Raw genomic sequence first — 143,288 nt, 5'->3', positions numbered from 1 at the left:
TTTGGGAATCAATCTCACAAAAGAGGTGAAAGACCTCTACAATGAGAACTACAGAACACTAAAGAAAGAAATTCAAGAAAACCTTAGAAGATGGAAAGATCTCCCATGTTCTTGGATAGGCAGAATTATTATTGTCAAAATGGCCATACTACCTAAAGTGTTATACAGATTCAGTGCAATTCCAATTAAAATCCCAATGATGTACCTTACAGAAATAGAGCAAGCAATTATGAAATTCATCGGGAAGAATAAAAAGCCCAGAATAGCTAAAGCAATCCTCAGTAGAAAGAGTGAAGCAGGGGGCATCACAATACCAGATCTTCAACTCTACTACAAAGCAATAGTAACAAAAACAGCATGGTATTGGTACCAAAATAGAAAAGTGGATCAATGGTACAGAATAGAGGACACGGACACAAACCCAAATAAATACAATTTTCTCATACTAGACAAAGGGGCCAAAAATATGCAATGGAGAAAACATAGCCTCTTCAACAAATGGTGCTGGGAAAATTGGAAATCCATATGCAACAGAATGAAACTAAACCCATATCTTTCACCATGCACGAAACTAAACTCAAAATGGATTAAGGACCTTGGAATCAGACCAGACCTTACATCTTATAGAAGAAAATGTAGGTCCAGAGCTTCAACATGTTGGCTTAGGACCAGACTTCCTCAACAGGACTCCCATAGCACAAGAAATAAAAGCAAGAATCAAAACTGGGATAGATTCAAACTAAAAGTTTTCTCTCAGCAAAGGAAACTATCAGCAATGCGAAGAAAGAGCCTACAGAGTGGGAGAAAATCTTTGCCAATCATACTTCAGATAGAGCACTAATCTCCAGAATCTATAAAGAACTCAAAAAACTCTACACCAAGAATGCAAATAATCCAATCGACAAATGGGCTAAGGAAATGAATAGACACTTCACAGAAGAAGATCTACAAGCAATCAACAAACTTATGGAAAAATGTTCAACATCTCTAGTAATAAGAGAAATGCAAATCAAAACCACCCTAAGATTCCATCTCACCCCAATTAGAATGGCGATTATCAAGAATACAAGCAACAACAGGTGCTGGAGAGGATGTGGGGAGAAAGGTACACTCTTACATTGCTGGTGGGGCTGCAAATTACTGCAGCCACTCTGGAAAGCAGTGTGGAGACTCCTTAGAAAACTTGGAATGGAACCACCATTTGACCCAGCTATCCTACTCCTTGGCCTATACCCAAAGGACTTAAAATCAGCATATTACAGAGATACAGCCACATCAATGTTCATAGCTGCTCAATTCACAATAGCCAGATTGTGGAACCAACCTAGATGCCCTTCAATTGATGAATGGATAAAGAAACTGTGATATATATATATATATATATATATATACACAATGGATTATTACTCAGTCATAAAGAATGATAAAATTATGGCATTTGCAGGCAAATGGATGAAATTGGAGAATATCATGCTAAGTGAGAAAAGCCGATCTCAAAAAACCAAAGGACGAATGATATCGCTAATAAGTGGATGATGACACATAATGGGGGGTGGGAGGGGTTAGTTTTAGGGTTAGTTAGGGTTAGGGAGGGGGGCAAGAATGGAGGAAGGAAGGACTGTATAGAGGGAAAAGAGGGGTGGGAGGGGTGGGGGGAAGGAAAAAATGGCAGAATGAATCAAACAACATTACCCTATGTAAATTTATGATTACACAAATGGTATGCCTTTACGCCATGTACAGAGAAACAACATTTGTTGTTTACAATAAAAAAAAACAAAACAAAACAACAAAGGCATTCATGTTCATGGATTTTCCTCCTAGGACTGCTTTCCTCCTAGTGGCCCACCCATTTGTCACGAGACAGTTTCCTTTTCACTGTTGTTTTTTTTTCTAGTTCATAAAACTTAAGTTTCTCCTGCAAGTCAGGGATCACTCAGGAGACTTTTGAAGATTTGTAGGGTTCCTGTTCATTGAGTATATATAATAGGTCAGTTGAATCATGTCAACATTTCATAGTAAGTTCTTTGACCTAAGGTTATAGCAGTTCTGTATTTATTTAGCATCCACTCAACAGCCATACCAGGAAATATGCACATTTCCTGGTCCTCTGGTGAACATGCAGTATTTGTCTTTTTATGCCTGATTTATTTTACTTAATATAATATCCTCCAGGCTCATCCATGTTGACAGGTTTTCATTTTTTGTAGCTGAATAGTATTGTATTTTGTGTTTATACTGCATTTTCTTCATTCATCCATTGGTTGATGGATTTAGATGGACTCAGTCTTTTATAGCTGTCTTGATTAGTCAGGTGTCCTCATGCTTGAGAACGTAGGTGTATTCTTGATGAGTCTCACAGGAGACTCTAAGCCTTTTCCTTTGTCACCTACTTTTATTTGTATTATAATTATTATTGCATGTTGATTGTACACTGTAATGGGTTTCACTGTGACAATTTAATGCACGTAACATATGACATACCTTGATCATATCCAGCACCCCTATTTCCCTCTTTACTCTCCTGCTCCCCTGGCCTTCTTACCCTTTTTTTACTAGTACCCCTTTTGTTCTTTTCCTTTGTTCCTTCTAGAGTCCACATATGGGAAAAAAACACAATATTTGTCTTTCCGAGTCTCTTATCTCCAGTACCCTCCATTTTCCTGAAAATCACATTATTTTGCTCTTCTTTGTGACTGGATAAGTCTCCATTGTGTATATACATCACATTTTCTTTATCTAGTCACCTGTTGATGGACACTGAGACTGGTTCCATAACTTGGGTGTTAGTGTAACCTAATTTAAGATCACTGCCAGTAGGGTTAAAGAGAGTATCAATTTGAGGGGCCTGGGGCTTCTTCATGGGGTCAGAGGGGAACTGAAATCTTCAGTGTCTTTCATTGTTCCTCCTGGGAGTCTGTGTCAACTAACTGCTGCTGTGGCTTGATGATGTGTGGCACTGGATTAGAACTTTAGTCTCCTTGGGGACACTGGTCAAGGATGAAAAAAAATGGACTACTTAAGGAGCAACTGGCTCCCTTTTGGGATTTTATAACCAGAATTTTATTTGAGAATGATTGGGGAAGCTCATAACAGTGGAACTCAATTTCCAAGCAGAAACAACTCAGTTTGATAGCCACATATTTATTTGTTTGCTTGTTTATTTTTATTCTCATTAGTAGAATCAGAGATTATGTATGTCTTGTAAGGATGAGGAAGTCTGGGAAGGAAGCATAGAGCTCCGATAGAGTATATGCCAAACCAAAAACCCAGTAACTAAAAAGCATTTAATTTAGAAGCTTTAAGAATAGAAGAAAGCAATAAAATGTATTTGTTGCAGGATTCACTGACTACACTTAGTCTTTTTCTTTTTCTTTTCTTTTGGTTTTGGTGCTGGGGTGGAACTCAGGACCTGTGTATTCTGGCATGTGCCCTGCCACTGAGCTACACCCAGGCCCCACTATTCCTTTTTGGATGAGGCTACAAGATATACTCAATAACATTAGTTTCATCCTAACAATAACTTACTGTGTAGTATTTTGGGAAAAGATGATTGTTGTTATCTTATCCTTGATTGAATTTATGTAGTTATAGAAATATTTGGTAGAAAATGTAATAGGATCTACAATTGTTTAGGAGAGATGACTTGGGGTTTTAGAATAAAGATGCAAACCTCTGGCATTGTGGCAATGCCCACAATACCAGCTACTTGGGAGACTGAGGCAGAAGGATCACAAGTTCAAGACTGGCACGGGCAATTTAGTGAGACCCTGTCTCAAAATAAAAGGGGTTGGGGATGGAGCTCAGTCATAGAGCACTTTCTTGGCATGCGTGAAGCACCTGGACTCCATGTCCAGTAACACACACACACACACACACACACACACACACACAACAGTGATTTGAACAATCAAAATCAGGGTTCTTTTAAGGAGCAGGAATAGAGTCTTGCAGAAGGCCCTCTGGTTTGGGGTTGAGGATGTGGCTCAGTGGTAGAGTACTTGACTAGCATGTATCTCTAGCCTCAGCAATACACAAATAATGATTGAAAGAAGGTACTCATGTTAGAAATATCTCCCAAATCAGGAAGGTTTCCATATGTCCCTCCTGTCTAAGATGATGAGTGACAACATTTCCAGTTACATTTTCAAAGGGGGAGCCTGTTGAATCCCCTATTTTGTATGGAGAAGCAAGATGAACAAGTTAGACTTTTTAAAAATATAATGGATGAAGTCTGAACTTTGAATAATCATGAATGGAGATTCAGAAAACTCTACTTCCAGGTTAATTAATAATGATGTCACTATTAATCGAGTACCGTGTGCCACGCATTGTCCTAAGACATTATAGGTGTTGACTATTCCATGTAACCCTTATAACAACCCTACAGGTAGGCATCACTAACCCTGCTTTAGATATGGCAAAACAAATTGCAGGGAAGTGACCTTCTTGCTTAATACTTCATGTGTGGGAAGTGACAGAGCTGGGGTTTGAACCATGGTCTAAATCTAAATTTTGTGCTTTCTGCCCTCTGTGGATTAGCATTAATATAGGTTTTCCTGGGAGGTAATAAATAGTAGTGATAGATTCTATTTATTAGGTACATACCGTGCCTCAGGCATTTTACACACAGGATCTCTGCAAGGCAGGTGGTTATTCCATTTTACTGGTAAAATAGCTGAAACTCAGGCTGGTCACAAGACACTTCCCCAGCTCACTCATGGAGTGACATCTCCAGGAGTTTCAAACTGGTGAACATGGCTCTTTATTGATTAGAGCTTGCTCCATGAGGTGAGAGTGAGTTTCCAACTAGTCCCCTTTGTTCCTGTCTCACTGTTCCATTTAGAGGAACCACTGAGTGTGGCTTGGGGATGATAGAACCCCACTTCCCAGGGAATGGGATGTTGAACAGATTTCATTCCTATTTGGATATTTGGGCTTTGTAGGTAATTAGGACAATGTCATAAACAGAGGTGGAAATGTTCAGATAGTGGTTCCTCACCTTGGATGTACACTTAACAACTAGGAACTTTTAAAAATCTGTTGCCTGGGATTTACTTCAGGCTTTTTGGATGAGAATGTTTGGGCTCAGGGTTGTGATTCAGATGTTTTTATAGCCAGGGTCAAGATTCAGTGCTGAGTTCCCTGCCTATTGTGGTCTGAGAATTCCTACATGTATATAAATATTTGACAGGAGTCATTGAGGCTCAGCTCCCCTGTTCCTTCCTGTTAGGCTTCATGAACAAAAGGAAGGTGGGATAAAACATAGTACTGTAGCTTTACAATGCCTAGTAACTATTAGGCTAGCAGCTGCCTCCGTGGTAGGTCACCTTCCAGATGTGGAAAGTCAAGCTCTTTCCCAACATCTACAATGCTGTGTCCCACCCTGCCACTGGTCTTAGGCCCCTCCCTCTTCATTGTCTTAGCTTCTGACTCACACTGGCTCAGAGGCTTGCTGTGACATCTTTGTCTCTGTCCTGGGTGTGAAGCCTGATTGATCCCAAAGCCCCTTTTAAGAAGCCATATGTGGGAAAAGCACCAAGCCTAGATGAGCTGTCTTGTGTCACTTGCCACCTTGTGACCTTGGTGGGAATGCTTATCTCATGAAGCTTCCATCTCTTCTCTGAAGACAGATAATGATACCTTTTGTGCAGGGTCATTGTGAACATGAAGTTCAAAGAAAGGTACATGTGAAGAGACTAGTACAGTGGGCACACATCCAAGGGTCAGAGTTGACGTCACTTTCATTTTTGGAAAATGTGTTTGCCTATTTCTTCTTCTGATTCTCTGTCCTGAGCACCCTGATCAGCAACCTGGAGTTAAAAACCAAAGGGAAATGATTTGCTCACAACTCCAGGAGGCTGTGAAAATACTCTTAGAGAAAATTGAAAAATTCTAGCTCAGAGGTTGGGCAATATTTTTCTGGAAAGGACTGGATAATAAATATTTCCAGCTTTGTGAGCCACATGGTCTTTGTCCTCTCTGTTTTTGTAGTTCAGAAGCAGCCATAGACAGTAAATGACAGTCACAGCTGAGCCAATGAAACTTCATAAAACAGGCAGCATGCAGGATTTGGAACCCTGCATCTAGGTCAGCATCCCCTTAAACAAGGAATGTTTTCTGCGATACCCATGACAGATGGAGAGACTTGGTCAATACAGAACTCCTTCTTTCCTCTAAAATTGCAAACATGATGTAGGAGACCAGGACATGCCACCCAAATAAGATCAGATGATTTCACCCCCAAATATGCCTCTTTAGTGTAAGGATTGTTTCAAGCTGATTATTCTGAGAAACCTCAGACCTCAGAGAAGCTCTGAAAACAGGGGAGAGGTTTTCACTATGAAGTACAGAGTTATGTCTGAAGGAAATTGCCCTTTGTAAGGGTTCTCTCTCTGAACCAGGGAGAGAAGGACAGCTCTGTCCCTAGAGAGTCTTATCAGTGGAAATTGCACTGACTTAACCCCACAATGAATTGCACCTTTGTTCATCTCTGTTTTTCCTGGGCATCTCCCCATCGTTGGGCACTCCAACACCGTTCAACCTATGTTTCAGCAGGTGATGGTATCTAAGCCTGAATTCAAAGCCACCTCTTTGACGAGTACTCATTCCCTGGGTATCTTCCAGGTATACATGAGCATTTATGTCATTAAACTTGTTTGTTTTCCTCTTTTTTTCCTTGAGGTAGGGTCTCACTGTGTTGCCCAGGTTGGCCTCAAAACTCTTAGGCTCAAGGAAGCCTTCTGCTTCAGCCTCCTGAGTATCCTCCAGCTGGGATTACAGGCACAAGCACCATGCCTGGCTTAATCTGCCTTTTGTTGCAGGGTCTGTCTCAGTCAAGCAATATGAAGGGCAGAGAGAAAATTCATTCTCCTTCCCCACAATGAACACACACGCACACAGGTGCACACATGCAAATACACATCACCTTTCCCTGCAAGAACAAGTAACAAAACAATTTCTCCCCAAATTTTAAAAATGGAAATACAAACTTAGCAGTTAGAGTCAGTAATATATGACCTGTCTACCCTGACTTCACTTCTGGTTTTGAGGGACAGATCCTGCACAGATATGTGGATTTTTATCTCAAAACTTGTGTCTTTCTGCTTGAGAAAATGAATCAGAGGTTGAATTGTGCTTGGTCTATGACTGAGAAGAATTAGATATACCAAGAGAAATAAAACCCGCAGGGGTAACCCTAAACCAGTGAGGGATGCCCAAGGATCCCGTGCCTCTTGCTGCTTCAGGTGAAACTGGCTAAGGTCTGCACACAGCAGATAGAAATTCCTTAAATGACAAAGTGCTCAAGTTGCTTTCCAGGAAAAGCCTCCCAAGTCCACTTGAGTACAGCTGGAATCTTGGTTTCAAGAATGGACACGTGCTGGGCGCCGGTGGTGCACCCCTGTAATCCCTGCGGTTTAGGAGGCTGAGGCAGGAGGATCAGGAGTTCAAAACCAGTCTCAGCAAAAGCGAGACGCTAAGCAACTCACTGAGACCCTGTCTCTAAATAAAATACAAAAATAGAGCTGAGGATGTGGCTCAATGGTCGAATGTCCCCAAGTTCAATCCCTGGTAACAGCCCCGCCACCGCCAAAAAAAAAAAAAAAAAAAAAAAAAAGGGGAGAGAGTGGACACGTGCAGCTGGGAATATACAGCTGCGGATGTAGCTCCGTGGAAGAGTGCTTGCCAAGCATGCGCAAGACCCTGGTTGCATCCCCAGCGTGGGGAGCGATGGTGGTGGTGGGGCAAGGGCTTGCATAGAAACCCGTCATCCTGGGTGTGAATTTTTGACTTCAGGAGCTCAAAACCCCCATTCGATAACCTGATAATTTCCTGTGAAAAGACATGCCACTTGTGAAGCCGCATGAAGGCTGCCTGCGCAAAAGAACCTTACGACTCCAGCCCCTCTCCCGTGCTATCAACAAAGAGCGTCTCCCCTCTCCCTTCCTATAGATCCCCCACTACCAACCAGCTGGCAACATGGGTTTGAGTGTGATCTCCTGTTTTCTTAGCGGGTGGGCCCTCAATGAAAGGACTTTTTCTGTGTGCAAAAACCTGTTGCCAGAGTAGGGACTTCTCTGTGCTTGGGCAGTAGCCCTTGCTCTCCGTGAATTGGGGCAGTTCTGAGGTATATTCTATCAGCTTCCCAGAGGCGTGAGTCTCCACTCTAACTCTTTCTTGATTGGGCTTTCTCATTGCTTTATCTCACTTCTCGGAACTTCAGCATTCTTCCTAGCATCACCTAGCACCCAAAGCCTTATTTCAGGGTCTGCTTTGGGGGTACATAAGTTAATAAACTGATAATCCAGATCTTTACCCATCTAATGCTATTTTGTATTTTGGCAAATTTATCCATCCATTGAATCCATGGGCCAACAGAAATTAGATATAAATCAGATATGAATAAGATATAAATATCCTTTGGTAGATATTTCATCAGCTCACAGCTTGAGGGGGAAAAAAGGTATATCAACAAAAACTCCAATGAGATAAATGTTATTGTTTCTGACCCCTAAGTTAAGGAACTTACCTGGATCCTGGCTGACCACAGTTGGTCACCTGCCTGCATAAGAAATAAACATGTAATAGTATATAAGTAATATAGCTTATACTGGTATGTATTTAGAATATTATTGACATTAATAGTACATGGTAATGTTCTGATCAAATGTAATGTGGGTTTGCAAAGAATATGCATTCTGGTTTAGATTTCATACCTTCACACATAACTGTTATATCTAAGAACATTAAATATTTTAAATTTATTTCTGATTGTTACATAAAAACAAAAAATATGTACATATTTTAAAACATAAAAAAGAAAGGATGCATTAAATTCAAACCACATTAAATTCATCTTTCCTTTTTATATCATTTGCTTTTTCTTATGCAGCTGGGTGGTTGAGTCCGTGGTCAGCCAGGATCCAGGTAGGTTCCTTGGCTTGGCTGCCAGTAACATAATTGAGTGTGAGTGCTGGAGAGAAGAGATGGATGGGGTCTGGTCATCGAAGTTCCTCCTAACTCCTGCAGGAATGTTAATGTTCAAATGATATTTTTTGGATGAATGCATGAGAGGACAGAGATCTCCAAAGTGTTAGATCATGGAGGAAGGAACTCCATACTACCTGAAAAGGCAAAGGGATGCTTCACCCAGTGGTGATGTGGGCTAAGTCTCCAAGAAGGGAATGTTTGTGAGTTTGCATGCATGTGTATTGTGGGGGCATGTGTGTATAGGTGGGTGTTAGTCAGCTAGGGTGGCTGCTGTGGTTTGGAGCTGGGATGCCCTCTAGAGGAGCATGTGTTAGAGGCTTGAGTTCCAGGTGGTGCTGTTGGGAGGAGGTGGGGCTGAGTGGGAGGTCTTGAGGTTGTTAGGGACCTGCCCTTGAAGGGGAGCCTGGGACCCCAGCCCCTTCCCCTCTCTCTTTTGCTCCACAGCCATGAGGTGAATGGTTTTGCTCTTCAGTGTGCTCCTGCCGTGATGGACTGCCTTGCCACAGGCCCAGAGCAGCTAGGCCAATAGATCAGGGACTGGATCCTTCACAAGTATGATCCAAAATAAAACTCTCCTCTTTATAGGTTGATCATCTCGGGTGTCTGTCATAGCAGTGGAAAATTGATCAACAGTTGTGATAACCCAGTACCATGAACTGACTGGCTTAAACAACAGAAATTGATTTTCTCAGTTCTGGAAGCTAGGTGTTCAAGATCAGTGTGTGTGTGTGTGTGTGTGTGTGTGTGTGTGTGTGTGTTTTAAAAATAGTTTTTAGTTGTAGATGGACACAATACCTTTAATTAATTAATTATTCTTGTGGTGCTGAGGGTTTAACCCAGTGCCTCAAACATGCCAGGCAAGTACTCTACCACTGAGCCACAATCCCAGCCCAAGATCAATATTTTGACAAAGTTGATTTTTTTCTGTGCCTTTCCCCTTGGATTGTAGATATCCATTTTCTCCCTGTGTCTTCAGATCACCTTTCTTCTGTAATGGTATGTGTCCTAATCTCTTCTTGTAGTATATTAGATTAGGGTTCAACCTAAATACCTCACTTTAACTAAATGCCTCTTTAAATACCTATTTCCAAACACAGTTACATTCTGAATTACTGTGTGGGCGTGTACTAAGACTTCAACATAGGGATTTTTGGAGGACACAATTCAACCCATAGTGTCTATGTGAGCACACAGGTGTGTTTGTGAGGGGGGAAAGATTCTCTTTGATTTATGATGGAGTTACATCCAATGAACCCATTGTAAGTTGAAATAATGTAAGTTGAAAATGCACTGAATCCACCTAGCCTACTGAGCATTGCTCATCCCTGCTCAGCACAGCACACCATGGAGTGTTGGTTGCTTCCCCTTGTGATTGCTTGGCTGACACTTGGTTGTGGCTGTTGCTCTTTGACATCCCCAAAGAATATCCCATCGCATATTCTTTCTAGTCATCTAAAGTTAAAAAAAAAAAGTAAGTTGAACTGTTGTAAGTTGGGGACCATCTGAAATTATGTGTGCATATTTGTATGTGTATATTGTATGCATATGAATGTGTATGAGATTCTATGCATATGCATGTGTATGTGTTTTGTGTGGGTATATATGTATAGGTGTATGTGTGTATATGTGCATATGTGAGTGCATGTGTGTGTGTGTGTGTGTGTGTGAGAGAGAGAGAGATAGATAGGACATTTCATGTAGAGGAAATAGCATGTGCAAAAAATCATGCCACGTTGGGAGAATTTTGTACAGTACTTTTTTTTCCATTCTTGGTCCATATGCACATGTATTTGGGTTTAATTGGAAGTGCATAAGACATCATTTTCCTCTGAACTTTCCCCCACCTAACATTATTTATCCCTAAGCCCCACCTCAGTTCCATGTACTCCTTGTAATTACTGCTTCAATGGCTGCTTCGCATTGCAGTGTGCATGTAGGCTTGTCCTTTCTGTGTCTTTTACAAATTATAGATAAAGCTGAAATAACAGCTTAAAATTTTTCTTCCTTTGACATTTCCTTATGGTAACTGCCCCAAAGTGGAATTACTGGATCAAAGGAAGAAAACAGTGTTGGGATGTAGCTCAGTGTTAGAGCACTTGCCTAGCATGTGCAAGGCCCTGGGTTTATTCCTAGTATGGCTAGACCAAAGCACAACAAAAACTAAAAAACAAACAAAACCCCCAAAACAAAAATGCAGAGAGCATTTTACGCCTCTTGCCAAAGCTGCTTTCCAAAGGTTGTAGCAGTTTATATTGCCATCAGGTGTTTCTTTGTTGGCTCATCGAACTGTGCTTATTTAGGAGGGTTTTAACAGGTCTCTGCAGGACTGGTGGCATTTGCATTTCTTTGACTGCTAATGCAGAAGGACAAACTCCTGTAAATGTTATAAATGTTGGGTGACTTAGTCATAAGGGGAGGGTCCTAATGGCCTGCTGACGAGAGAGAAGGTCTTGAAACTAGTTTTCCCAAAGGATCACAATCAACCATTTTTCCTTTTTTGGGAGCAGGGTTTAGTACCAGGGATTGAACCTAGAGGTGCTTAAGCACTGAGCCACATCCCCAGCCCTTTCTATTTTTTATTTAGAGAAAGGGTCTCACTAAGTTGCTTAGGGCCTCTCTAAGTTGCTGAGACTGGCTTTGAACTTGAGATCCTCCTGCCTCAGACTCCCGAGTTGCTGGGTTTACAGGCGTGTGCCTCCACATTCATTTTCCTGCATTAATAAGGTTTCCAGTTATCTCTAGTCCTGTGACTTATGTATTCTTTTTGATGTATATGTCTGATGTCCTTTCTGTGGGTTACGGCCCTTTATTGTCCTTTCCCTATCCAATTGCCTATGGCTAAACTATCTACTTAACAAAATAACGCGGTTTTTTTGGATATGTAATTCACATATTACCAAATTCACCCTTTGAAAATATCCAATTCCATGATTTTTGGTATATTCGGAGTAGTGCAAGCATCACCACTGTGCATTTATGAAACTTTAATATCACCCCAAAAGGAAACCCTGTGCCTATTAGCAGTCACTCCCATATGCTCTCATTCAACCCCTGGCAACCACTAATCTGTTTTCTATCTCTTTGGATTTGTCTATTCTGGGCATCTTGTAGAATAAGACGATATGTTGCTTTTTTGTGACTGACTATTCTTATTTAGCATAATGGTTCACCCATATTGTAGCCTATATCAGTCTTTCATTCCTTTTTATTGCCAAGTAATATTTTAATTTAAAAATGCAATTATTTTAAAGAAAAATATTAACAGAATAACAATACAGGGATATATACATAAGAGATGAAAGTTGAATGCAAGACCAAACTTTGTGAAACTGTAACATAGAAAACCCATTTGGATACGTGCACAGTTCACATGGACGATCTGGGACATGCCTTCTGGGCCTGCAAAGCCTTTAATTCTGTGGTTTGGGAGGGAAGATCATTCATCCAATCTTCCCACCTATCCTGTAGATTGATTAGTGAGAAGATGATAGGTAGAAAATATTGGTTAGGAAATGCTCAATATCTATTGCTCAGTCCCTTTCAACCCTCCCATCACCAAGAATCTGTGCAAAGGAGTAGATATGTTGACCTAAAAAGTTAAACCCAGGCAACTGGGAGTGCAGCTTGGTGGTAGAGTGCTTATATAGTGCTTATGTGGCACGTGTGAAGTCCTGGGTTCCATCCCCAGTAACTCACACACAAACAGTCAAGCCCACCAGGATGGCATGTAGCAGTTGAATGATAGTCACCTTGACACAACAGCATTCATACCCCAAGTACCAGGGACAAAATGTAAATTCTTTCCAAGTGTAATTTCAAAATTTATCATTTGCCAATCAGAAAGTACTGGCAACAGATTAGAGCCGACGAGTTCATTTACATGGATTAGACACCTTAGTTTTTCTTTTCTTTGTAATTAATGATGAATAACCTGGTTACAATCAAGATTAAATTAGGGAAACAAAACACAATATCCTGTTATGTATTTTATGAAGATCTGGAAGACAGGAGCTTGAAGGCTTCAAATCTAATGACATAAGGAGGGCTGGGCTTGACCTTGGTGACAAAGCTCATAGCTGGCTGTGTGAGGCCCTGGGTTCCATCTTGACCCAGGCCCTCAAAAGAGAAATGGAAACCAAATAAATAAAATATGCGTTCAAGAAATGTCGAGGGAAATGCTGACTTCTCTCATTTGATCAGTACATGCTGCATGCACATGTTGAAATATCACCCTCCCTGGCAGTAAGTACAGTCATTACATGTAAATCAAAAAAATTAAAAAGTAGAAAACACACACAAAAACTACCCTAGTTATTATTTTTGTTTTCACTAGACTGCTTTTTAAAAAGTTTAGTTGGCAAATCATAATTGTACATGTTTATGGGGCACCAGATGATGTTATGATAAATATTTACAGAATGATCAAATCACTGGAGTCAGTGTGTTGAAGAGAGATCATTATTCCTATGTTCATTGCAGCATTAAATAAACTTCTTATTTTGGAATAATTTTAAGTTTACAGAAAAGTTGCAAAAATAGTACAAAGAGTCCCCATACATCTTTCATTTACATCCTTGAATGTTAACTTGTGACACAAGAAGGGCACATTTGTCAAAACTAACGTTGGCCCAGCACTACTAACTCAACTCTGAACCATACATAGATTTCACCACAAGTACCCTTTTTCCATCCTAGGCTCCCATCCATGATGCCACATGGTGTTTAGTCGACTTGTCTCTGGCCTCCTCTGATCTGTGACAGGCCTGTCTTTTCATGATCTCAAGAGTTTTGAAGGGTACTGGCTAGGTGTGTTGCAGAATGCTCCATTTGGGTTTGTCTGATGTTCACTCCTTTTGAGACTGGGGGTATGGTATTTATTCATTTATTTTTAATGTAACAGTTCCAGACTGAACCAGGTTTTTCCATTTTTTTTCTCCTTCTGTTTTAAGATCTTACATAGAGTACCACATCGCCTTTTTTTTTACCATTTTATTTTATTTTATTTTTTTGCGGAACTGGGGACTGAACTCAGAGCCTTGTGCTCGCAAGGCAAGCACTCTACCGACTGAGCTATATCCCCAGACCTATTTTGCCATTTTATTGACAGATAATAATTTTACATCATGGAATATGGTGTGATATTTTGATATGTTTTTATAGTGTGTAATGAATAACTCAGGATATTTAGTTTATCTATCAAGCATTTACCATTTCTTTGCATTAAGAACATTCAAAATCCTCTTTTATAGCACTTTTGAATTATATGATTCGTTATTATTGACTCTCATCACCCTTCTGTGTAAGAGAACAAGAGAACTTAGTCCTCCCATTTGGCTGTGACTTTGTATTAGTTAACCCATCTTTCTCCTTCTACCCCTTCTCCCTTGCTTTACCCTGGCCTCTGGAAAAGGTGGTATATATACAGAATGGAATATTTTTTAGGCATAAAAAGGACAAAATCCTGTCATTTGCAGCAACATGGATGGACCTGGAGATCTTAATATTAAGTGAAGAAGCCAGGCACAGAAAGATAAGTCCCACATTGCCTTTTATTGTCATGTCTCTTTAGTCTTCTCTTGCCTGTGATAATTCCTCAGCCTTTCCTGTCTTACATGACCTTGCCAATCTTGAGAAAGATTGACCACTTCACCTTAAGAATGTCGGCCAGTCTGGATTTGTGTGATGTTTCTCTAATGGTTACATTGGTTCCAGAAAGAAAACCAGGAGCAGAAGCACCCCTTTTATCACATCATCCTCATGCATTCCTGTTGAGGTTTGCCGATCCCCCCCCAAACATCCAAATTACTTAAACAACTTTATTGCAATATAATTCACATACGATCCTGTCCACCCAAAGTTCATGTTTCATTGTTTTTTAGTTTATTATGTAATTCTTTAAAATCTGTGGTAAATTACATATAACATAGCATTTGCCATTTTAACCACTTTGAAATATACATTTCAGTGGCATGAATTACATTCATATTGTTTCCTAATTATCACCACCATCTATTTCCAAAACTTTTTCATCACTTCACATAGAAACTCTTTAACCATTAAATAATGACTCCCCATCCTCCCATATCCACAGCTCCTGATAATTTCTAATTTACTTTCTCTGTGAATTTGCCTGTTTGGGGTTCTTCTTATCAGTGGAATCATATAACAGTTCTGCCCTGCACCTGGCTTATTGCTCTTAACATGATGTTTTCAAGTTTCATTCGTGTTGGAGGAGCACTTGAGGTATTTTAACAGAGAAAATTCAATATAGAAATTGATTAAACAGGTGATGGAGGCCTGGGAAGGCAAGAAGGAATCACCAGGGTTTGTTCGTTTGTTTGTTTATTTATGCAGTGCTGGGGAGGGAACCCAGGGCCTGGTGCATACCAGGCAAGTGCTCTACCGCTGAGTTCTACCCTCAGCCCCAATGTTGCAATGTAACCGTAGATCGTTCCTGTAGGAATCAGATGATGAGCCTAGGCTTGGGGAACGAAAGGGAGAGTTGAGGCTGTCAGGCTGTAGAAGTTTGGAGCGGGAAAAGGAAGGTGCTGTGTGCATTTGTACATGTGTCTCAGAGATGGGGTTGCTGACCAGCTGGTTATAGCATGTACACCTCAGGGGACACAATGATGCTGGCTCTGTGGGGGGCAAAAAATATTGGAAAACAGATGACTTGATAGTGCCAGTGAAATCAGAAAGAATCAAGTCCCATTTTCCTCTTCCTCCTCCTCCTCCTCCTCTTCCTCCTCCTCCTTTCCTCTCCTCCTCTTGTGCTGTGTATTGTCAGAAGCTACAGGAGGCCTACTGGGTGTAGGATCCTGCCTTGAGGTCCTGGGTGTGGACTCTGGGTGAGGACATGCATCAGTAGGGGGATTAATTTGATGAATTGACTGGGGTAAGGGTGACCTCATTGCTTATAATTGATCACCTGTAAGAACAACTTTATAAACAGATGGACTACTTTAATCTCAGATAACCCAACGAATCACAGTGCAGGTGGACCAGTTCTCAAAACTTGAACTCTCCTTGCTTTTCTTGCATCTCATGCTGTGTTGGGAGTGGCAAATGAATTATGGTCTTTGAACTGCCCAGAGACAGAGGCAATGCCCCTCTGGAGAACTCTTGGTGCAAAAGCACCAGTGGACACTGCCCAGTTATATGGTGATGCCCTGTTCAAAGTGAAATTCCTTGCTAGCCAAGGTTCAAGTGCCTGCTGCCCAGAGGAAGAGAATTATAGGCGCAAGCTAATGAGCCCTAATTGGACTTCTCTTACTCTCAGTTTCAGCTCTGTTTATATATATACTTTTTAAATTTTGTAATTTATTTGTTCTAATTAGTTATGCATGAGAATGCATCTATACATTTTGATAAATCATACATAAATGGAGTGTAACTTCCCATTTTTCTGACTGGTTTATCTTGAAGAAGGAGCCTTCCCACAATAAATCTTTCTGATGTTTAAACTTATATAATAAATGTGCTGAGCTTGCTTGTGGTCAGTCTTCTTCCACCAGAGTTTAGCTGATCCACCTGGTCCTGGCCTTTTCTCTATTTTTATGTCTGTTTTTCTTTTCTAATTCCCCCTGACAACCTGGTCTGTGTAGCCCTAAATAAACTGTCACCCAGGACTTGACAATGCTGGACTTGGAAATGACTGTGCTACCTTGGTAGTGAATAAAATTTGAAAGCCAGTAAGTAGAAATTACTCATAGATATACAAAGTAGACTGGTTTTTAGCTCACAGATTCTGTACATTTCTTCTGTGATTGCCAGGAACCTTTAACATGCCATCAATTATGATATGTACATTTAAAATATTTTTCTGTATTTTTATTGGTGCTTTATAATCATACATAATAGTGTAATTATTTGTTACATATTCATATGTGCACATAGCAATATATTTTGGTCAGTATTGTTTCCCAATATTTCCCCTTTCCTTCTCCTTCTCCTTCTCCCTGGTCCCTTTCCTTTACTCTATTGGTCTGCCTTACATTTTTGTGAGGTTCCCCTATACCTTTCTTTTCCTTTTTCCTCTCTAGCTTCCACATATGAAAGAACACATATGATGCTTGACTTTCTGATTTTGTCTTATTTTGTTTAACATAATGCTCTCAAGTTCCATCCATTTTGCTGCAAATAACATAGTTTCATTCTTCTTTATGGCTGAATAAAACTTGTGTATATATACTGCATTTTCTTTATCCATTCATCCATTATAGTGTGCGCTTTTAACCTGGCTCCTCCACTTCAACCTTGTCTGGTGGTGTATTAGTCAGCATAGACGAGGTTATGCTGCAGAAACAACCAACCCCCACTCCAAAAAAAAAAAAAAAAAAGCTCACTGGCTTATGAAAACAGAAGCTTAGTCTTGGAGCCATCAAGTAGATGAACCAGATTCTAAATAACCACATAACTGAAAACACGATTTTATTTTATATTTTATTCATTTTTATGTTTTTTTACCATTTGAATTCATCTTATGTTTTACAAAATTAATGTATAATTTTAAAGTGTGGTTTTTGGTTTGAAGGAAAAAAATCTACAAAGAAATAAACCTTGGTCTTATCTGAAGAAATGATATTTGAACTGTAATATGACAGATCAAAAGGAGGCTGGAGGCTGAGGGTGCAGCTCAGTGGTGGATGCTAGCCTTGCATGTGCGAGGCCTCAGGTTTCATCCTGAGTACCACAAAGGGAAAAAAAAGATGGTTAAAGATGGTTGGGAGGAATGATCTAGGTAGAGGGCTCTGAGGTGGAATAGAGTCTCTGGTGATGGGGAAGAAGGCCAAAGTGACTGACTGGGGCAGAAAAGGTGAAGGGGAAGAGAGAAAGGTCGGGACCTAGAAGTCAAGATGGTTTTTTTTTTTTTTTTTTTTTTTTTACTTATCCAAAGAACAGGAGATTATGAAAGATTTTAAGAGAATGCTTAGTAAGTCAGATATGCATTTTAACTTTTTAATTTTCTGGTGCTGCAGATGGAACCCAGGGCCTCATGCACACTAGGCAAGCTCTCTGCCAGCCCAGCCCAGACGGACATTTTAAAATGACTGATTTGCATCTGGGTGATGACTTGGAGAACAGAGCAGATAGAGGTGGGTTTGCAGAGAAACTAATGAAGCATGAACTGCAAGGCCCTTTCTCTCATGGGCCCTTCCAAGGCCCTGGGAGAAACCCTGACCATTTTGTTTATATGGCTGTACTAATTCTGCATAGGTGTTTTGTATGTTTCTTAAAGAGGGACTTTTCCTGCACCCATTGTTCAGGTCCTTCAAAACCTGGATCAGTCCCTGATGTGCAGTAAGAAAAGTCCAGGCTAAACTTTCAAATCCTTACATTCTTTTTTCATCACTGGGGATTGAACCCAGGGCCTTCCACTAGCTGTTCAAGAGCTTACCACTGAGCTACATCCCTAGTTGCCTTACTGAGTGACTGAGGAAAACCCTTATTCAGGAGAGAGTTGTCTTGGAGAACTAAGCCATGGATTTTGGTGGTGTGGAGCCTTTTGGATGAGGTATAGTTTTTGGCCAACTTCAACTGGAATTTGAAAAATTATTGGATCTATTTGAAGAGTAAAACAGTGTTTAATATACATATAGATATAGACAAAAGGTTGCTATAGTGAAACTAATTAACATATTCATCTAAGAGTTACCCCCTCCCTTTGTGGCAAGATCACCTGGAATCTACTTTCTTAGCATCAACCCGAAGTGCAGCAGGAAATTCTGGGGTGCAGCCCTCATGTACATCCTCTAGCCTTACTCTGCCGAGGCAGCTGCCTCTTGGTATCCTTTGACCTGCATCTCCCCATTTCTGCTCCTACTGTTTGTGCAGCAGGTATTTGAACATCATGCAGGCAAAGCCATTGTAACCCTCACCTCTGCTGATGAGTCATTGGAAAATGTGAGGCCGGGAATCAGTCCTGTTTCTTGAGCTAGAATATGGATGCAAAAGAAGCAGAAAAGAAGATTCCCTCCACAGTTGCTAAGGTCACACCTGTTCTCCATAGGAGCTTCTTTGTCCCCAATCCAATGCAAGGACCAGTCTGCTTTCTTCTTCACACAAGGCACCCATGGCATTGAAGAGAAATTCCCTTTCTTTGGAATCTTTAATGGAAGTGTCAGGAAGGAGACTGTACATTTCAGAATGTATGTTTGCAGGGCAATTTGGAAGCCATACCAACAGTGGACTTCTGTAATTTGAATTTCTTGGCTAACTCCTTCTGCCAGTTTTCATTGACTATGCCATTACTTGCAGATGTGAGATAAAATCAGTCTCCTCAGACTTCAGGGCTTCTCAGTGCTGAAGGTCCTTGGAAAGATCCATCTCCTCGTCTGTGCAAAAGGAAGCCCCAGCTTTCTTATACATCTGCCAAATATCATGGTATTCGATAGGAAGGATGACAAAGCAGGGGTGGGGTGGGGTGGGGTGGGGGTGGTGGTAAGGGTCTTCTCAGTAGTGGGTCATCCTCATGCTGGGGGCAGCTACTTTAGTTTTAGGCTCAGCAGGCTCCTGGAAGAGCTGGCCAGGATGCCAGTGCCGTTCTCCTGTGGGCCAAGCTGAGTCCCTTCGGTGGCGACAGCTGCAGCTGCTGCTGGCCTGTGATGGTGGTGAGCAGTGTGCAGACCCAGAGCATGGTGGTGGCCTTGGCAGGGCTGGAGAAGAGAGCACGTAGCAGCTGGGGCTCTGGAGCAATCCTAATGGGTGAGGTTGTGTTTGTGATTTTCATGGACACTTGGAATTTGCTGGAAGGATAGTTGTCAAACCGTTTTTTATAAGGGACAGATAGTACATATTTTCAGCTTTGCAGGTCTGTTGTAACTACTCCGCTCTCCCCTGGGGACGAAAGCAGCCACAGACAGCATGTACATGAAGCACGGCTGTGTGGCAACGAAACTTCCTTGTAAACACAGGCCGCAGGCTGGGGTTTTCAGTTGGCTCATAGTGTTCTGAGCCTGGTATTCAGAGGCTCCAGATTATTGGACATTTAGACTGCAGCTTTGTACATGGTTGGGTGCACAGGACTTGGATGCGCATTGTCCTAGATATACTGGGTTCTGCACATGCCCACCCCTCTCTTGGCCACTTGCTCTGCCAGGCCCATGGATAAAGCCCCAACCATTGCCATGGTTGTGGCCTCACTATAGGTGAGGAACCTTGTGTCTATCACTGAAGATGACCCTATACAAGTCACTCCTTATAAGGGGATTCAACTTGATCAGGAATGACATGCTGGACTGGGGATGTAGCTTAGTGGTAAAGCACTTCAAGGCTCTGGGTTTGATTACCAGCATGCCCCTAAAAATTCTTAAAAAATATCTCATCATCAGGAATGACATGCCTAAGCCAATAGATGGGTGTCAGCTTCCTGGGTACTTAGAGGAGAAAAACTTTGAGGCTAAATCTTAAGTTCAGTGGGAAAGGAGATATAATTGATTAGTCATGTCTGTTAGGGGCACCAGGATGGAAATAGTGGTATACATTTGTTAATATTTGTGTTCTTATAACTAGCTGATTTCCAACTCCCTTATAGCTTTGACAAGGCAGTTATGTGTCTGGATACTTTCTTGGGAGCATTTTGGAAATGGAACAGTCATGTAAAATGTAGCCATTTGGTACAGAAGCATGGTCTGTAATTTTACAAATCCCTAACACATCTGCTTGTGTGCGAGACCGACCCAGTGTGAGTGACAGTGTGAGTCTCCTGATTCTGTTCATGATAGACTCACCCAGGTGGCAACTGGATAATGAGAGAAAGAAATCAAATTCATTACTGCTTTTACATCAGCCTCACAGTTTACACATAGAGCAAAGATTCCAACACATTGCAAGGTTTGACAGCTGTTTTATTGAACACATCATTCCAATCAAAGATTCTTTCCTGCCCAGCATTTCATTCTGGGTAAGAGGGCTGTATCAATTAGAAAGACTATAGGGAATGGCTTTCTGGAATAAGCGAGGGTGGGAGGTAGTGGTAAGAGGGTGAAGGGAAAGAGAGGGCCCCTCAGCTTGGGGGATGGGAAAGCAGAGGCTTAGAGGCTTAGGTGGTGGGCGGGATTGCACAGCTGAGAGAAGTCGGGATGTGGGGTTTGACCTTGACCTATAGATAATAGGTCTCATCATGTCTTCTTTCCAGAGAGATCATTCTGTGGGTGGCATGGAGGAGAGATGGGGGGTGGGATGGGTGCAGAGGAACAAGGAAGGACCATGGTTGCAAAGATGAAGATAGGAGAGGATGGCGATGGAGCCTGGAGGGGGCGGGGAGAGCAGGGGAGGCAGGTGTGCAGGCAGTTTCAGTCAGGTAGGCTGGGCGTGGTGGCTGGTGGTGTGTGGGGGGTGCACGGAATCCCCAACCTGCGGTCTGAGGGTGAGAACATCAGGGAATGCTTGGAGGAGGGACCAGGAAGAAGACCCATCTGCAGTCAGAAGTTTTCAAGATGGTGGATATGTCCACAGTAGGAGCCAAAGACTAGGAAGACAATGCAGCCAATCCAACTTCCAGCCCAGTGCCGGATCCTCAGAGGTAACCTGGGCTGGGCTGGTGGTTATTGAGAATTTCTAGAAGTCTTCCAGAGAACCAAGGTAGGGACAGCTATTTTTTTTTTTTGGGCAGTTCTAATTAGAAAAGATTTCTGATGGATCAAAACTTAGCAGATAAGGAAAGAAGGCTGGATGGAAGTCAGGCCTTGACTCTGGTTCTGTCTCGCTGTGTGGTATTTGACAAATTACTTAACTTCTCTCCACCTCTATTATATGGTCTGCAAAATAACAGGCTGACACTAGGGGATCTGCTGTGATTGAAAGTTGAGTTGTGAGGATAGAGAGATGAATGGGTGGATTTTCTTAGGTAGAGTTCAGTGCCTTCTAGGGAGAGGCATTAGGAGAAGGGGACCAACTTGACACAACTTGCTAGCCACAGAGGCAGGGTATAGGAGAAAAACAATTTTTTGCTTATGGAAACTCCAGAGTTTCCATAAGCAAATCACTGGGAGATGGAATGGATGTGGGTTGAGGAGGAGGTTATAGTTCCAGGTTAGATGGAGTCAGTTAGATGGAGTCAGAAGTGTCATTGGAATGGGTGGTGGTGAGTAAGCATTGTTTGCCAGTGGAAAAGATGAGCTTTATCTAGTTAACTTCTATGGGTATGATTTGTAGGAAGAAGAAGATCTCAGCTGAGCACAGGAACAGAAAGTAGAGTAAGTGGATGCACTCTGAGGTTGCATTAATAGAAGTAGAGAATCTAGCTTGAGGGAGGTGATGCTAATGTTATCATTGTGCCTTTTGGTCATTTTTGGCTGCCTTGCTCTAAGAAGAATGTGGATAAGGGGGTGTAATGAAAGAGGGATTGGGTACTGTTTAGCCTTGGAAAGAGAAGATTTTGAGGAATGGTGAGAGCTGCCTCTGACTATCTGTGGGGCAGAGAGAGCACCTGAAGGGGAGCTTCTCTCTGCCTTTTCTTCTTTTATTGCAGATAGAGTCGTTTCCGGAGGGTGCTTTGGATTTCAGGATTCACTTTCCTCGCTGTTCCTTCCTGAACCAGTTCTTCTTTTGCCATGCGCCTGGTCACCTACAGCAACAGGTGTGGTCAGCTTGGGGGCTGGGTCCCTAGGGGAACTGGTGCTATGGGCTTACGCGGAGGTGGTTAGAGAACAGGGCAGATGGCTAGCCATGTCCCATGATGGCAGACTATTGTCTCCTCCTATGCCATAGTTTCTATGGAATCATTAGGTGGATGAGTATAGCTATGGCCCTATATCTATATCTATATCTGTATCTATATCTATATCTATATCTATATCTATATCTATATCTGTATCTATATCTATATCTATATCTATGTCTACATTCTGATCTGCAATAAAACACATCACCATCAGAAGGAAAAAGTTTGCCCAAACATTGGTTAATAAGATTGGTTTGTTTACAAAAGTTTATCTGTATTTCACATACTGTGGGCTTTGGGAATTCCTGCACTGGGGAGATTTGTTGCTGCAAGACAGACATCCTGGTTTCTGTGTTGGGTTTGGAGATGGGGAAAATGGAGAAAGGTGGGGAGGAAGCTCAGCTGCCTCCACTGACACTCTGCCCAGCCTGGGTGGGGGTTCTAGATACCTTGTTCCAACTTACCTCTGTCAGGAGCTCCAGGATGGGTCCTTTCCTGTTGCTGAACACATCCGTTAGGGTTTGGATGAAGGCAGAGCCCTCCTGGTCATGCCTGTAGGCGATGTACCCTGGGAGATTTTAGAGAGGAGGGCTTGGGGAAGCTCTGGGAGTGGGAGTGCAGGGGACCCTGGAAGAGGGTGGCCCTGCAGGGGAGGTTCAGGGATCAGGAGTGGTGGGTCAGGGAGCTGGGCGCTCATACCCTCCACTGTGGAGTAGACATGGAGGGCATCCGTGTAAGTTGGGATGGTTTGGGGGTTGTCTTTTGTGACCATCACAACCTCATCTCCACCTATTGTTTCACCAAGGTCCCTGTGTTCTGAAAACACCAACAAGAGAAAAAGTCAAAGTCAGAGAGGTGGATGGCAAAAGGAGAAAGTCAGGACGTCTGGCCTGTGCCAGGCGTAGCTAGGGCTCTGGGTCTGGTGCGGGGCTGCACTAGGAACACGGACTCCGGGTTCTCGACCTTGTGCTTACCTCCTCTACAGGCCTGCACAATGTATACTTTAGGCTTGGCTCTTAAGGCCCGGCAATTCTTGTTGTTCAAGACCTCAAAGAGGTCTTCCAGCCTGACCATCTTCCCATCTTCTCCCTCGAGGAGGCCTTCTTCTCCATGTGCCATGAGCACCACGAAGGCACAGCTGACGGGGTCTTTCCAGGTATCTATGACATGCTGGAATTTTTCCAATTCTTCCTGGAATTGCTGGAGGGACAGGAATGAATGGGTTCGGATAGGGCCCTGGAGCTCACCCGTCTGGTCCAACCCCCTTCCCTCCTGGCCTGGAGTGGGCAGCCCAATACCTGGGCAGTGGGGTCTTTCTTCGTGGTACTCTCAAATCTCAGCTGCCGGAACATGTGTTCCAGGGCATTCAGGTCTGCTTCTGAACCTTCCCGGGCTTTGGTGACACACAGTGTCAGGGCCAGACGGGCACCTGACATATCATATGCCTCCTGGTCCAAGAGATGACAAAAATCAAGGATGAAGAGGTCAAGGAGAAGCAGGAGATGTATTCAAAAGAGTTAGGGTTACCAGGTAAAATACAAGGTGCCTAGTGACAAATCAAATAAAAAATCCAAGATTTAATATATCTCAAATATTGATTGGATGTAATTATACTCCAATTTTTTTGGTTATTGATGTGAAGTTCAAATTCAGTTAGACATCTTTTATTTTTACCTGCCAAGTCTGTCAGTCCAACCTGGGATCTGGCTCTGTCTTAACAAGTGACTTACCCCTTGGATAAGTCACTGCTCTTCTCTGAGCCTTGGTTTTCCAATACAGATATGTGTGTATGTGTGTGTGTGTGTGTGTGTGGAATTTTTTTTTGTGTGTGGAATTTTTAGGGTCCTATTCAGTTGTCACATTGAGGACTTTCCCTCTGTCCCCATCCTTCCCAAGAATGTTGTAAGCATTCCTTCATTACTTCCTCACTGTAGAGTCTGAGAATTTCTGAAGCTAATTCTGAGATCCTACCTTATTCTGTGTGAGGAAGACTATTGGGGACAAAATGTCTTTTAAGAAGAAAAGCAGGATATTGAGTACCATAGTGATAAGAACTTGATCTTTGGAGACAGATGTAACTGGATTCCCTCCCTTTCCCTCTAATCTGGGTTCCATCCCTGAGTCCGTTTTTGTCGTCTGGAAGATCACAAAGAACCTTCTAGCCCTGAGTCCAAGTCATGATTTTTTTCATTGTTGTGCTTTTTATGAAACAATGAGTTCCTCTCTTCCCTCTCCCCCACCCCCCACATTGAACCCATCTCACCTCCACCAAAGGCCGAGGCTTGATCCTTTCCCCTTCCATTCTGTGTTCAACTCTTGACACCCTTGCTGATCCTTGGGTCAGGAGAAGATAGATTGAAGGTCTTCAAAGGAAGAGGAGGGAATCAGGGGGCAGATTGTTTTTTATGTCTAGATTTTTGAGAATGAATAGGACCCCAGTGCTGAAGACTCAGTACCTGGTCAGAACTGGGCAAGAAATGACAGACCATGGTGTATGATGTCCTCTACAGAGTGATAATCTGGTGGCATTGTCCATCCATGGATGTCCTTGGAAAACCTTGTAGGCACACCCCAAAATGCCATCCCTCTGGAACTTCCCTGTCTTTCAGGATACTTATCCTGTGATGGTCTAGACTTCTCCTTGGTAGGTCCTGGATTGGGGAGCATATTCTCTTCTACCCAGGAGATGACTGATTGGGGAGACATCAATCATTAGGTGCTTCATGGTCAGGTTTAAAATAAGAATTTCATCAAGGTGAGGAATACTATTATGAAACTGTCTTGATGGGTCTTTAATCTGAAGAGGTCAATCTGTCTCCTCTCTGTCTTGAGAATGAACATTTGTCAATGTTCTCCATTCTCCTCTCTGTTCTGCTCTCTGGTTGAATGAAAAGACTTCTGCCATACTCTTGGCATTGCCCCATTGCCTTGACTTTTCTTACACTTCTTCCTCAGCCTGGAATACTTCTTCATCTGTCACAACACTTTCCTGATGATTTGGATGGCATAATGTCTGACATGCCTTCCCCATTCACTCATTCACCCATCCTTTTATTCACCTAGCCACTTCTTCATCCATCAACTTGTCTACCCATGCATCTTTCCATTCATTCATCCATCCACCCATCCATCTGCTTACCCATCCAGCCATCAATTCATCTACCCTGTCACCCTTTACCCATCAACCATACATTCATCCATCCACCCACCATCCATCTATTATCTACCCATCTGTCCATCCATCCATCCATCCATCCATCCATCCATCTAGCCACTTATCTGTCAATACACACATCTACCTATCCATCACATATTTTTGGGTTTCTTTTGTGTGTTAAGCACTGGGAACACACTATACCTGACAGACATTCTCCTTGCCCTTCTGTAGCTTTACTCTATGACAGAACTGAACATTAAATCTCTTTCTCTCTCTTTCTTTCTTATACACACACACACACACACACACACACACACACACACACAGCAGGTGCTGTGAGGAAAGAGGAGGTAGATGTTGTGAAGGAGGAAGCAGAAGGAGCACAGCTCTGGAACCAGATAAACCAGACCCAAGAGCTTGGTCTCTCTCAGTCGCAAGACCTTAACCATCTCACTCCCCTCTCCGAGACTCAGCTTTCCCATCTGAAAAGGAAGGACTCGGGAAGATTGCTAGGTACTTGGCAGCAATGGCCAAATAAAGTAGGTCTTACGATCCCTATTAACTTTTTGGCCATGGCCGCTCCCTTCTCTAGTTCTGCCTGTTTATACTTGTTTTATAGTAGTGTTTATTTAAAAAATATTTATTGAGTATCACTCCAGTCATCTCTTTATGGTCATGCACATGTAGATTGCAGAGACCTTTACAGGTAGAAAAATAATCTTACAAGTATGATCTTATATTTTATATGCAACATTGAATAATATTAAATCTCCTTTAATAGAACAAAGAAAGTGACATGAACATAAAACAGCAGTGTTTTCGATTCTTTCTCTCGTGGGTGAATCGGTAGCTCAGTTTCCAGACTGAAAGCCTGGCGTCTTTATTTCTGTCACCACCAGGGCCAGCAGCGTGGCACAGTGTGGCGTCAGGGAGAATCCGAGGAAACAAGTAATAAACAGAAGAAGGAGGAAAGCGCCTGGCTAGGTGGATGGATGGAGACTGCTACAGTTCTGCTGGCACCCATCAGAGCAGCCGTCCATGGGGGAGAGGGGAATGTGTATGAGAGAGAGATGGAAGAGCTGGTAGCTGCCAAGTCACTTACCAGCTGCAGAACAGTCAGCTGCTCCTTAAGGCCAGGCCCAGTCTTGTCACCCTCCTGGCTGCTGGCACCAAGGAGGAGTCAGGCCCACGTGCCAGGCTTGGAGAGGGGGCTGACCCGTGCGGGGCCTTCCTGGGTTTCTCCCGAGAGGCCTGTTTATGAATCGTGCAGCACAATCACCTGGCCCTTTATTGCCAGCAAATTGTCTGTCACTTGAGAAACCTCATGACCAGGGGACACACCCTCGGCATAGCCTTGGTGTGGAAATAGAGTCAAACGCCCATGGAATGAATGACGGCAGGGCTCAGCTGACACCCCCTGGCTGAGGTGGCAGAGGTGCAGCATCTAAATTAGCCAGCACTTTTGGGCCATCCCAGCCACAAGACCCTCCACCCCACCGCAGGGTTAGCTCATCTTGTTACCACCGTCCAGCATTTCCATCAAGGCAATTCCATCCGTTCCTTTGAATACTGGCAGCTAATGCCAACTTACTTGTTTATGATCACATCCTCAGGAGCATTGTTGATCAGCATTGCTGCTCTATTTTGCAGATGGGGAAACTGAGGCTCACAGTGGCGAAATCAAAAGGCTTGCTCAGCACTGCCCAACCAGTTGGTTGGCATGGTTGACATTCAAACCCAAAAGGGTCCAGTCCAGCTGCCTTAGCTGATACTTGATGGCCACCTCAGCCCCTCTTCTTGGCTTCATGGTCTCCCTCCTCTGTTCTTTCTTGCCATTGTATTTTATGTTAACAACTTTAAAGTGTGTGATGTAATTCACACACTTTAAAGATCACCTGCTGAAAGTGTCCAGTCCAATGGCTTTAGTATATTTACAGAGTGGTGCCATGGTCTCCTCACCATGGTTTGTTTTAGAACATTCTCATCACCTCTAAACAAAAACAAAAACCCTGTACTCTTTTGCTATGGCCCCTACTTCCTCTATACATGCCAGTCCTAGGCAACTGCTAATCTACTTTCTGCCTCTATGAATGTCCCTGTTCTGCATGTTTCCTAGGAATGACACCATAGTGTATGTAATCTGTAATCATATTATATGTGTTTTGCTTTTTTCAATTAGCACAATATCTGCAGGGTTCCACATTATAGCACATATCAGTACTTCATTCCTTTTTTATGGCTGAATACTTTTCTATTACCTGGGTATACTTCATTTTTTTTTTTTTTTTTTTGTGGTGCTGGGGATCGAACCCAGGGCCTTGTACTTGCAAGACAAGCACTCTACCAACTGAGCTATCTCCCTAGCCCTATACTTCATTTTGTTTACCCATTCATCTGCTCTTGACATTGGGTTGTTTCTGTCTTTTGACTGTTTGAATGATGGTATTATACATGTATAATGTTTTATGTGAACACATGTTTTCATTCCATTCATAGGAGTGGAATGGTCAAACAAGTTGGAGACATGTTTAGCACAGCTGGACAAGTTTTGTCCCCCCCAATTCTCCCATTTGCTTTGAGGTTACCCAGGAGCAAATCTAAGCATCTTACTTTCAGTTCCCATGTCTGCACTGACTTACCCATATTTAGTTGATAGTTATATGAGTGGGCTCATCTACAAAATTGTTCCGATACTATTTTAGTCGCCTAATTTTGTGCCTGTGTGATCTTTCCACATCAGTACTTATGAATCAAACTCAGTTTTGGTGTTCTTTTAAAAACTTTTTATTGAAGAAAAAGCTACGTGTGTAAAAGTACACGAATGCTGATGGATTTTCACAACTCCACACATCCAGGCATCCAGCACCTGCCCAAGAAAATAGAGTGACCAGCCCTCTGCCCCTGACTCTTCTCTTCTGTTTCCTTCTGGCCACTACCTGCTACTGCCACCTCCAAACATCATTCTAACGGAGAACACTGTAGACCATTTCTTCCTGCTTTAGGTACGTCACATAAATGGAATCAGGTAGTATATTCTTTTTGGTGTTTGGCTTCATTCACTCAATGTTATGTTTGTGAAATTCAGTCTTTTTTACTGTGTGCAAGTAGCTTTTCAATCTTATTGCTTTAGAGCAGTGTTTCTTAATCTTGTTCATTATTTTCCCCTAAACCATTTTAGACATTTATCCCTGTTGTGCCTCTGTGAAATTTTATACCACAGATATACCTTATCTATCTATCTATCTATCTATCTATCTATCTATCTATCTAACCTACCTATCACCTACCCGTCTATCCATTCAATATCCGTCTATCCACTGTTTGCTAGAGATCCATCTGTCATCTATCATTCCATCTGTCTGTCTGTCTCTCTGCAATCTGACATATCATATCTATCTATGGTGAGCAACCTCCTGGTTTTATAAGTGCACATTATCTCATAGACTGAATGTATGGTAATTTGTTTAGTCATTTCTCTGCTAATGGACATTTCAGCTGTTTCCAGTTTTTCTTCATGACAAGTAACACTGCCACTAACAACCTCGAACATGTCTCTTTAGGCACAAGATTGAGCCTTTTCTGAAGGGGAGGTTCATGGAAGTAGGATGATTCGTTCTAGGGCATAGATGTTGAGTTTTTGGTATTTCCTGACTGCCAACTTTCTTCCCCCAAAGTCTTTACCAAACCACTTTTCATCTCAAATAAAATATGAGAGTGTGTCCTTTTCTGTCTTGCTAACAACAAGGGATATCTCTACTAGACCTCAGTTCCCCATGTAAAAATGAAAACGGCACTGCCTTCTTTCTAAGGCTGCCAGGGATATTCAGAGAGGTAGCAGTGCCAGCTCAGTGTGTGAGAGACACACTGCATTTTCTTCTTTTCCATCTCCCTTCTTCCTAGTTCTCCCTTGAATTTGTTTGTGTCAGATGTCAAGTCAACATTGGTCAATAAAACTGACATGCTTCCATCTTTGTGGGGATCACAATCTCCTCTCATCTTCTCCTTCCCTTCCTTTTCCTTTTCCATTTTCTCTGACACCAACAGCATTCACGGATCTTGCTAAGTGCCTCACTGTCTCTAACAAGTATTGATTGCAGACCTTATCCCTACCGTAGGTTTTCTGTGCAGGGCTAGGCTCGGGTGCTGTTGGGCTGTGTAAGGGAAACACATAACTTCTTGTCACAACATGTGCTCTGAATTTCCTTGTAACAGGGTCTGACTGTTTCAGAAGGGGACAGAGCAACATGCCTGGGAAGGTGTGGAATCATCTACGGAGTTTGGGAGACACTTAATTCTGCAATGTGCAAAAAGCACATGTTTTTCATTGGAAAAGAAATGAAAACAGAGAAACACTGAAATAAATTGTACCTAACATACCACCCTCTCTCCAGGTCAAGCATTTTGGCCAAAAATGGATTTCTGCACCTTGTTGCTCTTTGAAAATTCATTTTTCAAAATATTTTTATATTTTAGGATCTGATCAGCTAAGAAGATCAGATTTCAGAGGAAGAAATTGGAAATGGGGGGTTTCTGCAATGGTGCTAGAAAACGTCCAGCACCTGGATTTCTCAAAACAAAATGAACAAAACAAAAACAGAATACAACAAAAAACAAAAAACCTCAAACAACAGAAAACAAAAAATATGTTTATTTATAGCATTTGCGAATTTCCGTGGTGTAAATGCCCCACAGTGGCTGATCTCAAGTTACCAATATGGTGTCACTGAATGTGGGTTCGGCAAGCCCCAAACTGAAAAGGGCATCTCCCCAGGCACTGGGGAGGCAGGTGGGTCCAGAGAGGCTGGTCCTTGTGTGAGGAACGTGGTTGAGCATTTCGCTCAAGCAGGCACATAGTAAGTGCTCAGGAAGGAAGAGCTGGGGGTGTGAATGTGCTGGGGTGTCTGGTTATCTCCTTCAATGGAGGACGGTGGAAATGATTTCTCGATAATTCCATTAAGAGAGCTGAGGAGGTCCTGGGTCCTCTGATGAGACACATGTTTACCCATTGTCAGAGTGTGAAAGAATGATGTGTCACCATGGACTGAGTAGTTAATTAATCAACTAGCTCAATTGATTAATTACTCAGAATTATTGGACATTTGGCTAGTCAGGGAAAGTCAGCTCCATGGAGGGATACATGCTTTGGGGTTACAGGGTCATGTGTTGGCTTTCCAGGGGGGATGCTTTTCCCTTGAGATCAGAGCAATGAGTAGATGGTTCCTGGTGGGCATATAGGGGAGGCAGCCCTTGCAGAGGGAGCAAGGTGAAGGAGAGATCCTGGCAGCTGCAAGGCTCCATGCCTGCTTCTGTGTGGCCCTAGGATGGTGGGTTGATGGCGAGAGCTGAATCTAGATGGAGAGAAGTGGGTCTGGAGGGTGAGGGGTGAGTCCAGGAAGGAGTGGGATCACGAGGGGGCCTGGAGCCACTCCAGAGAGTCTGGGTTTGGCTGGGCTGTAGGGCAACCAACTATCCTGGTTTGCCCAGGACTGAGGAGTTTCTGGCATGTGGGGCTTTCAGTGCTAAAAAGCCACAGAAGTCCCAGGCAAGGCGAAATGAATCTGTCACCTAATCCATAGGCAATGAGAAGCCACTGAGGAAATCCGAGCGGGAGGATGACACAACAGCTGTTGGATCACAGGTCGAATGAGGCTTCTGCAGGAAGCCATCTCTCCACCTGCCCTGGACCAGGTTGGATGCCAAGTCCACGGCTCCCGGCACTCCTCAGAGGCAGCTGGCTGCTCTTACAATGCTGCTTGGGGTCTCTCCTCCCTAAAGACAGCTGGCCAGTGACAGCAGGAGCCTCACATGCCACGTTCACGCAGCACCCAGCAGAGCACCCATACGACATTCAATGAATGATGAGGAAGGTCTGGGGCTGTCAGGATTGACACTTCTGTTCCTTAAAACGACAATACCACCCCTCTTCAAGAATGCAGCATGAAACTTTGTCCTTGTTTTTGACCAAATTTCCCTATTCCCTCCCCAGACCTCTGGGGAATGTTCTCTGGGAACATTCTACTCTCAACTTCTCAGAGTTTGACCTTTTCAGATTTCACCTATAGGTGAGATCATATGGGTTCTATCTTTCTGTGCCTGGCTTATATAATGTCCTCCAGATTCATCCCTGTTGTCTAAATGACAGGATTTCCTTCTTTTAAAGACCGAGAAGTATTCCTTTGTGTATGCATGTTTATTTATATATATATCTACCCTGTATTTATCTCTGTATCTCTGTACCTATCAATCTATCATCTATCAATCTGTATCACATTTTCTTTATCCGTCTGTCTATTGATGGACACTTAGGTTGTTCACATGCCTTGGATATTGGGAATTGTGCTGCAGTGAACATGTACATGCAGATAGCTCTTTGACAATCTGTTTTTTATTTCCTTTGGAGATATATCCAGTAGTGGGATTGCTGGAGCATGTGGTAGTTCCATTTTTAATTTTTCAAGAAGCCTCCATACTATTTTCCAAAATGGCTACGGTCATTGCACTCAGATTTAATTAGACCAGAGGAATAAGTTTGTGAGAACTTTGTACAGCAGGGCGACTATAGGTCATAATAATGTGTATTTCAAAAATTCTAGGAGTAAATTTTTAATGTTTCATCACAAAAAGATAAGCAAGATGATAGAGTCCAACCTGATTTAATCATTTCATATTGTATACATATATCAAAATGCCACATTATATTCCATTTAAAAATAAAATTAATAAAAAATTTAAAATGAGTGTATTATGAAAACATTTAACACAGGGCTTGGGAGGCATGAGAAAAAACATGAAATCTTAGTGGAATATGAATCTGAATGGCAAGAGGGAGATATGTCACCATGGACTGGGCGGCTATTAGTTAATTTAGTTGTATTAATCATATAACAGTTGTATTAATCATATTTATTGCTATTAATTTGATAGTTGTCTAACTTTAGTATTTTAAGATGGAAAACAGGCTCCATAGTGCTCTCCTGGGGGATCCACCTTGGATTTCAAGGTGACTAGTGCTGAGATGGGGCTACAGGAGGCTGTGGGGTCCCTGGGGAGGTCCCTGACATGCCCCTGCACAGAGAAGTGGGACTGGTCATCCCTGAACCTGCATACTCCTTCTGCCTTGGCTGTAGGCAAATCACTTCACCTTTATGACCTGGAATTAACCCATGTGTAAAAACCCACTTCTCTCTGGTGAGAATATGGCAAAAGGGGAACTCTTACACTGTTGGTGGAAATGTCAGTCAGTACAGCTGCTATGTAAAGTGGTATGGAAGCTCCTCAGAGTCAGATACAGAGCTGCCATACAACTCAGCAGCATGTCAAAGAAACATCTGCACTCTCAAGGTCTTTGTATTACTAACCATAATAAGCAAGCTGTGGAACCAACTTAGATGTCCACTGATGGATCAAGAAAATATGCTCTCTCTATATTATTCAGCCATAAAAGAGGATGAAATTTTGTTATTTGTAGCAACATGGGAGCATGGAGGACGTTAAGTTAAGAGAAATAATTCAGGCCCAGGAAAACAAAGACAGCATGTTCTCATTTACATGTGGACATTAAAAAAGTTGATCTCACAGAAGCAGAGAATAGAGCGGTGGTCCAGAGCCTGGGAAGGAGCGAGATGGAGAGAAGATGGTAGATGGGTGTGGGTGTAACTGATAGAAGGAATACCTTCTAATTTCTATAGTGCAGCAGGATAATATAGTTGATAATAATGACTTACATATTTCAAAATACTGATTATTCTCAACACAAATAAATGATCCAGGTTTGAGGTGATGGAGATGCCAATTACCCTGATCTGATCATTACACATTGTAGGCCTGAGTGGAAATGTCACCACTGTACTCCATACATATGCATGATTGTTTCATGTCAATTAAAAAACTCCACCCTACTCCTGAGGGTGACATTAAATGATTTCTGCCAAGTGACCTGGCACCACTTTACCAATTGGCAGACTTGGATCAGACCCTGGTCTTCAAGCTGGGGACACGAGATCATCAATACTGCCTCGATGGCTGCACATGACAATGACTTGGGGAGCTCTTAATGACCTGGGAACCTGGATCTTCCAAAGGTTCTGATTTAAGAGATCAAGCTGGGGTCTTGACCCTGTATTTGAAAAAAAAAAAATAGCTCCAAGGTGATTTGAATCCACTGAAGGGTTGAATATGACCCATTTTGGAGAAGAGACAGATAATAAGTCGACAAATTAATGAACAAGATAATATAGACGGTGATGTGTTTAAAATGAAAATAGACCAGGTGAGGTGATAGAGAACCCCTGGAGGTGGCAGTGGGATAGTGGAGGATGGATGTCAGAGAAATGGGTGCTTGCATCAAATCCTGGAAAGTTTATGTGCTCAATCCCCATGGCCACTTTCTCCTTCCCTTCCACCACCAGTTCACCTATATAGTTGCACACTGGAATCACCCAAAGAACTTAAAAAATATCAATGCAAGTTCCCACTCCTAAAGATCTGGCTGGGTTGGTGGGGTCCTAGGCCCCACAAAATTAGTCACAGTGACCACTTGAAAGCATACAGTTCAATAGCATGAAGTAAATTTAAAAAAAAATTAAAAAAAATTTTTATAGACTGCATTTTGATTCATTGTACACAAATGGGGCACAACTTTTCATTTCTATGGTTGTACACAATGCAGATTCACACCATTCATGTAATCATACAAGTACAAAGGGTAATAATGTTTGTCTCAGTCCACTATCTTTCCTTTGCCCACCCTCTCTCACCTCATTTCCCTCTACACAATCCAAAGTGCCTCCATTCTTCTCTTACACCCTACCCCCACCTGTTAGGTATCATCATCCACTTATCAGAGAAAACATTTGGCCTTTGGTTTTTTGGGATTGACTTATTTCACTTAGCATGGTATTCTCCAACTCCATCCATTTACCAGCAAATGCCATAATTTTATTCTTCTTTATGACTGAGTATTATCCCCTTGTGTATATGTATCACAGTTTCTTTATCCATTCATCAATTGAAGGGCATCTAGTTTTGGTTCTGCAATCTAGCTATTATGAATTGAGCAGCTATAAACTTTGATGTGACTGCATTACTGTAGTATGCTGATTTTAAGTCCTTTGGGTATAAACCGAGGAGTGGGATAGCTGGGTCAAATAGTGGGTCCATTCCAAGTTTTCTGAGGAATCTCCACACTGCTTTCCAGAGTGGCTGCACCAATATGCAACTCCACCAGCAATGTATGAATGAGCCTTTTCCCCCACATCCACGCCAACAATTATTGTTGCTTGTATTCTTGATAATATACATTCTAATTGGAGTGAGATGAAATCTTAGGGTGGTTTTGATTTGCATTTCTCTAATTACTAGGGATGATGAGCACTTTTTCATGTATTTGTTGATCACCTGTATATCCTCCTGTGAAGTATCTGCCCAGTTCCTTAACCCATTTATTGATTGGGTTCTTTGTATTTTTGGTGTAACGTTTTTTTAAGTTCTTTACAAATTTTGGAGATTAGTGCTGTACTTGAAGTGCATGTGGAAAAGATTTTTTCCACTCTGTAGGCTCTTTTTTCACATTTTTGATTGTTTCCTTTACTGAGAAAAAGATTTTTAGTTTGAATTCATCCCATTTATTGATTCTTGCTTTTGTTTCTTGTGCTCTGGGAGTCTTGTTAAGGAAGTCTGGTCCTAAGCCAACATGATGAAGATTTGGGTCTACTTTTTCTTCTGTTTGGTGAAGGGTCTCAGGTGTAATTCCTAGATCCTTGATTCATTTTGAGTTGAGTTTTGTGCAGAGTGAGAGATAGGGGTTTAATTTCCTTTTACTGCATATGGATTAGCATGAAGTAAATTAATTATGTAGTGCAACTGTGTGTATGCTATAGTTCTGAAACTTTTCATCATTCCAAATAGAAGCAGTCACTTCCCTTTAAGCAGTCACTTCCCTTTCCAGCCCCTGGAAATGTTTAATGTGCTCCCTATACCTATGGACTTGCTTATTATTTATTTATTGATTGATTGATTGATTTGCTTATTCTTCCTTACAATTGTCAAAAGGTGGAAATAACACAAAAGTTCATCAGTGTATCAACAACATGTCATATGTCCATACAATGGTTTATTATTCAGACATAAAAAAGAATGAAGCCCTGTGTATGCCACACTGTGGATGAATCTTGAAAACACAAAAGTCAGGCACTAAAGACCACATCGTGTAACCTGGTGGTGGTGGTATCACATCCCTCCTAATGTCACATTGGGTTTCAGTTGGTAGGGGATTGATACTGGGAAACCATCAGCATTGATCACAGTCAGGTAACACTGGCATCCTGAACCTTCCTATTCTTTCACCAATATCTCAAAGTTTCTGTGTGATAAGAGGAACATATTTTAGTGATCTATTGCACAGAATGGTGACAATAGTTAATAATAACATGTTGTATATTTAAAATTTGCTAAAAGAGTGAATTTGAAGTGTCCTTACCACTGAAACTGACAGGATGTAGTGTTGGTTGTTATTCTTAGCCTGATTTAATCGTTTCACAATGTGCAGTTCGATCTCTGTATTCAGGGGTCTCGTATCCGTACATCCAACTGTTAATTGAAAAATATCTGGAAAATATTATGTCTGCACTAAACATGTACAGAATGTTTTCATTATTTACTAAATGACATAGTATAGTGAATATTACATAGTATTTACACTTTACTAAGTATTATAAATAACCTAGAGGATCTAAAGTTTATGGGAGGATATGTGCGGATTAAATACAAATAAAATGCCATTTTACAGAAGGTACTTGAGAGTCTGTGGATTTTGGTATCTGTGGGATGACTCTGTACACATATCAAAGCGTCACATTGTATCCCATAAATACATGCAATTATTATTTGTCCATTAAAAATAAAATAATACTAGTCATTAAAAAGCAACCCAACCAATGGCAGTCTAGGCCTAAAGCTGACTTATTTCTCAAGTATGTGTGCGTGGGGATCTCCTGGTCCCCAGGAAGCCCTCTCTCTGATTATTTTGCATGGAGTGAGAGAAGTTGCATGCTTCCTAGACAGTTCACAGGCATGGTGGATTTTTTCTTCGTTCACACATGGTCAGAGAATGACCCTGTACCCAACTGCTCATGCTAACCCCGGGGCATGTCCATGCTTCCATCTCTACAGTCATGGAGCCCTTTCTCTGCCTGGTGCCCGGTGCCTGCAGGTTCATTTTTTTTTTTTCACCAATGCATGATTCCATCTGAATCTCCAGTCCTGACCTCTGAGGGTCTCTTTGCCCGTGTTGTGAACCACAGCCTGAGACCTCACCATTGTGATGAAATAAGGTGGCATTGCTCAAAGACTTCTGGCCACATTCCACATCCCAGACTCCCTTGGAGAGTAAACAGTGCAGGGCCCGACAAGATGAGACGGCATCTGGACAGGCAGGATTCTGTCAGCCACAATCCGGGAAGACACCCAAGTGCTCCAGGCACTCCTTCTCTCCCTGAAGGTATCAAAGTTTTGCAAGTCACTGAGCTTGCAAGACAACCGGGAGGGCAGCTGTGCAGCTGTGATTTTTCAGGCACCCATTCAGAGCATTCATTTTTCATCCTCCTTCTGGTATTTATTGCCACATACACTCACAGTAAAATATCCAAATATGTTCAGTAGTAATGGTAATACTAGTAGTACTTGTTGCAGGATGAAGATCTTGATTTTATTTGCTTGTATTCTTGCAACTCAGCTTTGTGCAAGGGAAGGTTGATCAAGGCAAGGACTATGTATTACATGTGTTACTTTTTAAAACATATTTTTAATTTATAACTGATATAATAACTCTGCATGTGTATAAAGTATAGTGTGACATTTCAATACAGAAATACAAACTGTAATTGATAAGATCAGGGTTATTGGCGTGTCTATCATCTCAAACATTGCATGTTACTTTTCAAAACAAAATCCTTATATATATTTACAAGCGTATGTGCAGTTTGTTGATCAGTAACACAGTATCCTTCCTATATTTCAGGTAGATAGATATTCCTTTACTTTCCTGAACTACTGGATTCAGAGACACTCTCTGTTTCTTGAATATTGTAAACATGAAAACTAAACCTGCTAACAACTGTGCAATTGTAGAGAAAAATGAAGGTTTAAGAAAAATTAAGTGACTCGGCTTCAAAGTAGAGCAACTGGGCTCTGGCACTACTCTCCCAGACTCCTGAGTCCTCTTATTTTCCTTGCTCCATAGCCCAAGAGCTAGTTCAATGAAAAAGAAGTGAAAGAAGGACCTGGTTACCCTGTAAGCCCACCCTGAGGAGGCCATGTGCTCCCAGCAGGAAAAGTGAGTTGGTGAAAACTGCTCTGGAAGAGCTAAAACAGGTTGGTCGCAAACAGTCTTCTGACTTTGACCAAGTATGTCCACACTGCACCAACCATGTTCTCTGTTCCATTCCATCTCTTGGGAATCCACGTGTAGTTCCAGTCGCTACTCATTTGCTGTTGATGTCTGTGTGTGGGGGATGCAGGTGGAAAGAGATGAAGACACAAGTGGGAGACCTTCACAGCAGCAAGCAGATTAAATTGAGTAGAAGGCAGATGGAGCAGAATAGCAATGGATATCTGCATTGCAATCCATATCATCGACTTGGATTCCTGACCTTGATGACTTGCATTATATAACCTCTTGGTGACTCAGTTTCCTCTTCTCTAAAGAGCACCTTTTTTCAGAGTTGTTAATACATCTAAAACACATAGGGAAGTTTCTGTTGTATAAGAGAACAAATATCCAACAGATACCTCTTGAATTCATACTTTCCCCCCTCCAACCCCACTTCCTCTGTCCTAGCTGAGGTGGGTAACATCTGTGACCCGGGCAGTAGCTGCACACTCCTAGTGGATCTCCAGGAGTTGGTTGTGTGTTGTGGACAAGCCCCGGCCATGCCCTGGGACAGTGTCTCTTCACTGTGCCCAGGAGGTTGGCCCTGGTCCTCTGGCTGATGCTTTGGAGGCTGTGTGATGTGTGCACTATTTGTCTTTTTAGGATGAGTGTGGAGGAAAGAAGTAGGAAGAAGGCAGCCAGAAAGTGATACAATGTTCTAGCTGAGCCAAGTCTTCTGGGAGTTCCTCCTCCATATCACTGTGGGAAGCAATGACTTAATTGCAATTAATGACGGCTGTGGTAGTTGTGCTATTAATGAGGCATGAGATGAAGATAAAAGAATAATTATCATAAGTTAGTGAGATGAACAAGCAGAAATGGCAATTGTGGTTATTTTTGCAAGGAAGCCACTAGCATGTTTTTGTGTTCAGAAGTGGGTGAGGAATGCAATGGGAAAGAACAAGCATGAGGGAATCCAGGAAGTATGAGAGGGTACTTGTGTGGAAAACTACTGCTGGAAAAGTGATTCCAGTGGAATTTCTTGCACAAGAACCATTTCTTCACAGAGGGGTGGAGCCAAATTCCCACTGCTGTTAGCAACCTATCTACTAATAGAACATCTCAAATCCCCAGGGTATCTATAGAGAGATACTAAGGTGCAGGACCCGAGAAGCCAGGAGTGGAAATGTCTATGTGAAATCAGATTTTTCAAATGCTGACTTCATGAAAGTCTTCCAATTGTGGGCAAGACATGGAGCTGCTTCTGCTGAGAATGCTCAATAGTTATGTGGCATTCTTTCCATATTGGGGAGTGTTTTTAGGAGAACTTTCTCTCTTTCCTGCCTCCCTTACTTTTTTTTGGTGCTGGAGATGGAACCCAGGTCTCCACCTGCTAGGCAAGTGCTTTCCCACTAAGTTACACCCCCAGACCTTTTTTTTATTTCAAGACAGGATTTAGCTAAGTTGCATAGGCTGGCCTCAAACTTGTGGTCCTCCTGCTTCAACTTTTGGAGTAGCTGGGATTACAGACATGTGTCATCGTGCCCGCCACCTCCCTCCCTTTCCTCCTCCTTGCTCACAATTATTGTCTGACTACTATGTGACAGTCATGATGGATCTAAAAGATAAAGAGTCAGTGTTTCTATTACCCAATCTCAGAAGTGACATCTCCTTACTTTTGCTTCATCAGAAGCAAGTCGCTGGGTCAAGGGGGAGGAGATCATACAGACATGACTGCCAGGAGGTGGAGACCCCTGGGAACAATGTCAGAGGCTGCTGACCACAGAAGGGATCCTGTCACTTGCCACCACATGGTGAAAATGGAGGACCTGATGCTAAATGAAATAAGCCAGGCACAGAAAGACACATATGGCATGATCTCACTTATGAGTAGACTCTGAACCAGTCAAACTCAAAGAAAAGGAAAGTAGGAGGGAGGTTGCCAGGGATGGTGTGGGGAGGGGAAAAGGTCAATGCATAAAAAGTTTCAGTCCTGGGGATCTAATGTGCAGCCTGGGGCCTGCGATGGACAATCCTTTACTGTATACTTAAGAATTAGCTGAGCCGCCACCCGGGAGCACCGCGGGCGACATGGCGGGGCGGCCCGCGGCGGCGCCCAACGCGGTGGCGCGGGTCTCTCGGTGGGCGGACGACCACCCGCGCCTCGTCCAGCACATTAGCACTGGAATGGCCATAGCTGGAATAATATTATTTGTGAGAAGTGTTCGACTGACATCAAAATTTACACGCTCTTCAGATATCCCAGTAGAATTTATAAGAAAGAATGTTAAACTCCGTGGACGATTACACCGGATAACTGAGGAGGGTTTGGAAATTGAACATATTCCTATTACTTTGCCTCTTATATCTTCATGGAAAAAGGAGCCCCAGGGCGTCTTGCTGGTGAGACTGGCCGGCGTGGCCCTCACTGGGCCCGGGAGGCAGTGGCTGCAGGAGGAGCTGCGGCCTTCCCAGCTGCTCTGGTTCCAGCTGCTGGGGAGGGAGAACGCCACACTCTTCTGCTACCTCCTGGTGAATAAGGGTGGCTATTTTAGTGTGAATCTGAACGAAGAAATTTTGAGAAGAGGCCTGGGCAAAACTGTTCCTGTTAAAGGGCTAAATTATAACACCAAAACCTATTGGAAAATTCACAGAAACTTACTTAAAGCTGAATTAACAGCCTTAAAAAAAGGAGAAGGAATATGGAAGGAAGAATCCGAAAAAGAAAGTTACTTGGAAAAATTCAAAGACTCTTGGAGAGAAATATGGAAAAAAGACAGTTATTTGGAAACAACTGGAGCAGATTTCAACTTGAAAAGAGAAAGTTATCAAGACAGATTTAGAAGGACCTGTGAAACGTGGAAGGACCGCGTGAACAACCACTCCGTAGTGCTCAAACTCAGAGAACTTCTCAGTTGCATTGCTTTCGGAGAAAAGGGTGAAACAAATTCCCACGAGGTCCAGAGGTGACCTGCGAGGACGCAGACGTGTAGATATGGCCCTTCTCTGAGTGAATGGGAATTTCCCCAGATGAGCCAAGTTGGGTCTCTTGGCATTGACACATTAAAACAATTGCTGCTGTAAGTGTGGTCTCAGAATTGATTTAAATAAGTTATGATTACTGTAATATGCACAGGAAACAAAACACTGTAAAAGGTTCCCAAGGTGAAGGCTGTATATAATGCTTGAAAAGAAAGAAAAAGTTAACTACGGGCTGTTGCGTTGTCTGGGGCAGCCACACGTGATTTTTGTTGAAGGGTCTCTGCACACTTTTTCAGTTTTATCAGCTTTCATGATGAGGTAACAAAGGAGCTCTTCACACCTGTGTCCAAGGCTGCTCTCCTCCCAGCTGCTTTCTAGCTGCTTGTGAACTTGGGGCAGTGCTAGGAGAGGTCACTGAGACCACTCTGGTAATAAAGGGGGACTCATTCCTCCCTGTTAGAAGCAGGGACATCCCGAGGACGAGGACAAGAAACCAGGTGCTGAATGGAAAGAACTGAACCAGATGCCTCAGGACACTGCTGCTTCCTGAAGTCAAAATGCTCAAACTGCCCTCCTTCCCGCAAGGCCCCCTTAGGGGTGATGGGAAATAATATTCCTATAAGACAGCGCCCCAAGAAAAATGGGGGGACGGTGTGGCTCAGAGGAGGGAGGGGAACTTGGCCAAGCATTAAACCTCTCCCAGTGCACCCTTTCCTGATAACAAAGGGCCCTAAAGGAAAGGGGTGGATACTGACCTTGATCTCCCGCATGGCAAATTAGTCCTAAACAGAAGCACAGCAAATAACAATGGGCATGATCTGAGTACTCATCCCTCGGGTCTGGTTTTAACTTGTGCAGCTAGCTAGCTCCAGACGGTCAAAACTGCTCGTGGGGGGCTTCCAGTGATGACATCGTCCCAATTGTGCCCTATAAAACTAAATCCCCTCTGTAACTGATGGCCATTGTTTGCATCTGGAAGTGTCCGAGTCCGTGAATGAATAAAGCTTCCCGGGATCAAAAAAAAAAAAAAAAAAAAGAATTAGCTGTGATGGTATGCTTTATTATAACCTTTTAAAATCAACAAGTATTGGTACATATCAGTGGGGTTCAGTATGACATTTACACACATGCACATAGCATGCACTGATCAACTCTAACCTCCTTTTCCCCACCCTCTTCTTTCCTAATAAATGGGTACAGTAGATCTTATCTGAAGTGTTTTTACCACAAAAAGAAAATAAAACAGAACAAAAAAAATGAGGTGGGAGGAAAATTTGGAGGTGAGAAGTTTGTGATGTTGATTGTGATGATGGTTTCATGGGTGTATACTTATATCTACATGTATCAAGTTGTATACATTAAATATCTATAGCTGATGTATGCCAATCATACCTCAATGAGGTGGCTTAGAATATGATAAATCACCTCAAAAAGTTAGTAGGCTTCAGGCTGAGGTGATCCTCGTACCTCAGACTTCTGAGTTGCTGGCATAACAGGCATGAGCCACCATTCCTGGCACCAGTCTTTGTTATTTTAGTTTGGGAACAGGGTCTTACTAAGTTGCTGAGGCTGCCCTCAAACTTGCAATCCTCCTGCTTTAGCCTCCTGAGTAACTGGGATTATAGGCATTCACTACCATGCCTGGCTTAGAGGGAGTGTTTTAATTTTAATTAAAAAATTTTTTTTGATACTGGGGATTTAACCCAAGGGCACTTTATCTTTGAGCTGCATTCCCAGTCCTTTTTCTTATTTTTTATTTTGAGACAAGTTCTCATAAGTTCCTTAGACCTGCTGAGGCTGGCTTCCAACATGCAATCCTCCTGTCTCAGCCTCCCCAGTCACTGGGATTACGAGGCGTGCCACCACACCTGGCATGGCAAGTGTTTTAAATGACTGCCCTCCTGTTTGAAACTCAACACTATTTGGTATGTCTGGGGCAGAGAGCTTGCCGTTTGGTTTACTGACCACATGATCATGAGAACAGAGCTCCTAGAGTCTGAGGTGAATGAAACCTTCAGCAAGGGGACTGGAGTATCACTCCAAATGCAAAGAAGTATGCACTGGAATAACCAGTTGCTGTGCATCGCTACATCTCCTTCCAGGCTTCGCTCAAGGATTTCTGACCTTAGTGATGACTAAGGCGGCAAGGGTGCTGGGGGACGTGGGGTGCGGGTAGGAGAAGGGTGGATGGATGTGGTCGGTGCACACTGTGGGCATGTATGGAAACAACCCAGTGAACACCAGCAGTTTATACAGCCAACATGTGTTAATAATGAGAATTTCAGAGTTGACCCTGAGAGGCACTTAACTTTGACACATCTGAGTACTTTGTCATGGCAGGGGGCCTGTCTGGTGTTCTGTGGGACACTTAGCACTATCCCTGACCTCTACCACTAGATGCCAGCCAGCAGCACCTTCCACCCCCATTGTGACAGTCAAAAATGTGTCCAGGCACTGCCAAGTGTCCCCTGGAGGACAGAATCACCTCTGGTTGGGAACCCCAGTGTTAACCCTATGTGACTCCCCAGTACAACCTCTTTGTACCTACTTGCTTGTACATTGGGGACTGTACCCCTTCCATGGTTAGACATGTGCCCATCGAATGGGACAGGCTTTCTTTTTAGGGTGATGTAAATGTTTTGGAATTAGAAGAGATGATTGTACAACATTGCGAATGTGCTAAATGCCACTAACCTCAAAATGGCTAATTTTATGTTACATGATTTTTACCTCAATAAGCAAAAAGCATAAGTTTTTAAAAAATTTATGGACACCTTCCTATATGCCAAATAGTAGGGTAGATGACATATAATATTCTCTCACAGCAACCTGCTGAGAGAGGTACTTTCATCAACCTCAGTTTTACAGGTGAGAAAACAGAGGCTTAACCAGAGAGCTTAAGCAAGTTGTCTAAGGCAACACAGCTAGAAAGACTCAAGCTCATGTCTGCATGTCTTCCCTGCTGATGCTGTACTGCTTCATAGCTATGCCAATCTCTCTCTCTCTCTCTCTCTCTCTCTCTCTCTCTCTCTCTTTTAGGAAAGTTGGAAAGGTAATAAGGAAACCAGCACAGTGGTGGTGAGTCAGATGGTTCCTTACACAGGAATTTTCCAATTCTCAAATGGAAAATTAATTAATGCAAAACACCCAGAAACACGCTGAAAACTTGAGGTTATCTTTATAATTTATGTATTTAGCACATATTTATCCAATGTCTGCCATGCATCAGATACTGAGAATACAGAGGGATCCAAGTTAGACACGGCTGCTCCCTGCCGCAGATCTTCTTGGTGTCTCATTTGTATTCCTTGGCACCGTGACAGTGATTTCCTGTAATTTTAAGTCGCCTCAGACTTCATTTAGAACATGAGTTTAGCTCTCGCCTTAGAAGCAGGGCTCAGTTTCCCTTGACAGTTTCCAGTTCTCCATTTTCTCCCAGGTCATCTGTGTGGTCATTCTGGACACCTGCCTTAGTCACCTCCTGTGGACCATGTCCCTACCTAGTAGCTAGATATGCCTACTTGAGTCACTCCCCTGACCCCACTCTCCGTGTGGATGGTGCAGCTCTGCAGTAGCCACCACCTCAGTCACAGCATGACCTCCTGGAACTTGTGCCTGCTTGCTTTTACATCACCAGCTAAAGCTCCCTGCAGAAAACCTGTTTGGATAGCACCCTGGACCCAGTAATAGCAGTGGTCCACCAGTCCCTCTGTCTTTCTCTGTAGTCCCTGATCTCTGTGGGTGTGGTGCCCAGATGTGCCATATACTGCCAGGACCTGTAAGTAATAAAATCTTCATTTCCAACTCATGTCTCTCCTAATTGTTGAAAGAGTATTCTCCATCACAGAGATCCTAAATTAAAACATGCACACTGGCTTTCCCAACTGCCAGTTCCAGAAACCCCATGCCTGACGGTTACCTCTGGCCATCAAAGCTCTTGGTCTGTGCAAAGGCCAGGTCAGAAATATGAGTGTTACTCCATTCCCTTGAGTGGCACTCAAGGGCTGACTGGAGTTGGTGAATATATGTCCCAGCTTCTTCAGTCCTTGGTTGGAATAATCCAGATACATGCTTTACACTACCTCTAGAGGTCCCTGGGAGGACTGAGCCTCAGTACACACAGGGGGTAACTTATCTAACATCCCTTACTGACCACCTCCCTTCTCTGCATCACTGCTCTGCTCCTGTACTGGAGCCTCCTGGGACTGCCTTTCAGGCAATTCTTGAATTCTTATTTTAAGGTCTGCTTCTAAAACACCCCAAACCAAGACTGTGCTTTCAGGGACCCTATAGTTACCGGATGACCTGATCCTTAGAGCCTGTGTTAGCTTATGTGGCCAAAGAGACTTTGCAAATGTGATTAAGTTAAGGATCCTGAGACGAGGAGGTTATCCTGGATTATGCTGGAGGGTCCAATATAATCACAAGGCTTCTTATGAGAGGCAGCAAGATGGTCAAAATTGGAAGGGAGTTGATATAACCAAAGAGCCAGAGTCAGAGAGAGGCTTAAAGATACTGCTGCTGACTTTGAAGATGGAAGAGGCCATCAATCAAAGAAGGCAGGTGACCTCTCGAAGCTGGAAGTGGCCAGGAAATGGATTTCTTTTGGAATCTGTTGACACCTTCATTTCAGGCCAGTAAATGCACTTTGGGCTTCTGGCCTCCAGAGCTCTCCTAAGGTATCAATTTGTGTTGTTTTTAAGTCACGGTGCTTGTGGTAGCTTGTTATAGCAATAACAGGAAACTCATTCAGAAGCGAAAATGACTGTAACTCTAAGTGTTGGTGGAGGGAGATTGTCTGAGATTGGGAGAGGGAGCAGGTGTGAGGCTGGATCACACAACCTCATGGGCCGAGCAGTGGGTGCTGCTGGCCGTGCAGGTGGCAACGGTCTGCTCTGTAGAGTAGATTGCCTGTCCTGACGAAGATGTGCTCTGCATTATGGATAGAGATGGCAGCTGGAGGACCAGGAAGGGGGGTTGTTAGGACCATCCAGGCAAGAGCTGATGGTGGCTTGGACCAAACGGTGGGTGTGGAGTAGGGAAGGAGGTGGAGGGAAACAGATGGATCTAAAATTGCTGTACTCTGGATGCTATAGTTGGAATTGCTGTAATCTGGATGTGGTTTGTCCCCCAGGGGTTCATGTGTTGGAAGCTTGGTTCCCAGTGTTGTTATGCTAAGAGGTAATGGGACCTTTAAGAGGTGGAGGAAGTCCTTAGGTCATTGGAGGGGCATGTTCTTGGAAGGGATGAGGTAGTTCTCATGGGATCCTGAGATAGTTCTAGTAAGACTGTTATAAGAAGGAGCCCAACGCCTGAATCCCTCTCTGGCTTCCTGTCCTGTGAGGTAATCTCTTGTCTGCATGGGCCATCTGCTATGAGATCCTTAACAGACTCAAGTTGATGCAGGTGCCATGCCAGTGAACCTCCAGAACTGTGAGATAAATAAAACTCCTTTCTTTATAAAGTTGCCCGGCTTCAGGCATTTAGTTATAATATTTATAAATGGACTAAAAAGGTGTGCAAAGAAAGCCTTCTTTTCATGCATAACACAGTGTGTGGTCTTAGCTCATGCTATTTTTTTTTTATTGTAAACAAATGGGATACATGTTGTTTCTCTGTTTGTACATGGAGTCAAGGCATACCATTTGTGTAATTGTAAATTTACATAGGGTAATGTTGTTTGATTCATTCTGTTATTTTTTTCCTTCCCCCCACCCCTCCCACCCCTCTTTTCCCTCTATACAGTCCTTCCTTCCTCCATTCTTGCCCCACTCCTTAACTCTAAACCTAAACCTAAACCTAACCCTAATGCTAACCCTTCCCACCCCCCATTATATGTCCTTATCCGCTTATCAGTGGGATCATTCGTGCTTTAGTTTTTTGAGATTGGCTTATCTCACTTAGCATGATATTCTCCAATTTCATCCATTTGCCTGCAAATGCCATAATTTTATCATTCTTTATGGCGGAGTAATATTCCATTGTATATATATGCCACAGTTTCTTTATCCATTCATCAATTCAAGGACATCTAGGTTGGTTCCACAATCTGGCTATGGTGAATTGAGCAGCAATGAACATTGATGTGGCTGTATCTCTGTAGTATGCTGATTTTAAGTCCTTTGGGTATAGGCCAAGGAGAGGGATAGCTGGGTCAAATGGTGGTTCCCTTCCAAGCTTTCTGAGGAATCTCCACACTGCTTTCCAGAGGACTGCACTAATTTGCAACCCCACCAGCAAACATCCTCACCAACACCTATTGTTGCTTGTGTTCTTGATAATCACCATTCTAATTGGGGTTAGAAGGAATCTTAGGGTAGTTTTGATTTGCATTTCTCTTATTACTAGAGATGGTGAACATTACTAGAGATGGTGCAAAGTGTCTGTTCATTTCCTTAGCCCATTTGTTGATTGGATTATTTGTATTCTTGGTGTAGAGTTTTTTGAGTTCTTTATAGATTCTGGAAATTAGCGCTCTATCTGAAGTATGAGTGGCAAAGATATTCTCCCACTCTGTAGGCTCTCTCTTCACATCACTGATAGTTTCCTTTGCTGAGAGAAAGCTTTTTAGTTTGAATCTATCCCAGTTGTTGATTCTTTCTTTTATTTCTTCTGCTATGGGAGACCTGTTAAGGAAGTCTGATCCTAAGCCAACAAGTTGAAGATTTGGACCTACTTTTTCTTCTATAAGATGCAGATTCCGAGATACCTGATTCCGAGGTCCTTGATCCATTTTGAGTTGAGTTTTGTGCAGGGTGAGAGATAGGGGTTTAATTTCATTCTGTTGCATATGGTTTTCCAGTTTTCCCAGCACCATTTGTTGAAGAGGCTATGTTTTCTCCATTGCATATTTTTGGCCCCTTCGTCTAATATGAGAAAATTGTATTTATTTGGGTTTGTGTCCATGTCCTCTATTTTGTACCATTGATCTACCTGTCTATTTTGGTACCAATACCATGCTGTTTTTGTTACTATTGCTTTGTAGTAGAGTTGAAGATCTGGTATTGCGATACCCCCTGCTTCACTCTTTCTACTGAGGATTGCTTTAGCTATTCTGGGTTTTTTATTCTTCCAGATGAATTTCATAATTGCTTGCTCTATTTTTCTGTATGGTACATCATTGGGATTTTAATTGGAATTGTATTGAATCTGTATAGCACTTTTGGTAGTATGGCCATTTTGACAATATTAATTCTTCCTATCTAAGAACATGGGAGATCTTTCCATCTTCTAAGGTTTTCTTGAATTTCTTTCTTTAGTGTTCTGTAGTTCTCATTGTAGAGGTCTTTCACCTCTTTTGTGAGATTGATTCCCAAGTATTTTATTTTTTTCGATGCTATTGTGAATGGGGTAGTTTTCCTAACTTCTCTTTCTGAAGATTCATCACTTATGTATAAAAATGCATTGGATTTATGAGCATTGATCTTGTAACCTGCTACTTTACTGAATTCACTTATGAGTTCTAAAAGTTTTCTGGTGGAATTTCCAGGTTCCTCTAAATATATAATCATGTCATCAGTGAACAGGGATAGTTTGAGTTCTTCTTTTCCAATTTGTATCCCTTTAATTTCTTTGGTCTGTCTAATTGCTCTGGCTAGAGTTTCAAGGATGCTGTTGAATGGAAGTGCTGAAAGGGGGCATCCCTGCCTTGTTCCAGTTTTTAGGGGGAATGCTTTCAGTTTTTCACCATTTAGAATGATATAGGCCATGGGCTTAGCATAGATGGCCTTTACAATGTTAAGGAATGTTCCCACTACCCCAATTTTTTCTAGTGTTTTGAGCATGAAGGGGTGCTGTATTTTATCAAATGCTTTTTCTGCATCTATCGAAATAATCATGTGATTCTTAACTTTAAGTCTGTTGATATGGTGAATGACATTTATTGATTTCCTGATGTTGAACCAACCTTGCATCCCTGGGATAAAACCCACTTGATCGTGGTGCACTATCTTTTTAATATATTTTTGTATGCGATTTGCTAAAATTTTGTTGAGAATTTTTGCATCGATGTTCATTAAGGATATTGGTCTGAAATTTTCTTTCCTCGATGTGTCTCTGTCTGGTTTAGGTATCAGGGTAATATTGGCTTCATAGAATGAGTTTGGGAGGGTTCCCTCCTCTTCTATTTTATGGAAAACTTTGAGGAGTATTGGAATGAGCTCTTCTTTAAAGGTTTTGTAGAACTCAATTGAGAACCCATCTGGTCCTGGACTTTTCTTTGTTGGTAGGCTTTTGATGACCTCTTCTATTTCATTGCTTGAAATTGATTATTTAAGTTGTGTATATCCTCCTCATTCAGTTTAGGTAATTCATATGTCTCTAGAAACTTGTTGATGTCTTCGAGGTTTTCTGTTTTGTTGGAGTATAGATTTTCAAAATAGCTTCTAATGTTTTCTATGTTTTGTATTTCACTCGTGTCTGTTGTGATGTTTCCTTGTTCATTCCGAATTTTAGTAATTTGAGTTAGCTCATACTATTGAGTGATGTTGGTAAAGTGACTAAATGAGTGAGATGGATTGGGAGATGGATGTGCCCACTATCTAAGGAGAAAGTTGCAGGGTCACATTTTGGGTTTCATGGGTCTGAGGTATTTTTACTTTTGTGGGCCTCTTCCCCCATAAAATTCTTTAAAAAAATTTAAAGTGGCAGTGACATAGCCTACACAAAGTCTCTAGAGTAGTTAAAATCATACAGACAGAAAGTAGGATGAAAGTCACCAGGGGCTGGGGAGGAGGGAATGAGAGGTTATTATTTAATGGGTATATAGTTTCCATTTCATGAGATGAAAAGAGTTCTGGAGATGGATGGTGGTGATATTGTCCAACAATGTGAATGGACTTAAAACCACCTGAACTGTACACTTAAAAATGGATAAGAGGGTAAATTTTATGTTATGTATATCTTATTACAATATGCAAAATTGAAAAAACTGCATCGGTATAAAGATGAATATAATCTGGGCTGGATTTTAAATTTTGATAATTTTAACATTCATAATATTACATAATTTATACAATGGACTATATAATATAGTATGCAGTATAGGATGTATATATCATATTTATTCTTATTATATTCATATTTTTCTTCTTTTAAAAAGTTACAATGAGCTGGGTGCTATGGTGCACACCTATAATCCCAGTAGCTTGGGAGACTGAAGCAGGAGGATCCCAAGTTCAAAGCCAGCCTGGGCAACTTAGCAACTTTCATCTGTGTGTTGTGTGCCCAATGCATAATTCAGCCCTGGGGATCTGGTAGCAGAGAACCGATGCTTTCAAACATTGGTGTATACTGGGTACTCCTGGGGAAATGCAGATCCCTAGGCCTAGCGCTTTGAGATTTAGGTTCTGTAGGTCTGGAGTGTAGCCCAGAAATCTGGATCATGGTCAAGCACTGTAGGTGTTCCCACATGGAGGGTGCCTGGACTATTCTTGGGGGCAGGAAACATCACCAACTTTTACATTTTATTTATTATTAACATGTATTAATTGCACACATTAATGGGACTCAGAGTGGTATTTTCACACATGCATGGAACATGCATTGATAAAATCCAATAATTCAGCCACCTTTTCCCACCTCCTGCCCCACTCCCCAATCTCTAGAAGTCACTACTTTTAGGTTGACCCTGGTTTTAGCTTCCACATATGAGTGAGGATGGATCGTACTTCTTTCTGTGTCTGGTTTATTTCACTTCACATGATGATCTCTATTTCCATCCATGCTGCTACAAATGACAGGATTTCATTCTTCCTTATTGTTGAGTAATATTTCATTGTGCACATGTACACATTCTCTTCATCCCTCTGTTGACAGATACCTGGGAATAGTGCTGCAGTAAACGTGGGTGTGCAGCCATCTCTGATATGCTGTCTTCATTTCCTTTGGATATATCCCTGGATGGGAGAGCTGGATTGTTTGCTAGGCCTATATTTGGTTTTTGAGGATCCCCCATGCTGTTCTTCATGGTGACCATACTTATCTGCATTCCCACCAGCAGTGTCTTGTGTCCCTTTTTCTCCACATCCCCACCAGCATTAGTTAGTTTGTTTTCTTGATGATAGCCATTCAGGCTGGAGTGAGATGGTATCTCACTACATCTTCCTGATGGCTAATGTTATTGAGCATTTTTCATGTATTTGTTAGGCATTTGTATTTCTTTTTTTGAGAAGAGTCTATTTTGAGTAGTGGCTCATTTTTTCTTTCTTTCTTTTTTTTATTTTTATTTTTTGTGGTGCTGGGGATTGAACCCAGGGCCTTGTGCTTGCGAGGCAAGCACTCTACCAACTGAGCTATCTCCCCAGCCCTCATTTTTTATTGAATCATTCATTTTTCATTATTAAGTTTTTGAGTTCCATATATATTCTAGGTATTAATTATTTGTCATAGAAGCAGTTGACAGATATTTTCTCCCATTCTGGAGGTTCTCTCTTCACTCTGTTGATTTTTTTCTTTACTGTGTAGAAGCTTTTTAGTTTGCTATAATCCCATTTGTCAATTTTTACCATCGTTGCTTGTGCTATTAACCACGCACAGTTTTCAACTTCAGATTTAGCCCCATGCTTGCTGGGTGGCATACACAAATCTTGCCACTGTTCTGAGACAGTTTCCTCATCCCTTATGTGTGGATGACGCCCATCTTATGGTATCTCTGTCTGTTGCTGAGAGCCTGGAGTTCGTGCCTGGGGATGCAGCTGAAATCTCAGCTCTGAGGCAATGGAGGTGATTGTGCAAATACAAATGGGAACATGACGTGAGCTGTGGTGAACTGGGGGCTGTGTCAGCAAGGACAGGGTGGCAGACTGCAACCCACAGGGCAAGGCATTGCTTGCAAAAACAGCATTTGCATCCCCACGTAAGGTTTCTGGGAATCAGAAAGGGTGAAGGTGCATGCAGAGGGACCATCCCTGCCCCAGGAAGGACCTGCAACAGACTCAAAAGTCATAGGGTTGTTCTACCATCGGTATATCAGCCAAAGGAGGGAGCAGGTAGGGGCACTTATTCTCTAGCGTCCACACCACAGCATTGCAGAGCTGGCTGTTTGCTTTTTCTAACAACTTCTTTCCTTGGTCCCTTCAGACCTACCTGTAGTAAAACCTCCCCACAATTACTAGCACCTTGGTATTGAGTTATCCCTCAAGGTATTCCTATATGCTATTCACATCTTGGCAAATACAATCAATTCTTGTTATTCACAGTGGCTATCTTCTATATAAAGTCCCTGTGATCACTTAATCAGCAAATGTGGAATCATGGCTCCTGGAGAGATGCTGGGGCAGGCTCCTTTGAGCTTCTGGTCACAGAATTTTTGTCAATTGATCAATACATAACCTTGTTTTATGTGTTTCTGTTTAAAGTTAACTTATTTAAGGTATATTGCTAATGCATTTACAGTGAACTCACAGCCAGCAGCCCTATTTTCATGCTTGAATGAATCTTAACCATCATGCATGTTGTTTTCTCCTAAGGCACATCATGTCCTCTTGCACTTAGGGACATTAGACAGCAGTACCCAGGGGGCATTTTAAACAGAATTATCTATAAGAGCATAAAAAAGCAAAACACACTTCAGTAACGACACTGGATTCAAGTAAGAGCCTGAAATAAGGAGGCAGGGCATCACCTGTTTTGACCCCAGCTGGCAGAATGTGCGTGTCACGTGATTAAGCTTCCTCACGGCTCTGTGTATGACCACAAAATTACCATAAGTATTGATTTTTGAAGTTACAAAAACTTACAGTGAGTAAGTGAATTCCCAAAGATAGAGTCTGTGATTGGAAGGATCAACTGTCATTTATTTATTAAATTCATTCAAATTGCGGGTGTCATCTACTTCTGGTTGCTATTCAGATTGGTACTAGGAAGATGTGCCTGAAGGAGTGAAGCTGGTGTGGAAGTCTGAGTCACAGGGAGCCCCCATGACTCTCAGGCTGTGGGGTCCCTCTTGAGATGAGGGAGTTGGCCTTGATACTCAGTGGTTCTGAGAGAGAGATAGTGGGTTTCAGCCCTGGACCTACTCATTTTGCTGTCAATTTCTCTGTCCAATGGCATAATTTACCTCATCTCCACATGATTGTCATGAGGCCCAGTGAGAAACCTGGTCCAGGCTCATGGTGGGGAGCAAGGGAAAGGCACGGAGTTGTAACAGAGACCTAGAGAGGCTGCTTTTGCTAAAAGCAATATCTCTTTCCTTAGGCCTTCAGGTGTCCCATGGGTAACTAAAAGGATAAAGCGTGGGCCCCATGTCTTCATTTTATACCTGTCTCCTTTATTACCTTAAACTCTGTGGCACTGCTTGGCTCTGCACGTATGCATGTTAATCATCTGAGGGGTGCTCATCTAAAAATGAGTAACACAAGGTTTGTTAGCCCTGAATTTATCTAACCCATCTCGTCTCTCTTCAAGACTCAGACAAGATTTGTAGGGACATTTGACTGTCAGCCTTTATAGCAGCAGATTCCTGGTGGTAACCAGAGGTCTTCAGTCATTGTTTGACACCTTCCAGGAACAGTGGGAGGTAGGCCCATCACCCCACAATGATAATGTCCCCAAGCAGGAAAAGTCACCTTACCATCACAGGTGATGGATAACTGTCCTGAGTAACAAGTGGGAACCGTCCTTCTCAAGCCCTAGGACTTCTCTGGAGCTTCCTTGCGGAACCAGAGCTGGACTAAAGATCAACATGACACAGTTTGACCAAGGCCAGACCTCTTGCCCCAGTTCTCTCTCTGTCCGTCAGCACTTTGAAGACAGGGCTGAGAGGCTGGACCTCCCTATGCCTCCCCTACATGACTTTACTGATGAAAGTTCTTTTCCTGCTTTTCACCATTACCTTTCTGTTTGGTATTTAGGAAAATGGCCAGACCTGGTGTGTTGGAACCCCAGGAGTCAGGCCTCTGGCCTAGGACACTGGTTACAGAGTTTAAAGTTTGCTTTATCCCTGTTGACCTTGTAATCTGGGGCAAATTGATCGTACGTTTCTGGACTGTCATTTCCTTCTCTGTGAAATGTGCTGTGTCCATGTGACTTTGTCAAAAAGATACCGATATTCGTGAGAGCCATTCTCCCCTGGGCACTGCCAGCTCTGTGAGGCAGCGTCACATCTGGCTTAGTTCTTGAGACACCAACAGAGCAGGTACTAGTTGTCCTTGGTTATCTGTGGGGTTTGGTTTCAGGACCCCTGGGGATACCAAAGTTTGCAGATGCTCAAGTGCCTTATATCACAGGGTGTGGCGTTTGCACACAACATTCTCCTCCCACACACAACCCGTCCATGGGTTTTTGATCACCTTTAGGTGACTTAGACTACCACTACAATGTAAATGCTATAAAAATAATCGTTATATTGTTTCAGGTATAAGGATAAGAAAAAGTCTGTACGTGTTTAGAACAGATACATCTTTTTCTGAATATTTCAATTCAAGGTTGGTTGAATCCACAGATAAGGAGGCCTGACTGTATTTGTGGCTGTAATGAACACCTCCTTTGCTGGGTTCACAGCCTGGATCACAGCCTGGGATCTTTTTGGGGATGGCAGATAATAACCACAGCTTAATATGAAGAGTTCTGTGATGGTGTCCAAGAGGCTATGGGAATACACAGGAGGAACTGAATTATGACTGGATGAAAGGATGCAGTCAGGGCAGGCTTCCTGCAGGAGGCCACCCTGGGGCCTCAACCAAAAGAGTCAACTACAATCTCAGCATCTGGCTCAGGGCTGGGCTCTTTGTGAAGTGAATACAGACCAGCACTCAGGGGAATTCTGCTTAGAATGTGGGCTCTCGAGTCTGTGGTGAGAATTCCAGCTTTACTACTTACTGTGTGACCTTGGGCAAGATGTTTAACCTCTCAGTGTGTCCATTCCCCCAACCGTAAGATGGACCTGTTAATAACAAAAGTCCACTCACCATATGCTATGTGCAGAAACCCTGCTACAGGTCTTATACATATGAACTCATCTCTCCTTACCATAAGCAAAGGGGCAACTGTAATATTCCTCATTTTACAGGTTGGTGAGAGATCACAGAGGGACAATAACGTGCCCAAGGCCATGCAGATTAAAACTGGGGAGTCAGGACTTGAATACTTACACTTTGGCAAGTGAATGTTGTTAATTACCAGGATGCACTGTCTATAATGTGTCGTAGGGTAAGTAATTGGCATACAGTAGGTACCTAATATATGACAATTGATATCTTTAATTATAATTCTGCTATAAGGCGCTTGAAGGAAAAGTGAGTCAGAGGGGAGAGAGGGCCATGGTGCTGGGAAACTCCTCTCCCGAGGGCCCAGCCGGTGCAGTCAGGCCACCCAGGGCTGGGGGCCTGTGCGTCACTTGGGGGCGGAGCTGGACTCGCTCCGCGGCGGAGTGAGCGGGTCCCAGTCATTGACCAGGCGTTGCGCCTGCTCGTAGTACACGTGTGGGTGCCGCTGACGAAGACGCAGGCGCACCACGTTGTAGTCCACATCATGCCCGATCTTCTTGCAATTGAGGCTCCAGGCGAGGTTATCGCGCGTGGTGAGCAGCTCGTTTAGGTTCTTTTCCATGTGCGTGATGTGGCGCTGCAGCTTGTCAGTGCCCTGCAGAGGGGGCGGGGCCGTGCTGGGAGACTGCCAGCCCAGCCGAGGGCGCGGCGCTGCGTGCGGCGGGCTGACACCTACACCGGGTGCGCCTGTATACGGAGCGCAACGGAAGAGGGGCGAACCCCGGATGCGGGGGTGGTGGGGTCACACTTGGCCAGGTGTGCATGTGGAAAGGTGCAGTCTGGGCAGAAGCTTAGCTAGAAGGGCTGTACCTCAGAAGGGGCATTTGGCCGCGGGGATTGGGGAGAACTGGGCTGGGTGTCTCTGAAAAATAAACCCGGGCGGGGTGAACTCAGAAAGGGAATTCACCCGGAGAGTGAGGGAAGGGTCGGACCTGGGATCGGGGACGCACCTGGGCAAGGCGTGCAGGAAGGCGCCTGCACAGGGCGGGGCTGAGCGGGGAGCCTTATGAAGGCTGGGGGTGGGTGCACTGGGGTTGAAAGAACTGTAGGTACTGAAGGGCCCCCTCGTGGTCAGAGGTTGAAGGACTGGCTGACCTGGGTGAGGGGGTCTTACCTGGTCAGGTATGCTTGAGGAAGGTCTTACCAGGATGGGGCCACGCCTAGTGGGGGCGAGGTGGAGCAAAAGAGAGGACGCAGAGGCGGCGTACCTGGGCAAGGCGCGTGGCCTCCGGGAGTTGGGTGCCCACGTGTTTCTGGTGCATGAGAACCAGAGGTCTGTTCAATTTCTCTCGTGTAGCCAGGTAACTTTTCGACAGAGGACCCTGCCAAAGTGAGGGGTGTGTAACACTGAGTCTCAGTCTCCCCGGGCACCCCACCCCGTCTCTATCCCCGTAGACCTTTCCTCTAAACCTTTACCTTGATGAGTCCGCGGGTGACGTACATCTCTTGGTTGAATTTCGTGCACCGATGGATGGTTCCCCTCATTAGTCCTAACGTCATATTTATTCTCTCCTGGGGGTGGGGAATCCAAGCAGGATCAAGTTTGCTCCGGGTCCCACCTCCTCTCGCCTTGGAACTCCCGCCCTCCACCGCAGCTGCCACCTCCCGGCCGTGCTGGTAGTATGCACCTTCAGTTCCAAGGTTTCGCGCATCTTCTGCGCCAGGGAGGCGCACACACGGTCGCTTATTTGCAGCTGTTGCTTCTGAATGTCCGTCTCGTTCTTTGCCATTTCTGCCAAGGTGTCCTTAGACTCCATCAACAACCGCTTGGCTTCATACAGCGCGGCGGCGCACTCTGCCAACGCATGGGACAGTCGCTGGTGGGCGCGTAGCCCTCCTTTCCAGATACTAGCTTTCTGCATCTTTTTCTCTTCACTATTCTCAGGTGGTAGTGGGCCACGGGCGAGGGACCTTACTAAGGGACTGGGAGCAAGTCCAGGGGAGGGGCTATTAGTGAGGATCCTGAGTGGCGTCTTGGGTTGGTTCCCTGAGAAGCAGAAACTGAATAACTGAGTGTGGGGAGGGTGTCCAGGGGAAGAAGCTAAGCCAGAATAGGCGCTGGGCAAGAGACAGCTTGTTGTTCCCCAGGGAACGGGGCAGCTGAGTGGGTGAAAGGGTGCATCAGTAGTAAAAAGGCACCACGGTACCCACTGTTGTGGACTCTTTCCTGTGGGGCCTACCTGGGGTAAAGGTGCCCATGGGGTCAGGAGGAGGCGTTTTCAGGCCCTGAGGGCGCGGGGTCGGGGGGCGGGAAAGGTCCAACCATGAGTGGCGGCCGGCCTGCTCCAGAACTTTGTCCAGCGGCTGGTTCATGAGTTCCACAGCCTGGAGCCTTTCCTTGCAGTAGAAGCCCAGAGTATCGCGGCAGGAGGCCAGAGCCTGGGTCAGGGAAGGAGAAAGCAGAGAGTGAGCTGGGAGGTTGGGGTGGGTGGCCCAAAGTAATTTCCCTCCTGGGAGGCGCCAGACCTATAGGCTGCAAAGCATTTGTGTCTAAATTAATCCGTTCCAGTTCTTTTTCCTTTTTCTTTTTTGATAATGGCAATTTAACCCAGGGCCTTGCCCATGGTAAGCACGGGCTCTACCACGAGGCCATACCCCCCCAGGGCTTTTCCCCAGCTCTTAAAAAAAAAAAAAATTCTTGTGAAGGCTTTTATTTATGGAAATATTTTTTGGCTGAATTTATTTCCTCAGAGAAATATTTCCTTTATGGAATCTCTTAAAAATGACACGTCTATATTTCATGAAAAAAAGACTTTTATTTTCTCTTTGACCCACATCACACCATCCTTCGTTTCATCCTTTTGACTACTGAAACTTCAAGTTTCATTTTATTTTTCACTTAAATTTTTATTTTAATTGACCAATAGTGACTGTATATATTTATGGGATACAGTGATATAAATATATCACTGTATATTATATATATATATAATCATGTTAATTAACCTTTCCATAACCTTTCATACTTATTTTTTTGTAGTGAGAACACTTAAAATTACAGAGTTAAGTGTTACCCTAGCTTTACTGAAGCATAATTAGCAAATATATACATATATATGTATATATAATGTGAACAACTTGATTTTTTTTCTTTTGCAGGGGTCCAGTCGCAGGCCTTGTGTATGCTAGGCAAATGCTCTCACTGAGCTACATCCCCAGCCCACAGGAGAGTTTTAAGTATTTGATTAAAGGACTACACATGGTTTGGCAAGACCGGGCTCATTGTTATTTCGAGGCCTGACTTCATCAAAACAGAAGCCTTTTTGCTTATGTGTACAGCCATATAAACACCTCCTCCCATCCAGATGCTGTATAGAATCTTCCCACAACCCGATACACTTTTCTGCTGCCCCTTCCTTCTCTAGCTCTACCAAGCTAACTTAGTTTTCCCTGTTCTTCAAGGGGTTGGTAAACCACAGCCTATTGCCTGGTGGCCTGTTTTTGTAAATAAAATTCTCTCAGAACGTGGCTACATGCCCATTCATGCGTGCTCTGGTCATTTTCTTCACAGTGGTCACATTATGACAGAGAATGTATAGTACACAAGTCTGAAAGTGTTTACCATCTGGTCCCTTAGTGAAAACCTTGCTGAACTTAGAACTTCATTATACATGTGCCACACATCACATAGGTATGATTCACAGAATCACATGGTGACTGTTCTGTCTAGCTTCTTTCTCTAAAAGTGTGATCTCTTTGGCATCCATCCACTTGAGTAATAAAATGGATTTAAAACATCTTTCATTCATTAGTTCAAATGTTCATCAGGCCCCTAATGTGTGGTGGACAGTGTGCCAGCATGTGGGGATGCAGTGGTCAGCAAGTGGAGATGCTCTGACCAGATCTGATTCCTGCCTGAAGGACGTGAAGAGTCAGCACATGCAGAGCAGATTGTCTACCAAGAGGTTCAGAGGAATGGGGAATTATCCAGAGCAGCACATGGGATCAAGAGAGGTGGGGTTTAAAAAATTGTAAAATAGCTGCAACATAAAATTTGCCATTTTAACGCACTTGTGTGGACAGTTCAGTGGCATTGAGTCTACACACATGTTGTGCAACTGTTCCTACTGTCCATTTCCAGAAATTTTTGATCATCACAAACATCTGTACCCTTTAAAGGATAACTCCCTGTTTGTTCCCTGGTGGGAATGAACCAGTAGACAAGGAAATATTGATGATGTTGGAGAAGGTGTGTGGGATTGTATTGGCCTCTCAGTATCTGCAGGGGATTGATTCCAGGATCCCCTGCCTATATCCCAATCCCCAGATACTTCAGTCCTTCTACACAATGGTGTAGTATTTGTGTTTAACCTATGCACACCATCCTGCAGACTCTAAATTATCTCTAGGTTAATTATAATGTCTAAAGCAATGTGAATGCTATGTAAATAATTGTTAAATGGTATTGTTTAGGGAATAATGACAAGACAAAAGTCTGGATACAATTTTTGTACAGATGCAATTAAAAATTTTTTGTAGTTGTAGATGCACAGAAAGCCTTTATTTATTTTTATGTGGCACTAAGGATTGAACCCAGTGCCTCACACATGCTAGGCAAGTGCTCTACCACTGAGCTACAGCCCCAGTCCCCAGATGCACTCCCCCCAATTTTCTACCTGCTTTTGGTTGAATCTGAGGGTGATAAACCCACAGTTACAGAGGGAAGACTATATGGGATTGACAGGAATGAGAAAGATTCCTTATGGCAGCTTGCATGCCTTGGGGGCAGTGGAGAGTGAAGAAGGAATAGGGTGTTGGGAGAGGTTTGAAAAAAGAGGAGGTATGAAATAACTTTCAAAGTGGGATGGCAAGCCTTCTAGAGCCAGGGGAAAGTTCTCAGTGCCAATTTTGAGATTTGAGTTCATAATTTTAAGTTAAAACAAGTCTGCTTGGGGTGAGCATTTTTCTCCAGCAATATTCAGCCCATGTCTTCTCCAGTGTTTGGGTGTTTTTTTCTATCTACATCTGTCTTTCCCTGCCTTCCTATTTTCCTCTATCCCTTTTGAACACTTCCATACTGGGTCCACCATCATGATCTTTTCTCTTGTCTGTTTCTGACTGCCCAGAGAGATTTTCCAGGAATCATTATTGAAGGAATATAATAGTGGTTAGGGGGTATGCTCAATTGAAGTTCAGCACCACGGACAGCACCACACCTTCGGAGTCTCCCACTCCACAATTACTCCCCACTGCCAGCCTGTCCCTTCTTTGAATCACCCCTGAATGTGAACTCTACCAAGGCAAGGTCAGCTCTGATCTGTTCACTACCTTGTCACCAATGCTAAGCACAGTGCCTGTGACAGTAGGGTCCTAGATTAATATTTGTTGAATGGATGAGTCGATAGCACACACAGTTTATCAGCTAATCTTACTGGTCCCAAAGGCTCCCTGAACTCTGGATTCTCTCCCACCTCTATTAGTGCCCTCATAAGGAAATTCCTGTTGCCAAGAGCAAAGGATACAGGGAGAGAAGGTGTCTGAGTGAGTGTAAAGAGGTAGCTAGACTCAAGACACCTAACCCAGAACTACAGGCCAGTCTCTGGCTGGCTTTGTGCCTTGGAGGAGGTCATCTCTCTCTGAGTCTCAATTTCACCATCTCTGATGAGTGAATTATAGTTTCTGTTTCACTGAAGAGTTTTAAGTTGAAAAGCTAGTTCAATGATTGCACTGGGTTGGCACAAGGTGGGTGTCTGTTGTTATTCTGAGGCCCAACTCAATCTCTCAGGATCTCAGTTTTTCCATTTTTCAAGGTGGAAATGTGGAGGCTGGGAAGCATAACTTTCTCAGTATTCATAAGGCCCCAGTTCCATCCCCAGCACTGCAAAACAAACAAAAGCTAAAACAACCCTAAAACAAATGAACAAAAAACAAAAACAGAAAAAAACAAGAAAAAAAATCCAAGTGGAAATGTGATGAGTGTCAGGTAGTGTGAGTTGAAGGATTTACTGCTGTTCCAGTCCCCAAGGTCTGCTACAAACCCCAAGAGCAGTGTGCCCATTAGTGATCCTTCTCCAGCCCATCTAACTTGGCCCCGAGTCTCCTAACCTTGAGTAGAGTCTCTGATTTTTCCATATCTTTCTCCATTTTCCTCTTCATGACCCTCAGTTCCTCTTTCTCCCATGTAAGCATGCTGTCGGCTTTGTCAGGGATCTAGACAACAAGGTGAGAATTGCTTTCACCCTCAGGAGAGGGCCGAAGAGTGATTCTTCCTTCTGGTATGGGGGAGGCTCTGGCAGCCTCATAAACTCCAGGCTTGGAGGACGGAGTTGGGGCAATCTCATTCTTTGGAGGTCTTGCCATCTGAGAAGACTTGATCCTTTCAGGGGCTCTTACTTGGGGGGGGGGCTCTTACTTTCTGAAGTCTGGGGTTGGGAGGGTCTTCCTTTTATAAGTAGGGACCCAGTGAGCTGGAATGGAGGTGATTGAAGTTGGAGGAGGGTCGTTCTCACTCTTGGGAACTGAGGCTCCTTCTTCAGCAATGATCTCATCCCTTAACCCTGGCTGGAATTGGAGGGATCTCATCATATGGATGATGGTGATTTGCCATTTTGGGGTCTGTTTGGATCTGGGGGCTAGAAGTTGGAATCTCATCTCTCAAGCAAGGTCTCATCTCTCTCCAGGGTGGTTGGGATACTTCCCACCTTTAGTGGGTAGGGGTCTGGCATTTTACTTTAGGGGGAGGATTATGGGAGAACTGGTACTAGGCGCCTCACCATTTCTCCCTGGCTGGGGGCTTAGCTCTTGGTTCAGGGCTGGAATCTGAAGTCTCAGTCTGTAGGCAGAACTGTTCCCCAGAGAAGATCCTAGGAAGGGGTTCTCACTTCCTGAGGCTGGAAGGTTGGGTTTTATTTCACATTTTGGGGAGAGTTTAATCTGGGCTGAGACAGGTCAGCTGGGGCTGGAGGTGTTTGTCACTGGGATTGGGGCATTGAGGGTCTCTCTCTCTCTGGGCATGGGGGTTGGGTGGGTGGTTTTATGCCAGAGTTGGGGGTTGCAGATTTTACTCTTTGGGAAGGTTTTCTCATTGAGTCTGATTCAGCGGTGCCATCCTGGCTGGGGGAGTGGACAGTTTCCCTGTCTTGGGGGAAGACTACTGAGAATTCCATCCTTTTGGTGTGTCTCACTCCCTGTGACTTGGGGGCTTAGGTCCTTCACCCTGTGGGTGTCCTCATCTTGTGCCTTTACTCACTAGAGTTGGGACACGGGAGATGTTCTCTCTGAGGGGAAGGTTTTTCTCAGGCTGAATATCCGGGAGCAGAAGCTTCAGCCTTTACAACTCGGTTTGGTGGTGGGGAGGGTCCCACCTTCTCAGACTTGGGTCGGTAGCCCCTCAGCTTGACGCTTTGCTTGTTGATAAGCAGACCTTTGCGCACTTCGCTGAGCCGGAGGTCGGTGGCCTCTCGCCGGCGCTGAAGCAGCTGCAGCTGCGCGTTGATTTGGTGCTGCGCGCGGCCGAGGCGGGCGGCGGTGAGGCGCGCCCCGCGCGCGTGCGCGTGCACCACCTCGGCCGTCTGCATGGCGCGCGCGTCGCGGTGCAAGGGCAACGGCAGGCGAGCGTACCATGCCGGGGGCTTCATCTTGCCTTTCCACAGCGTGACGCCCTCGCCTGGTGGTGGCTTCTCCACAGTGCCGCCTCCTTTGAGCATCTCCACGCGGAAGCGCCATGGCTGGATGTAGGCGGCGCGGCACAGGTGGTGCGCCACGTGCGGGTCCCGCACGCTGTCCTTGGGTTGCCACATGGTCACTGCCTCTTGCCCGCAGCGGTCCGTCAGAAGGTGCGCTTTCCGCGACTTGGCATGTGCCGCCTCGCGCCATGCTGGGGCCCCAACCCGCGTGTCCTGGCTGGGCTCAGCTGGGGGTAGCAACACCGGCATGGTCCCTGTTTTATGCCCGGGCCTAACCTGGGATTTCCACACAGAGGAGCAGGGGCGACTCTGCTGCCGCCCCGCCCTAACCACACAACTCTTTTCTGGCTTGTAGAGTAAGTGAACGGAGAGCGCTCATCACCATGGCTACAGGGACAACAGCGTAGGTGGAGTTCCAGTAGTGGGGGAGGGGAAAGGCGGTGGGCAGTGGGGAGGGTTCTCTTTGGAGCCCAGCAGAGATGCCTTGGAATTCCGCATACTTGAGAAAGCCAATCTTCTCCTCCATCTGTTCCTTTTTGGCTTTGGAAAGAAGTAAAACTATACCCATTTGCAGTTGACATGATATTGCATGAACAAAATAAGGAATCCACTGAAAAAACTATTGGTACCAATGAGTTCAGCAAAGTTGAAGGACATGAGATTGGTACACACATGCCAATTATATTTTTGTACACTTGCAATGAACAATCAAAAAGTGAGATTAAGAAAACAATTCCATTTATAATAGCGTCAAAAAGAATAAAATACTTGGGAATGAACACTTTCCAGCAACTTGGCCCTTCTTCCAGCTCTGAGGACGTCCTGAGCTCATTCCCACTTGAAAGTTTAGGTCTTGCTGTTCCCTCTGCAGGGGATACGCCTTCCACATCCTTCCCATGGCTGGCTCTCTTACAGTCTTCAGAAGCCAGCTTAAATATCACCATCTTAAAGTGGTCTTCCCTCACCACAATGACTAAACCTCTCTTTCCCCATCACTCAGGATTTGTAGTGCAAGTTACAGAAACTTATAGTCAGATCAGAGCCAATAACAACAACAATGACAACAAATAGTGGCCCTTGGGAATGCAGGGGCTGGCCCTGGTGAGCTCAGTGGTATCTGCTGTCCCTGGGGAATGCTGCTGCTCCTGCAGCCACCAACTGAGCCAGTTCTAGCCAGTTCTCTACTTCTTGCCTGTTCAGAGTCCAGGGTCCAAGGTGGGTTCACCAGTTGGCTGACCTTGTGTCACATGGCCATAGTCTAGCTGCAAGGGAAGCTGGGAAAGTGAGTCACAGCTGGACTTTCTGTTTCTCTGTGAGAGGAAGACCCTGTGTCCCACCAAGTGTCATCCTGTGGTATTCCTCCCTCACAGGAAGCAGGTCAGGGTCTGGGAAAAACCCCGAGGCCACTTCCCACCCCTGGAATTCTCCATCACATCCATATTTATTTTCTTCGAGCAGTGGTTTAGGTGTTCTGTAGGCACCTCCAACTTTGCAGGTCCAAAACCAAGCTTCCATTGACTCTCCTCCATCTTCACCTCTGCTAGTGTTCCTTGACTTGATATTTGGTCCACCATCCACCCCAGCTTCTGGTGTTAAAAGCTTAGGAGTCTCCCTTAATTTCTTAAACAGCCAGGATTGGGGATATAGCTCAGTTGGTAGAGTGCTTGCCTTTGCCTTACAGGCACAAGGCCCTGGGTTCAATCCCTGACATTGCAAAAAAATAACAATAAAAAAAAAATCCACATCCAATCCAGCAAGTTTTGCCTGGCCTACCTTCAAAATTCATTCCCAGTCTGATCTTTTTGTTTTCACTGGTTACCACCAACATTATCACTCTCACCTCCATCATTGTCACCCCTCCTCACCTGGTCTCCTTGCCTACCCTCCTCTGCCCACCTTCCTTCAATCCATTCTCCACACCACAGGCTGCACTGATTATCAAAACTAAACCACACTGCATTCTTACTTAAAACCCTTCAGTGAATCTCACTGTATTTAGAATAAGATCTAAAAACTCTTTACTCACAAAACTGTTTATAATCTGGCTTCTCTGACTATGGATTCCTCTAATAAGTTAGTTCCTACCCTGGGACCTTTGCACTTGCTGTTACCCATCTGGGTTTTTGATATTGGCTATGGTTTGTATATGGTTTACTGCCCAAAGATTCATGGGCTAGAAGCTTGGTTCCCAGTGTGGAAGTGTTAGGAGGTGGTAGAACTTTAGTGAAATTTGGTTAGGTTAGATCATTGGGGGCATTGGTTTTGGAAGAATTAAGGTAGATCTCATGAGACCTTCATTAGTTATCAAGACAGTGAGTTGTATAGAGCAAGCCTGACCCCTGAATCATTCTCACCATGTGAATTCTCTTGCATGTAGCTCTTCTCTTCTGGCTATGTTGTGACACAGCCAAGGAGGATTTCACCAGAGACTGAACAGATGAGGCCACCTAACCTTGGACTTTAAGCCTCTAAAACTGTGGATTAAATAAGCCTCTTTTCTTAAAAATACCCACCTCAGGTATTTTGTTATAGCAACAGAAAACAGACCAACACAGCATCCTTTAGGGAGGTCTTGCCTCTCAAATCTTCCTTGATTACTCAAAGGTTGCTGTTAAACTTACATTTCATTTAATATCCTCAAAACATTCCCCACTATCTGAGATTGTCTTATATATTTATTTGTTTACTTTTAAATTTTAAATCTCTCCCCACGTACCCTAGATGAATCTAGAAACCTTGAAAGCAAGAACCTTGCAAGTTTTGCATTTTAAGTGCCTAGCATAGTTCATGACACATGGGACGAAGGAATTCATGGTACTGTCACGTGCTGGGTCCATTTTATTTGTTTTTTTGAGATAAATGCTCACAGGTAAAAGGAATGATTTTATTGGTAAAGTGCATGATCCAGAGCCTTTTGGTACATTCATGCTGTGTGCCCACAACCTCTATTTAGTTCTAAAACATTTTCATCACTTTCACGTGAAAGTCTCTCCCCATTAGCAGCCACTCCATTCCACCCACTCCTCAGCCCCTGATAACCCTGAATATTATTTTCATCTGTGGATTTGCCTGTTCTGGATATTTCACGTAAATGGAATCATACAATGTGTGGCTTTTTGTGTCTGGCTTCTTTAACTTAGCATGAAGTGTTTAAGGTTCATCCATGTTGTGGCATGGATCCATGCTTCATTCTTTTTTAAACATTTTTAAAATTTGTTCTAATTAGTTATACATGACAGTAGAATGCATTTATGCACTTCGATATATAGTACATAAATGGGGTATAATTTCTTCTTTTTCTGACTGTACATGTTGTAGAATCACATTGGTCATGCATAAGGTAATAATGTCTGTTTCATTCTACTATCCTTCCTATTCCCATTCTCCTCCCCTCCCATCACTCCCCTCTACCTAATCTAAAGTTACTCTATTCTTCCCTAGTGCACCCCCCTTATTGTGAATTAGCATCTGCATATCAGAGAAAACATTCAGCTTTTGGTTTTTTAGAACTGGCTTATTTTGCTTAGCATGATATTCTCCAACGCCATCCATTTAGCAGCAAATGCCATAATTTCATTCTTTAAGGCTGAGTAATATTTCATTGTGTGTATGGATCACATTTTCTTTATTCATTCATCTGTTAAAGGGCACCTAGGTTGGTTCCACAGTTTAGTTATTGTGAATTGAGCTGCTATAAACATTGATGTGGCCATGTCACTGTAGTATGCTGGTCCTTTGAGTATAAACTGAGGAGTGGGATAGCTGGGTCCATTCTAAATTTTCTGAGGAATTTCCTTACTGCTTCATTGTTTTTTATGGTTGAATAATATTCCATTTTATTTATATACCATAACTTGTTTATCCATGCAAATGATATTTGTTGCTTGCTTATCCCCTTTGTCTGTCTTCCCCAGCAGATGGTGAGGTTCATGTGGTAGTGAGCTAACCTCTCCTATCCATCACTATGTCCCACCACCTAGCATTCAGCATGGATGGTAGCTTGTCACAAGAACTCAACAGATACTTATTAAATGCATATATGAGTGAAGGAATGAATAAACATTTTCTTGATGAATGAATGAGAGGTGCAAAGATGAAGAAAGAATGAACAACTTTGGCTTTGTAACATCAAAGGGCCATTCAGTAACAGGGAGGAATCAAGTGGACAATCAGTGGTCAGCCATGCTGGAGGCCCATTCCCAGGAAGAGGAGACAGGTGAACTTCAGTGATGGAAGCTTATGTGTTTAGCATGGTGATCACTTGCCAGAACCAATGGCTCAGACCCTCTTCATGAGGGTCAGGATAATGTCGGGTCACTATTCTGGGTTCAGATTCTAATTCTGGTTCTTCCTGTCTGTGTGAGCCTGGGCAATTCTCTTAACCACTCTGCTGTGTTTTCTCTTCTGTCAGCTAGGATAATGGACACGAGTTAGCATGAGTGAAGCATCTGGCACCAGGGCTGCCACAGGCAAGCATCCCGCAGGTGCTTAGTTTTCATTTTTTTTGGTTGGATGGACAGGTAAGTGAGCTATTCCAGAATAACGTGGTGCAGGGAGGGTTTTCCCAGAGACAGCTCATGTGAGAGTGATCCCCACTCAGCTGTTGAACATGTCGGGGTTCCTCCAGATCTTATTGGGTTAGTTGGCTGCCTGTTGTTCCGAGCACCTCTGTCAGGAATACGTTGTACCAGCCTACCCAGAGACACCTAAGTTAGCTTTCTTGTGCCAGGCCGACACAGGAGGACTTTTTCTTCCAGATGACTCTGGTGAAATTCATTAGGCTATAGGTAAGGGTGCGTTCTCTGCCATTTTGACATGGTATTGGTTCAACCCACTCTCAGTACTTATGCTCTCATCTGAGCATCGAAGTGGGTACAGACCAATGCTAAACTTCTCAATTTCACCCCCGACCCTGATCTTGACTCAGTATCAACTCCTAGAACTCAGCTCTTGTTCCTGGCTTTGAGGGCCCATTTTAGACACTTCTCTAGCCTGACATGTGTTACTGAATTTGAGGCACAGGTGAACTGTCTTCTACTCTGGTTTGAAAGCCTACTGGTCACTCCTGGGTCGACAGGTGTCCGGAAGGAAACTTTGAGCACAAGACTGAGATTAGTTCTGAGTTGTCAGGAGATCAGTGATCAAATATGGTGACATTTGAAAAAGGCTGCAGAAACATGATGCGGCCAGTCCTCTGTGATCTGTGGATTCTACATCTGTGAACTCAATCAGTCACAGGTGAACGTCCAGGGGAAAATTTCATCTGTACTGAACACATACAAACTTTTTTCCTTTTTGTTTCCAAATAACACAGTATGTCAACTATTTAGGAGACATCTACCTTGTATTTAGTATTTTATGTCATCTAGAGATGATTTTAAAGTATATGGGAGGATGTGGGTAGGGCCTATGCAGATACCATGTCGGTTTACATAAGGAACCTGAGCACCTGATGATTTTGGTACCTGGGTCTTAGAGTTGATCTCCATAGATATGGAGGGAGCCACATAAACCCAAGGCCTTGGAAAATGTCTCATTATTTTTCAAGCCCAAATTCCTTTCTTAAGCCAACAAAGTACTTTTTATGCTATGATAGTAATGTATATACATGTTGTAAAATGTGTAAAATACAGAAAAACATAATAAAGGAAATAAGAATTATTTTAAACTGTACTGTCTAGAGATTCCTATTCTAAACATGTTCATTTAATTCCAACCATTTCCCTGTGCCTCTCTCTTTGTGTGTGTGTGTGTGTGTGTGTGTGTGTGTGCATTTATAGCTGTACACATCTCTCTTCTCTCAACATACTGAAGCCTAAATATTTTAAACTCAGGCCAATGGGGGAATCATATTAGCCCTCTGATTTTATAATAAAGGACACTTTTTGGAAATTCTTGCAGTTGTCTTTGCTGGGGCTAACCCTGTTCTACAGAATGACTCACGGAAAGTGGGGAACCGAGTTCTGTCCTGGGATGAATTTCGGGAAAGATGAGGAAGGAGAACCTTCTAAAACTTCTAGCTATGCTTTTCTTTCTTTCTTTTGGTATTACATGGAGATGCCCTTCGTTCTGAAATCTTGGCAGGTAATTATCAGAGACCCCTTTTTAGGTTCCCCGATGTCTTCCCTTCTGGGGCACCAGGTTCTACTTTTAGTAGGTGCCCCCCTTTCTCTTGGAGATAATCACATCAATTGGTCTCTCGTTCCAGGGGGATGTGACCTAGAATCCGTCCTGTCTTTGAGAAATGAGGTCGCTTTCCTGGTGGAGGTGTCAGGAGACAGTGGGAAGCCCCAGGCTGTGAAGGGAGGTTCTTCCTGGTCACCTCCTGCAGGGGTGGTGACCGTGCTGGTCAGTGAGTGACCAGGATAGGTCCTCATGTCTGTAACACCATCAACCCACTGAAGTGACTCTGGCAAATGTCCTTTTCCAATTGGCAAATCCCATGGGATCTTTTTGGTCCCATTCCACTTGACCTGTAAGTAGCATTTGAGATGGAGGAGCCCCTGAGACTTGAATCCCCTCCCCTGTGCCCTGTCACACCTTTTCTTTCCACCTCTATGCTGTCTTCCACTAGCTGGTCATTTGCCACTGGTGCCTCAGATACAGTGTCCTTTAGGTGAGATGGCCCATCCTGTTGATCCCACACAATGCCCAGCTCCTGGTCTTCACTTCCTGGGTAGTTTTCTCCCCCATCATTCTGCTTCATTTTTTTAAACATAAAATGGATTTAATTTTTAGAAAATGACACACGGTAATTGTACATGTTTGTGGGCACAGTGTGCTACACATGTATATGATGCAGCTTCAGAATTGGGTGATTAGCATATCCATTGTCTCACTCACTCACCACCCTGTGTTTGTGGAGGCCATTTGAAATACCTCTCCTAACGATTTTGAAATATGCATCGCATAGCTGCCAACTCTGGCCATGCGACTGTGTAACGAACTCCAGGGCTTATTTCTCCTCTCTGATCTTGACTTTGTATCCCTGTTGACCAGTCTCTTCTCATCTCTTTCTCCCCACAACCTCCCCATCCTCTGGTAACCTCTATTCTGGTCTCTGTTTCTATGTGAACGGCTCTTCCAGATTCCACATAGGAGTGAGATCATGTGGTCTTGGTCTTTCTGTGCCTGGCTTATTCCCCGGGGACTTCAAACCCATAGAATCCAGCACAAGAGATGGGATGCCAGTTCTGAGATTAGGAGAGATCGCGGCTTCTCTTGTTCACTCTTTGTTGTTCTTTTTCTTGCTCAATCTGAAGGAAGTCAGTCGCCTTGTTGTGAGCTGCCCTATGAAGATCTGCTTGTGGCCAGGAACTGAGGGCAGCCTCTGGCTAACAGACAGTGAGGACCTGAGCCTCCAGCCTAGTAACCCATGAGAAACCGAATCCTCCAGCATCCGTATGAGTGAGCTTGGAGGCAAAGCCTTCCACAGTCTACCCTTGAGATGAAACAGTGACCCCAGCTGACATGTTATCTGAAGCCTGGGGAGAGACCTCCAAGCCAGAGGACCCAGATAAGCCATGTACATATTCCTGACTCGGGGGAACCGTATGTGGTAAGCTGCTAAGTTTGGGATCATCTGTTATGCAGCAGTAACTAATTCATGCAACAGGTTTCCACCTTCAATGTACTTCTTATTCCTCATTTTTTCCCCTTGGAAAATCTCACCCCCATTAGTGGACTTGGGTATTTCTTTTAGGTTAGGAAGACTGTGGCTTTAAGACCCAGTGGGTGGTTCAGTGAGGTGAGCTTCAAGTTTAGAAGAGCATCCAAGTTTTTTACCTTGAGCTACTGAATTCCAGTTTCTCTCACCTGGTGCCTGTCCATTTTCCTTCCCAATTTGCCACCCTCTCTGTCTGTGCATTGTTAAGAACCAGCCATGGCAGTTTTCTGGTTTAGACATGGATTGTCCCTAAGGTTCAAATGTTGGAGACTTGGTCCTCAGTGCCATGAGGTTGAGGTGGTGGTGGGACTTTAAAAGACAGGGACCAGTGTGAAGTAATTAGGTCACTGGGGCACTGCCTTCAGAAAGGGTTAATGTAGTTCTGTGGAACCCAGCTAGTGTCTTCAAGAGGGGGCTTGTTTAAAAGAGCAAGCCTGGCCCCTCCTCATTCTCTCTCTGGCTTTCTGTCTTGCCATGTCACCTCTCCCTCTTATGTGCTGTTCCACCATGATGCCATCTGCCATGATGTCACACAACCAAAGCGGCCCTTACCAGAGTCCGAGTCAAAGGGGCTGCCTGATCTTGGATTTTCACCCTCTAAAACTGTGAACTAGATAAACCTCTTTTCTTTATAAAGTACCCAGCCTGAGGTATTTCATTATAGTAAATAGCAAATGGGCTAAAATACTCACCAAGCTTGCATCTCACAAGCTTTGAAGTTTCTTTCCCCCACCAACCCCAAAATGTTTTCCTTCTCTGGAATGTTCTTACCCTGAATTTCCATATGGCTTATTCCCTCTGAATTTTAAGGTCTCCTCTCAAATTTTATCTTCTAAAGGGACCTTCCTCCACTGACTGGTCTGAAGTCTCATACATCATGATGTGCTACATCCTTAAGGAACCTCAGTAATCATAGGTTTGCCATTCTCTTGCTTCTCTCTCTAGAATGTCAGCTTCTTGATGGGTATTTTATGTCTTATGACTGAATCCACAGCCCAGTTCCTGGCACAAAGGCAGCCCTTATACTTATTTGTATAATGACTTAATGATGGTGACCCTCCCATGCGAGGGCATAGTCCACATGTGGACCAACTGAGAACTTTCTGATACTTCTGCCATGGGTGCTCCCTTCTGTCCGTTCAGTCTCCAAGCAGTCTTCCTTTTTGGGGGGGTGACCCCGATTAGGTGGGAGGCAGGACTGACAAAGACTTCACCCACACTGTGGGTTGAATTGTCCCTTCTGAAAAGGTATTTTGGAGTCCTACCCTCTGGCACCTGTGAATGTGACCTTATTTGGAAATAAGGTCATTGCAGATGTAATTAGTTAAGATGAGGTCATATTGGAGTAGGATGAGCCCTAATCCAGTATGACTGGTGTTCCTTTGCCAAGATGTGTGTGAGAGGACAGAGATGTACAGGTAGAATGTCCCGGGAAGACATGATTGACAAAGGAATGGAATCAGGGTGTCTGAGAAGTGTCTGTCCTCCCTTGTTCATAGTGGCGTTATTCACAGTAGCCAAGACAGGGAAGTGACCTGGATGTCCATCAGTGGGTGAATGAGCAGAGAAGACATGCTACATTTACCCAAGGGATTACTATTCAGCCTTGAAAAACAACAACAACAAAAATCCTGTCATTCTTGCAACATGGGTGAACCTGGAGGACGTTGTGTTAAGTGCCACAAGTCAGGCACAGGCAGATGAGATACCGGCTGACTTCATCTTTATGTGGAACCTGAAAAAGTCAGCCTCATAGAGAATCAAGTGGTGCTGACCACGACGGGGAAACGGGAGACTCTGGGACATGTTGGTGAAAGCACTCAAAATTTTAGTCTAGAGGAACAAGTTCACAAGTTACTTTGTCCAACAAAATCGTAGAGTTAATGACAATATATTGCATACTTGAAAATGACTAAGAGGGTAGATTTTAAGTGTTCTCACCACAAAAAATGACATGTGAGGTAATGCATATTTTCAATAACTTGACTTAGTTACCACACAATGTGTTATACATGTATCAAAACATCGTATTGTGTCTCATAAGTATATAGTTATCCCTCAATATCTGTGTAGGAATATCTCCAAGAATCCCTCAGATACCAAAATTTGAGAATGCCCTTATATAAGATGCATAGTTTTGCATATAACCTACACACATCCTCCCATAGATTTTCAATCATCTCTAGATGACTTACAATTTCTTATACAGGTAAATGCTATATAAATAGTTGTTATGTGGTATCATTCAGGGAATAATGACAGGAAAGAAAGTCTGTAGGTGTTCAGTGCAGAACAGCCAAAATATAAGCAATAATATAATATTTTAGTATTGTTATCTCTTAGCATGGTCATCTTAATTTGTTTTATTTTTAGTTGTGTTTTATTTTAAATATGTACTTATTTTTTATTTGTTGTAATTAGTTATACATGACAATAGAATGTATTTTGACACATCATGCATAAATGGAGTATAACATCTCATTCTTCTGGTTGTACAAGATGGAGTTTCACTGTGCCATTCAGGCTAGTCTTGAACTCCTGGGTTCAAGTGATCCTCCTGCCTCAGCCTCCTACATAGCTAGCACTAAAGGCACACACCACCATACCTGGCTTAAGTTTTTTAAAATTTATTTTAATCTTATTAGCTATTTTAATTAGTTTATAAAAATTGACCCAGCATTGAGTGTACTCACCAAAAAAAATAGCATTTTAAATATGTGGTTGATTGAATCTGCAGATGCAGAACCTGCAGGTATGAAATCCATGGACACGGAGGACTGAGTGCATACAGTTTTTATTTCTCAATCACAAAACAAATAAGCAGAGGATGTGAGGAGTGGAGTGGGTGTAGGATGGAGGATCTACAGACCAAGGAATCCAAGAATTCCTGGACCACCAGAAACTGGAAGAGGCAAAGGAGGATCCTCCCAGGGATTCTTTGGAGGTAGCACAGCCTTGCTAACACCCCCATTTTCTACTTCCTGCCTCCAGAACGATGAGAATAAATTCCCGTTGCTGTTAGCTAGCCAGATTGCAGTCATTTGTTATGGTGGCCTTAGGAGGTGCTTCCATTAATAATGGTATCTGCCCCTTTAGTCTGGGGCCCCCTACCTACACCTGGTCCCTCTCCATGTGGAGTTCCCTATTATCTATGCCCAGCCATTTTCTCTCCTGATTGTCTGAAGCTCATCTTAAAATTTCCTGGTTTCCCACCTTAGGCTAAGCTTACCAAGTCTCCTGAGGCAGGGAACCCATCAATGTGGTCCACAAAGATCTGTCTCCTGCAGTGCAGAGCAGGTGCAAGAAAAATGGGGAGTGAACTTGAGGGTCAAACCAGAGAATAAAGGAACTTAGTCCGTCTGTCTGTATTCTCTCTGCTGGTAACCAAACCCAGAGCCTTGCACCTACAACAGAAGTGCTCAATCACAGAGGCACATTCTCTGTCCTCTCTTAATGGATTGAGAAAGTGAATGTGTGTCTTGAAATACAATGGACTCTCCATATCCTTGGGTTCTGCATCTGCAGATTCAATCAACTTGAGGTAGGAACAATCAAAACCCAAAGCAAAACAGAACAAACCCTCTAAGGTATGCCTGCATAGTTAAAAATGGAATACTATGCAGCCACAAAAGAATGAAATCCTGTCATTTGCAACAACCTGGAGGAGGCTGGAGGGTGTTAAGTGAAATAAATCAGGCACAGAGAGATAAATGCTGCATGGTCTTTATCATATGCAGAATCTAAACCAGTTGAGCTTGAAGAGGTGGAGAGTAGAAAGGAGGCTACCAGGGGCTGGGTGATTAGTGGGAAGGGACAAAAGGGAGATGTTAGTTGAAGTATATATGATTACAGTCTGATAAGAGGAATGCATTTCAAGAGATCTGTTGTGTGAGGTAATGCATTGGTTACTTAGCTAGCTTTAATGTAAATGTGATTAGCCCTCCATATCCACAGGTTAAACCAACTCTGGATAGAAAATATTTCAAAAAAAATTGCATCATGCACAGAACTATTCCTGGTTATTATTCCCTAAACAATACAGCACAAGTTTTTCACATCATTTGTATTCTATCAGGGATTCCAAGCCATCTGGAGATGGTTCAAAGTCTATGGGAGGATGTACCTAGATACATGCAAATCCTTTGCCATTTTATATAAGGGACTCCAGCATCTGTGGGTCTTGGTGTCTACAGGGTCCTGGAACCAGTCCTTCAGATGCCCAGGGATGACTGTATTTACTGAAAACCTGCTCTGTGTCAGGCACAGAGTTGAGAATGAGAATAAGAGGGTGATGAGACAGTCCCTCGCCTTCTGGAGCTTCTCACTGGGGAGATAGGGGATGGAGAACCAAAGAACCCTTCAGGATCTTGTCAGGTAGACAGCTGCTCAAGGTGCAAGGAGTCCCCGTTGTCATCATCATCACCGTCATCGGCAGGATAACACACTGACCAGATGTGATGATTCTAATGTTTTTATTGTGGTAAAATAGGCTTAGCATGAGATTTACCATTTCAACCATTCCAAAGGCTACAGTTCAAAGCATTAAACACAGTCGCACTGTTGTACGGACATCACTGCTGCCTATCTTCCCCAACGAACCTCTACCCATCCATCAACAACTCCCTGTTCTCCCTCCACCCCGCAGTCCCTGGGAACCCCTGTTCTATCTGTCTTTATTTTGAATCTTCAAGTAGTGTCAATGAGCAGAATCCTACTGTTTGTTCTTTTGTGTCTGGCTGATTTCACTTGGCCTACTGTCCTCCTCGGTGACTTCCTCCTCTTCCTTCCCCCTCTCTTGCATCCGGCTCCTCCTCTTCTCATTTCTCTGCCTCCTCTTCCTCCATCTCAGGGTCAGATTCACTGAGAGGGTATGGGGCTAGGGTTGGGCTGGGGTGCAGAGGGAGGTGGACCTGGCTCCTAGCTGGAGTTCAGAGTTCAGTGTGAGGGGAAGTGGACACTCCGTAAGGTGTCCTTTGCATGGGTCCATGAAGACCACCAACATGCAAGTGGATGAACAGCCACCTTCTCTGTGTTGGATGAGTCCAGGTACCACCTCAAGGTTCATCCATGTTGTAGCATGTAGGCATGAGATCTAATTTTAATCGAGGAAACATGATCTCCTCCAGCAAACAACCCATCAACATTTGTAATGGTGATTATAAAACACCATTAAAGATTTGGATAATTTTTTGGCTTGTTTTTGTACCTTATGCTTTTAAAGATTTCTTCTACATAAACACCCTTAACTTTGATAATGAAGAAGAGTTTTTTAAAAAAACCTCTGCCTCTACCCCTCTCTCTTTTCTGTCAATCATATGTCTTTCTGGTGATCTCAACTCCTGAGCCTACCACTGAGGATACTGCTTTTACTATACTCAACTTCTTTCCTTTTTAACGCAAAGTTTTATCTTTGTTCACACTTAAGTAACATGATTCAATTATTTATATTAATGCTGAGGTCTGCAATTTAAAAATTGCTATTTATTTTTAAATCGAAAGGCAAAATTGCACATGTTTATCATATACAACACAATGTTTGAAGTGTATGTACATTGTGGAACGACCAAATCTAGCTAATAACATATGCATTTTCTCACATAGTTATTTTGGTGGAGAGGCCCTATTACATTCATTATCTTAGCATTTTTCAAGAATACAACATATTATATAAGACCTATAGTAGTTACTTGGTACAATAGGTCTCTTGAATTTATTCCTGTCCAACTGAAAATTTGCATCCTTTTCTACTCTCTCCCTGCCCCTGACCACTCCAGCCATTAGTGAACAGCATTCTACTCTCAATTCCTATGAGATCTACTATTTGAGCTTCTGTATGTTAGTGAGGTCATGTAGTATTTGTTGTTCTGGGTCTAGCTTATCAAATTTAGGATAATATCCTCCAAATTCACCCATGTTGTTACAAATGACAGAATTTTCTTCTTCTTAGAGGATGAACAGTATCCTGTAGTGACAGTGCAGGTGTATCTTGCGTATATTGGGGGTTTGGTCTCAGGCCACTGTAATAAAGCAAATGTCACAATAAAGTACTCATATGAATTTTTTTGTTTCCCAGTGCATATAAAAGTTAGGCTTACACTGTACGGTTGTCTTTTAAGTGTGTATTGTGTCTAAGAAAGCAAGGTACCTACCTTAATTAAAGGTACTTTATGGTAACAGTGCTAATGATCATCCAAGTGTTGGAAAAATGATGCCGATGGATTTGCAGGACACAGGTTGCCCTAAACCTTCGATTCGTAAGAAATGTAATATCTATGAAGTTCAATGAAGCACAACTCAATAAGACAAGGGATGTTTCTACCTTACTTCTGATTGCCTGTTACCTTTTCTGTTTACTCTTGTGAATACTGGCCTGCAGGGAAGTCTCAGCTGCGGATGGCACAAACTGGGGAATTTGAGGGGGGTTTGACAAAGATGTGGTAGGGACTTTGGAAATGATGCGGAATGGTAGATGGGTGCAGTCATCTGGAGCTGGTGGCACCTGGGAGTGGTGAGGGAATCTTCACTGTGGACCCTGGAGAGTGCAGCCTGCCCGTGCACAATCTTCTGGAGCATGCAGGAAAGGAACCCGAGGAATAAATACTCCAGCCCCACTTTCCTCCATTCCTCCGACTTCTGCAGGGGCTTCTCATGGATTGAACCCAGCCAGAAGCCAGAGGCAAGGGAGAGTGTTGGTATGGTCCGTGAGGGCCATTATAGCTGGGCGCCAACTGAGGGGAGGATGGCTGGAGTGTCCCTGGAGGCCATGTGGAAGGTCTCCAGCACTATGTGAAGACCCGCTCTAAGGGTGGGTCCAGGCTTCCTCCCTGACTCAGTACCATGTTGGGCACAAAGTAAGGGTTAACATAATCTCGAGGGAAGGAGACACACTTTAAAACAATTCTGTGTGACTTCCTCATGTATGACGTGATGTTTGGATACAGAGTCTTTCCTTGGTATCCAAAGGGGATTGGTTCCAGAAACCCCTGGTGGACACCAAAATGCAAGGATGCTCAGGTCCTGTATGTAAATGGCATAGTATTTGCTTAGAACCTACCCACATCTTCCCCCTGTGCTTTGAATCATCTCTGGATGACTTCGAATACTCACTATAATGTAAATGCTGTATATGTAGCTGTTACCCTGTGTTGTTTAGGGAATAATGACAAGGAAAGACGTCTGCACCTGTTCAGTACAGATGCAGGTTTTTTTTTTTTTCCAAATGTCTTCTATCTGAGGTTGGTTGAACCCTCAGATATGGCGGCTGGCTGTATAAACTTTGTGCAATGAATAAATCTAGCTGAGTAAGCTGGGCGTGGTAGCGCACACCTGAAATCCCAGGGGCTAGGGAGGCTGAAGCAGGAGGATCATGAGTTCAAAGCCAGTCTCAGTCTCAGCAACTTAGCGAGACCCTAAGCAACCTAGTGAGACCCAGTTTAAAAATAAAAAGTAAAAAAGGACTGGGGATGTTGCTCAATGGTTAAGCAACCACGGATTCAATCCCCAGTACCAAAAACAAAAAAAAACTAGCTTAGTAAAAAAATGTATTACTCACATAACATTATTTTTGTTGTGCAAGAACTTCATACTCACTCTCTTTACATTTGTCAAAAATATAACACATCATCATTAGCAAAGGTCACCTGACTGTACAACAGAGCTCCTGTGGTGTCTCCCCCATCTCCCTGAGTTATGGATGCATTGGCCAACATTTCTCCAACTCCCCGCCCCAGCCCTGGGTTACCACATCCTGCTTTCTACTTCTGTCACTTCAACTCTTTAGATTCTGTATGTGGGTGAGATCATGTGGTATTTGTCCATCTGCGTCTGTCTTCTTGCTCCTAATATCTTGTCTTCCGAGCTCATCCATGTTGGTGCTAACGGCCAATTTCATTATTTATAGCTGACAGACTGATTTTTAAAAAAATGTCAAATGTACATGATGTAAGATGTTCAAAAGTAGACAATTCAGGGACAGTTTGTACATTCATGATGTTGTGCAACCACAACCTCTATCTAGTTCCAGAACATTCCATCACCCCAAAAGAAAACCCTGTCCCCATTAGCTGCCACTCTCCTTCCCTCCCACCTCCAGTCCCTGGCAAACACTAATTTGCTTTCTGTCTTTATGAATTTACCTGTTCTGAATATTTTATATAATTATAAATGGAGACAGAATTTAGGGGGTTACTTAGCCTTTTATCTCTGACTTGCCCTTTTCTTCTTCCCTGAAAGTCTGCTTCTGTTTCAGACACTTCACTTGCATATCAGGCCACTCTGGTCATGGCAGGGTGGGTGGAAATCAGGAGAGGGAGGCCTGGCCCTCCTTTACTCTCCTCTGTTCCCTCTGGGGCCCTGGGAATGGTGGGGAAGCTGCAAGCCTGTAATGAGACCCCCTTCTCCCTTAATGACTCTGGGGGCTTCGGGGATGCCGCAGGCCAGCTCTGTCCTAATTAATTGATAGAGAGTGTTTCCCACAGAGGAATTAGCCTCGATTCTTCTGTCTCAGGCTTCTCTTGGCTGAGCCCGTGTTCAGGCTCCACCTTGCAGCCAAGGAAGTCATCTGGGATAGCTGGGGATGCTCCATCGGAGCTGGGCCAGAGCTGGAGCAGCTGGTCAGAGTGGACCTGGGGTGGCTGGAGCTTTGAGGCTCACAGACTTGGGCCCAAGTCCTGGCCCCATCCTGTGACCTGCCACTTAACATCTTTGAGCCCCCTCTGTTTTTATAAAAGGAAGCCAGTATCTTTTATCTGTTGAGAGAACAAGAGATTCATAGGGCACAGGTGAGAGTGAGGTACTTGCTTTGTGCAAAATGTCAGGGAGTATTCCTGCACTGAGCAATTAGCTAAATAATACTCCAATGTGAGCAATTAAAAAAAAACCCATGAATTAATACAAAACCCCCCCATCATGAACAGGATTTCAAAATGTTAAAGGCAGAAGCAGTAATAGTGTCCAGCCAAGTCGCAGGGGCGGAAGGAAAACTCAGGAATTCCAAGCTTGTCTTTATTTAACATGTCAATGTTTTGTTCATTGTGACTTTTTTCTATATTAATTTTGGTACATTGACTAATACTGAATATGCTAGAGATGATGTCTTTGGTAAACACAGACCTCCTGTGTTTGCAATATACGAAAATATGGCATTGAAATTTAATTTATCTTAAATTTTGAATTTTTGGGCACTCCTTGGCTTTGGTCTTATTGAGGTGAAATTCATATCACAGAAAACACATCATTTCAAAGAATATGATTCATTGGCACTTAGTACAAGTCACAATGTTGGCTGGTGTAGAGGTGCACACCTGTAATCCCTGAAGCTCTTGGAGGCTGAGGCAGGAGGATCACAAGTTCAAGGCTAGCCTGAATGACTTAGTGAGACCCTGTCTCAAAATAAAAAATAAAAAGGGCTGGGGATGGAGGTCAGTGGTAAAGTGCCCCTGTGTTCAATGCCCAGTACTGGAAAAAATTCACAGTGTTGTTTAACTGTCACTCTGAACACTTTCATCACCTGGAGGACACCTGTCCCCTTGGGCAGTCACTTCATGTCCCCAGCCTGGCAACTTCCATTCTCCTTTTCATCTCCATGGATTGACCTTTGCTGGACATTTCATATAAACAGAATCATGTACTTGTTTCTATCTTTTTTCACTGAGTGTACTTTGTTGTAAGGTATGTGTTTTTTTATTATTTTAATTTAACTTTATTTCAAATGACAAATTTGTGTGCTTTCATTCTGCATAAAATGGTGTTTTGAAATTTATGTATGCATTGTGGAACAGCTAAATATATAATTAACATATGCATTACCTCACAAAATTGTCATTTTTGTTGTGAGTACACTTAAAGTGTCTTCTTTATCAGCATTTTCCAAGCATGCAATACATTGTTATTTATTATAGTCACCATGTTGTATACTAGATGTCTTGAACTCACATCTTTTACCTAAATGAAATCTTTTGGCACCTTTTAACTGACATCCTAACCTCTCCTTCCTCCAGTACCTGGTACCCCTATTCTACTCTCTGCTTCAATGAGTTGGACTTTCTAATATTCCACATATGAGTGGAATATGTGGTGTTTAATCTTTCTGTGCCTGGTTTATTGTACCTCACCTAGCATCCTCCATGTTCATTCTGTTGTCTAAGGATGGGTTTTTTTTTTTTTCCTGAGTAGTATACCATGTGCGTTTATATATAAATAGTACATATTCTTCACCATCTGCCTGTTGATGATTCTCGGGTTGCTTCCTTTTCTTGGCTATTGTGAATAACACTTCAGTGAAGCTTCAATGAATGTGCAGCTGCAGAGATCGCTTTGACGTGCTTTATGCCTGGCTTCTGACACTGAGCACAATGTTTCCTGAATTTCCTCTGGATATATACTCAGTGGTGGAAGTGTCCGGCATGTGATAATTCTCTTTTTGCCTTTTCGAGGAATCTCCACACTCTCTTCCATAATGGATTCCCACCAGCAGGGCACGAGGGTTCGCTTTTCTTCACACCTTTCCCAGCACTTGGTACCTTTGTCTTTGATGACAGCCCATTCCAACAGGCACAGGGGAGAAATGTCACGGTGGTTGATTTGCGGTTCCCGAATGACCAGCGATGGTGAGCATTCTTTCACGAACCCGTTGACCATGTGTATTTATATGTGCATTGAGAAATGTCTTTTAAAGTCCATTGCCAAATTTTACTGGGTGGTTTGTTTTCTGAGCACAGTGGGAGGTTTATCTGTTGTGACATGAGATCAGTGCTGTCCCCACATGTTTTCCGGCTGGCACCTTGCACTCCCTAGAGTGCAAGATGCCTTTATGAATCCCTTCTGAGGTGCCTCCTTTAACCCTTTTTACAGCTGGGTGGGGTAATTCCTATCACTCCCATTGGACAGATGAGGAAACTGAGGCTTGGAGGAATTAACCTGCCACAAGCTTACAAAGCTTACAGATCAGGGGGATTGCAAGGTCAAAGCAACTTTAACAGTAGTACTACGACAGGTGCCTTCCTCACTGTGGTGACACATGCACTGTGGTGCAAACGCAGTGGTGAATGACAATTTCTAGTATCTAAGCATGAATCAAGGAGGTGGCACCAAGATTTACGAGGAGTCACTAATTATCACATGCTCACAGTTAAAAAAAATCCAGGGGCGCTTAACCAGTGAGCCACATCCCCCGCCCTTTTTATTTGTTATTTTGAGACAGGGTCTCACTAAGTTGCTTAGGGCCTTGCTAAGTTGCTGAGGCTGGCCTTGAACTTATGCCTCCGCCTCCCAAGCTGCTGGGACTACAGGCGTGTGCCATCTCACCTGGCAGAATGTTTTTTTTTTTTTTTTTTATTGTGGTAAAATATACATAATGAAATCTACCATTTTTACATGTTATTACATATACAATTCAGTAGCATTAAGTATATTAACATTTATTGGGCAATCATCATCATCAGCATCTATCACCAGGAATTTTACATCTCCCCAAACTGAGATTCTGAACCCACTAAGCAGTAACTCCCCACTCCTCTCTCTTCCAGCCTCTAGAAACCCCTATTCTACTTTATGTCTCTGAATTACTATTTGAGGTACCACATATGAGTAGAATCATATAGTATTTGTCTGACTCACTTCACTTAGTATGATGTCTTAGTATAAAGTTTGTCTATGTTGTTATATTAGAATTTCTTTCCTTTTTAAGGCTGAATAACATTTCATTGTAGGTAGATTCCACATTATATTTATCTATTCATGTCTAGGTGGAGATTTGGGTTGTTTCCACCTTTTGGATATTATGAAAAATGCTAATGTGAACATTGGTCTCCAAATACTTGTTCAAGAACCTGCTTATAACTCTTATGGGTAAATACCTAGAAGTGGAATTTGAATCATAAGGTAGTTCTATGTTAAATCTTTATTTTATGGTACTGGGGTGGAACCCAGGGCCTTGCACAAGCTGGGATATGGATTTCCCTGACAGTTAAATGATATTCAACATTTTCATCTATTTGTTGGCTATTTGTACTTCTTGTAAGAACTGTCTTTTCAGATAATTTGCCTATTCTTAAATTGGCTCACTTATAGTTGTTGTTTTTTAATTTATTTTTTGGGGTGCTGGGATAGAACCCAGAGCCTAAGTGCTCTACCGCTGAGCTACCTCTCAAGCCCTGTTGTTAAGTTTGTTGAGTTCCTTATGTATTCTGGTTGTTAACCTGCTGTTAGATGAATAACCGGCCAAGATCCGCTCCCCCCAGCCCCCTGGTTCTGTAGATGGTCTCTTTACTCTGTGGATTGTTTCCTTGGCTGTGCTGAAGCCTTTTTGGTTTGATGTAATCCATTTGCCAATTTTTGTTTTTATCTCCTGTGAGGAATTATCACACTTCATGAACCCTGTTAATACATACAATTAATACAGTTTAACAAAACAGTTTTAAAAAGACAGCTTTGCTTTAGCATGTACTTGAGGAAGCAATAAACTGATTCATTTTATTAAGTCTCAATTCTTGAATGTGTGTCTTTGTAATATTCTAGTGATGAAATATGAAGTATGCATGTAGGATTTTTTCCCCACTCCAAGGCGCCACAGCAGGGTCTCCAGGGGAAGCCCCTGGTGTGACTGTTGAAGCCACAAGCCCAAGGGACCAAGGGACACAGTTCAGTGGCAGAGTGCTTGTCCCGCAAGTGTAAGGCCATGGCTTTGCTCCCCAGCACTGGGAAAGACAAAATAAAAACAACAGGAAGAACTGCAAACTGAACTAGCTGTGTTGTCATGGGATACCATTTTTAGACAGACAAACCTTGGTTTTTCTGATGTGGGTATTTGGTAGACATTTCTGCAAAACTGAAAATATGTATCTGTCACTTCAAGGAAAATAACTGGCAATTTTTGTTGTCGGTGGTAAAATGTGAGGCTTTAAGTGAAACTTAGAGTTTTGAAAAACTTGTATTTATCACTTGACAGCTTCCAGACACTTCTGATGAGGTTGGTTTTGTTATTAACAAATGTGGCCTTTTGATATTGAATAATGAGATGTGCTAATATTCAGAAGGTCTGAGTAATGTGGTCATGTATTTTTTTTTCCAAATGACTAATGCATGATGTTTCAAAGTTGTGCATGGGTAAAAGATGTGTTTAGTAGATTTTAATGTTAATATAGGACAAAAAGTTTAGATTTCACATTGTAACTGTCCTTTAAGAAACTAAAATGTGTAGGGTTTTAGTGTAGTCTTGAATAATAGTCACAATCACCTGAAAAACTGATTGAAATACTCTGCCTGGGGTTTGGGGGTGCAGCTCAGTGGTGGGGGCTTGCCTAGAATGTGCAAGGCTTTGATCCCTAGTATAGCAACAGCAACAAAAATATTCTTCCCTTTCTCAACTACATATCTGTGTGAAGCTGAATTTTTCCCCTGTACTTTGTTTTTTTAAAAAAAATTTAAAAATTATTATAATTATTTTTTACAGACTGCATTTTGATTCATGGCACACAAATGTTCCCCTGTACTTTGAATAAAATAACATGCCACCACCGATTTGGTGTAGAAGTGGATACAGTCAGTTCTCATTATTCACAGCAGTTATATTTTATAAAGTTGCTGTGAACACTGAATTAGCGAATACTGAGTTAGTGAATACTGAATCATTAATCCTAGGGAAAACTCAGGGTTAGGTTTCTGTGAGCCCCTGGTCACCGTATTTTTGTCAACTGAGGAATATATATCACCTTATTTTATGTGTGTTTCTACTTAAAGATAATTTATTGAATATATGTTATTGATTCTTTAAAATTGGCTCATGGCCAAGAGCGCTATAATTCATATCTTAGTGAAGCTCATCAAACACATGTATTTTCTCTGTAAGGTGCATCATAGCTGCCTAACACTGGGAAACACTAGCCAGCACTTCCGCACTATGCCTGGGAGCTGAAAACAGAAAAAAGTCAATGAAAAAGCACAGAAACTTGCAAGAATGTGGTGCCAAGTAGACTGCAAAAGAGACACTTGCTCACAGCATGAGCGGAAGCACAACAGTAGCTCTGCCCTGTTCAACCTTAGCTAGAGACATTTGCATGGGGCAGCTTGAATAGCTCAGTTTTATTTCCAGCTCTGCACATGTTTCAGAGCGACAGCGAAAGCTTCGCAGGTATTGATTTTGGGGTTACAAATGATATTTAGTGAGTAGGTGAATTTGCATATTCACAATCTGAATAATTAAGATCAACTCTATGGCAATTTTCCTTTCTCTATAACTAGACATTAAAACAATTAGAAAAAGTGTTAATGTCCCCATTATTATTGTTGTTATTATTATTATTATTATTATTGTTTTAGTTTGGAAAATGTTTTTCACAAAAATGTGCTTTTTAACATTAATGTGTAGTGGGCTTTTTCTTGTCATATTAAAATACATAAATAAATATTTGCAAAATGTTTTTGGGTTTGATTTCAAATACAGTTAGGATCAGTAGATGTAACCTATGTAAGCAAAAGTTCCTTGGGGCTCTCCATGATCTTTTCTATTAAGACACAGTGTCTTAGAACAGTTTTGGATTAACAGAAAAATTGAAAAAACAGTACAGAGGCTTCCCATATACCCACTGGACCTGATTTCATCTATAATTAATATTTTCATTTGTATGGTACATTTGTATGATTATAATATTGATATTGTACATTATTATATTGATACACTAGTCACTAAACACTGATTCATTATTAACAATTATTACATAGATATGTTGCTTTAAACTACATTTGTACTTATTCAGATTTCCTCAATTTCTCTCTTACCCAGGTTAAATATTCCTGATCAGAAGTACTTGGGACCAACAGTGACTCAGATTTCATATTTGTTTCTCCCAGATTATGGAATATTTGCATACATGTAATATCTTGGGGATGGGATTCAATTAAACATGAAAGTCAGTGATGTTTCCCATATTTTATACCCACATCCTGATTGTAATTTTATGCACTATTTTGTGGCACCTGCATTTTGACAGTGATCTGTTCCCTGAGGTCAGGTGTGGGATTTTCCAGGGGTGGCATCCTGTCTACATTCAGAACACTTTGGATTCTGAATGTTGTGGATCAACCTGTAACCTTTTTCTGTTCCAGGACACCAATGACACTGAGCTGTCACCTGGCCGTGGCTCTTTTGACTTTGACAGTTTCTGAGATGTTCCTTGACATATTTGAGGAAGACTGGTCAGATTTGTAGGATGCCCCTCTACTGGAATTTGTCTGATGTTTTCCCTATAATTAGACTTGAGTTATGGTGTTTTGGGATCCTCTCTGGTTTTTAAGAAGAATGTAAAGGAGTTCCAAGTCCCAGTAGTTTGAGAACCCCCTTGCTATTCTATTTGCTTTTTTTTTTTTTTTTTTTGGGTGCTGGGGATCAAACCTAGGGCCTTGTGCTTACAAGGCAAGCACTCTACCGACTGAGCTATCTCCCCAGCCCCTCCGTTTGCTTTTTATAGAACAAGTGCGTGTCCATCTTTCTTGCTGTATCTCCAGGCTTCAGCCCATCCAGGTACCAGTGGGTGTAAAATACATACGTGTGGATTAGAGGACTGTAAGAACCAGGCTCTCAGAGACAGCTCCAAGCTCAGAGAAGTTAAGCAGAAATTTCCCAGCCAGGCCAGTGACTGAAAGAGAGGGAATGGGGAGGTGGCAGGGGTGGGTTGCAGATGTGGCCCAGGGGAACCTGACACCTGGGACAGGGATTCGCCTTTTGCCATCCTTTGGAATCACTTGGGGAGTACTGAAATATATCAACACCTAGGCCACGCTCCCAGGGACGCTTACTTGATTGGTCTGGAGATCAGGATCTTTAAAAGCTCTCCTGGTGATTGTAAGGTACAATCTGTTTGAGAGCCACCTATTTAGGAAGTGTTCAAGCATCAGAGCCAGGGCTGTGTGGACAGAGTTGGAAATGGGACAGCTGCTCTTTGGCTGTGTGACCTTGAGTAAATTACAAAACTTCTCTGAGTACCTGTCCCTTCCTCTGCAAACAGGGCTGGTGATATCTACTTCACAGGGGCGTGAGGATAACATATAAAGAAAAGAACCTGTCAACAGTGGCTCAATAACAACAACAACTGCAAAGATGTATGGAGTTTTAATTGCTGTTCTGGGCTCTGAGCTTAGCTCTTTAAATGGCATTAGTTCTCAGGAGAGGCTGAAGATGTTGGAAACAACCAAATCAGCGCCATTTGAGAGGAAAAGCTGATCGACATTGGCCCGTGTACCATGCAGATAGCAAAGAAATATATTCAGTCCTAGTAGTAATGATTCCAAAGCATTTCCTAACAGCATTTCCATCCTAGCGCGCTTTAATTTTCCCTGGGGTCGACCGAGTCATCTCTCTTGTTTAGAATGCGAGGCCAGACTCAGAGAGGGAAGGGGGTTGGCCTAAAGGCACACAGCGGCCAAGCGGCCAAGAGGCCAATGCCAGAAGGTGCACCGGAAGCGGGGAGCGGGACATCGGAGCCCATGCGGTGGCTGTTATCATGAGACGCTCACGCCCGTGCCTTCCCCAGACTCCGCGGAGGATGTGGGCGCTGGCCCAGCGGTGCTAGGACCTGGTCCCCACGCTCCCGCGGGGAAGCTCGGGTCTCGGCGGGCTCTGGAGGCGCGGCTCCGAGCAGGGGGCGGAGGCTGAGTGCCGAAGAGGCCACTCACCCCCGCCCACCCTCCGTCCCCCTCCCGCTCAAGCACGCGGCTCCGCTGCTCCCGCGCGGCTGCCGAGCCTGAGCAGGGCGCGGGGGAGGCGGGGGGCGTCCCGGAGGGGATCCCGCCCCCTCCCCCGGCCACCCGGCGCCCCCGCACCCACGTGAGCGCAGGGCCAGCTCGGATCCCGCCGGCTGCACAGCGCGTCCCGGCTCCGCGCCGGCGCCTCCGCGGTCGGGTTCCGAGCCGGCGCTGCACGGTTCCTGGCGGGTCCCCGCGGCCCGGGCCGGGCGCTTCGCCGGGCTCCCGCTCCTGATCTGGGCGCAGCGCGCAGGCCGAGGCGCGGGCGGGCCGCCCAGCGGCTCCGGACGCGGGTGAGTGGGGAGACCCAGGCGGGCGCGGGGACTCGGCGCGCGCCGGGCCCCAGAGGTTCCTGGCAGCGGCGGTCGGAGGCGGTGGGCGGCCCCCGGCCCCCGGGTCTCCACCTCCCGGCTGCCCTTTGTCTCCGCTCCTGCTGCCCCTTAGGGTCGTGGCTGCTGTTCTGCCCTGGTCACCCTGGTGATCCATCGCCTTAGTTCTCCCCAGGTCTCGCTGCCGATCTCCCACCTTCCTATCCGGTGGCCTCAGGTCGGGGGATTGTGTTTTCTTTGAACCTTGTCTATTTGCAGGGCTGGGTCCTTTTCCTATCGGGGTTAATGGCTGCAACTCTAGACGTACCAGGTGTGGCTAAGACTTTGACCACCACCGCAGGGATCCAGGTGTGTGTGTGTGTGTGTGTGTGTGTGTGTAATTTGATTTATGAAGGGTGGTTGCGCAGGGCAGTGGAAACGTGTAGTGACTGTGTGTCTGATGGTGTGCATGGATGTGACATGCGCGGGTGTGTGAGAATTGTGTGACTGATGCTGAATGCATAGAGTTGGTGTGTGTGGTTGTATGTTTGAAGAGTTTGTGTATGACGGTGTGTCCATGAGGGCTTGTGTATATGTAGTTGCACACGAGAGGCATGTGAGGTTGTGTGTTCAGGGGTGTGTGTGTGTGTGTGTGTGTGTGCGTGTGGGTGTGTGAGATATGTATGTGATTTTTCTCCCTGTCTTTCCCTCCCCTCTCACTCTTCTGGCTAGCACAATGTTGAGATAAAATGTACAGCAAGCCTCCTTGCTTTGTCCACTGTGGATTGTGATAAGAACTCTGAGATGTCCTAAATTAAGTTATAGGTCAGAGAATGGAGGGAGGAAAGAGAGAAGAGGTCACATTAAGTCAAGACTTTAAGCTAAGTCAGTAAAGAAAAAGAAGGAGGAAACCCCTAAAACAACCCAACAACCAAAAAATTGCTTCACGTTGCTTTCCTGTGTGCTGGTCACTTCCCACAGTCACATTACAGTCTGCTCTTGGAACTAACCAAGAAATTGCAAAAACTCTTCATACACTAACCTATCCCAGGTCTTCACCTGCATCCCATGCCCTGCCCTCTACCTTTCCAGCCATCCTAAGGTCAATGTAAGTAATTTTCTTATCTCCAAATATTTTTTTTTTTTTTTTTGGGTGCTGGGGATCGAACCCAGGGCCTCATGCTTACAAGGCAAGCACTCTACCGACTGAGCTATCTCCCCAGCCCCATTTCCAAATATTTTTGTAAAACACCCTGACCCCTTAGGTCTGGTGGACATTGTTTCAACTGCCATCTGGCCATGCTCCTGGCAGCTTTGGGAGTTTGTCCCAAGACTGGTCCTTTCACCTTTTGGCTAGCATGTGTACAGCTCAATCAACACTTCATTCTGAGAGATCTCAGTCTTGAAAATTGATTTAGTTCTTGTTTTGGTCTTAGGGGTGAAAAGTTTCTTCCTTTCTCCCCTTTGTGCCTAGGGGCAGCCAGCTCATCTCATTACTTTGGAGTCTAGAGGCTGGGGGACAAGGAAAGAGACCCAGCCTCAAGCCCCTCACCCTGCAGGGACCTGGGACTCTACAAGGATCATTTCCAGGAAGCCTAAGAGACAGGGCTAAGAGAGGGTTTAGAACCAGGAGAGACCAGAAAAGACAGAGCCCAGTGAGGGGAGAATCCTCCAGGGGTCCCAGAGAGACCCAGAAAGGCCCAAGTTGAGATCAAGGTCCTGGAAAGACCATTTAAATTCCAAGTGTTTTAAAATCAATATTATTTTTGTAAGTTAGGCACAGAAAGACAAATACTGCATGTTCTTACTCATAAGTGGACACTAAAATAGTTGATTTCACAGAAATTAGACTAGTGGTCACTAGATTGTGGAAAATGGGTGGGTAGAGAGTCACAGGACAAGACCTGAATACAGTTAGATAGGAGGAATACGTTCTTGAGTTACAGTACAGTAGAGTGATTATAGTTTACGACAATATATGTATTTCCAAAGAACTAGAAGAGGCTTCCGACACAAAGAAATGATAAATGTTTTTAAAGAGATGGAAATGCTGATTACCCTAATCTGATCACGACACACTGTATTCATGTTTTGAATTATCATAGTGCACTCCATAAATATGTGCAATTATTGGGTGGCAGTTAAAAGTAAAAAAAATATTTTTTTAATTGACAAGTCACAGCTGTACCTATTTACAGTGCAGATGGGACCGTGAAAGTTGACAGGAAGAAAACCTCCCTTCAGCTTGGGCTTTTTTCTCTGTCCTCAATTGTGTGTCTGTTGAGTTTCTGTTTTTATCAACCACATTTGACCTCTGTTCTGCGGTCATCACGTGCCAAGTGTATCGAGCCATCTGAGCTACACGGCAGCCCCAAACCCACTCCTGCCAGGTGGCACTGGGGTTTGAAATACAGAGCTCATGTATGCTTTTCTCTAGGCTTGGGGCCAGCAATTTCTAAAATTTTATTTTATTGGGCTGGGGATATAGCTTAGTTGGTAGAGTGCCTGCCTTGCAAGCACAAGGCCCTGGGTTCAATCCCCAGCACCACAAAAAATGAAAAAATAAAAAATTTATTTTATTTTTTAATATTTAGTAAAGAGCCAGAGAGTAAAAATTTTCAGTTTTTCAGCTCATGTAACCTCTGTTCCAACAACTCAGCTCAGCCATTGCAGCTTGAAACCAGCTGTAGAGAATATATAATGGATGAACGTGGCTGTGCGCCAGTAAGTAAAACTTTTATTTAAAAAAACAGATGGTGGGCTGAATTTGGCTCATGGACTATGATTTTTGTCAACTCCTGCTCTATACAGCTGTCCTTAGGTCTCTGCAGGGGTTTGGGTCCAGGGATACCAAAAGCCTTGGATGCTCACATCCCTTATATAAAGTAGCATGATATTTGCATAGAGTTTTGGCATATCCTCTTATACACTTCAAATCCTGTCTAGATAATTTATAATATATAATACAATGTAAATGCTATGTACATAGTTGTTATATTGTTTTGGGAGTAAGAGAACCAGTTTGTACATGCTTAGTTCAGGTGCAAGTATTATTATTTTTGGTTTTGGTGCTGGGAATTGCATGAGGGCCTGGCACATGCTAAGCACACCTTCTTCCATTGAATATCTTTGATTTGCGGTTGGTTGAATCTGTGGGTGTAGAATTGCAGAGATAGAGGCCACCTGTACTGTACTATGTCTTATAAGAGAGAGAAAGGAAAGGCAAAACTTCAGGCTCCAGAGTTTGCCTGCCTAGTTAGGATCTCAGCTGAACACTCTCTTGGGATCTTTGTGCTACTATGTGATGACTGGGCACTTAATAACCCAGAGGAGAGGGAGATTGTCCACTTCCTGCCTAGTCTCTGGCCTACATCTATGATTTTTTACAGCCAGATGAGAAGCAAGTTGGTGGTTTCAGGTGACCTGTGCATTTGGTGCGGGATCCTGATTGGACTTCACATTGGGAACCAGGTTTAGACCTGGAGGATGCAGGGGCCTGGATTGAGGTAGACATCCCACCCCTTAGAAGGCAATGAGGAGCAGAGGAGGATAAGAAGACAGTGATTTCAGAAAAGCAGCTGCTTAGCCAGTGACAGGAAAGGAAACCCAGGGACCTACCTAATGGGGGAACTGAGGCCACCAAGAGGCTCCCAGCCCTGACATGGGTGAATGCAGGCTCTGGGGGTGAGGGTAGGTGAGGGAGCGTGGCCAAATTCTCTTTATAGTGCCACAATCCCAGGCAAACAAGTCGGGGACACAGGGTACAGAACCGAAGGTCTTCTATTGATTTGGAGAACTCCCCCCCCCCCCCCCCCCCCCCCCCCCGAGAGTCAGATGAATCTGGTGTATCAGTCAGGAACCAGGCAGCACACTCGAGGGGAAACTGAAAAGAATTCAAGATAAGACTCTTACAGGATTAAGGAAAGTGAGCACAGTTGGTGTAGCACGTGGGGATCACATCGGTGGGTGAGAGCGACATCATCCTCGGGATTGAACAGGCAGGGGAGGGACTCTAAGGAGAGCCTGGGCTGTAGCAGAGGACTGTCCCTCGGGATGTGGTCACAGTTAGAGGAACACAGCAGTTGTCAAAGAGGGCTTCCTCTCCTTTACTTCCCCTCCTTTACTTCCCACCCCCAATTCTCCTGTCATCTTTCTTTGCTGGCCAGATATAGAGAGATCAATGGGCGAGGGAGCCTGAGACGCTACGTAAGGAATTCTTACTGCACCTGGCACAGGGGTGTGGCCACTCTTGTTGGGAGCGGGTCAGTGGCTTCTCCCCCAGGACAGGAGGCTCAGTGCCCAGAGCCCAGGATACTTTCAGGGACCCATAGAAGCATTTTCATTTCTTTAAAAATAAGAAGAAAGCAATATACTTTTAAGTCAAAGAAAATGTTTTAATATATGATATTAATAGATCCATTCCCCCCCCAGAAGTTCAATTGCAGAAAGTACGTTTCATTAATCATCTTTAATATTGAAATGTCCACATTTTCCTCATGACATATTTTCCCTCATGAGCTCAAGCCAAATGTCACAGGTCTCGTCGTCTCTGCTGCAATACATACACTGCGACGGAAGCACAGCCTGTGTCAGTTTGGCTGCATTGACCAGTTTTGGACCCTGATCAACAGTGTCCATTCTTATGTAGAATGAGGCTTTCATAGATCCATTTTTAAATTCGATGTGAAATTCAGAGAAGATCAAACATTGGAAAAGGGCACTCAGAGGCATGTGGCACTTTCTCCGTGTTGTGCAGCCAGCATCTCCATCTAGCTCCAAAATATAAGCGGGCGTGGTGGCGTGCGCTGGTAATCCCAGCTACTCGGGAGGCTGAAGCAGGAGGGTCATACGTTCAGGGCCAGCCTGGGCAACAGTGAGATCCCACCTCAAAAACCAACCAACCAACCAACAAAACAACATACACAAGTTCATTGTTATGTGGGCGGGGCAATGTCCTGATAAATCCCCTTGAAAGCTGAAAATACCGTAAGTCAAAAATGCATGTTAGAGCCGGGTGTGTAACTCAGTGGTGGAGCACTTGCCCATCTTGTGCGAGGCCCTGGGTTTCATCCCAGCACTGGGAAAAAAAAAAAAAAAAAAAAAAAAAGAGCTTTGAATACACTACCGAATACCAGAGCTTAGCAACACAGCACGTTGTGGAAAATGGGCTGTTTCTGCTCATGTTGACCAGACTGGCTGGTAGCTGTGGCTTGCTGCTGTCTCCCAGTATCACCTGGCGGTATCACGATGCTTATTGCTAGCCTGGGAAAAGATCAGAATTCAACAAAGTACGATTTCTACCAAATGTGTATTACTTTTGCACCATTGTAAAGCTGAAAGTCATTGTGAGTCATTGTAAGTCAAAATTATCTGTTTATACTAATGCTTACAAAATAATTTAAATTCATCGTATTCTTTTTTAAACTGAGAAAGGGGTCCATGAAGGGAAAATTTCTCAGGTGCACAAAAGTAACAATTTCTAAGCTGCCCCATACATTTGAAGTATTTAGTTGGTAAATGGATGGGCAGGTTTTATTTTTATATGCATTTTATTTAGTATTTATGAAAATTATAACATTCAGTAGTGATCTGCAGTTTCTATTTTGGATACTTAAAAAATCAATAAATAAGGATACGTGGATATGGCCAAATGTAAGAAATACTAGTTTCTGAAGTGGGAAGCATCCGAGTTTAGTGTCTGAGATCCCCAGAGTTTCATGAATGTCACACTGGAGACAAGAATTGTCACTATTTCTTTCCCAGTGGCTTCCTCTTCTATCTACTGCTCACCCCAGCATTCATGCAGGCAGCTGCATTTATTGGGCGCCCTCTGTTTGCCAGGTACCTGCGGATTTTGTCATCCTGGAGAGCTGACTATAGTCATCTCCGGGTCAGACACCTAACTATATTGACTTTGGGACTGGCCGGAAGGTGCCCGAAGGTGTCCAGGTCTCTGCATGCAATTAGCATTCAGCAAAGTCTTATTAGTTTGGATCGAGAGGTGGGGGCAATTCCTTGTAATGATCTTGGTGAAATGTGGAGGGGGCTGGAGCCAGGAAATGGCAAAAGCGTTCATAATTTTATGGTTTTCTTTACCGGCTCTTCCCAACTATGCTCCCGAGTGATTCTGGAGACCTTGGCTCTTTGCTGTCAGGACGTGATCTTTGAACCCCAGACAGTGTCCCAGGTGCCCCAACAAGGGCACAGCCCAACATATGTGCGCTTCCTCCCGTGCCCACTACCCTCCCATCCTTCCTCCTCTACCACTCCTGCCTTCAGACCTGGGCTCCTCTGTCCCCACAGATAAACGATGAGCAGCCACGGCAACAGCCTGTTTCTGAGGGAGAGCGGCCAGCGCCTTGGCGGGGTGGGCTGGCTGCAGGGGCTGCAGGACAGCATGCAGCAGAGAGCACTGCGCACGCGCCTGCGCCTGCAGACCATGACCCGAGAGCACGTGCTGCGCTTCCTACGCCGGAATGCCTTCATCCTGCTCACTGTCAGCGCTGTGGTCATAGGTGAGCCGGCTTCCAGGAGGGCGGGACTTCCTGGAAATGCCCTGCTGGCGTGTCTGTGCTTCAACTGGTCACTGTCACTAGCACACACGTCCCACCTGCCGCTGTTCCAATCCTTCTATGTGAGCACACATTGTCACGTGTATGTACACATACACGTGCACTGAACCCAGTTTACATATGCACACACATATGAGCATATTTTATGGGTGCTCAGAACTTAAAAGTGCAAATTCCTGTGCACCCTTACACAAATATGCAGTTGTCCTATATCAGAAACAGAGCCTGAGGTTATGGAGGGCTGAGTGTATTAGAACTTACAAACCCAACCACACCCGCATGGCATTCCCCTGAACACATACCTACAGACTTAAGTACTTAAATGCACACCCCACTGTTTGAAAATAGTAATGTGCACAAGTCACATGTATGAACACATCAAGAAAATGCCTGTGCATATTCATGTGTATGGGCTCACATTCACAGGCAGATGTACAAGCTCACAAACGAACAGACACTCATATGCATGCATACGTGTGCATGAATGGATGCAGGCATCGATACATTTGCACACGTCAATAGGGTCACAGATCGTACGTTTCTGCAATGTACACATGTGCCAATGCACAGCACACACTTGTAGAATGTTTTTCTCTTTCTTTCACTGCCCCCAGACCTCCACAAGCCTTCTTGGAGTGGGTGGACCCTGCCTGGGGCCAAGTGACCCACACTCTGCCTCATGGACCCTTCTTTTTGGCTCCAGGGGTCAGCCTAGCCTTTGCCTTGCGCCCATACCAGCTCACATACCGTCAGATCAAGTACTTCTCTTTCCCTGGTGAGCTTCTCATGAGAATGCTGCAGATGCTGGTGCTGCCCCTCATTGTCTCCAGCCTGGTCACAGGTGAGAGCCCAGGCTGGCAATGGCCGCCAAGACCCACCCAGAACTCAGGCTTGAACCTAGAGCCGAGGCAGTTCCAAGCATGGGAGCATGGGATCACCTATCCAATACAGCAACTCAAACGTGGAGCCTGCAGGTGGCTCACAGTCCTGGCCAAAACCCAGGTCCTTGACTAGAACCCAGACTGAGGGTCCAGCCTCCATATAACCCACAGCACTTAAACCAGTAGCTTTCCTGTATGTCTCCTTGCAGGTAAAATGCCAGCCTTCAGGGCTCATATTATCCAGAGGGGAAGGAAAGGTGGTGGAGGAAGGGAAGGGCAGCTAGGGAAGTAGCTGGGATATAGGGTGGATGGGCAGGAGGTGGGATGTGAATGAGGGTGTGGAAGGTGAGTGAGCTGGAGGTGCCAGGATGGGGGTAGCGGGTGGGATGGGAGTATGCATAAATTATTCAGAGATCTGCAAACTTAATTCCCTACAAGGCTTGAGAGTAAGTATTTCAGCTTTGAGGGCCATCCTATCTCTGTTGTAATGACTCAGTTCTGCTGTTGTAGCCCAAAGGCAGCCACAGACAATGCGTGAACAAGTGGACATGGCTGTGTTCCAGTAAAACTTTACAAAACCAAGTAGTGGACCAGATTTGACCCTTTGGTGATAGTTTTCCAGTTCCTGGATCTGGGGACAAAAATGAAGATCAAGGCATGAAGGAAATGTTTCTTAGTTTGGGTGTCCTAGAAGCAGAGCTTGAGATGGGGTTATTTGCACAAGTGACTTATTGAGGGAGAAACCCATAATGAAGTGAAGGAAGCAGGACCAGGTGGGGAAAGAAGCCAAGCAAAGATGAGTGTTCCGAAGAGGGCTTAGCCTTTCACCCTGATCCTAGGGGTAGCTCTGGAATGTGAGCAGAGCCATAGAGGTCCTTCCAACTCTGTCCTAGCCTGAGTCAAAGGAACCAGCCTTTCCATTCGTTGTACCAGTCAATCATAGGCTCTAGGCTGCCCTTGGGGCCTTTCTGGGTGGGACAGGTCCTGTTCTGCTGAGTGCAGTTAGTTCTCAGGAGAAGGGGCAACCTGAGTTGTTAGTAGCCAACAGTCTCAGCAGCTGCAGGATAGGTGCTTTGGCTTGGTAAAGGGCATTCTGGTGGAGCACCAACAGTATTTGCTCAGCGTAAAATGAGGTGGGTTGGAGAGCTGTGATTTGGGGTGGACTGTGGGAAAAAGAATGGGATGAAGATGAGGTTATGGTGCAAACAGGAGTCAGTAGAATCAGAGTTGAAAAGATTGGCTTGGGTTAGAGGGAAGGTGGTGTGAATGGTGTAATTGTGTTTGGGGTAAAGAATGGGGTGGGATATGAAGGTGTTTATGGAAAATAGAATGGGAATGGGATGGTGCTGTGGATGAATGGATTATGGGGGATCCCAGGTGGGGTGTAGGGGGAGGAATGCTTGGTGCAGTGGTTGTTGAGCTGGTGGTTTGGGAGGTGGAACAGATGGATGGAGAGTGGGCGGTGGGGTATGAATGAGGATGGGGGTTGCACTCTGTCCTCCAGGTATGGCATCCTTGGATAATAAGGCGACGGGGCGGATGGGGATGCGGGCAGCTGTGTACTACATGGTGACCACGGTCATTGCGGTCTTCATTGGCATCCTGATGGTCACCATCATCCATCCTGGGAAGGGCTCTAAGGAGGGGCTGCATCGTGAGGGCCGCATCGAGACCATCCCCACGGCTGACGCCTTCATGGACCTGGTCAGGTGATGTTCTAATTTTGATGGGATTTCTGGATGAACATGCAGCAAGGCAGGCAGACCCAACCTGGAAATGGTGACACCCATCAGTTCCTATTTTTTGGTACCTATTTTTTGCCCTTTGACCTGGCACATATCCTCCAAGAGAGCTATTCCTAGGATATGATCTTTGCACCCTTAGCTGGGGGAAGCTATAGTTGCAGTATCTTGGGATAGGGATCAGAATAGCTGCTGTTTGCCTGGTGTGCCCAAGCTGTCTTGGAGGGTGAATGATCCTTTTATGGAGCAAGATTTTTGCCAACCAGAATCAAACCTAGAGGTATTTCTGCCCTAGTCACCTAGGGGGTTGCATGGACTTAGATGATTTTAGGAACTGTTTAGGAACTGTTTTCTGATGCTGTAACAAAATGCCTGAGACTGGGTGAGTTGTAAGGAATAAGGTTTTATTTATCTAACATTCTGGGAATGTCAAACAGAATGGTGTTGGCATCTGGTAAGGGCCTTCTTGCTGCATCATAACATGGTGGAGGGCATCCCATGGGGAGACAGAGCAAGTGTGCTAGAGAGAGCCTGCTTTTATAACAAAGTCACTCCCCATTAATCCATATATCCCTTGATCCATGAATGGATTAATCCACCTATGAGAGCAGAGCCAGCGTGACCCAATCACCTCTTTGAGGCACCACCTCCCAACACCTCTGCAATCAATTTTCAACATGAATTTTGGAGGGAATAAACCCTAGTCAAACCATAGCTAGGCCCATCTGCACCTTTTAGCAGCCGTGGGGCTTTGGGTAACTACATAAGTCCCTCCAATAAAGAGCTATTAAATCAGATGGTACAGGTCAGGCACCTCCCTCCGCAACTGGCTTAGACTGAGCATTTTTATGTTGGCTGACATTATTATTATTGTTGCTGTTACTATAAGTATCACTGCAGGCTCTTTTCCAAGGTCTAACCACTTTTCCTTCTTTTGATGTTTTTCTACAGAAATATGTTTCCACCCAACCTTGTGGAGGCCTGCTTCAAACAGGTCAGGGGAAGTACTCCGCTGGGTCAAGGTGGCTGGGAGGGCAGTGGCGGGGCCTACTGCTGAGTGGATGACCCAAGCCTGAGGGGTGGGAAGAAGTGCCCGAGAGAGTAACGGGCAGGAGGGACCCGTGGAGGACTCCGGGAGAATGGACAGAGTTCCCACGGGTGCCATGATCAAGACAAGAGGATTTAGGCCAAGGTGGTCTGGCCGTGGGAGACGCTGAGGCTGGGGTAGAGAGTCCAGGACTTCTGACCATACACAGTGAAGAGAGGGTCCTTAAAGTCTGGCAGAGCATGGCAGGGAGCATATGAAATTGCAGAATCATACTTATTTCTTGCATTGGTTATTCACTCCCTCGTTTGTCTCTTCGTTCACTCATTTTTAAACTTTTTTTTTTTTTAATTTTTAAAAATTTGTTTTTGATTGTCAAAAATTATATAGTTGTCCTTTAATATCAGCAGGGGATTGCTTCCCTACAGATGACAAACTCTGTGAATGCTCAAGTCCTATATATAAAATGGTGTGGTTTTTGCATAGAACCTGTACATTCCTCCCATAGACTTTAAATTGACTCTAGATAACATGTAATACCTAAAACAATGCAAATACTATGTGAATAGTTGTTATACTTTATTGTTTAGGGAACAGTGACAAGAGAAAAGTCTGTATATGTTAAGTACACAGCCAATTGCCCCCCCCCCCCCAAATATTTTCGATCCCTGGTTAATTGAACCTATGGATGTGGAATTCACAGAATTGGAGGGCCAGCTGTATATTTATGGGGTATGAGATGATGCTGTGATATATGTATACATTGTGGAACGGCTGAATTGAGCTAATTAACATATATATTACCTTACATGCTAATTTTTGTGTTGAGAACACTTAAGGTCTACTCTCTTAGTGATTTTCAAGTTCACAGTACATTGTTATTAACGAGAGCCACCCTGTTGTACAATGGATCTCTTGAACTTCTTTCTCCTGCCTACCTGAAATGTTGTGTCCCTTGATCAAGCTCTCCCCAACCTTCCCCCACCAACCAACCCATGCTTGGGTGACCATTCTTCTCTTATTTCTATGATATCACCATTTTTGGATTTCACATTCAATTGAGATCATAACTGTTTGTCTTTTTATGTCTGCCTTATTTCACTAAGCATGGTGTCTTCCATGATCATCCAAGTTGTTGCAAATAGCAAGGTTTTCTTCTTATTTTTGAAGGCACAACAGTATTCCATCATGTATATATATTCCACATTTTCTGTATCCGTTTGTCCACTGGTGGAGACAGGTTGATTGCGTAACTTGGCTATCATGAGTAGAGCTACAGGGAACACAGGAGACCAGGTACAGGCTATGTATACCTTACTTGAAGTGCTTGGGATCAGCAGTGTTTTGGATTTTTGACTTTTTCAGATTTTGGAATATTTGCATATACCTAATGAGACATCTTGGGGCTAGGACCCAAGTAGAAGCATGAACTTCATTTACATTTCATGTATACCTTGTGCGTCTTCTGAAGGTGGTTTTTATGCAGTATTTTTAGCGCACTTGTGTTTAAATGGTAGCTTGTCACATGAAGTCAGGCGTGTGGAATTTTCCATGTGCATCATGTCAGTGATTAAAAAGTTTCAGATTTTGGAGCATTTAGGATTTTGGATATTTGGATTAGGGTTCCTCCACTTGCATCTCTTCCTGATAGAGATTTCATTTCCCTCAGGTCTGTACCCAGCAGTGGGATTGGTGGATCATATGGTGGTTCTGTTTTTAATTTTTTGAGGACCTTCCATGTGGTTTTCTGTCATGACTGTAGTAATTCATTTAATCCTCCTTCTATGCCTTGGTCAGGTCACTCGTCTGCGCCTTCAGATATACCAAATAAGACTTTCCAGGGTGGGGAGCCAGGAATTGGTGTGCTTAGGACTTTCTCCAGGCGATTCTAATACTTAGTCTGGGCCTGATCTCTCTGTATTTCAGTTCAAGACACAGTACAGCACGCGGGTGGTAACCAGGACCGTTGTGAGGACAGAGAACGGGTCTGAGCTGGGTGCCTCCTTGCCGCCTCCATCCTCAATGGAGAACGAAACCAGCATCCTGGAAAATGTCACTCGGGCCCTGGGCACCCTGCAGGAGGTGCTCAGCTTTGAGGAGACCGTGCCTGTGCCTGGTTCAGCCAACGGTATCAATGCCTTGGGTCTCGTGGTCTTCTCTGTGGCCTTTGGGCTGGTCATTGGTGGCATGAAGCACAAGGGCCGAGTCCTGAGGGACTTCTTTGACAGCCTCAATGAGGCCATTATGAGGCTGGTGGGCATCATTATCTGGTGAGTCCTGGGCTGTGCCTGGGGGCGGTGGTGTTGGTGCACGGGAAGGGTGGAGTCGGGGCTGGGACCAGTCAGGCTGTGTGGAAGTTGCTGAAGTGATTGAGGACTTTTGACCAAAGTCATTCATTTACTCTATGTATTGGTTAATTTGCTCACTAACTTGCTAACTCATCATGTATTTCTGCATTGAATTATTCACTTGTTCAGTCCCTTCTTTGTGCATTCACTCATTATTCTGTACATTGACCAAATTGTTCATTCTCTCATTCATCTATACTCATTCTTCCATGTATACCAAACATACTATGGATTTTACTCCTGTATTAGTCTGTTTTTCATTACTATAACTAAATACCTGAGGTTGATAACTTCATACAAAAGAGGTATATTTAACTTATAGTTCTGGCAGTTCAAGGGCATGGTGCCTGCATTAGCTTGACTCTGGTTAGGATCTCATGGCAGATGACACAAGCAAGAGCCAAAGATTACATCACAAGAAGGAAGCCAGAGAAGAATTCAGAGGTCAGACTGGTTCTTACAACAACTCTCACTAGAACTAACTCAGGATCCTATGAGCACTGCCTTGATACCATCTAAGAGCAATGACCCTAGTGACCTAAGGACCTCCCACTGGGCCCCATCTCTTAAAGGTCCCACTACCCTTAATATGGCCACATTGGGGACCGGGCTCCTAATACAGAAGCCCTTGGGGAACATGCTCAAATCATATCCAAGCCATAGCATCATCCCAAATAATTTGAAAACTGTGTAGGAGACTTTAATCCTATTTGACAGCTTGGAAAAGCTTCTGATGGGAATGGAAGGGAGAAGTTATCTAGGATAAGGAGAGAACTAACATGGAGTATTGGAGACCCAACAGAATTGGGAACCCTGAATTTACAGGGGTGTCATTGGCCTGGTTTGGTAAAATGTGCAGGACTGACAGGTGACAGAGTGTCAGAGGTAAGAAGTCATGTATGATTGATCCAGGATTGAGGGATTTTGCACAGGGTGAAGCAGAAGGATGGAGGTAAGGGAGTTGGGAGGAGTTACATGGAAAAGCATAGAGATAGGTCTAGGCATTTGACTTGGAGGGGATTCCACAACCACACACCAAAACTCATCCAGAGCCAACTTAGGAAACATAGATGTGGCGGGAGATGTCCCCTGCATCCTCATTTTTGACTCAAGCTATTGCACTGACTTTCCAAGTGGCTCCCACCTCCTCCATTACATTTGCCCTGAGTTATCAAGAAGGACTTCCATTTCTGAAGACAGAGGAGTTAACAATGGCAGCCTGGGAATATGTGAATGACGGCACCACAGGCAGAAGCTCACAGGATTGAGTGATGGGCTGCTTTGTGTGTGCTCTGGTCTGAATGTCCCCCAAAAGTTCATGTGTTAATCCTCACACTCACATGTTGATAGTGTTTGGAGGAAGAGCCTTTGGGAGGTAATGGGTTAGATGAAGTCATACGAGGGGTTTTGTGATGGGGTTAGAGGCTTCTTAAGAAGAGGAATGGAGACCTGAGCAGATAGGTTCCCATGTTCTTGTCACATGATGTCCTCTGCCATGTGCTACAAGAAGGATCTTCCAGAGGTTGGAAACTTGATATTGAATTCCCAGCCTCCAAGACTGAGAAATTAATTTTCCTTATAAATTACCCAATCTGTGGTGTTTTGTTATAGCAATAGAAATGGACTAAGGCAGTGGGGAAGGCAGGGGAGTCCCTGATGAACCCCTTTGTTTCATCTCCTCTGTTTTCCTTCACCCGTTGCTCCAGCCTCACTGGTCTTCTCTCTGGTTCTCAGCACTTTTATCTCATACCCATCTCAGGGCCTGCAGTGCTTCCCTGCCACATCCAGCATGGCCGTTAATTCAAAAATGGGAGAGGGGGTGATGGGGAACTGAGAAAAGACAAACAGACACACAGAGAGAGAAAAAGCTGGGGCCAGGTGGAACATCACCCCTGATGGAGGATGAATGACCCAGAGCTAGCTCAGCATGTTTATTTTATAAGTTTCACCAAAAGGTAATTTGTGGGAAAGTCTCAGCAAAGCAGACAGACTTGAAGGTAGCAGTGAAACTTGCAAAGCATTGAGGTTATCTTCTTACGCCCATAATTATCTATCCCTGGGAGTTGGTGCCTGAGCTTCAGGTCCTGACTGATACAGCTCTGTGACTTCCCGTGGAGCTTCCTCTGGCCAGGCATCACCACAGCAACTGGGCCATCTTGACCCGCACTTTTGCACAGGAAGTTCCCAGCACAGACGCAGCCATGAGGCAGTCGGAAACCAGGGTTCGTCACTGCTCTCCATGCTTCCCTCCATATATACGTGACTCCTTGTTTTCAGGCCTCCACTTCAACGGCACATCTCCGGAGAAGTCCTCCTGACCGCCCACTTTGTGCACTTCTTGTGACCTGGGTTTTGACCTGTGGTAGTCCCCTCTGATCCACTGCTTCACTTTCTGTGATTTCAGTTACCCCTGGTGAATCAGGGTTCAACAACAGGAAGTGGAAAGTTCCAGAAATAAACACTTCATGAGTTTTGGATAATTGTTTTTACAGCCTGTTGTTATAATCATTCAGTTTCTTATTGATTATTGTGCCTAATCTCTCACTGTGCCTAATTTACTAATTTTGAACTTATATCATTGGTATGTGTTTATTGGAGGAAAAAAACATGGCATATTTAGGCCTCAGTACTGTCCTCAGTTTCAGGCTTCTGAGGAACGTCTTAGAATGTATGCCCCATGGATTACAGGTTTCTATGTGTACCTCCTGTTTTCCCCATTAGAATGGATCTTAGTCCATTTGGACTGCGATGACAAAAATACCACAGACTGGGTGGCTTGAACAACAGGCATTTATTTCTCACCATCCTAGAGGGTGGGGAGTTCCAGATCATGGCACCTACAGATTCAGTGTCTGGTAAGGGCTATTCTGGTTCAGAGAAGGTGTCTTCTTCCAGAGTCTTCACATGGTGGAAAGAACACAGGACCTCTTTAGGATCTCTTTTATATAAACACTCATCCATTCATGGGAGCCCTGCCCTCATGACCTCTTAAAGCCCCTGCATCCTAACACCACATATTAGGAATTCTGATCTCAACACGTGTGTTTTGGGTGGACACAAAATTCAGTCCCTGACAGCGTGTAAGTGCCGTGAGGACAGGAGCATGCACCTGGAAAATAGATGCTCGTTAGGTAGTTGCTGAATGAATGAAGAATACATAGGTGATTTTTAGGCGTCAGTGGGAGATGCAGTGAAGTAGCCCAGGCTGGGGATGCAGGAGATCAGGTGCTGATAGGAGAGAGATATGGAGTTCAAATATGGAACGGGGAGTTGGGGGCAGTAAACACTGGCAGTTCAGAAGGTCAGAGCTGGGAAGTGTCTCAGCACTGTTTAGGGAAGGGGTCCTGGAGTTGGGTGGGGAGGCCTGGAGCAAGGGTGGGATGAAGAGTCATAAGGTTGCTCCCTGTGGCATCGTGGGAACTTCTCTGTGTTGGGTGAGTGTGAGTGAGTGGCAGGAGGTGGGAGGTGTTTGTGGATCCAAGGGCTGTTTAATGCACGGGGAGGCTGGGGTGGAGGAGGGTGTCATATGCTAGGCTCTGCCTGACTCCAGGGCTCTAAATGGGAAAAGCCTGGGGGATGCCGGCTTCATGCCTGTAGAGGAGGTTGGGAGGGATCCCTGACAGGTGTGTGGCTTGTCCAGGTATGCACCTGTGGGCATCCTGTTCCTGATTGCTGGGAAGATTCTGGAAATGGAAGACATGGCCGTCCTTGGGGGTCAGCTGGGCATGTACACGCTGACGGTCATCGTGGGCCTGTTCCTCCATGCTGGTGGCGTCCTGCCCCTCATCTACTTCCTCGTCACCCATCGGAACCCCTTCCCCTTCATCGGGGGTGTGCTGCAGGCGCTCATCACCGCCATGGGCACATCTTCCAGGTATGGCCTTGCCCCCCCACCATTTCTCGTCTTTCATGGGCTCTGCAGGGGTCCTGCCCTCCCCCTACCATAGAACCTTTCTGGTTGTACAATAATGTCACCGGCTCTTGGAGACCCAGGTGACCATTACTTATTTCTTATGGAGGAGAACTTATTTTATGTGGAGCTGCCAATTTTGAGTTTAAGATGAAGGTTCCAGAATGCTCTGTGAGCTCGGTTATTTTCTAGCCCAGAGAGTCTCATCTTCCTTTGAGATAGTGTCTGGAAGCTCTCTTGACTTCCTTCTCCACTTTTTGGTGCTTTTAGGGGGCTTTTTATTAGCCCCCTTCATTAATCTCCTATCACTAAAATTCAAAACAATTTGAGAAGATATGCCAAGAGCCAAATAGATGGAAACAAATACACATTTTATTGCTCAGAATGCTGACTGAAGAATGTGCTTTTTCAATTGGTGACTAAATGAGATTGGTGCCACTGCACCCCAATTAACCCTCCCTGGTCACCATGGAGCTGGACACCCAAGCCCTCTCCATGAGTGCAGGCTTCTCATGGCATGACATAAATATGACCAGACAGAGCACACTTCCTGTGGCAAGCTGACCCCCAAAGGGATGCCCACTCCTTCTGCTACACTCACCAATTAATGAAGTCACTCTTCTTCTGGGTGTTGGTGGAGGAGAGACAGTGAGGGTTGGTGTAGGTGGGGTTTATCCCTGGGCACCATGAGGCAGTGGGGAATTGGGTTCTTCCATAATACCCTGCCTTAGCCCCCAGGTCTGGGAGGTCAGCAATCTGGGACTGGACTGTTGACTTTATGCCATTGGCCTTAAGTGAGTCAAGAGGCCTTGACCCTGGGGCATCCGCAGTGCTGAGTTCTCCCACATGAGGAGGAGCGCCCGCCTCCATCTGGGTTCTTGTGCCCACACCCTCCTCCTCTTGCTTGCCTTCTTGCCTGGTTCCCAAGCAGAGCCCTCCTTGGGTCTGTTGCTATGCCACTCTCCCCTGCCACTCCCTCTCTTCTTAGCCCCTGGTGCTTTCTCCCCCAGCTCTGCGACCCTGCCCATCACCTTCCGCTGCCTGGAGGAGGGTCTGGGTATTGACCGCCGCATCACCAGATTCGTGCTGCCTGTGGGGGCCACCGTCAACATGGATGGCACTGCCCTCTATGAGGCCTTGGCTGCCATTTTTATTGCTCAAGTCAACAACTATGAGCTCAACCTGGGCCAGATCACCACAATCAGGTGAGGTGCCTCAGGTGGGACCTGCCTGCGAGTGAGACCTTTGAGGTCCTCAGTGTGGCGGTGGGAAGGAGGGTCCCATACCTAGAGGCCAGGGAAGGCCTTGGATATTGGAAGTGGGTGGTGGGGAGAGCCCAATGTTGGATGCAGTTAAAGGTGAGACTTTGCTACCTGAGACTGTCAAAAGCCAGCAAGAGGGTGCTGGACATTTCTCCCCTCACATGCTGTTGTGGGAGATCCCTTTTTCCAGAATTTTCCAAAGTGTGGTGCAATATTCTAATAACCCAAGGTTTCTGTTATAATTATAGATTCCATGGTTCCATCACATCTAGGGAAAAGCCACAGATATAGGGAAGCATGACATAAAGATAGTTCTAAAGGAGCAATTTAAAAATTCTTCTGATCATGGTCCCAAATATCATAATGAGTACTTCTCACAGGAAATGTTGACCTCATTAGTCTTAGTAAAGTTATCAGAAAAGGTGAGGACAGGAGACTTTTGAGAGGGTGTTCTCTGGTGGACCTTGGAACTGAGCATCCCTTTTACCTTCTTCCTAGGGAGAGACTGTGGTGAGATGGCTTGCATGGGACCTACTAGGTAATGCTTCATAAGTTAGCAGCAGGTAGTGATCAACTGCTTAGAGATTCCTAGATTGGACCTACTCTAAACTCAACCCAAAGGTTTTTGAGTTGGTCCTGAAAGAATCAGCTCAACCCACCTAGAGGGGCTGCCTTGTCTCCCAAGGCCACCCATAAGTCACTATGCCCAGGGCCAGTGGCTGAAGGAGAAGGACTCCTCACTTAGCATAATAGTAACAGTGCTCTCCTTGAGACCCATTCACGAAATTCTCCCTCCCAAAGGAAAGCAAATTCAAACAGGATAAACTAAGGAGAAATTGTGTGGGTTTTTAGAAAATAGAATTTTATTTTACTTCTCCTCCCCCCCGCCCCCCTTTATTTTATTTATTGTGGTGCTGGTGCTGGTGTTTGAACCCAGGGCCTTCACATGGAATTTTACTCTTGAAAATATTTTCCATAGCAGTAACTGATACATTGAGGCACTTAGGTCTGAGCACTGTTTCCTCTGTTGCTCACAGTAAGATGGTAGACATATGTCCCGCAATCTCCAGAGGAGGAAATGGAGACTCTGTTCATGTCCAGTGTTGGACAGCTCATGCATGGAGTCTGCTGGGCTCCAAAGTGGATTCTCTGTCACCAGTCCCAGCATTTGCTCAACCATTGAACAAATGGGTTCTGACAGAACCATCCTCTGGGCTAGGCATCTCTGGGAACTCCATGTTGACAATTTTATTTTTTCCACATTTTTTATTGGTGCACTATAGCTGTACATATTGATGGAATTTGTTGTTACACATTCATACATGTAACAATATAATTTGGCCAATATCACTCCCCAGCACTTCATCCCTGTGTTGACGTTGACAATTTTAGAATCTGCAAAGAGGCTTCAGTGGCCACCAAGCAGAGGGTGGTGCCCACAGGGTACTAGTACATTTTCTGGTAGCTCAGTGGCTTTTAGAATCCTTTTAGCCAATGTTGGGCAATCAGAGTTGACACAGGATCTAAGATCCAGCCCATTCCTAGATCTGGTCTGACTCTTTACTTTTGTTTATTTTTAAAAATGAATAAGTTTTTATTTGAGCAAGAAGGAGGCTCTAGAATTGGGTATCTCCAGACCCAGGATGGTTCAGAATGTCTCCACCTCTGAAGTGGTGAGCTATATTCAAGTACTTTTTCTTTCTTTCTTTTTCTTTTTGGTACTGGAGATTGAACCCAGAGGCATTTACCACTGAGCCACATCCCCAGTCCATTTTATTTTTTAATTCTGAGACAGGGTCTCACTAAGTTACTTAGGGCCTCACTAAGTTGCTGAGGCTGACCTTGAACTTGTAATCCTTGTGACTCAGCCTCCCAGGTCACTGGGATTACAGGTGTGTGCTACTGCGCCCAGCATACTATTTTCTTTTTTGAACATATGTCCCCCCTTTTTTTTGCCCCCAGCTTTATTGAAGTATAAGTGACAAATAAAAATCATACATATTTACGGTGTACAGTATGATTTGATATATGTATACATTGTAAAGTGATGACCTCAGTCAGGCTAATCAACATCCATTGCTTCACATAGTTACCTTCCTCCTCCTCTTCTTCTGGTTTTTAGGTAGTGAAAACACTAAACAACTACTCTTTTTGCAAATTTCAGAATTTGAAAAAATTACTGATATAGTTACTGATAGTATATCAGTAACTGTAGTCACCGAGCATCAGCTCCCAGAACCTAATTCATCTTGTAACTAAACTTTGGCCAACCTCCCTGCCGCTCTTCTTCCCCACCTCCGAGCTCTGGGGAGTCACCGTTTGACTCTCTGCTTCCATGATTCTGACTTTCTTTAGATTCCAGGCACGAGTGAGATGGTGCAGCCTTTTCCTTTCTGTGCTGGCTCAGGAATTTTTAAGATACCTTGGGAAACGGACCCCTTCCTCTTCTCTCTCTTCCTTCCTGCTGAGTTCCTGTCTTCTCTCTCCACCTGCAGCATCACGGCCACAGCGGCCAGTGTTGGGGCTGCTGGCATCCCCCAGGCAGGCCTGGTCACCATGGTCATTGTGCTCACGTCTGTTGGGCTGCCCACGGAAGACATCACACTGATCATAGCTGTGGACTGGTTCCTGTGAGTGCTTTTGGGTTGGTCCCTGGTGCTGACTCTCCCTGCCCCACTGTTTTGGGATCCAGCAAGGACAGAGTTCTAGAATTTTAAAGAAAGAGGTCCTTGGAGAGTCCTGGGACCCATGGCCTCTGGACCCCAAAGTCCGTAGAGTTAACAGTGGGACGCAGAGCAGAGAGGAGACAGACCACAAGGGGTCTGCCATCAACCCGAGCAACTCCTTTTTGACTTCCTTCATGGGAAATCATAAGAGGGTGGTCCATGGCATGGTCTGGCTTGCAACTTTTTTTTTTTTTTTTTTAATTACCAATTTTTAAAATTAGGTGTTTTTTCCCTCTCTGGTGGAAATTTTCAATTTCAAAAACAAAAGAGAAGAAAACATAGGTTACATACAACATCAAGTAGTACGGAATTTTGATTGATAAAGTTCACCTTTCAGGGATGGATAAAGTAATTTCGATGGCTAAATCTTGGTGGGTTTATGAGTTATTATGTTATACCTAGGAAGATGTTATTTTTATGTGAAAATAGAAAAACGTTTTTAGGTAGATAAGGACTGGTCCTCCTTCCCTCCCTCCTGTCCCTGCCTCCCTCCCTCCTGTGCCTTCCTTCCTTCCTTCCTTCCTTCCTTTCATCTTCCCTCCCTCCCATAAACACAGTCTGGACTTTCACCTCCAGTGGGAGCTTTTGTGGGGGACTTGAGTCCCACTGGAAACTTTGTTGCCTGCCGTGGTCAATACCTCTATTGATTGAATCCCTAGCCTGATTTACTCATGGTGGTTACTTTCCTGGTTCTATATGCATTTCAGCTTATGACCCCTAATCATCTGTATCAATGTTCACATCTTAAAAAAAAAAAATCACATTGCTAAGAACAAATTAGAGTATCTCAGAGCCATTCCAACCTCAGTTCATTAGGAGGTGAAACTGAGGACAGAGAAGGGCAGGTCCCTCCTCGAGGTCATGTGGTCATAGATTGGACTGGAATGTGAACCCTGACTCCCCAGCACAGGGAGCCTCCCCTTATGCAACCCTTTCTTTTGTGGAGCTTTTTAAGCCCCCATTAATGGCAACTTCTCTCTCTTTTCTACTAGTGACCGGCTTCGCACGATGACCAATGTGCTGGGGGACTCCATTGGAGCAGCGGTCATTGAGCACTTGTCTCAGAGGGAGCTAGAGTTACAGGAAGCCGAGCTCACACTCCCCAGCCTGGGGAAGCCCTACAAGTCACTCATGGCACAAGATAAGGGGGTGTCCAGGAGCCGGGGAGGTAACGAGAGTGCCATGTGAGGGGCCTTCGGCAGGAAGGAAGGGGTCTGGGGAGGGGAGCCCTGAGGATGGTCTGCTGCTCAACTGACCGTGAGCTGAACACACGTGTTCTGCTTGGCTTCTTTGTGGGAGGAAGAGAAAGGAGCAGGAATGAAAGCTAGTCAGGGTCTATGTTTGTCTCAGAGAATGTGCTGAGAACTTGAGAGAGGGAGTGAGCAAGAAAGGGGAGGAAAATTTTCTCCTGGGTTTTGTGGGAGAGCAAACTTCAGGTTCAACAGGAAGAAAGGTCACCCGGTGTTCTTCATTGTCTCAAGGACTGGTGGAACTGAAGAGGGTAATGAAAAACTACTGTTTCTCATAATAAAAAAAAAAAATATCTGTGGCCTTTGTGTTGTGATTCCAAAGTCCACCTTCAGATTCAGTGATTCTGAAGGAAAGACTCAGAGCTTGGAAAAGTCATCCACTCTTGGTTATGGTTTATTACAGTGAAAGGAACAGATTAAACTCAACAAAGGCAAAGGGTGGTTGGGTTAGAGTCTGTAAACCACATGTGAGTTCCTAGCTTCCTTCCACTGGAGTTGTGTCACTTATTTCTCCCAGCAGTGACATGTCACAACATGCATGGTGTACTGCCAACCTGGGATGCTCACCTGAATCCTGGTGTGCAGAGTTTTCATTAAGGCATGGTCACATAGGTGTGAAGCACCTGCTGACTTCAACTATTGATTCTTCAGTGTCCCTGAGAGGTCCTTCTGATACAGCATGGTCTAGGGCTCCATGTGAGCAAAAATAGGCATTTGCCATAGATCATATTGTTAGCATAGACTCCCTGGGATGGCTCAAGGCCCCAGTTTATAGGCACACTTATCAGGCAAGGTATTCCAAAGATCATAGACCATCTCCCAGGAGGCAAAGTCCTGTTCTTTCTCTGGGATGAGCGGGCTTTGAGAACCCCAACTTCTTAGAGTTAACTCTTTATTGCATATACTTCAAGGTTGTAAATGGAAAAAGCATCTTTCTATGGGGAGGGTAGGTGGGTAAGGGAGCTCCAGCTTTTGACTCCTGAGATTGATTGATACATTATCCCCATGCCTGGCCTCAAGAGGTGGTAGCATCTCTTTGATACACTGGGGTGAACTTTGGACACAGTGTTGTTTTCCTGTAACCTAAGGAACCAGATGGGACATTAAAGACTTGGAGGAAACATCAGTAACATGACCCTAGTGAAATTCCATGGGCCCTTTGTCCAAGAAACAAACTTATATCTAAGTTAAGTTAGTTCCACTTGAACACCTACCTCCAAGAGAGAAGGAAAATCTCAGTTCAGGAATGTTTTGAAGTAACTCCTATCCTTAGCCCATTCTTTAGGATCCTAAGACAGCCCTGGAGCAGAGCGATTCAGAAAAGGTGGGGAAGGGTTCCAGATCTTCTGTAATTATGGTCACTGCAGATGCGGGACATTTATGGTCAGAGTTTGGAAATGGTCTATGCAAAAGCAGATGGCTCTTCAGCTTGTAAAATCTACTGCGTGGCTTTGCAGAGATCCCTAGTCTCCAACCAGTATCTCAGTCCCCAGAACCACTGTATCTTACCTTACAAAGATCTGCTTCCCCAGAAGGCTGTTTGTGGGAAGGGAACATGAAAACTCAAGAGAGCCATGACAAGTCGAGGGATGAAAGGATCCATCTTCTTCAACTTGTGGACCTTCCTCCAGCCCTGTTTTCTTCATTTAGTCTCTGTGTCAGCCATCTTCCCATTACCATAACAAATACCCAAGATGATCAGTTTATAAAGGGAAAAGGTTTGCTTCAGCTTACTGTTTTGGAGGCTACACTGCAAGGCCATTTGACCCTATTTCTTTTGGGTTTATGGGGAGGTACCCCATCATGGCAGGGGCATGTGGTAGAGAAAGCTGCTTACCTCATGGCCAGGATACAAAAAAGGAGAAGGAGGTCCAGCAAACTCTTGAGAGCATGCCCCCAAAGATCTTCCCTCACAAGGACACCAAGCTTGGGACCCATCCTTTCTTTAACACATGTTCCTTCTGGGGTCATTCCAGAGCCGAACTATGGCAATCTGGGTTTTCAAAAATAAATGGATCATTTTGGGGGGATTATAGATTTTCTTTCCATTCTTTCAAATGCCCAATGCTGGCCAGAACAAGACAAATCTGCCTTTGAACACAGAGGTAATCTGTAAAGTACAAGGTTTGCTATCTGGGTTCATGATGAGGAGGGAAGACAGGCATAAAGCAGGGAGATCCATATCTAGCTGGAAGCCACAAGCAAAAGATGGACACCCACTAGGACGGAACAGAGTGTGTGTCCACTCTGTTCCTCTGCCCACGATGATCAGCATATCCTGCAGGACCCAGGACCATTTTTCATGGTAGTAAGCACACACACCTAGCCATTTTTCATGGTAGTAAACACACACACCTAGCCCACGAGGCAGAGCAGCTGAAGGAGAACCTGTGGGAACAGAGAAGTTGCAAGCCAGGTGCTACTTCACACCATTGAGCAGATCAGCCACAACACAACACAACACAACACAACACAACACAACACCTGCTGTTCCTTTAACCCTCTAAGGGGTCCAAGAATCTTCTTTGTGGCCTGTATCGGTTTCCTCTGGCTGCCGTAACAAATTATCAACCTGGCTGGCCTAGAATGACAAAAATTTCTTTTCTAAAGAAATGCTTTTGGAGACCAGAATGAAATTCTAAATTACAGTATTGGCCATGCTCCTTCCAAAGCCTCTAGGGGAAGATCCTTCCTGACCTTTTCTAGCTGCTGGTAGTTCCAGTCATTTTTTGACTTGTGACTACATCACTTTAATCTCTGCTTCTCTCTCTACACAACCTTATTTTTTCCTTTGTCCTTTTCTTTTGCACTTTGTAAGGATACTAAAGGTAGGATTTAGGACCTATCCAGGTAATCCATAATGATCTCTCCTCAAAATTCTTTTTTAATGAAATCTTCTAGAACCCCTTTTCCAAATAATGCCACCTTCACAGGATCCGGGAGGATGTATCTGTGGTAGGGCTACCTATAAACCCACTAACTGGCCTCAGAAGTGTATCTCAGTCTAGACAAGAGCAGGGAGACAGAGAATGAAAGATAGTCATAAAGGGTGTATTTATTTATTTATTTATCCAGTGGCCAATATGGTCACTGGGGCTCCTACTGGGGAACCATGGAGCCAGTGTAACGCAGCCTTTAGAGTTATCTTACTCATTGAGCAAGGAAATTATACACCAACTCCTGTCAGTCCTTGGTTAAGGAGTGACTTATGGAGCATTGATTCTCTGTGTCCATGGGCAGAGTAGACATCAGTCAACAGAGAAGTCTCTCAAAGAGATGCATACATATCGATTTGAACCAGCAAGCATGTGCTAAGGTAATAAGGCCCACTGGAATTGATTCAACATTACGCTTCCTTCTGGACTCTACCTTCTTCCAGTGCAGTGGCAATGGCTGCAATGATAAATGCCATCTTGTGACCATGAGGATGAGAACCATTTATGGTTCATGGTAGAGCCAAAAAGTTGAAGGATCTTGAATTCTGGAGGACCAGCCTTGAACCACTTCCTGTTTTGAGCCCATAAGTTCCTCTCTTCTTGTTATTCATGAAGTGCATAGTAAGTTATTGTGAAATATGGCTGACCCACTGTGCTGCAGAACACTGGAACTTATTTCTTCTATTTAACATGCACAAGCAAGTAAGTGTTCCTTAAGTGAAGCTACTTTAGCTTAAGCAGTGAGGAAACATTATTAAGTTACATCCCAAGGCAAAGCATTCAATAACTTAGGTATATTCTTCAAAAAGAATAACTGGGCAAGAAAATTTTAAAAAGAGGAGCAAAGAGAGAACATTTTTCCTTCCTCTTTATTTTATTTTTTGAGGCAGAGTCTCGCTAAGTTGCTTAGGGCCTTGCTAAGTTGCTGAGGTTGGCCTTGAATTGCAATCCTCCTGCCTCAGCTTCCTGAGTCACTAGTATTACAGGTGCACACTGCACTCAGCTTTGTCCTTCTGTTTAATAACATATTTAAAACCTGAAGGCATTGCAAACTTGACTTATTTAAATAGACATGTCAATGCAGCACAATATTAAAAAGAAACCCACTAAAGTTAGAAGTCAATATTAAAGTGGCAGATATTTGATGCAGAAAGAAAGGATTTTGAAATAAACAGTGCTTGAATCGTTTGTCATTAATTGGAAGCAAAATCAAGGCAAATTCCTGTCTATTGCCAATCACCATAATACAGCGTAGTTGGGCCTGAGAATCTCAAGCAGGCTCAGAGGAGAAAGTACAGAGGAACCCTTGGGGCATAAATCTCGAAGGAAGATAAAGGAACGGAACTGAGAATGTAGTGGAGAGATTCAAGCATGTTAACCATGTGTAGCATAAGAAATTAAAAAATGGAACCCTCGGAAATATATCAGACATTATAAAAAGAAGCAGTGTAGACGAACTTGTTTAAAATAATTAAAATGAAAACATTTACTATATGTGATCCGAGGAGGTGAGCCAAGATAGAGAAGGAGTAAGTGCCGGATACCAGGTTCGAGTCCGTCGGGTGATCATACCCCACCCGAGTGCGGAGGTCTTGTCGGCTACACTCCAGTAAAGCAGGAGTGAGGAAGGAAGGCAGCGGTGGGGAAGCACTGGCCATCAGAGGAAGGGGACTGGGAGGCAGTCCTCACTTGCCAGGTGGCAGTCGGCCCCCCGCTGGGCACACACGGACGACGTCCCATGGAGCCGCCTGGCTGATGCGCCCCTCAGAACTTACCCCACCACTACTTCGTGCACAGCTCCGTTAGGGGAGACCCCAGGAACCTTGTTCTCTGGCTTATGTCTCAGACCACCGACTCCAGACACAGGACAAGAATCTTGGATGGGGAGCAGAATTGCAGAAGTCGGGGGTTAGGTCAGAGGACTTCCATTTCTTCTAAGGTTTAATTATTATTATTATAAAGTTAGTCCCTAGGTGTTCCATGGCATCAGGCCTGAGAGAATGAGCTGTCTCTACACCCCAGGTTTGAACTCTGTCATCGCATCGGAGACCTTGAGTCAGAGACCTGGTCACCATGACCTCTTACTTCTTTACCAACAGGAGGAAAGAACACTGCTGGCAACTGTGGTGGCGATGTGGTTCACCTGGGTTGTCTACAGGCTCACGTGCGGAGAGTGTTCTTCCCTGTGCGATGTGGGAAGAGTGGAGCCTTTGAGCCCGGGGAGCCCAGGGCAAGGTAACCAGGTCAGTGTGGTTTCTGCCCTTGGAAGGAGTTCATGCCATTCTCTTGTGACCCTGGTTGCTATAAAAGAGTGTGACTGGCCCCTCCCCTCTCTCTGGTTTCCTGTCTCACCATGTGACCTCTCCTTTCATGCAAGGGCTCCTGGCATGATTCCACCCACCCATGTGGTAACACAGAGGTTCCTGCACCACAGCCAGAGTCATTCTGTTGGGACTTTCAGTCTGAAAACATGTGAAATAATTAACTTCTTTTCTTTTTAAAGTACCTGGACTCATGTATTTTGTTATAGCAGTTGAAGGTGACTAATACATCACATCAAAGTGTTATTGGAGGCAGAGCTGGCTGGGGTAGCAGGACTCCAGATACTGGATGCTGCTTTTGGGTGGGTTGACCACCAGCGGGCCACTGGGAGAGTGGACTTCAAAAACAAGTACTGTCTCTGAAGCAGAAGCTCAAGTCCATCATCTGCAAACGTGAGTGCTTCTAGGAGAAGCTGAGGAATCCATAGAGAAAATTACTGATGGTGTCTGGGTACAAGAGTTTCCTCCTCCACTGACTTCTGCAGACAGAGACCCTTCTGACCCAGATGCCACCACATCTTCAGAGAACAGTGAGACAGAGGAGCACCCAAGTTGTCCAACACATGGAGCGCCCTTCCCCACAGTCTCTCCCTGCCTCCTTCAACAGGGCTTTCTCTTCAGACCTCCTGGCTCTCCCCCATATTTGAGCTGTCTTTTCTCCCTTCTCCCTGATTCCCTTCTGACTACCTGGCCCTGCAGCCACCCGAGCCCAGTCCACTGAGGCCCATGCTGGAGAAACACCCCTAATACTCCAGGGTGCAGTGGGAGCCCCTGACTGGCTATGGGTGGGCACTGACCTTCCTTGCCCCAGTCTGGGGGTCGGGGTTGGAGTGGTGTTATCCCCTTGTCCCCCTGTGCCCTCCCAAGATGCTCCCCACCATGATCCTGAGCACCCTCCAGCAACGGGTGTTCAGCCATGCAGGCAGTGGATGGGGACGATGACCTGATGACCGACATCTTGGAGTGACTTCCCATGCCATCTGCCAAGCCCCTGTCCAGTACCCACCTCCTGCGCCAGCACATGAGCCCCCACTTCCTCGGGGATGGCTACTGATACCCATTGGCTCTGCTTTGGTCACTGACAGAATCAGAAAGGCATAAACAGAACAAATGCCCTCAGGAAGGTGGCAGGGGCCTTGACCTCAGGACCCAACCCCATCCAGGGGACAGCTATTTAAACGATGGCCGGAAGCATCTGCTGCCTCCTGGGAAGGCAGAGACCTGGTGGTAGCCACCCCTTTTAGAAGGGCAGATGTACAGGGATAGGTCTTTTTTCTTTTCTTTCTTTTTTTTTTTTAATGAATACTCTGTATTAAAGGAGTGGCTCTTTAAAAAAAGTACTGGAAAATTCAGGGTGATAATTTATAAAATACTGAAATAGTGCTGACATATGCAGTATTATTATTATGATGATCAATGTAAATAGCTGCATTTTTTTGCAGTTCAAAACCTTGTATTAAATTAATAACTTTGTATTTTCTGGTCAAGATTTGATTTTATATATAACAATTCAGTCATCTGATTTTCACTTCATTGGACAAATATTTACTGAGCATGAATTTCTAACCAAGAACAGTACTACACATTGTAGTTGAAAAGTGGATAAGATATGTCTCTGAAATTCCATGAATCCATATTTTGGATGAGTTGATAAATTCAGTCAGGTTGATTTGACCAATAGGAAAGAGATTCAGATGAAAGGGGGAAATCTTTGAGTTAAGTTCATTTACAACACCTCAGAAATGTAAATGAGTTTCCAGACAACATTTCTACAATACCGTAGATATTCATCCCATCACTGCTGAGCATGTGTATCCAACATGGAAGATTTGATTCATTAAAGAACCCATCTAGGCATGGTGGCATATGCCTGCAATCCCACCTGCTCAGGAGGTTGAGGCAGGAGGTTTGCAAGTTCAAGGCCAGTCTGGGCAACTTAGTGAGAGCTGGTCTCAAAAAAAGGGACTTGGGATGTAGCTCGATGGAGCATCACTGGCCTAGCACGTGTGCATCCCTGGGTTCCATCACCAGTACAGAAAAAAGAAGAAGTTCAGGAAGACAAGGACAGCATGTTCTTGTTCAAGTGCTCAGCTAATCAAGTGGTTTCATAGAAGAAGTAGAAGAGAGGACCCAAGGAGTTAGAAAGGGTAGGGTGGACAGCAGGATAGAGGGAAGCTCAATAAAGAGTACAAAATCCAGTAATACAAAAGAAATAAATTCTAATGTTCCACATAACGGTAGGGAGACAATAGTTCACAATAATTTAGTATATATTTTATACAAAGCTAACGGAAAAGAGTCCAAAACTTGACAATAAAAATGAAATGATAAGGTTAAGAAAATGGAAATGTTAATGACCCTGATTTGATCCTTATACATTGTGCACATATGCTGATCATACAGAGTGCCTCATCCAGATGTACCACTATTCCATACCAATAAGAAATATATATAAATAAAAAACCCAATCAATATTGCAGATAACAGAGAATGCCCAGTTGAGTTAATCAAAGTTGAAATGATTAGTTAGCAAAAAGGAAGATACAATATGTAGCAATATGAACAATTGTTAGTGTGGGAGAATCCCAAAGGAAGATGCAAAAATGAGTTGCCTTAAAATATACAAAGCAGAGGTAGCCACAGCATTGGATGGAGAGGGTGAGGCTCTGTGGTCTCCAGTATGAAGCATATTGTGACTCATGAGAGACATGCATCAAACCTTTCTCTGAGAGGCACCATCTTGCTGAGGACTCTCCCCAGGGCCACCTTGATGTCCCTGTTCCTCAGACTGTAGATGAAAGGGTTCAGCATGGGGGTGACCATGGTGTACATCACTGAGGCCATCAGACTCATCCTAGAGGATGGTGTGGCTACAGAATTGAAATAGACCCCAAGGCTAGTGCCATAGAACAAGGAGACCACCAGGAGGTGAGACCCACAGGTGGAAAAGGCTTTGTACTTGCCTCTGTCTGATGAGATCCTCAGGATGGAGGAGAAAATCTGAGAGTAGGAGAGGAGGATGCCAGTGAGAGGGAAAACACCCAGGACAATGGTCACTGAGTACATCACTATGTTATTGATGAGGGTATCAGAGCAGGCGATCTTCAGAACTTCAGGAAGATCACAGAAAAAGTGAGGGATTTCCCTGTTTGTGCAAAAGGACAGCCTCAAAATGGTCAAGGTCCCAGGCAGGGAGCCCAGGACACTGACCAACCAGGACCCCAGAGCCATGAGCAGACACAGCCATGGGTTCATGATGACCACATAGTGCAGGGGGTGACAGATGGCCATGAAGCGGTCATAGGCCATCACTGTCAGGAGCAAATTGTCTTGGCATCCAAACACTACAAAAAAATAAATCTGTGTGATGCAGCCTGCAAAGGTGATAACTCTGCTCTGAGTCTGGATGTTCCTCAGAGCCTTGGGGATGGTGGTGGAGGTAAAACCAATGTCAGCCAGGGACAGGTTGGAGAGGAAGAAGTACATGGGTGTGTGCAGGTGGGAGTCTGAGATGGTGGCCAGGATGATGAGCAGGTTCCCCAGCACAGTGACCAGGTACATGGATAGAAGCAGACCAAAGAGGAGGGAGTGCAGGTCAGGGTCATCTGAGAATCCCAGGAGGATGAAGTTTCCAGCTCCTGTTTGGTTTCCTCTTTCCATGTTGCTGGTGTGTTTTCCCAGAAGGAGGGAGAGAAGGAACTCAAAACTCACTCCAAATAGGGATTCCCCAGGATGACTCCCATGTCTTTTATTGAAACCTTGGGAACTCAAGAATTCATTCATTTTCTCATATCATTGGGTCTCTTTGCTGACAAGTTGCAGTTTTCATTGTTACTCGAAAAAAACTGGCTCTAGGTCACTGGTTCTCCAAGGGGCATCACCCGGGAACTTGGTGGAAATGTGCATCTTCTGGCCCTCAGGACCCCCGAGCCTCACGTTCTGGGTGCAGGTCCAGCACTCTGTGTTTTAACAGGCCCTCTGAGGATTCTGACGCACACACCCATTGGAGGACCAGGGCTGCAGTGCCTGAGCCTCCCTAAGCAGTCCTCCCTCCCAGCACCCCTGCTGACTGCCAAAGGCTCATGGGAACGAGAGCTTCCTAGTTCTGGGCAGGTCTTCGAGGCATTGGAAGGCTTTTTGTTTTATTGTGCTGCTTTTTCTGGCATTTCTATGTGTGTATCCCGACCCTGGAGGTCCTTCTGCTAACATACAAAAAGCATTGCTGTTATTAAGCATCTTTTCCATTTCCTTTGAATTACCACTTTTATTTTATAAATTCAACGAACGAGAATTTTTCTAAATAAAGAAATCTTAGTGTTTTTAAATATAAAAGTGAATCTTATGGGTGTTTTCCAACAACTGATTCTCATGGCCTCCAATTATTTCACCACATGGAAATGGCTCATCAGTCCATTCTGGACATTTACATTCTTTCTCAGTTTTCTTTATGACAAATAGTTTGGATTAATTTAAATTTTATATTTTCTTCTCCTAAGAGGTAAATGTCCTCTGTTAGTTTTTAAAAATTCAGGTATATCTTTTGTCATGTTCTTATAAATAAATGATTAAAAATGGGATCTATGGTTCCATGTTAAAAAAATTATCTATCTTTGTAATGGGAAGTTGAGCATTGCAAGTCATTTAGCATTATTTCTACTGTTATTTTATCCCTATTATCAGATCATTCTCAGATGAATTGAAGAATGACAAAACTCTGTTGACAGAACAATATGGCTAGAATTTTAATAGAAATCTCCTCAAATTTTTAAATCAGTTTGAAAACAACTGACATCTTACAATGTTCACATTCTCATTCTAAGAACAGGAATTGACCTCTAGATATTTCATTTCCTTTATGGGCAAACTTTTATTTTAATAAAAGTAGATAATGTTAATTTCTTATTAATGATATTGAGTGTATTTTAGGTTTAATGCTGTTAAGAATGACTGTCCCACCAGAGAAACAAGTTGTACCCCATTTGTTTACAATTAAAAAAAAAGAATGACTGTCCCACATTTTATCTCCACTCTTGCTATTATTTGCAGAAATCTTTTTATTTTTCTTTATCAATGAGGTGTCATGTAATTTTCTGAGTTTTCTCATTAATTTTATGATGTTTTCTAAAAATCTCCTTTGACTAAATAATATTAATTATTTGCAACATATATCTCAAATTTTGGTTTCATTGATTTCCAAAATCCAGGTCCTTGTTAAGGTTTTGTGTAAGATATGGAATTCTATTTTTTTCCTTTTGAGGAAACAACCCTAGAGTTTTATCATGTAATGTGATGTTCACTCTCCTATTAAAGTGTTCATATTTGATATGTAATTTTAATGCCATTAACATGCATTTTTAAATTTCTGGATTATTTTTAGAGGTTACTTAAAGATATCAATAAATGTGCCATGATTGTTATGGGCCAGGCTATATGGGAAATGACAAAACAGACTCCATTTTACCCTAAGACTCCATGTCATGTAGGAAATGCTTCTTCCATGAGAAAACTCTGCCTCTGTACTCACCAACAGTTGCCTAGCATAGCATGTTTGGCAACACAAAATGGCAATTCTTATACAATGTAATATTGTTCTCCCATTTTTCTTGGGCAGTGTATCCTAACATTTGTTTAAATGCTAGTAACCATTCTCTGATGGTCATAGCAACAGCCACTCATGATAACATACTGACATGCTTTACTTATGGTATAAAAGGTGTGCTCTAGCCCTTGGAGCAGGGTGAAGGCTGTAGACTTGCAGCCTGTCCCTCTGCACCCACAAGCTGGTGAATAAATATGGTTCTGTCTCCTGCTTTAAGATCGACTAGGTGATTGATTGCAATCTCACCTTAACATAATAACTATTTTGAAAACATAATGTTACATCCAATCTGTATGTTCTCAAATAAATTTCAAACTTTTGATGTGGAATAAGAAACTATAGCAGCTAATGAAAGAAATCATAAATATATAAATGATATAAATTTATACAGAGACATAAATTATCATTGAAAGTAGAAGCACTTTCTGAATTAAATATATACATTTTTGATTCAAGTAAGAAAAGAAAACATCAGTGATTGGAACTCTGCAGTGAGAACATCTAAAAGGAGAAAATCTGACATGCAGATAATTAGGATGCAAAAATAACCTGGTTTGTTAACATTAGTATCTTAGATTTATAAAGTCTTCATGATAAATTATAGAAAGACTAATGCAGTTCTGGGAAAAGGGCAGAGAATATTAAAGATTCATGAAAGGAAATGTACGAAGGAAATTAAATGCTTGAGATTTTCATTCTTATCATTAATCTTTGAAAGGGAAATACATAATAAGATCCCATTTTCTCTGAAGTCATCAAGAAGTCCTTGTTAAAAGCAGTGACTTCAAGATTCCATCATGAGCAAGAAAAGACATTTCTATGAGTGGATTCTTGTCAGCTTTTCTGGGCTGAAGAAATTTAAATCAGCAGATAGACCTTTTGTAGTGTCACACATGCTTACATAAGACAAGTTACCCACAAGCCTCATCAAGGTACTAGCAGGGACCGTCTCTGTGTGGTAACATCAATCTTGATTTTAAGAGTCATTTTCTAGCCTGTTGTTCTGTTGTTAACAACTTTAAAGATACTGGAAATAAAGTGTCACAGGGACACACCAATTAAAGCAGAAAGGAGGAGCAAATAAAGATCCAAGCAGAGCTGACGAATTAAAAGGATGAGACTCTGGAACTGAAAAATAAGTTCCGTAACTAATTCTTTAGCATCCACAAATAAATTTCACAAGTGAGACATAAGTCTAATGAAGTGAACAAAAAGAGGAAGAACAGAAATGCCTAAACTTAGGAATGAGAAAAATGAACACAGAATGAAGAAAATGCTCAACCTTACAAGATAATATTCCTTATAACTCCATGTTAAGAGTACATAACTCTCCCAGAATAGTTCTTATTTCTGGAAGAATAATTGTCCAGAGCTGATGGAAGATAATGGTTCAATAACCAAGGACAGAATCAAATAAATTACAAAATTTCCACCACAGTTGCTCTGGCAGGGCCCTGAGGCAGGCACAACAGAAGAATTCTGCTTAAATAAAGAAGAAAACTAAGTCTGTCATCATTAATGTTTATCAGTTCTTGGAAGTTTGAGTCAGTGCAATACAACGAGAAAAAGAAACCAGGCATTGAAGGCAACATCCATGGTTTTCAGAGGATGGACTGGTGCAGATGATGGATTGGGAGCTGAAAACCTATTTTAGCTGAGTGTAATTTTGCTAAGGCAGCTGATGCAAAACTAAGATGTAAAGAGCAGAAGCCACTCCAGGTGGCGTCAGAAGCACGGAGAACATTGAGAGTGTCTTCCAAAGAGGACTCCTTGCTAGCTCCAAGCGTTTCATCACTGAATGGAATCTCTCAGTATTCTCTTTGTAACCTCTCTGCAAAGCCAAATTACTCAAAAGTAAAAATTAACAAAACAAAGTGGATACAAGAGGAAAAAAGGGGGGTATTCACACATACAGTCAAATCTGTTAGAAAACAGATCTCAATATTTCAAATATTAGCACCGTTTAAAACTACCAGAACAGGCACTAGAGTATTGTAAAAATTCAACAAATATGACTAATAGTAGCTAGAACTTTCTTGAGGACTTACATTTGTCCAGTTCTTACACGATACTTAATATACCTTAGCTCAATTTATCCTCATTGCTACTTTTTATATAACATAAACGGAACTGTGTTAGTGTTAGGATAAAAATTAAGAGGTATAGGTGCTCATTACATGTTAGAGATCACTAAAATTGTTCTCAGGCACATGTCCATTAATTAAATTCTCATATTACTGCTACAAAGTGGATTTTGCTATTATCCCTATTTTACAAATGTGGGGAGGGTGACACAGACGTTAGGTGCAACATAGTGATGAAAAATGTAACAATGAACGTCACGTGTGGACACTCAGAAAAGGAGGTGTCTTCTTGGTGAGGGAATGAATGGGTAAGCATTAGAGGTCAAAGAGGAGGAGCATCACAGATACACATCAAATAGTGTGCAAATTAAAAAGAACCATAAATAAAGAAGAGGAAAACAGAGCAGAGGAAAGGGAATCAGAGGGAGGAGGAGAGGAAAACGGGAAGTACTGGGGACTGAATTGGGGCAACTTATATTCCATGCTTGTCATGTCAAAATGAACACTGATATTACCTGTAACTGTAATGCACTCAAAAAATGCTAACTTTCAACCTAATTAAATGGTAAGGACCCTAAAATTTCATTCTTCTTATTACAAGATCTGTGTTACAAAAATCACCTGTGATAAATAATTATTATACTTTAATTTTTTGTTGATAAAACAGTGAAAACGTAAAAAAAAATAAAAAAAAACAAAACAAAGAATGGAGCCTCTTTGGTGGAGGAGAATGCAGGTACTTGCAGTGGCTAACACAGTTTGGTAGGAAACTTGAGACAAGATGAGGGCTTGTTTCTATTAGGTGGGTGAGAGCTCCTCAGCCCTGGGTTCCAGCAGAGGGAGGAAGCAAGCTAAGGGAGAGAAGTCAAGAGCTGGCTGCACAGGCTGCTCTAAGAGAGGGTCTTCCTCACTGCAGTGTCCCCACCGGGGCCACCAAGGCTTGTCCTGTGAGCGCTGTGCTGCCTCCTACCTGCTCCCACACCAGCAGCCCCAGGGGTGGTGAGCTCCTGCTCTTCCTTCCCTGGGTGATGAGGGTCAGTTCAGCTCTGATGAAGGGCAGGAGCTGGTATCAGGCATGAGGGTTCTTCAAGGTCCAGGTGAAGCCACTCATTCCTGCAGAGCTGAGTTGCGGGCAAGAGAATCAAGGGGCATATTTACTATTTCCAGGACCTCGGAGGTAGAATTCTCATGAATGCTCATTAAATTAATTATTGTATTATTACTCTATTCTTTGAGCTGTTGAGTTTCCATGTGTGAGAAAACCAAGCTAGAAAGATAATTTTGTATGCAGCCAGTTTTGCATCCCTGGGACCATCCATTTTGCCAGATATGCCCATTCCTTCCCCTGGGGCTCCTGGCTCATGATGTTGCTTTCTCCATGGACTTGATCTCGACTGATCATTGTCTTTCCCCATGAGCATTTCCTCAATAGTGTTTTGGAGCTTCTTTGTCTGTCACAGCAAGAGCAGGCGCCATTTCCAAGCCCATGTGAGTCCTTAACTTGGGGCTGTGGACAGGAAGATGTCCAACCCCCACACATGTGTTCCATTGATGTTGGCTTGGCATTTGTCCTCACTAGTGTGCAGTGTAGACGGAGTATAGGTGTGTAGCTACAGAGATGCATGGTGAGGTGAGAGCTGTGCTGACTGTACAGGCAAGAGTCTGTAGGGATCTAGACTTCCAGGTTCAAAACAAGCTTTTTGCATGGTCTCAGTAATCCAGTCCAAAGAGTAAGGACCATCTTTACAATTCACAAAGCACTGATTTTTACACCCTTAAATCAAAGATAATTAAAATGATTCTAGAAAATAACAGAAGGACCAAGAATATTCCTTTTGAGCAGTTATGTTTAGCTTGATGGGGTAGCCAACAGGATGAGAACTTCTCATTAGAAGGGAAGACCTCCCAACTTGCAGGACACACTTGATCCATGTCATATTCCTGGATTCACTCCCCATAATTTCCCTGCAGGAATGATACCCTTCTGTGCTCACACTTAGTACAAAATCATCAGTCTCTACAAAGGTATATTATAGGGAAAAGTCCTGTGAAATCAAATTTTGGATCCATAGAAATAAAATAACTCTGCCCCTGGGGTTGCAAGAGTTTATGACTTGGTGGACAGTTGTGGTCCCATGGTTGTGACAAAAGAATCTGCCAAACAAGGATGGCACTGGGACCAATTATGCACTGGGAAGCAGAGGGGAAGCCAGCACACGTGCCCAATGGTTCCTTTCTTGTTCAGGACGGTTCTGATGACTTTATCTTCTAAGCATGACCTTTGGTCCCTGTGGTAAGACACTTCACACTAGAATCGAGCACTCGAATGCTAGGTTTAGCTTCTATGAACAACCAGATGTGGAAGGACATATGTCCATAGTTGATCCAATGGAGCATTCACTCAGGGTCCGTGAAAATGGAGCTTCTTGTTATTCAGGGTCTCAGTTGCCTGGATCTGTAACCTACTCCCTCAGGCTGACCAATACAGTGGCAGATTCAGGCAGTTGCCTGCCGTGTTCTGCAGTACCTGTGTCTTTCGTTATGCCTCAGTATACCAGAATAGAAACTGCCTTTGCCAAAGAACATGAAGGATTATTTCCAGGAGAAGCACTACTGGAAGATTGAGAACCCTGCATCTTGCACTTTGGGAATAAGAAAAACAGACTGAAACACAGTTGACAACTTTCATTGCCATCAGAATCTTTTGCTGCTATAACTATCCTAGTTTTATGTGTAAAAGCATCATCAGTTTGTTTAGGGGCAGGGACGTGTCTGCAAAGTTTCCTGGGTTTATTTTGGTTCTTTAAAAAGGGATGTCTTGAGGTTCTAGGAATGTGAATTATCTTTCATTAGTGTGCAGAAAAATCACAATGTGAATTATCAATCTCATTAATGCCCCCCCCCCCCAGTTCTTTGCTGTTATCCACTGTGATTTTTATGCATTAAAAACACATGTCTGTGTTTTCAACCCTGGACAAATTGAATGAAACTTAGGGAATGAAAATTGCTTTGTCTTTTAAAATGACACAATGTTCAAAAGTTAGTGCTGAATGAACGTGTGATAGAACAATTCACTGAAATGATTTTCTAATCACATACTTTACAAAGATTTATTTAGAATTATGAACTGATATCTTAATAATGTCAGTCATCATGTTAATGGGACACAAAACTGACATGTATCTTTTGCAACACTCTTTTCTAAATAATTTTTAGGTTGTGCTAATTGTTTTGGTTGTGAAAAGTTGTGTTTTGTGTTGCCTTCATTTTCATCTTGTGGTTCATCTACTTTAATAAATGGCCTTTCTTTGAAAAATTGTAAAGAAATATACACCCCAGTTTAGCAATTGAGATCTTTTTTTGTCATTAAACCTGGCTAGAAATTGGTGTAGCCTAAAGACATATAAACTGGAAAGATGACCATAGAAATGAGGTTAGTTCCTGCAAGAGCATTGTTTTTGTGATGTCTGCATTGTTTCTTTGGTTAAATGTTTTATCTGTGATTTGTTTAGTTTAGTAAACATGCTCTTGGGCAAACTTGATTGCACACCTAATTTTCACAAATGGACTGGATTCTCTTACAATGTTCAAGTTTATACAAAAGTTTGAGATTGATTTGAATAGAAAGATTGTTTTAAAGTTGGATTTATATTTTTCTTTTATGTAGTCACAATAAAATGTACTAGATTTGACTACTCCTTCCCCCCCAGTAAAATAAACTCTTAGGGACTTGAGTTGAAATAAAAATAAAGTTCTACAGCACAGTAGAGCACAATAGTTCATAACAATTGATTATATAATTTTAGAAAACTTGAAGAGTGGAGTGTGAGGTGTCTCAGTAAAAGACAAATGTTTCAGGCAATGGAAATGCTGGTAGTCTTAAGTTGATCATTACACATTGTACACATGTATTGAGATATCACATTGTATTGCATCAAATATACAAGTATAATATAATGTATCAGTTATACTAAAAATGTCCACATCTCACTGCAGATAATTGCAAAAGAAAAAAACCCAGCTGTATTCATATAAAATTACAATAACTGGTTAGATAGTGTACAGGTGACCCTGTGGTAGCATTATGAACAGTCCTTAGGTGGGAATGAGCTCAAAGAAAGATGCAAAGAATGAGTGTATTAAGATGTACCAAGCAGAGGTAGCCACAGTGTTGGATGGAAGGGGCGAGGATCTCTGGTCTCTGGTACGGCGCACATTGTGACTCATGAGAGACATGCATCAAACCTTTCTCTGAGAGGCACCATCTTGCTGAGGACTGTCACCAGGGCCACCTTGATGTCCCTGTTCCTCAGACTGTAGATGAAAGGGTTCAGCATGGGGGTGACCATGGTGTACATCACTGAGGCCATCAGACTTATCCTAGAGGATGATGTGGCTACAGAACTGAAATAGACCCCAAGGCCAGTGCCATAGAACAAGGAGACCACCAGGAGGTGAGACCCACAGATGGAAAAGGCTTTGTACTTGCCTCTGTCTGATGAGATCCTCAGGATGGAGGAGAAAATCTGAGAATAGGAGAAGAGGATGCCAGTGAGAGGGAAAACACCCAGGACAATGGCCACAGAGTATACCACTATGGTACCGATGAGGGTGTCAGAGCAGGCGAGCTTCAGAACTTCAGGAAGATCACAGAAAAATTGAGGGATTTCCCTGTTTGTGCAAAAGGACAAACTCAAAATGGTCAAGGTGTCTGGGAGGGAGCCCAGGATACTGATCAACCAGGACCCTAGAGCCATGAGCTGGCAGAGTCGTGGGTTCATGATGACCACATAGTGCAGGGGGTGACAGATGGCCATGAAGCGGTCATAGGCCATCACTGCCAGGAGCAAATTGTCCTGGCATGCAAACACAAAGAAAAAGCAAATCTGTGAGATGCAGCCTGCAAAGGTGATGACTCTGCTCTGAGTCTGGATGTTCCTCAGAGCCTTGGGGATGGTGGTGGAGGTGAAACCAATGTCAGCCAGGGACAGGTTGGAGAGGAAGAAGTACATGGGCGTGTGGAGGTGGGAGTCTGAGATGGTGGCCAGGATGATAAGCAGATTCCCCAGCACCGTGACCAGGTACATGGATAGAAGCAGGCCAAAGAGGAGGGAGTGCAGGTCAGGGTCATCTGTGAATCCCAGGAGGATGAAGTTTCCAGCTCCTGTTTGGTTTCCTCTTTCCATGTTGCTGGTGTGTTTTCCCAGAAGGAGGGAGAGAAGGAACTCAAAATTCACTTCAGTCAGAGGCTTGGGAGGCTGAGGCAGCACTGCATGTTGAGAACCAGCCTCAGCAACTTAGAGAGAACCTGTCTCAAAATAAAAATAAAAATGGACCTGGGCACGTAGACACATGGTTAACCACCCATGGACTCAAACCGTGGTACCACGAAAAAAAAAAAAGAAAAGAAAAGAAATAATAGAAATCATTCCAAATAGGGATTCCCCAGGATGCATCAATGTCATTTATAGAATCCTATGGATCACAAGTTTATTTATTTTGTCTTATCTTTGAGTTTCTTTGCTGATGTGTTTTAATTATCATTTTTAGCCCCCAAACAAAGAAACAAATCAAGACCTGGCTCTAGGTCAGTGACTCTCAAATGGTGTCCCCAGGAGTAGCTACCTAGGCATCAACTGAAATCCTGCTAAAAGTGCATTTTCATGCACACCTGACCACCTGAGAACTCACATTCTAGGTGAGAAGCAGCCCTCTCTTAGGTAACCCTGACAGGATTCAGATGCACACACCTGTTTGGGAACCAGGGCTCCAGGGCTTACCTGCACCCTCAGCGCTCCTCCATCCCCACGTGCTCTGCTGTGTTCTGCCTCATGCACATGGGAATGAGTATCTTCTAGTTCCAGGCAGGTTGACCTGTCATGATAAGGCTCTCTGTTTTACTGTGCTTCTTTTCTGTGATTTCTACATGCAATATCCTTTGGACATGTGTGCTTCTGGTAGAAATAGCAAAAGCCTCTGGTATTATTATTCTTGTTTCTATATCATTTTAATTACCATTTAATATATAGATTCAAGAATCATGTAATCTCTAAATACAGAAATCCTAGTCTCTAAATGTAAGCATGGGTCTTATGTGCATTAAAAAAATCACATGAAAATATTCCATCATGGGGAAATGGCTCTTCAATCTTGCCCATTGTAAATGCATGCTTCCCTACTTTTCTTTATGAGGAAGAGAGGTAAGGTGAATTTTAAGTTTATATTTTCTTTTCTTATGATAATCTTCAGATGACTTGTTAGTTCTTAAAAATTTATGCATTTCTTCTGTCATCTTCATATCCATGATTGACTAAAACTGACCATTCCTCAGGCTGCAAGATTCATATTTTAAAAAATTGTCTATCTTCCTCATGTCCTTAAAGTAGAGAAAGTCACCTACCATTATTTATATCAGAATTTTATTTCTACTTCCATTTTATTCTTGCAGATGAACTAAGAAGGAGAAAGATCCTGGAATTGAAAAATAAATTCCAGAACTAATTCTATAGCTGCCACAAGTAGAAAAAGTTAGACTTGGAATGAAATGAACTAAAGAGACAAGTGGAGGAATAACCAGGGCCTCAGGTGCAGCAAATAAAATTCCATGTATGAGCGATCATGTCAAAATGACACCGATACTATGAAAAGTTCAATACACTAATTAAATCCTGCCAAAAGACAAAAGACAAATTGAAATGTCTAGAATTAGGAATGAGAGAAATGAACATAGAGGTAAGGAAAGGCTCGACCTTGCAAGATTGTATTTCTTACAATTCTGAAGAAGAACTTATTTCTGGGAACTGTCTAACGTAGATGGAGGATAATAAATCAACAACCAAGGAATGAAGCCAATAAATTACAAAATTACCACCAAAAATGCTGTGACTGAACCCTGAGGCATGAACAGAAGCAGAATTCTCCTTTAAGTAAAGAAGAAAACTGAGTGTGTTGTTGCTAATTTTTCTGTCAGTGCTCTGGAAGTTCAAACCAATGCAATAGATGAATAAAAAGATACCAGAGACCTGAGTATGGAAAAGGCAAGGTGTCTATTGGGGAATGATATTGGCCAAAATCTATTGTGATATCGTGTGCATGTACAGTGATGTACCAACAAATCCCACTATGTACAACCATCATGCACAGTAAGAAACAGAGAAAAGGCAAGATACGATTGTTGGTGGTGGGTGGACTGGCTGCCGATGACAGACTGGTAGCTGCAAACCTATTTTAACTGAGTGTGGTTTTACTGAGGCTGTTCATACGAAGCCATTGTGTAAAAAGCAGAGGCCTCAGGGCATTAGGTGGCATCAGGGTGCATAGCACATTCAGTTCTTTGGCAAATATTCCTTCTCTCTTATTCTGAATTCCCATTTTCTGTTCTAACAGAGAAATCTCAGTATTCTCTGTAACATTTCTACCCATCTTACTTATTCAAAAAGTAAAACAGTTGGCAGAAGGAGTAAAAAAGTTGCATTTCTACATGCAGATGAGTTTATTAGGAAATAGATCTCCAACATTCCAAATATTTATCACATTTACAACTCCTGGAACCGGGACTGGAATCTTACTAACACACAATGAGTGAGAGTTTTAGTATATATAATTACTTGAGGACCTGCATGTGCTTGCCCTTGTGTTACGTTTTATATACCTTCATTCATTTTATCATCTAGGCTGTTTTTATAGGATGTCAACAAATGTGTTATAATAGTGCAATGGCAATAATGAACAGGTTAGGCCTACTACCTGATAGAGGTATTATCATTTTCTCATGCCTGATTGACTTTAACTTCACCCCAATATGATTCCTATGAAGTGGACACTATTATCATCCTTATTTTGTAGACATGGAAATGGATACAAAAACCATTCAATAACTTGATGTCAGGATGTATGGAAGGTGTTGTGTTAACTACACAAGATACAAAGGAAGGCACCTTGGGGAATAAAGGAGAATTTTATGCATAAAAGAAAAGCTTCTTTGATACAGGAGAACAAAGTCACCTCTAGTGGCTCCAGAAAAGTGGTGGAGATGACTGCAGGAATCGTTTGAGAGATGGTCAATTCTGTCAGGAAGGCAAGACATCCTCAGAGCTGGGTTCCAGGAAAGAGAAGTAAGATGGGAAGGAGCTGAGAGGGAGAGAAGTGGAGAGACACAGGAGTGGACTGCACAGACTGCTCTATGTGAAGGCCCTCCTCTCTGCAGTGTCCCCACTGGTCCAACAAGGCTTGTCCTCTGAGCACTGTGCTGCCTCCTACCTGCTCCCATACCAGCAGCCCCAGGGGTGGTGAGCTCCTACTCTTCCTTCCCTGGGTGATGGATCAGCTCAGCTCTGATGAAGGGCAGGAGGTGACATCAGGTTGGAGTGTTCTTCAAGGTCCAATTTAAGGCACTGATTCCTGGCAGAGCTGAGCTATGGGAGAGAGGATCTAGGGTTATTTACTATTTCCAGGAGCTCAGAGGTTTATTTCTCATGAATGCTAATTAAATTAATTGTTGCATTGTTACTCTACTCTCTAAGCAATTGAATTTCCAAGAGTGAGGAGACCAAACTAGGTAACTGTGCATTCAACTAGTTTTGCATCCCTGGGACCATCTTGTTTGCCAGCTATGCCTGTCCTTCCCCTGAGGCTGCTGGCTCATGATGTCATTTTGTCTCTGGACTTGATCTCTACTGATTATTGTCCTTCTCATGAGTATTTCCTCAACCCATGAGATGTATTTTCTTGGTCTGTCCCAGGAATGACTAGGCAGTATCCAAGTCCATGTGAATCCCACACCTAAAATGGGAACTGTGCACAGGAGAATATCCAACTTCACATGCAGCTCTTCCTTTGACCTTGACATGCTTCTATATTCATGATTCCAAGTGGATGGTCCTCAATAGTTCAGTGCAGAGAGTGTGGACCATCTTTAACAATTCACAAGGCACTGATCTTCACACCACAAATCAAGTATTTAAAAAATAATTCCAAAAAATTATAACACTAGAACACAGGTTATTCTTTTTGGGTGACTGTTTAGTGTGAAGCAGTATTCAACAGTTGAGTCATTCTCAACAGAAGGGAAGACCTACCATGGGGCTCCCAATGCCCATGTGTTCCAGGATTTCTATACACCTGATCCATGTTGTGTTACTGGTTCCACTTCCCATTCTCCTCTTCCCATGAAAGATGCCATCCCCTGCTCCACACTTGCTACAGAGACACCAGTCTTTACAAAATCAACCTGTAGGAAACAGCCTGATGACATCTAATGTTGGATTCAAAGAAAAAAAAAGAAAATCATGAGAGAACTTCACAGAGTGCAAAGTGAAATGACCCCTGTTTGATAACAATGTGGTCAAGTCTTTTTATTGTCCATGTATCAGGAATGGTTGCTCTAGGGAGAACTGCTATGTGCTCACTTTAGCAATGTCCTGAGTATTGTGACACATAGTCCCCCTTCTCCCTTCTGATGTTGTAGATCACAGGGCCAAGTCTGTGTTTCCAATGTAACAGATGTGCAAGGACTTATGACCCATCACTGTCCTGTATGCATATGATTTGGGTTAAAGAATTAGGATGTGAATCAGAGTGGGAGGCAGGACCTTCTCAGGTAGACTCCTAGGTGACTGGGAGGGTGTGACTTTCATTGTTAGTGATCCTGGTTTTTGAGTGGAGGATAGGCCTTTATTTTATGAACACCTTTCATGCATGACATCATCAAGATGGTGTAGAAAGACACCCCTGCCTCCACCAGCTCACCCAAGCCAGGTGGAGACTGCTATCTACAACTCAGGAAAGCTGAAGGTGAACCCAAGAGCCCTTTAGAACATGAGTTACATGGTGGATAAAAAAGACAATGTTTACTTAGGAAGGATCATGGAAATGCCAGGAGATGAAGAAAAGGAAGAAAGAAGAAAAGCAGAGGCTATTTGTTGCACCCATGTAGTAGGATCCATGGTGATTGATAGCAGCCTGCCCCACAGAGGACACCAGCACCTTCTGCCCATGACATCACCAATGACTCTTTCCCCTGGGGAACTCCAGAGAGGGAGATGTGGTTCTGAGGTTCTCTTACCCTAAGGAACTGACTGCTGTGGAGTCACTTTGGAAAGATGCCATATCCTCCCACACCCTGCCAGAGTCCTGACTCCCATGATGTTGCTGCCACCTGTTAGAATTCCTCTGTCCAGATCATGTCCCATGGCTTAACTGGGCATGGACACATTTCAGATAGTGGACTCTTGTCATGGTGAGGTAGTTTGCACTGTCATATGCAGAGATGAGATCTCAGTGCATGTGACTGTATGCTGGACAGTGGGTCAGTTGCTATAGAGAGCTATTCCTTGAGGAATCCCAAAGCATCTGTAAGTCTGTGGAGGCCTGGGTCCTCCAGACCTGGATTACTGGCTGCTTCACCACATCCTCATCTGACACACTGTTACCAATGTGTCAGTGGAGGTGGCTGCACCCTGCACCAACACCATTACTGTCCTGGATTCCAGAGCTGTATGCCCTCCATATATGCCTATGATTCAGGTCTCAGTGCCTTGACCACTACCCAGGTCCCCTCATCTGACATCTGTCCAGTATCACTATGAGTCAGACTGTAAGCCAGATCAGTGCCATGAGGAATATGCTCAACTCTAACACCATGGTTCAGAGTATTCAGTTCATTCCTAGCTACTCCAGGGAGAGACATGGTGGAAGGGTGTGGCAGAGGAAAGCTACTCAGCACATGGTAGCTGGGAAGCAGAGAGAGAAAGGGAGCATGAAAGCGGATGGGGAGAGGGTGAACCCTTCCAGGTCACACCCCAGTGACTTACTTCCTCAATCTAGGTCCCTCTTCCAAGTAGCACATTCAAGTACCAATGAATTAACTCATCAAGTGTATTCATGCACTGTTTTAATTAGATTTTTTTGCTGCTTTGAGCAAAAGATGTGACAGGAACAATTTTAGAAGAGGAAAAGTTTATACTGGAGCTTGTGATTTGAGAGGTTTCAGTCCATAGACAGCAGCTCCATTGCCTTGGGCCCAAAGTGGAACACCATGGCAGAACAGTGTGGTGGAGGAAAGTGGCTCAGGACATGGCACTAGGAACCAGAGAGAGAGACTCTGCTCACCAAAAGCAAAATATATGCCCAAAGGCACACCTCCAATGACTCATCTCCTCCAACTACACCCTTCCTGGCTACAGATACCACCCTGTTAGTCCCCACTAGGGGATTAATGCACTGATTAGGTTCAAACTGTCACAACCCAGTAATTTCACCTCTAACCTTCTTGCATTGTCTCACATGTGAGCCTTTGGGGACACCTCATTGCTAAGCCATAACATCCAGTGATGAGGTCAGAAACCCCACATTCAGTTGCTGACTAAAAGCTGAACCTCTGAGCCTTGCTGCACTGGGGATCCTGCTTCCAACACATGTGCTTTTGGGGAGACTCCAGATTCAAACCATGACAATACCTCACACCCTCCTGAAGGAACACAGACACCATATTTTATCCCAGTGTTACCCATTCTGGACTACCAGGCTAATGAGCTGTAAAACAATTCATTGGTGCTCTTTTTGTGACAGGTTGACATATTTGACTCCATGGAAATGTTATAGGCCAGGCTATATGGACAATGACTAAACAGACTCCATTTTACCCTGAGACGCCCTGTTATGTAGGAAATGCTTCTTCCAAGGGAACACCCTGTCTGTGTACCCATCAATGGTTGCTTTGTATAGCATGTTTGGCAACACAAAATGATCATTCTTATATAATGTAAAATTCTTCCCTTTTTGATTCCTGTTTTTCTTGGACAATGTACCATGTCAGCAATGATTGGATGTTAGTACCATTCTTTAACTTGTACCCAACAAAGGTCATTTTGAGCCACTTCCCCTTCTGCTTATAATTTTAGATCTCATGATGCTTGTAGTTTTGAATCATAGCAACAGACACTTATGATTGATGTACTGACTTATGGTATAAAAATCCCTGCAACCCTCTGGTTGGAGCTGTTCTCCCAATAGACATTTTGGGCATTGTGTGAGACAGTTAGCCAGCCAGCTAATAAAGACTCTCAGATTTGGACTTCTCAGTGGGCATCAGTCTGTTCTTAAAATTGCACCCCACAACATTTTAATCTCCCATGCTTGTTGTAATATGATCCAGCAGCAAGAGGAAATGACCATACCTGGCAATCCCCACATTCTTGTTTTAAGCTGGTCAACCACTACCCCTGGCCAACTCATGGTGTCTATGAAGCAGAGTTGAGAAGGCATGTTGGAATGGCAGCTCAGGTGTGCTTTTCACAAAGAAAAATTGGGCAAGATAACTTTTAGGTAAAGGAGCATGCTGGAACATTTTCCATCTTTTTATGAAAGTATGTATAAATCTGTATCCATCTAGACACTGCATATTTAGTTTCTGTCTAAATAATTTTATAAATTCAGTAGAATATGGAAATGCAAAACTGATAAAATTAAGAGTTGTATTAGTTGTATCAAAAATCAGTGCCCTGAAAAACATTTTGAAATAAATGGTGCTTGGATAACTATTTATGCATTGAATCAAGATAAACTAAATTCCTGTCTAAATCTCAAAAATCATAATAAAAGGAAGCTGTAGGAAGGATCTTAAATTGTAGTAGACTTTAGAAGAAAATATAGATGAACCTTCTCAACATCTACCAATATGGAAAAATCAATGAATAGAACTGAGAACATAACCAATGGATTTAAACATTTTAAACAAGTATATGTCCAGATTTAAGAAGAGAAAAAAAAATAGAAACCTAGGGAAGTGTATTTAGAACATATTAGGCATTATAAAACATGACATTGTAGATATATACACTGCTTAAGTCAATTAGAGTAAAAACATATATTATGCTATTTAATTCAAGGAGGGGAGCCAAAATACAGAAAGAACAAATGCAGGAGCTCGTGATGCACTGCATGCGTCTGTAGAGCCATCACTTGTCACCTGAATATGTGCCACTGTGCTGGCCAGTACTTCAGTAAAGCAGGAATGCAGAATAACTCAAAACTATGAAAAGATGCTCATCTTCACTAAGGATTCAAAGCAGTGCTGTGATTTGGATATGTGGTGTCTCCCAAAGCTCAGGTGTGGGACAAGACAGGAATGTTCAGGTGTGAAGTGATTAGATCATGGATTGGTACCCTCACTGGTGGATTAATCCCCTTAAAATGGATCAACTGGGTGACAACCTTAGGCAGGTGGGGTATGGCTGGAGGAACCAGGACACCAGGGGCATGGCTTTAGGTTTTACTCTGTTCCTGGGAGAGGAGCTCTCTCTGCTTCCTGGCTGCTCTGTATTTTATGATACAGATTCCATTTTACATTTAACCCTGTGCCCAGCTAATTTCCACTTCATTTGATGAAGATTCGCTGAACAAATGTCCTTTCCAACAATAGGATGAGGCATTGTGGCTGCAAAGGTGGGACAAATTCGAGGAATCTGTACAGAGGATGAGAAAAAATTCAACACAGTCGGTGTGAGGGAAAGCACAGTAGGTCTGATATAGATAGGAAAACTTTGAGTTAATTTATTCACATCACCTCAGAAAACATTCCTATAAATGAGATTTGAAGATGGCATTCATTTAGTACTGGAGATTGACATCCCATCACTTCTGAGGATATATGTCAGTCAGGAAGACCAGAAATCAAGGACTGCAAGTTCTTGCTCATGTGAAGAAGCGGGTGAAGTTGATGTCACAGAAGTCAAGAGTACAACATTGGTCCCTGGAAGTCAGGCAGGGTGAGGAGGAGGTTGGGTAGAGGGTGCGAAGTCCAGTTTCATGAGTGAAATGATTTCTAAAATTCTATAGCACTATAGAGCAATAGTTCAAAACAACTGATTATATAATTTTGGAAAAGTAGAAGAGAGGAGTGTGAAGAAAAGACAAGCCTTTCAGCAGAAGTAAATGTCAATTACCTTGATTTGATCATCAGAGGTTGTGCACATGCATGGAGACATCACACTGTGCCCCAGAAACACATACCAGTATCATGTATCAATAAAAATACAAATGCCCATACCTCACTGTAGGTAACTGAAAAAGAAAAAGCTCAGATCTAGTCATAAAAATAATAATGACTGTTTGGTTAGTGTAAAGGTGATCAAAAATGTTCCATCATGAATTGTCCTTAGACTGGAATGATCCCAGAGTAAGATGGAAAGAATGAGTGTCTTAAAATGCACCAAGAGAGGTAGCTACAGTGTTGGATGTGCGGCATGGGTCTCTGTGGTCTCCAGTATGAAACACGTTGTGACTCATGGGAGACGTGTATCAACACTTTCATTGAGAGGCACCATCTTTCTGAGGACTTTCCCCAGGGCCACCTTGATGTCCCTGTTCCTCAGACTATAGATAAAAGGGTTGAGCATGGGGTGACCATGGTGTACATCACTGAGGCCATCAGACTCATCCTAGAGGATAATGTTGCTACAGAACTGAAATAGTCTCCAAGGCTAGTGCCATAGAACAAGGAGACCACCAGCAGGTGAGACCCACAGGTGGAAAAGGCTTTGTACTTGCCTCTGTCTGATGAGATCCTCAGGATGGAGGAGAAAATCTGAGAGTAGGAGAGGAGGATGCCAGTGAGAGGGAAAACAGCTAGGATGATGGCCACAGAGTACAGGACTACATTATTGATGAGGGTGTCAGAGCAGGTGAGCTTCAGAACTTCAGGAAGATCACAGAAAAAGTGGGGGATTTTCCTGTTTGTGCAAAAGGACAACCTCAAAATGGTCAAGGTGTCTGGGAGGGAGCCCAGGATACTGATCAACCAGGATCCCAGAGCCATGAGCTGACAGAGTCGTGAGTTCATCATGGCTGCATAGTGCAGGGGGTGACAGATGGCCACGAAGCGGTCATAGGCCATCACTGCCAGGAGCAAATTGTCCTGGCATCCAAACACAAAGAAAAAGCAAATCTGTGAGATGCAACCTGCAAAGGTGATGACTCTGCTCTGAGTCTGGATGTTCCTCAGAGCCTTGGGGATGGTGGTGGAGGTGAAACCAATGTCAGCCAGGGACAGGTTGGAGAGGAAGAAGTACATGGGTGTGTGAAGGTGGGAGTCTGAGATGGTGGCCAGGATGATGAGCAGGTTCCCCAGCACAGTGACCAGGTACATGGATAGAAGCAGGCCAAAGAGGAGGGACTGCAGGTCAGGGTCATCTGTGAATCCCAGGAGGATGAAGTTTCCAGCTCCTGTTTGGTTTCCTCTTTCCATGTTGCTGGTGTGTTTTCCCAGAAGGAGGGAGAGAAGGAACTCAAAATTCACTTCAGCCAGAGACTTGGGAGGCAGAGGGAGGACTGCACATTGAGATCCAGCCCTAGCAGTTTAGTGAGATGCTGTCTCAAAATGAAAAATAACAAGGAGCTGGATGTGGATCAGTGGTTAACCACCCCTGGGTTCAAACCATGGTACCAAAAATAAAGAAAAAAAGAAATAATTGAAATCATTTCAAATAGGGATTCCCCAGGATGCCCCAGTGTGTTTTATGGAAACCTATGGAACACAAGAGATCATTTATTTTGTATTATCATTGCATCCCGTTGCTGACATGTTTCAATTATCATTTTTACCCCCCAAACAAACAAGTCAAGACCTGGCTCTAGGTCAGTGGTTATCAAATGGTGTCCCCAGGCGTAGCTCCCTGGGCATCACCTGGAATCTTGATGAAATGTGCGTTTTCATGCACACCTGACCACCTGAAGCTCACATTCTAGGTTGAAGCAGCCAGTATGTCTTAGGAAGCCCTTGCAGGGTTCAGATGCACACACTTGTTTGGGAACCAGGGCTCCAGGGCTTACCTGCACCCCTCAGCACTCCTCCATCCCCTGTCATGGGAAGACTCTGTATTTTACTGTGCTTCTTTCCTGTGATTATTGCATGTCATATCCTGTGGATTGTGTTGGTCTTTCTGCAGGAAATAGCAACAGCTTCTGTTATTGTTATTCTTTTTTCTATTTGATTTTAATCATCACTCTTAGTATATAGATTCAAGAATCATGGAAAGTCTAAATAGAGAAATCCTAGGGTTTCTAAATGTAAGCACATTAAAAAATCACATTAAAATATTCCACATGGGGAAATGGCTGTTCAATAATTTCTTATTCTGGATGCTTGCTTTCCTGGTTTTCTTTATGAGGAAGACAGGTAAGGTGAATTTTATGATTTTTCTCTTATGATAATCTGCAGATGACTTCTGTCAGTTCTTTAGGATTCAGGTATTTCCTTTGTCACCTTCATGTGAATAACTGATTAAAACTACAACATTCAGATTCTTATATCAGAAGTGAGAATTTACCTCCAGATATTTCAATCCCTTTGTAGGTAAACTTTCCTGGTTTTGAAAGAAAATGTGGATTATGTTCATTTCTTTTTAATCATATTGAGTGTATTTTAGGTTTATTGCTGTTAGAAATGATTGTCCCCACATTATATCCACAGTTGTGATTATATCTGGGAAGTTTTGGGATTTTAAAAAATTTTTTTTTATTGTAAACAATTAGATACATGTTGTTTCTCTGTTTGTACATGGCGTAAAGTCATACCATCTGTGTAATCATAAATTTACATAGGGTAATGTTGTTTGATTTATTCTGTTATATTTTCCCTTCCCCCCACCCTCCCACCCCTCTTTTCCCTCTATACAGTCCTTCCTTCCTCCATTCTTGCTCCCCTCCCTAACCCTAACTCTACCCCTAACACTAACCCCTCCCACCCCCCATTATGTGTCATCATCCACTTATTAGCGATATCATTCGTCCTTTGGTTTTTTGAGATTGGCTTATCTCACTTAGCAGGCAAATGGATGAAATTGGGATTTTTTTTTTGCATTGATGATTTGTCATGTAGTTTTCCTGGGCCATTTCAATAACTTCATGATTTTTATTTTGGTGAAATTTATTTTAACTAAATGATATTAATTTGTAACTGCCAGCCTTTCTTTGGTTTCATTTTATAACTTTCACATTGCAGATCCTTGTTAAGGTTTTGTGTAAGATATGGAATTCTTTATTTTGTCACATTATATGATGTTCAGCTCAGTGAATTGCATGATATTAACTATGTAGTTTTAGTTCTCTTAATGTACATTGCTTATTCTGCATACTGTGGTGGGGATATTTAAAATTTTCAGTAAGAGAGTAATGACTCAGTAAGAGTGTAATGATTTGAAAAATATAATGTTGAATTCTGTCTTTATGTTCCCAAATAAGTGTCAAGGCTTTGATGTGGATTATGAGACTAAAGCAGCTATATAAAGAAAACACAGTATAAAAATAAAGTAGACATATACATTGGCATAAATAATCTCTAAAAGTAGAGGAACATTGTGTCTACAAATTTTTTCATACAAGTAAAAAAGAAACTTCAGTAATTAGAAATTTATTATGAAAACATCTGAAGGAAAAAGGTACCAGGTAAAAAATTGCAAAATATTCTATTTGGTTAGTCAAAGTTAATGTGTTTAAATGATAAAAATTCACTTATAAATTATAGAAAGCTTAATGCATTGCTGGGAAAAGGGTAGAAAGAGTTAAAAATTAATTAATTCATTAAAGGAAATGTAAAAAGTGTATTGAATGAGACGAATTTCATTCTTATCATTGAAATAAGGATAAGATTACATTTTCACTGAAGTAGTTGAGAAGGCCTTTTTGATAACAGTTACCATGCTAAATTCTGTGAGGGGGAAAGGGAAGTAGCATTTCAGGTACTGATATGAATGGATACTTGGTCGATTTTTTGGACTGGAGAAATTAAATCAGCAAATAGCCCTTTTATAAATTCCACTAGAGTCACCAGTAGATGACTGGATATCTCATTGAGCAGTGACATCATTTTTTATTTTTGGAATTGTTTCTTGGTATATCATATAAAAACTACAGATGAATACATATGCCATCCATCCTTAAGAAATAACAACTTTAAAATTTAAAGATGTTGGAAATAAAAATACCATTAGGCAACACTAAATAAGTAGGGTACATAAAATAAAGATCAGAGAAGAGCTAGAGAACTGAAAAGGAGAAAGGTCCTAGAATTGAGAAGTAAATTCCAGAACTAATTCTAAGTTAGACTTGGGATGAAATGGACAAAAAGAGACAAGAGAAGGAAGGATTAGGGACCGAGGTGCAGCCTGTTTGACTATGTCATAATGACCCCAATATATATAAAACAGCAACGTGCTAAATAAAAACCTTCAAAAGACAAAAGTTAAATTGAAATGTCTAGGATTAGGACTGAGAAAAATGAACGTAAATGTAAGGAAAAATTTCAACCTTGCGAAGTCATATTTCTTACAACTCTGTGTTGAAAGTATGTAGATATTCCAGAGTTGAACTTATTTTTGGGAATTGTCCAAAATTGACAGAGGATAAAAAATCAACAATCAAGGAAAGAATCCAATAAATCACAAGACTTACTACCAAAAAATATTCTTGCAGGACCCTGAGGAGGGAGCAGAAGCAGAATTCTCCTTCAAGTAGAGAAGAAATCTGTCTTTCATCTTCTCTATTGTCAGTACCTGGAGGTTCAGACCAATGAAATAGATGGAGAAAAAGACACAAGACACCTGAGTATGGAAAAGGCAAGATGTCTACTAGGAATGATATTGAACAAATTCTATTGTGATATCGTGTGCACGTACAACAATGTACCAACAAATCCCACCTATGTACAACCACAACACACAGCAAAAACAGAGACAAGGCAAGATGTCCTTGTGATGGTGGAGAGATCAGCTGCAGATGCAAACCTATTTTAACTCAGGGTGATTTTACTGAGGCCATTCATACAAAGCCAAAGTGTCAAGGGCAGAGGCCATTCCAGGCGGCATGAGGGCAGAGAGCACATTCAGATCTTTAGCAAATATTGCTTCTCTCTAGTTCTGAATTTACATTTTCAGATCTAACAGGGAAGTCTCAGTATTCTCTGTAAAATTTCTACTCATTCAACTTTTTAAAAAATAAAACAGTTGGTAGAAGGGGAAAAAAGTTGCATTTCTACATGTAGGTGAATTCATTAGGAAATAGATCTCCAACATTCCAAATATTCATCCATTTACAACTCCTGGAATGGGGACCAGAATCTTATGAACACGCAAGGAGTGAGGTTTTAATATGTATAATTACTTGAAGATCTGCATGTGCTCACCCTTGTGTTATGTTTTATATACCTTCATTCATTTTATCATCATGACTGTTTTTATAGGATGTAAACAAATGTGTTATGATAGTGCAATGATAATAATGAACAGGCCCTACTACCTGATAGTGAGTATTATCATTTTCTCATTCCTGATTTACATTGACTTCATCCCAATATGATTCCTATGAAGTGGATACTATTATGATCCTTATCTTATAGATATGGAAATGTAGACAAAAACCATTCAGTAACTTGATGTCAGAGGATATATGGAAGGTGTTGTGTTAACTACACAAGATACAAAAGGAGGTACCTTGAGTGAATGAAAGAGAAGTTTTGTACATAAAAGAAAAGGAAACTTCTCTGATATAGGAGAACCAAGTCACCTCTAGTGATTCAAGAAAAGTTGCAGAGATGGTTGTGCAGGAAACAATTGAGAGATGGTCAATTACGTCAGGAAGGCAAGACATCCTCAGAACTGGGTTCCAGGAAAGAGAAGTAAGATGAGAAGGAGCTGAGAGGGAGAGAAGTGGAGAGACACAGGAGCTGACTGCACAGACTAAGTGAGGGGCCCTCCTCACTGCAGTGTCCCCACCTGGGCCACCAAGGCTCATCCTGTGAGCACTGTGCTGCCTCCTACCTGCTCTCACATTGGCAGCCCAGGGTTGGTGAGCTCCTCTTCTTCCTTCTCAGGGTGATGAGAGTCAGCTCACCTTTGATGAAGGCCTGAGGTGGCTTCAGGCATGAGTGCTCTTCAAGATCCAGAAGTCACTCATTCTCAGCAGGGCTGAGCTGTGGGTGAGAGGATTCAGAGACATATTTACTACTTCCAGGACCTCAGTGGTTGAATTCTCATGAATGCTCATTAAGTTAATTGTTGCATTGTTATTCTGTTTTCTGAGCAGCTGTATTTCCATGTGTGAGAAAACCAAACTAGAAAGGTAATTGTGCATGCAGCTAGTTTTGCTTCCTTGGGACCATCTTGTTTGCCATCTATGTCTATCTTTCCCCTGGGGCTGTTGGCTCATGATGTCATTTTGTCTCTGGACTTGATCTCTACTGATTATAGTCCTTCCTCATGAGTATTTCCTCAACCTGTGAGATGGAGTTTCTTGGTATTTCCCAGGCATGAGCAGGCAGTATCCAATCCCATGTGAGACCTTAAGTGGGAGCTGTGCACAGGAGGACATCCAATTCACAAGCAGCTCTTCCAATGACTTTGCCAATGCTTCTAAATTCATGATTGCATGTTTGGTGCAGATGAAGTTCCAGGCATTTGTTTAGCTAAGTACATTGAGAGGTGGTTTGTCTGTGCAAGAAGGAGTCTGTAGGCATCTAGAGCTTTACAGTTTCCCCACAAGATAACTGAATGGTCCTCAGTACTCAGAGTGCAGAGAGTATGAACCATCTTGAACAATTCACCAGTAAATAATATTTACACCACAAATCAAACATTTTTTTTATTGTACACAAATGGAGTACAACTTTTCATTTCTCTGATCGTTCCCAATGTAGAGTCACACCATTCGTGTAATTATACATGGACATAGGGTAATGATGATTGTCTCATTACACCATCTTTCCTCCCCCATCCCCTCCTCTCCACTCATTTAACTCTACAAAATCCAGTGTTCCTCCTTTCATCCCATTCCTCCTGCACACCTCCATTATGTATCAGCATCCGTTTCTCAGTGGAAACATTCAGACTTTGGTTTGTGGGATTGGCTTATTTCACTTTGCATGATATTCTCCAACTCTGTCTGTTTATCTGCAGAGGTCATAATTTTATTTTTTTGTGGCTGTGTAGTATCAAGCATTTTAAAAACAATTCCAGAGAATTATAACAGTAGGGCAGAGAGTATCCTTTTTGGGTGACTGTTTAGTATGAAGTAATGTTTAAAGGATGAGAACTTCTCATCAGAAGGGAAGACCTACCATGGGGCTCCCAGTGACCTGTGTT

At 43.4% G+C, this 143,288-nt stretch overlaps 7 protein-coding genes, 1 non-coding gene and 2 pseudogenes across 11 annotated transcripts; 3 read left to right on the top strand and 7 right to left on the bottom strand.

Moving 5' to 3' along the window:
- Positions 1-18,666: 18,666 nt before the first annotated feature.
- LOC124968205 (ribonucleoside-diphosphate reductase subunit M2-like) lies at positions 18,667-19,627 on the bottom strand (annotated as a pseudogene).
- Positions 19,628-20,819: 1,192 nt separating this feature from the next.
- Casp14 (caspase 14) lies at positions 20,820-27,100 on the bottom strand. Of its 2 annotated transcripts, none has more exons than XM_047531592.1 (7): positions 26,914-27,100; positions 24,918-25,017; positions 23,953-24,102; positions 23,629-23,854; positions 23,354-23,470; positions 23,119-23,222; positions 20,820-22,558 (listed from the first exon to the last, which is right to left on the bottom strand). In XM_047531592.1, the coding sequence occupies exons 2-7, from the start codon at positions 24,954-24,956 to the stop codon at positions 22,454-22,456; spliced, it is 741 nt and encodes a 246-aa protein (XP_047387548.1). In that variant the 5' UTR covers positions 24,957-25,017; positions 26,914-27,100; the 3' UTR covers positions 20,820-22,453. The 2 variants fall into 2 exon arrangements, with proteins under 2 accessions (XP_047387548.1, XP_047387547.1); XM_047531591.1 differs by having other exon boundaries at positions 24,918-24,988.
- Positions 27,101-40,329: 13,229 nt separating this feature from the next.
- On the top strand, positions 40,330-41,148 carry LOC124968204 (protein C3orf33-like). Its single transcript, XM_047530495.1, has one exon. The coding sequence runs from the start codon at positions 40,366-40,368 to the stop codon at positions 41,146-41,148; it is 783 nt and encodes a 260-aa protein (XP_047386451.1). The 5' UTR covers positions 40,330-40,365.
- Positions 41,149-55,491: 14,343 nt separating this feature from the next.
- Ccdc105 (coiled-coil domain containing 105) lies at positions 55,492-63,019 on the bottom strand. Its single transcript, XM_047532608.1, has 7 exons — positions 62,450-63,019; positions 61,191-61,295; positions 57,326-57,524; positions 56,774-56,940; positions 56,562-56,657; positions 56,354-56,467; positions 55,492-55,740 (listed from the first exon to the last, which is right to left on the bottom strand). The coding sequence occupies exons 1-7, from the start codon at positions 63,017-63,019 to the stop codon at positions 55,492-55,494; spliced, it is 1,500 nt and encodes a 499-aa protein (XP_047388564.1).
- On the top strand, positions 55,552-109,510 carry Slc1a6 (solute carrier family 1 member 6). Of its 3 annotated transcripts, none has more exons than XM_047531247.1 (10): positions 55,552-55,678; positions 93,785-93,996; positions 94,757-94,894; positions 96,439-96,643; positions 97,628-97,670; positions 99,648-99,991; positions 103,710-103,943; positions 104,990-105,184; positions 107,737-107,871; positions 108,960-109,510. In XM_047531247.1, exons 2-10 carry the CDS (start codon positions 93,792-93,794, stop codon positions 109,153-109,155), a joined length of 1,695 nt encoding a protein of 564 aa, XP_047387203.1. In that variant the 5' UTR covers positions 55,552-55,678; positions 93,785-93,791; the 3' UTR covers positions 109,156-109,510. The 3 variants fall into 3 exon arrangements, with proteins under 3 accessions (XP_047387203.1, XP_047387204.1, XP_047387202.1); XM_047531246.1 differs by lacking the exon at positions 55,552-55,678 and adding an exon at positions 86,910-87,466; XM_047531248.1 differs by lacking the exons at positions 55,552-55,678; positions 107,737-107,871 and adding an exon at positions 86,905-87,466.
- Positions 92,008-92,138, bottom strand: LOC124969658 (small nucleolar RNA SNORA1). Its single transcript, XR_007106025.1, has one exon. It is a non-coding gene; the product is annotated as a small nucleolar RNA SNORA1 (small nucleolar RNA).
- Positions 109,511-114,153: 4,643 nt separating the features above from the next.
- Positions 114,154-115,441, top strand: LOC124968202 (INO80 complex subunit E-like; annotated as a pseudogene).
- A 1,730-nt stretch (positions 115,442-117,171) lies between these two features.
- On the bottom strand, positions 117,172-118,134 carry LOC124968201 (olfactory receptor 7C2-like). Its single transcript, XM_047530494.1, has one exon. It carries the CDS (start codon positions 118,132-118,134, stop codon positions 117,172-117,174), a length of 963 nt encoding a protein of 320 aa, XP_047386450.1.
- Positions 118,135-126,380: 8,246 nt separating this feature from the next.
- Positions 126,381-127,343, bottom strand: LOC124968200 (olfactory receptor 7C2-like). Its single transcript, XM_047530493.1, has one exon. It carries the CDS (start codon positions 127,341-127,343, stop codon positions 126,381-126,383), a length of 963 nt encoding a protein of 320 aa, XP_047386449.1.
- Positions 127,344-136,525: 9,182 nt separating this feature from the next.
- On the bottom strand, positions 136,526-137,401 carry LOC124969334 (olfactory receptor 7C2-like). Its single transcript, XM_047532253.1, has one exon. The coding sequence runs from the start codon at positions 137,399-137,401 to the stop codon at positions 136,526-136,528; it is 876 nt and encodes a 291-aa protein (XP_047388209.1).
- Positions 137,402-143,288: the final 5,887 nt, after the last annotated feature.

The sequence above is a fragment of the Sciurus carolinensis genome, chromosome 17, assembly GCF_902686445.1.
Source record: "Sciurus carolinensis chromosome 17, mSciCar1.2, whole genome shotgun sequence".
Taxonomy (NCBI): Eukaryota; Metazoa; Chordata; class Mammalia; order Rodentia; family Sciuridae; genus Sciurus; species Sciurus carolinensis.
This window is presented reverse-complemented; position numbering and strand designations above follow the sequence as displayed.

Bases quoted from the DNA above. Each gene is read 5' to 3' on its own strand.
- LOC124968204 (XM_047530495.1), top strand. From the start codon at position 40,366: ATGGCCATAGCTGGAATAATATTATTTGTGAGAAGTGTTCGACTGACA.
- LOC124969334 (XM_047532253.1), bottom strand. From the start codon at position 137,401: ATGGAAAGAGGAAACCAAACAGGAGCTGGAAACTTCATCCTCCTGGGA.
- LOC124968201 (XM_047530494.1), bottom strand. From the start codon at position 118,134: ATGGAAAGAGGAAACCAAACAGGAGCTGGAAACTTCATCCTCCTGGGA.
- LOC124968200 (XM_047530493.1), bottom strand. From the start codon at position 127,343: ATGGAAAGAGGAAACCAAACAGGAGCTGGAAACTTCATCCTCCTGGGA.
- Casp14 (XM_047531592.1), bottom strand. From the start codon at position 24,956: ATGGAAGGGGAAAGGATCAAGCCTCGGCCTTTGGTGGAG. The intron at 24,103-24,917 runs GTGAGATGGGTT...CTCTTGGACCAG, and splicing joins AGCCTCGGCCTTTGGTGGAG to GAGGCATATGATATGTCAGG. The intron at 23,223-23,353 runs GTATGAGCGCCC...AAAATCTCCCAG, and splicing joins TGTCTACTCCACAGTGGAGG to GGTACATCGCCTACAGGCAT.
- Slc1a6 (XM_047531247.1), top strand. From the start codon at position 93,792: ATGAGCAGCCACGGCAACAGCCTGTTTCTGAGGGAGAGCGGCCAGCGC. The intron at 96,644-97,627 runs GTGATGTTCTAA...GTTTTTCTACAG, and splicing joins GCCTTCATGGACCTGGTCAG to AAATATGTTTCCACCCAACC. The intron at 99,992-103,709 runs GTGAGTCCTGGG...TGGCTTGTCCAG, and splicing joins CTGGTGGGCATCATTATCTG to GTATGCACCTGTGGGCATCC.
- Ccdc105 (XM_047532608.1), bottom strand. From the start codon at position 63,019: ATGCCGGTGTTGCTACCCCCAGCTGAGCCCAGCCAGGACACGCGGGTT. The intron at 57,525-61,190 runs GTTAGGAGACTC...TCCCTGACCCAG, and splicing joins AATCAGAGACTCTACTCAAG to GCTCTGGCCTCCTGCCGCGA. The intron at 56,658-56,773 runs GTGCATACTACC...CCCCACCCCCAG, and splicing joins GCGAAACCTTGGAACTGAAG to GAGAGAATAAATATGACGTT.